The following is a 101830-nucleotide window of genomic DNA, read 5'->3' as shown; positions in this document are numbered from 1 at the left end:
CAAAGCAATAGCAAACAATTTGAAATGAAAATAACTGATACTAATATCTAATGTGCAATAAAGTGAGTGAACGCCATGTTTTTTTTGGCTTTGATGTGTTGTGTTGTTGCTGTTATTTTGAAAAAACTGGAAAAAATCTGCCAGAAAAGCAATTGTGAGTATCTGTTCGCACAGCATTAAAAGTAATATTATATTTTTCATGTGCAAGTAGGATAAAAACTTCGTTCTGCTGGTAGTAGTGCACGCCTAATCTAAGGGAGTAAACGTAGTGACGTCATTGTTGAGCGCCTCTGCTGGCCTTCGAAATGGGCTTGACTCCTGAGCCTTGATTACTTCAATTGTCCCCTCCGAATATCAACTTTTTAATAAAGAAACTCCTGTTCGCGATGACATTTGGAGGTATGTGTGCAGGTCGAGACGAAGCACGGGCGTTTATTAGAGGCTCCCCGCGCGCTGCCATCGTAGTTATGAGCTGATGTGAGTCGAGCAGGGCTGGAGTCAGTTCATTTAGCTTTAGCCGTGGGGCTAACTAGCCTGAACCTCTGGGCTGATGCACAGTGATAAATTATAGCGATAGGCGAGTGGCCTCGTATAAATTTAGCTACCATTTAAACTCGTCGGCTACGCTTGGTGTTGCACTGCGAAGTGTCACACTGTCACTTCTTTCTCCTTAAAAGTAGGAATTCTAGTAGCTAGCTAACTTTAGCTAAGTCAGCTAACGGTAAACAAATTTCCCTGGAGTGTAGCGATAACAGGAAGAAAACTCTTGACTTATTACAGCATTAGTTGAATAGATGTTTCTAGATGAAAATACACATTGTTTCCCGTATAGTTATGCTGAAAGAAGTCTGGATTCTGGACTTTGATTGATTGATTTATTTTTAAATATAAGCTTTTTCAAATTAAATGTGTGCTAAATTAGCAAATGTGCCTTTTAGGAGCTGTCCAAAAAATCTGTCAGCATGTTTTAATCTCTTTAGAATGGGGTTGTGTTTGTATAGTAAACAAGCTGATATACATTGCAACAGTTATATTTCCAACCTTAATACTACTCAAGTAGACATGGAACAGCTTGAATGTTTACTGGAGGGGGGCAGGGAGTGTGTGAATTGGATGTATTGCACTTAATTGCAGTGGTGTTATTGTATTAAAATATGACTGTAAAAAGTAGTTAATATAAAACAAATGCTAAATTTTTGAAAATGGGGCAGTAAATTACATTTTGTCAGTTATAAGATGTTTATAGTTTTATATACAGCTGTCTGTGTGTAATAAACAGTAATGAGCATTCATGTATTAGTACTATGTATGTACTGTTAATATATATATCAAGCAGCTTAAGGGTTTGTTTTCCCAGTCAAATGGTTTATTTTTCCTTCTACAGATAGACATGATCAGAGATGATTAACAAAATTCTGCTCGTAGATCAACATAGCTGTACCTTTCAAAGTGGACTAATTTTTGCCCATTTCTAGCTCCATATTTTCTTTTACGATTCTACTACAGTAACTTTGAATAATTCAAAGTTATGCTAACTGAACTTGTCAAACAGAGATAAGAGCAGAAAAATCTGTTTGAAATCAAGAGTTTTGAGTAGTCTGAAGCCTGAGATTTTTTTGCTTGTACTCAAACTGATCCTATTCTTTGGAGCAAGCTGCCTGCTCACCTGAGATCAAGTACAATTATGCATACATTCAAAAACAGGCTCAAAAACCTTTTATTCAGACATTGTTTTATCATATTTTGCCATTTTCACTTCCTGAATGCATTGCAAACCTATACTGGGATTTTATTTATTTATTTTTTGTCTTCTGTGTTAAGCACATTGAGTTTGCATATAATAAATGTGCTATATAAATAAAATTGCCATTGCCACAGCAAATACCCTAACCTGGTTGTGTTTAATATGCGCATTGTGACTTTACTAGTATATATGAATGACCAAAAAAAGGAAACCATAAGAGGTTTGCTTTAGTGCTTTCTTTCTGTGGTTGAGGGTAAACTAACACAACTTGTGGCCGACCATAAAGCCTACAAATCAAAGTTTTAAGCACTGATGCAATGAGACAGTATTATGTGTCTTATTTTATTGTATTTTTCTTTTCAGGTGGTTTGGTAGATGAGGTGAACCAGGTGATTTCAGAACTGGTTCCTGTGCGGGCTGACTGGCTTGCAAGTTTCAGTTCCTGTGCAGTACAATAAAGCTACTGGCTTTGTCTGAGGATAGCAATGAAACCAGCTCAGGAGCGTAATCAGGAGTGCCTGCCTCCTAAGAAAAGGGATCTCCCAATAAGTAACAGCAGCAGTGGAGCTGGAGGGACAGTGGGAGGTGGGGTTCCAGTTGGAGGGGCTAACAGCGGAGCTGGCAGTGCTGCTGGTGGTATTGCAGAAGAGGAAGTGGTTTCCATCCAGAATTGTGGATCCAGCAGTGAAACTCAGGGAGGGACCCCCTCTGGAGAGTGGCTGCGAGCTCAGCCAGGGCTTCATTATGGAGTGGATAATTCTGACAGCATACCAGCAGTGCCCGTTGACCAGTACAGTATGCTCTACAAAGTGGCCCTTCCATCTGCTACCTACTCACCTACCAGTTTACACCCAGTGTTAAGCCACATTTCTCCAGCCTATACTGTACACTCTCCCCTCCTGCAGCATCATCCTGGCATTCCCTATCCCCCTCTTGGTTATGCACAGATCCCTCATTCTTCTCTCCAGTTTGTCAGTTCCCCTTATGCAGCAGTACCTTACGCGCTCCCCCCTGGTTTTGTCCCAGGATCATTAATCTCTCCCTCAGGGACCATCCCGCAGCCCCATGCTGTGTCCCACCTTGTTCCCTACCCATCTGTCATACAAGAAGGTGTTGTTTCTCCACCTCCTCAGGCACAGGTGGCTGCTCATACCTTTGCCAAAGTTGCAGCTTCCAGTGGTGTCTCACTGATGCTGCCCTCAGAGCAAGCTGCCCAGCAGCACCTTGGTACTGTTGGAGTCCTGCCTGCAACAGAGCTTAGCTCCCGAGGGATGCCCGTCTTCTGCCACCCTCAGGGAGCAAGGGGTGCCACTGCTGTCAGAGACTGCCACAGTTCCCAGCAGGAGAATGAATTGGAGGTGAATGGAGGGGACAAAGAGCAGGGAGCCAGAGAGGTTGTACCAGACTCGGTCTACACTGCCAGAAATGCACGTCTACCACAGGTTGCATCCAGCTCAGCATCACAGGAGCACAGCCAAGACAAAGTCCTGCAGAACCGAAGACTGGAAGAGAGAAGTTCTCCTGGTCAGCGCAGCACTCCGGACAGTGACCTGGAGGTGAGACACACTGATGGCTTTCCAATGTACCTCTAACAGTGAAATGGTGATTTAATGCCTCTTTACAAGTTAAGGCACAAAGAATAAACCAAAGTTAACAGTTAAATAAGAAGAGCCAGGAGTGATATAAGACGGTGTATGACATTGTTCCATGTTACTTAAGTTTTGTGTTTTACATGTACACTGAAGGGAAGCACAAGTGTCACCTGATGCAAAGAAAATCACACATTTGAACATGGCAAGCAGAGCATGACCAATAGAGAACACTTTTGAAGAAGGGTCTAGAAATGATGTCCATGCAGATCAAACCATTTTACAGCCTTTCTGTAAAAGAAGTCAGAGGAAGCTCTAGGATGTCTGTCTTTTCTGACATCAGTTAAAAAAAATAATTTTGTGGTCGTTGTCTGGCCTGAAATCTCTTGTTGGAGAGGTTGAAGATTTAGGAACTCAATAATTAAAAGCCACTCATATTTTACACGTTTGGTTTCTTCAGGCTGCTGTGAGGAAGCATACCAAAAGCCATTTTTAAATTGTTCTGTGAAATTAAAAGTTGTTCAAATAACTACTCATTTGTTTATTCAACTCTCAGGTGCAGCAGGTGGTTGGGCGTTTGGTTTCCTCTAACCAAAGTGTTATCGGAGCACGGAAAGAAGTCTCCTTTGCTCCCTTGAACCTCTCTCAGGGTGGCCACAGAGCCAGAGATGTCCACGGAGAGAGTCCAGGTGTAATTTCCAGCCGAACGGCGTATGCGGCGCAGAACGCAAGTTACAGTGATCACAGAGTCACCGCCCTCCAGCAGCAAGCAGGACAGCCGGGCCACGCTGTCATGCTTGCCAATGGGCAACCGGTACTTATTCCCTTGGAGTGTCATCCGCATCAGCAACCACAGCAACACTACCCGGGACAGGCTAATGATGCCTCAGCCAGCCATGCCTCTACCACCATGGCCTCCCCTAGCCCAAGCTTTAAAGCCTCTGATTCTTCAGCCAGAGTGTGCCTCTCCGAAAGGGTGGAGCCAATCACAGCTCAGCAGCAGCCTCTCCCGCAGCCTCCAGTCCAGCTTACAGCAGATGCGACTCAGGCCTTAACTTCAAGCCTTGCTCCCGCACCGGCTCCTTGCAACCCATCGCACTTCATGAAGGGGGCAATTATTCAGCTGGCTACTGGGGAGCTGAAGCGTGTGGAGGACCTGCAGACTCAGGATTTTGTACGTAGCGCCGAAGTGAGCGGAGGGCTTAAAATCGACTCCAGCTTGGTGATGGACATCCGCGCCAGCCAGCAGAGACCCGGTCTGGTGTCACTTCATTTTACTGTGGGGGAGCAGCAGAGCAAAGTGACCATCGATGTGCCCCCGGAGCACCCTTTCTTTGTCTTTGGCCAGGGATGGTCATCTTGCAGCCCCGAACGCACGGCCCAGCTCTACGGCTTGGCCTGCCATCATCTACAAGTTGGTGACATGTGTGTGTCCATCACCCTGCAGCAGCAGCCACCGCTTCCTCCACAACAACAGAAGCAACCACAGCACCATCATTCACAAACGCAACAACAACAAAACCTGTCCAGGACTATAAGCAAAGCCAATGCTACATCAGGACCTGGTCACCAGCTAATGGGGCCTCCAGCCCCTCAGCAGTCACGGCCGCCATCTCATTTCAGGTTGGACCGCATTCACAGAGAAAGACAGAAGGATGGAGAGAAAGATTTGGCCGATAAAGAGGAAGCCACACAGCTGGGGGCTGTAGGCCGCACTGAGTCGCCCATCAGACCAAGTAGGACCTCAGGAGAGCATCCAAGGAGCCAGAGCAGTTACCACTTGCACACAGAAGGCTCTGCTTTTGCAGAGGCAGGGATGGGAGCAATGCAGGCTGCACTAGGTGCCTCACAGAGGCGCTGGTCCTCGCCTGGCCTCCGAAGATACAGTATGAAGGGAGACGAAGGGCCACGCCCTCAGATAATCAGCTCCAGCCACACAAGGCCTTCTTTCATCCCACAGGAGGTCAAACTGTCCATTGAGGGGCGCTCTAATGCAGGGAAGTAGCATCACATTTGGTAGCAACTATAGATGAGACTGCCACAAGTAAGAATGAGTCTGACAAGGAGAGAAAGAGGAAAAAAAGAGTGTGAATGTACCCTCAGAATGTTTGAGATTTTGCACACCTAAAATATACAAAAAAAATGACCAGATCTTTGTCTGTCTGGTGAGAAGTTTGATTTTGTTCGAATGCCACTCAGCCAAAAGATGCAGACCTTTCGGTCTCCAGCCAGCTGAGTTCATGGGAGGGGGGGGGGGGGCATGAAAAGTGGAGTAGAAAGTATGTAGCTGAAGAAATGCCTACCATAGAGTCCTTATACGCTGCATTTCTCTTCCTCCCTCCCTCCTCCGTCTCCACTTCCTCTTAACCATACTTGGAGGTTTCCATTGCATTCAAAACACTCTAGTTTCCTTTTTGACCAGACCGTCTCTTCAGAAGAACACAGACTACAGAAAAAGAATACATGTGTATCGCAGTGAAACTACCAACTCTGCAGGTCGTGATCTATTAGAAAGATCACCGCCAGGGATCTTTAATCTGCTTCACTGCTAAGATCCTATTTCTATGAAAAGCACCCCCCCCCCCCCCCCCAAAAAAAAAAAAAAAATAGAGTAGAGTTGCTGATATCAGCAGCTCCTTTGGTGATGTTGGCACTGTTGATGCTGTCAGTGTATGTTACATTATTCTTCTCCTGCAGGAGTCTGAAACTTCTGCTGTCAGCAGAGATACTCTCTCCCCTCTCTCATTTCTGCAAAGATCTCGTCTCAGGCCAAGTGTGGTATGTCCCACTTGTCTTACACTGAAATAGTGATAAATCAATCAGCTTGTTTGTTCAGCAATCAATTTCTCCTTCTCCAAAAGCCATTCACCATCATGCTCTCAGATTTAGGTTGATGGCTCCAACGTAGATTTACAGAAATAATAAGTGATGTCACGCATTCCACTATTAACTTTCCCCCATGTAGGGAATCATTTTACTTCTCTCTTCACTTCCTCATCACCCAAACTGGTCGAGACAGATGGCCACGCCCCTCAGCTGGGTTTTGTCAGGCTTCTTCTCACTACTGTCACCAAGTCCTTGCTCATAGGAATTTGTTGCACGACCTTTTACATTAGTTAAATGATTTAATTTCCCTTCCAAAGTCATGGCCTCCTCTCCTCAGTTTACCTCAGAGCTTTCACAACCAGACTGGGGAATTTAGTTTTCTCTTGTGAACTTTGTAATTAAGGAGGAGGCACCGGCTGGTCATCACTAAAGCCACCTGTGGGAATGCGCCAGCAAGGTGTTTCCCTTTTTACTTTGCTGGCTGCACTGCCACCTACAGCCCAGGAGCCCGGAGTTGGAGGGTGTAGTAGTTTTTTCTGTATATGAGTGGAGCCGTGATGTTCTAAACTTGACTTGCTCAGTAACCAGATTAAAGCAATAGTTATTTTTATGCTATGTGGCTTTACTGATCCGTATTGCCCTCTCCCAGGAACTTCTTGTGGGGCGTGGTAAATCTCGATAAATGTGCAGTGTGAGATCTCACCCTCTCATCCCTTGACTCCCAAAGGCGATGCACTCTTTTTAGTGCTCATTTTCATTAATTTAGCAATCCTGCACAAACAAAGCCTTTGGATATTTTCTCAAGAAGTCATTGTCCGAACCTGGATTTCTCACTTCACTGATGTTTTTTTAATTTTTTTAATGGATTTACTGAAGTGCACATCCAAGAGATGCCCGGCTCTAATGAAATCACAATCATCATCAACTTTTTTTTTAACCTTTAAAGTGTACGTTTTGCATTGATACTAGGGTGTCCTTTATCCAGTGGTTCCTAAGATTGTCTTGTGTTGCACATAGCAGATGTCACATTTATTTCATACTGACCTTTAAATAGGAATCACAGTACAGTAGTTTATTTTTTTAATGAAGGGAATAGGTTTAAAGTATCGTTGTTGGGGTTTTGTGGCGAGAGGAAAAAAAAAACTGACTTGCGTTTCTAAATCTGTTTACAAATTAGCCGACATAAATGCTGCAGTTTCTTCCTTTGTCTTTCTTACAGGAGAAAAAAAAAGAATCCAAAAAGAGTGTAATTAAAAATAAGTGCAATTAGACCATACATAAAATCGTAATCAGACGACATTCCTCATTCAGACATTCCCATCAGAAAGTACTTCTTTTGCCATAGATATCTGGACTTACCTTTGGCAAGTTACTTAGGAATATTTCATGTATCTTTTAATTCGACGTGTTCAGACAGCAGCATCAGTTGTGTGGTTGTTATTGTCATGTCTGGCTGAAGTGTCTGTGCTGTTATGGACTAGTTTGTTTGTGAGGTCCAGACACTGTTGTGTGTTTCCCTTATATCCTCGTGATTCACTGAACTTCTATCAGCAGATAGAAGGGGTCATGAGATTGAGCCTGAGCAGTTTTAAAGGATGGGTTCACATTTTTCTTTCTCTCATGCACACATATTACTTATTCCTCCTATCCATTCTTGCTTGTATAAAGATTCCCTCAAAGCTACAGCGGTCTTTCAATGCAGTGTTGTGTAACAGTAATATTGAGCTTCAGGAGTCATATGGCAAAGTCGCACATTAAAATCACTTTTAGAAGTTTAAAATGTAACAGTCGTGCCATATCTATAAAAATAATAATTTAGTTTATTGCGTGTGCAGTTTCTTTCCGAAAAGTATTAACAATTGTAGGGATGTGGAAAACAAAACCTGTAACTATAACTGTTAGACAGTTATTTGATATTATCAAGTGTGTATTAATAATATGTCAGTATTTCTTTTCTTTCTTTAAAAAAAAAAAAAAGGTTATCCTAACACCCGCATATCATGCTTGTTGGAGATACACATTATGATTTGTGAAAGTCAGACTCCTGAAGACGTCAAGTTGTGGAGAAGGACCGAAAGAGTGAGACTGTGGGTACACGCAGTAGAGATGAGCTTCTTCTAAAGAGTGCTGGGGCTCAGCCTTTAGAGACAGGGTGAGGAGTTTGGTTTTTTAGAAAGGGCACAGAGTAGAGCTGCTACTCATCGACGCTGAAAGGACGAAGTTCAGGTTGTTCGGACATGTGGTCAAGATGTCTCCTGCATTCTTGGTAAGGTCCAGGTGTGTCCTACTCGGAAAACCCTTACTGTCCTTCCAGAAGAGCTGGCCAGGGAGAGCCAAGTCTGGATGTCTCTGTTTTGCCTGCTGCCCTCACATCCCACTTAAGTGTCAGTGTAGGCCTGAAATGAATCTTTTTACAGCCGGTGTGGACAGGAGGAAAGATTTCAACTAATAACTCTGTCAGACTTGATATGGACAGGTTAGTCAAACTAGCAAACATGTGAACCCAGACTTTTTTTTTTCTTTTTTTTTTTATATCTGATCATCTGATTGGAGTTTTTCATCCTGTAAGCAATATACACAATACCTGAAAACATTTCACGTAGTCTTCTCTATGCAGTAACCTCAGTATTGTACCCTTCATTGTCTTAAGTACGGCTCTCTGAAGCAGCGGGGCAGGTCGGCGGATGCAGTCGTTTTACGCTAATTTTTGCTTTAAATGACTCTTCTAATAGGAATCTAAGCAGTGTTTTGCTTTACCACTTTGTATTTTATGCTCAGTGATTCTCATCGATGTTTATTGTCCTGCGACGCCACACACTTTGCCAAATAGCAATGCATTCGTCCTGCGTTACCATGGCACGATTGCTGCTTCAGCATTATGTGTAAGGTCAGAATTCAATTGACGACATTTAAATGGTGCGAGCAGTGCCACCTGTGACTTTTCTTTTCCCCCTCTGCTTTTGGGAAGTATCCACTCAAATAAAGATGTCTAATGATCCACATCACTGATCGTCTGTTGCTGTAAGTAATTGCACTAAATGTCCTCCATTACAGTGTTTGAAATCTGTTGGTAGTTTGAAGAGTTTCAAAATGTAAAGCACACAAAAAAATCACGGAGAAATCACAGGTTGTGCGTTTCTGTAGATAGCTGTATTTTTTGTATAGATAGCTTCGATGATGCTTGTCGTTAATGCCTTAAATTCTGCTTTGTACAATGTGTGAAATTTAAACGATGCTCCAGGTAGGCTCAGCGTCCCCGTTTCAGGTTGAATAAGAGTGAATCAGAAATGACAAACATTCATATTTAGATGTCTCAAAGGTTGACTGTGGGCTTTCTTTGGGACATGAACGTTTTGGTTTGGTTTAATTTTTCTTTTTAAACTCATTTCCTATTCCGTTTTTAGTTTTTAATAGATTCTTTAGGCTCATATTTAACATTTAGATCCTTTATCATTTTTTTCCCAATATGTGGGAATGGAAAGGAGGCTTTTCTCTGCACTTTTTTTGTACACAAGACAGCAAAAGGAGGGCAATCTATTAATTCCTCACATGCATAGACAGATGCACAGTTGTTTTTATTGTTGTTGCACAGAATTTGTAGGGTTTTTTTTCTTTCCTCCTTAGGAATTAATGGGTGGTGTTTGGTGTTTTGTGCTCTGACAGTCTGAACAGCAGAGGCGGGTTTGGATAAGTGAGAAAGGCTGCATAAAGCCAAAACTTTTCTATCGGTGGTAATGTGACTATTTTTTTTTCTTCAATGTTTTGTGGCGTTGCTTGATGGGATTTCTATGTGAACTACTTCCTGTTGATCCAGTATTGAACTGCAAAGGTGAATTTAGGACGGTTTTGGTGTCGCTGATGTCGAATTAAATCAGGAGAAATGAGAACGGTTAAAAGTTTTAAAAAGTCTGTGTATTTTCAGATATGACTTTGTACTATTTTTTTTTCCTTCTGCACACGGTGACACTGCTTTTTATGTGACGCATAACTAAAAACAAAACAAAAAACAGCATCTTTTTTAAATGCCTAAATCTGCAAAATATATGCAATTATGTAAATGTAACATTCAATCCTCAAGTATAATCCAGGTTGTATGAACTTTGTATAGTGAGTTTTAATATCGTATGGCCGTACCAATATGTATTGATCTTAATCAGAAGCCTTAGAGTTGTCGACCCAAAGTGCTCCCTTAGAATACCCTACACCTACCTGACTTTAACAAAGCATTACTATCTCTATTTTGTTGCGTTTTTATTTGTATCCTTTTTGAATAAAATAGATTTGTACTGTATATTTGTACCTCTCTGTGAACTACTTAGAGCGGTTTTTGGTTTGTTTTTTTTTTGTTTTGATTTGTTTTGCTGTTTTAATTCTATGTACTTTAAGGACACAAAGATATTGTATTTTTATTGTTACAGCTAACTTGGAGACATTGCATTTATCATGTTTGTTAAGTAAACACAATATAATATATATATATATATAAATATATATACAAATATAAATATAAACAATTATCCAACTTGTGTGCTGTGATTCTTAGTCCTGTTGTGCATTTATTATTTTAGAGAAACTGGTGGCTTCAGTTTCTTTATTGTAGCTTCTATACACCTACAATAGTATATAAAAGATCTTCTCAGAGGATTATATATATATATATACATATATATATATACATATATAGTCCTTTTGGTGAAACAATGCTTTTAATTATAGTTGTGGTCAGAGGTTTACACGCACTCATCCCATCATGGCCATGAATGTTATGGTAACTCGTGACTTTTTTTTTTTTTTAAACTGTTCTTTTTTCAGAGCATACAGCTTTCATGACCAGCTGTAAGAAGTGGGTGCACACTGGTTCTACACAAGCTACACCCACTTTAGAGGGCGGTTATATTATCTACTTCATGTTTTGCTGCTTGTGAATAACCCATTTTACAAGTTGATTGTCACATCTTGACCTGTAATGTATAGCTGGTAAATATAGTAGTATACAATAAGAGCTGCCGAACAAAAGCGCTCATGTCACATTGTTACACAGTATTAGCTTAGTTTTATATGCGTCATAAGCCAAATTATATTAAAATGTACTTAAAGTAATTTACTTTAAGTAAATGGAAACATTCAGAAGATACACGTCTGTACACAGCTGTCCAAAGTAAAATGCACACAGGTAACCCTATTATGTAATCTAGTTATTTGTGATTTGAGCGCATTTGGTATCTTCAGTACTTGCACCGGTTACCTCACATAGTATATCACAATAGGTCCTGAAATTTTTTTCTCATTTTATTATGTTTGTTATTTTGCAGGACATTTCTTGTTTGTTTCATCATTTCCTGATAGTCTTGGAGAGTATATCATAGCTGGCTATTTTGATGTCAGTGTCAACTACTACCCTGTCCACCATAATGTTTATGAATTTCAGTCTAAGCGTGCATGGTGCCCACTAAAGTCCTGAGTTGTTGTGATGATACATGCGTAGACCTACATTTTTTAAGTTTGGCGCTCAATGATGATCTCACTCTGTGCTTAAAGTTTAAGCTATTAACCTTTTAAAACCTGAACCATGAAATAATTGCTATTATAGTAAAAAGGGTTTTTTTGGGGTTTTTTTTGCAATTTAATGATTTAAAAAGTCTCAAAAACTCAAAAAGAGTCATTTATCAAATACTTTGTCCATACAATTAAGATGCTTCCATAATCCTACTCAGCAGATTTTGGCCATACTTAAAACGTTAACCATCCACTGACAAAGCTGTTTTAGCAAGAAAATGACTTTTACTTTATCCGTTTGCAGTGCATTTAAAAAAAAAAAAATTATGCAAAAAGGAGCTTAAGAAATCATAACAAGTGTTGCCTTCTGATTCCTAAGAAACAATTTTGTTATTTCAATAAAAACAGGAAAAAGTATTTAACTTTTTTTTTTTTTAAATTGTGTCATCTTTGCCCTTTTTGTTGGATTATGCTATTTCAGCTCTCCAGGAGACACACTCATTTTATAATTTTAAGAGTTTCATTGGGAACACACACACACACACACACATATATGGCTTGAGTTATAACACCCTCTCTGGTCATTAGGATATATGTGAAAAGCAGCTGCCTGAATATCCATGTAAACAATAATTTTCATTTATCCAGCCAGTGTTGGTCTTTTAGTCCATCCCAGCTGACACAGGACAAGAAGAAGAATAAAACCTGGAAAGGTCACCCATCCTTCACAGGCCTAGTGTCAGACAGACTTACAACTATTAGCACTTACAGACAATTTAGAATTGCCAATTAACCCAGTGTATCTTAAAATAGGGGTCAGGTTCTCCTGGGAGGACAAAGCCACTTCAGCTAAAAGAATGAATGACCAGGGTGGTAATGCTGCGAGTTTAAGTTGAACTAATGATTCATGTATAAACACAATTTGCAGGTGAGATTGTGCTTTTACTTTAGTTTAATTCTTGAAAATTAAATGCTTCCCCTTGTTAATGATTAATGAAGACAATGGGCTGCAGGGGCTCAAGGTTTGGAAACAACAGAACTGATCTTATGCAGTGCTTTGTAGGAAAAAAAAAACATAATGCAAAAAATCTAAACAATGCTGCAAACCAACATTATAATAAATTCAATGTTTATTTCCACATTCTTATCCAGGTTTCGTCACGGTCTGTACATCTGTTAATCCAGTAACAGAGGATGGCGTCCCCCAAAGTGCCATCCAGTCAGAATGCATTGATATCACAACTAGCATGTTGTCATTAGCAGTTTAGCTCATTCATTTGGCCTTGATCAGAAAGACTTCTTTTGTAAACATGGACATTGAGAGAAAATCCTGATAGAATATAGAAAGGCCAACATCTTGAAACATTTTTCGATTAAACTGTAAAAAACAGGCAGGCATAAACAAACAGTAGAACACAAGCTCATGTTGAACCATTCTAGGACGAGTGCAGTTTCAGGACATGCAGTGTTTTTACCTAATCCACACTGAGAGAGCGCTGCTGCCAAAGAACAGCGCCGCGTCAGAGTCCACAGAACTTCCTTTCAACTAGTAAGTGAAGTTGTAGGACAAACAGGGTCACAGAAATTTCAAAGAGCAACCTCTGAGAATACCCAGTATTCATATTCTGAGAGAAAGAGACGACACCTGAAGCCTTTGTTGAGAACACTGATCTGCCCTTGGTAGAGTGTATAGTGAGAAGGATGGCAGTGAAACCCTGTTGCTTTTTGTGCTGAACTAGGAAGAGGAAACATCTCTCAAAAAAAGACAAAAGTGTCTCTACTAAAAGTTCCAAAACTGCCTAAAACTGTTCTGTTTGCATGACAGGTCTACAAATGATTCTTATGGGCTGGGGTGCCGTATCCAGGCCCTGAGCCCTCTGAGTTAAACTGCCTGAGTAGCTGAACTGTTTGCTTTGAAGTCTGTTTAAAATTGAGGTCGCATTCTGCATAGTTTCAGTGAAAAGTGAATTAATTTCCTTTAATAAATAACATCTGTTGCATAGAGGTTTGATGCACTCCTAGAAAAAAGCCTCTGAGGATAAAACCAAAACTCTTTAATTTTTTTTCTTCCTTTTTTGTTTTTTCTTCATTAAACCTGCTGGAACTAACAGCCAGGTGGGTTGCGGCTCGTCTAGGAGTGACTCAAACAGAACCGCTGCTCGTTCTTCTTTAAAGAGTACTTCTGAAACTGCTCATTTGACACTGTAAAATGTTTGCATCTGGATAAGCAAAGACAAGAAGAAGTGGAGGTAACAGGCAGGAAATTAAACAAGGGTTATCCAACCATGGCCTCTAATTTTAACATTTTGTATACCAACAAAACACCCCAAAACACTTTTACAAGAAAAAAAAATACATATATATATATATATATATATATATTCACATCATATTGCATAAATATGTGCTGGAATGAGGTTAATGAATCTCCTGGTATGGGCTGTATATGCCGTGAAGTTAGCCCCAGTGCTCAGTAACAGATGAAGGAAACAAACAAAAAAAGTGTTTAGAACAATTTCCACTTGACATGTGACTCCATAAAAGTCACTTGCAGATATAAAACATAATTTAAGTGGTACTGTTTACACATCTTGAAGGTACTGCAGCCTTACAAAGCATGTGGATGCTACACAAATTGCACAAAGCAGAGGTTGCATTATCTATGTACGATTTCCCGTATGACGGTAAAAACCCACCGTGTCGGAACCCGCTCACGAGGAAAACAAATGCATCTTTTAGGGCAGAATTCAAGTAATGCGACAAATTCTGAGGTCAACGAGTAACATGTTGTGTACTGTTTCTTTGCAACCACTTACAGGAATAGAATATTCCTCAATGCAATGAGCCCAAACATATAAGAGGTAACTAATGTATTTTACAGTACAATAACAGCAGCACAGACTTTATGACTTTACTTTTTTGTTGTTTTTTTAAGAGCCAGAGAAAACCTCTGTAACAGAAAGTCAAAATATAAATGACATTGGCAAAAATGTTTGGAGTGTAAAGACGCGAGAGTCGTATCTTGGCAAAGAGAATGTAAAAAGGTGGACTGCATTGAGATGTAAAACTCAGAAATAAGAGGAATGTAGCTCAACACTGAACACGTTCAATAGGACATTCATTCAAACTGTATGTCAGAATCTATAACGCCTCTTGTTTTTAAAATCACTTGTGAATGTGTGTGTCCTATTAAAGTGCCTGAATGATAAATACAAACATAACAATGTAAAGAAAACAAACAAAAATGACCTGCATCCTCGGTAGTAGTGTACAGTACATATAGAGCTTTGGAAGCTTGGAGTTGGAACGCAGTAAGCCACAGGACAGAGGGCGCGACCACGGCGCCAGCTGAGGTAGTAGTTTGACTGAACACGAACTTCCCAGGGACCCACGGTAGCAGCTTGAAGAGAGAGGTGTAGCTACCTGGAAATCAGAGTCACTGGGCTGGCGGAGTGGACCAGAAAGGAGAGGGGACTGTGGCTACAAAGTCCCCTCTCCTGTCATTGAAGGTCCATGTGCAAATGATTTTTTTTTTTTTGTCCCCTCAAAGGAAGTGTAACTGCTCCTATGAGTATGAACTGTGTTAAATCTGCTAGTCCACTGACGCAACAGATAAAATCTCTTTACAACATGCTCTTATGTCATCATCCATACAATAAGAAACATTCTCATCCCTGTTCCCAAGGTTTTCTAGGCTGTTTAAAAAAAGACGTTGAAGAAGTTTTTGTTGTATTTAACAAAGCAGCTTGTGTGCGAAGCTGTTCGACGCAGATTGAGCTGGGAGGAAACCAGCTAGGAATGGTTCTCTGTGACCAGGCAGCCTGATGGCGCAGTGCAGAGGTTAATGATGCTGCGAGAAGCCAACTGGTTTCTGCCCTCACCCGATTGGCCTGGACCCACTAGGGCAGCTTCATGAATAGACCATTATCAATGGAGGGGACAGGCATAGGGCAGGGAAACTGGAAGAGACTCATGTCTGCTGTGAGGGCAGCCATGGCGGCAGGATCGTGCTCTATCTGTGTCCTCAGAGCAGGGTCAATCTTCTCCAGCCGTCGCTTGATCCTCTTTGCCTCCCTCTCTCGGATCAGCCTGGCCTGCCTCTTCTCTGGTGTCTCGTTGGCCCTCTTTAATCGCATGGCCTCCCTGTCCCTCTGCAGCCTGCGTGCCCGCTGCTCCTCCGTTTCCTGCATCCTCTGCATGCGCTTGGCCTCGCGGTCCCGCAGCCGCCTCAGCTCCCTCTCTTCTTCTGTCTCACACGCCCGCTTGTTCTTCTTTGCCGTGCGCTCACGTTCCAGACGCTGCAGTCGGGCCTCCAAGGGCTCGTTCTTCCGACGCAGAGCCCATTTTCGCATCGGTGACTGGGCCGCCACTAGCTGCTGATAAGCCACGCAGCTGTTGCACACCAGTAGCACTCCGGCAGGATACACCGGCATAGGGCTCAGGATATCAGGGATAGGAGGAAGGCCTGAAGAGGAGGAGTTGAGTGCATCAGGGATTGAGGCGAGGGATGGCCCTTCAGAGAGGAGACTATCGGGCAGTGAGGGAAATGCGGGTCCCTGGTCCGTGCATGGTCCTGATCCTGGCCCAGGGCCATGACATGGTCTGGGGCCTTGACACTGGCTTGAGATGTGGCCCTGTCCCTGGCAGGAACGTTGGGCTTGACATAGGTTGGGATTGGGGTTAGTTGCTTGACACGGGCAAGGACCCTGACACGAACTGGGACTGGGGCCCGGTCCATGGCAAGAGTCAGTGCAGGGGCCCGGGCTGCTCATGGGGCTGCTCGAGAGGGACTGGGACATGGAACAGGTGTCCCTTCCCCCAGTCAAATCCATCCTAGTTGTGTCGAGGACTTCTTTAAGCTTCTCCCTACGACAGGATACATGAATCAGGTAAACACCCTTTTTTTTTTTTAATGGTCTGGACTCTTCCAGGGAAGCATTAGATCCCTGACAGAAGGCTTGCTCCTGTCTAAATCTTTAATGTAGGGATCATAGAGCCTTTCACTTGAGGTCTCCTAGACTGGATTTGTTTCCTGTTAAAAATAAACGTATTCATTTTATACTGCGTCTCAGTAAAATGCTTTTAGCTCTCTCACCGTCCCTATAAACTAACTTTCTTCTGAGTTTTGAACAGCTAGGTGGGGTTTCTGTGCACACAGCCAAAGTGTGCCTGAGATCACGATATGTGTGATATCCTCTCTCGCTTACGTTACACAGAGACAAGAGCAGGAGAAAAAAAACCCTAAACTATCTGAAACTAAGTGTTCAGAGCAGTCTGAAATCCGAGATTTCACCCCACAGGGATTTTTTCCACCAGCCTGCAACAAAGGCTTCATACATCAGACTGACAGGCATTGTTTTTGCCTTGAATTTTTGTTAGCCTGGCTCGTATGGTCACATATTTTTAGGCAACAGTAAAATTTAGCTTCTGTCAAGCTGCAATGATTGACATGACTTGAAACCACTTTGCTGAAATGGGAAGAGATGACTCATTCCGTGTTAGTCGTTTCCCAAACTTTTTTGCTTCAGAGATGAATAAGGGCCATGTGTCGAATGAACTCTGGCTAGCTCTCTGGAGAGGAGTTTAACAGGCTGTTAACAGCCTCAGAGGAGGTGACTGTTCAGAAAACACTGTGTGCCAGATGCTGGTTATGTTACTTTATTGTAGCTGGCTGGAACAACATGAAACAGCTTTTCCACGTACATCTAAGATACGCCTTTATTTGTCTCTCTTTAGAATAACAAGTATTTATGTTTTATTTTTCCAAACTTAGCAGCAAATGCTTCTGCCAACTGTAATGCTTCATGACTTTTCTCTTCTCTCCTTTTTATCACTTCACACTGCTTCTCCTTCTACTATGCGTCCTGACCTTGTCAGTGCTGTTTAAATTAGAAATGTAATGGTAGTTGCTAAGCAACACGCAAGTTTATTTCCATTAAATCTGTCATTGCAGTACTAATTTTATTCATCCCTCATGCTCTGCATTCTGTCTAATCCCACACTTGGAAAACCATTGCTCTTTCTCATTCTATTATAATGTATTGAAGAGAAAATGTGACTTCTTTTTACTCAATTTATATTTTCAAAGGTTCGACAAAAAAAAAAGGTTTGTCTTTAAAAAAAAAAAAAAAAGTAGCATGCAGTTGTTTTTGTTTCTACATTACACTCCTGCCAGAATCAATTTTTAGATACCAGAAAAATTAAAAGGCCTCATTTTAAATAGCTCATCCTTCTGAATCAGTGGTGTCTTCTCACCTTGTCATAAAGGGACCACATATGAGATATTGTTTTAAAATTTTTAAGATAAATCAAATAATTAAATAATAAGCACTAAATAAACACAGAAACCTCAGGGCCCTGTCAGTATAATTACATCACAACATCTATATTCAAACTGCATTTAAGACCTGAGATGAGAGCTACAGCAGAGATGAGCTCAACCTGTTAAAGTTGTTGGTGTCTGTGAAGCGTGCACCACAGACAGCGCAGTTGGAGAGGCGGTCCTCGGAGTGGATGAGAAGATGGCGTCCAAGTGAGCCGGGCGAACTCAGGGCTCGCCCACACACTGGGCACACATAGCTCTTGGTGTTGCTCATCATAGTCGTATGCTGTTACAAGACAGCAAACAGAGATGAGAAAAGCAGCAAACTTAAAAGATATGATAACTTTGTATTGCAGCCGATTATCAGTTTGCAATATGTTTGCAAAAGAAAAAAATAACAAAGGAAATATAAATTTAAAATATTATGAACTTGAAAAGTAAAATTATAATATTTAAATTCATGTCTGCAACAACTACAGCTATAATTGATGCTGTGGTTGTTATGCATGGTAGTATAAATGCAAACAGCATACAGAGTTTATACAAAGTTTACATAAGAAAAAGGTTGGGAGACCACTCTAAACCAGATTTATTACGGCAATAACAATTACAGTTAACGCTCGTGGCACTATTCCCACAATCCATAAAAACAAAACTATGCAGCTATATGACAAAGTAGACAGATTGCAGAGCAGATAGGCTGCTGCCACACGGCTTTGAAAGTTGCACTTCTTTTTTTGGTTCTGTATTAGATCGGGGCAGGTGAGACAATGTTATTCTCACCTGGTAGACATGGGAGATGAGCTTCTCTGGGCTGCTGAAATCCAGCGTGCAGAGAGGACAAACAAAGTTGTTGCTGTGCTCTCCCCCTTCCTCGCTCTCCTGAGGAAAGTCAAGAACCATTTAAACTCATTTCAGAAGCACATCTAACACTACATTCAAATGATTTTACACCTACATCAAAACATCTTACAGTTGTAAATCACAAATCTGAATTCTGAGTTATTTATTAAATTAAAATTTCCAATTTGTATTATGGCAGTTAAAACGTAAGCACCACACTAAAACGGGCCTTGTTTTGGTCTGAAGCATTTTCACAAGTGGATGAAGATGTGTTGAGTGTATGACTGAGCAAAATTCCCACAAGTCCCGGTGACTCACTGACGGTGACATCACACCGTGTGCTGAGACAGATGTGACTCACAGAACATTTTCAAACAGAAGGTGCAGGCAGAAAACATATTGGCTGAACCTGGGGGTGTCTAATAACTCAAAGGGCACTTTTGAATAAAAATATTGGGCCAGACCTCTTCATCTTTGAATCCAGGTGTTCTCGAACCATTGCACAGGTCTATAAAATCAAACAGCCATATGGTCTGCCTTTACAAACATTTGTGAAAGAATGGTTTGCTCTCTGAATTCATGTGTGTTGCTGTAAAATGACGCCAGCGTTGCAAGGACAAGTCAGTTCATGAAATTTCTTCCCTCACAAACAGTCACGATCAGCTGTAAGCGGTATTATTGCAAAGTGGAAGCTTTTAGGAACCACAGCAACTCATCTGTGAATGTGGCAGATCATGTAAAGTTACAGAGCAGTGTATAAAAGTCACCAACGCTCTGCTGACTCAGTAACTGCATGTGGTTTCATGGCATGGGTTTCCATGGCTCCTGTAGATGTACTGAGTAGGTAGCCCACTACTTTTTTTTCCCACTTTTACTATAGTAGTGATGTCTTTTAACTGATTATTTATCATTTTCACTTTTATCTTTTCAAAGTAGTAAAACAAAAATGTCAAAAGTTTATTATGTTAATTGTTATTTTGCATACAAATAGAAAGATTTTGGTGAGGGAGAAAAACTCTGAAAATGTCAAATATCACTACTTCCTTTCCGGTTATCTCAGGAGAAATATCTGCAATATTCTCTAGCACAGCACATTAGCTTTAAATTCACAGATGCATGAACCTAATTAAACATCATAAAACTGGAGCAGATGACAGGGTGGGCATCTAGATGCAAATTACGGTTCACATTGACTTGTTTTTCATGCACGACTGATCGATGAGAGTTGATAAAGTCTTCCCACGCCTACCAACTCGTTTATAAACCACATATTTCATAATCAAACAGATGCAGGGCAGATACTTGTCTTCATTTTTTTTTTTTAAATCTCTGTCGTGTTTTGTTTGTGTGTTTATTCCACACCACAACGTTAGCAGTATGGTCGCTTCTAGTGTAATGCATAAGTTGTGTTCAAACTTATTGATGATGTGCCAAGAAGTTGTTTTCAAAGAAGTACACAGTGAGAAATAAATAAAATCTTTTTCCAGTTATGAGAACCTTACCACAACCTTTGTGCGTGTTCCTTTTTGTATTTGTTAGAATGAAATAAACATTATTGCCATTCAAAGCACCATCATAACAAACACTAGAGTGAAGGTGTCTAAATTAGCAGCCCTCTCACCTCTTTGACTCCTGCTCCTTGTAGGAGGCACTGCGTTCTCTTGGTGGTCATGTGGTCGTCAGCAGAGGTGTTGGAGGACGAGTCTTCGCCGTGGTTTTCTGGGTCACTATCGCTGTCTTCTATGGAGGCAAACACAGCCCTATCAATACGGACAGACAACAAAACACAGGGCAGGGCTTATTCTCACTAACACCCCTCATTCCAAGGACATTCCTACAGAGTCCAACAGTCCTTCCCTGACCCTTCCCTCCATCCTGTACCTGAGAAGCTATCCTGCCCTTGGACTTCCTGGGAGTTGTTGCTGCAGCATTCACTGTCCTCTGTGAATTCGTCTCTGCCATCCATGTTAATAGTGTGCTGGAGTCCTGTGATGGTTGAAGTGTGGAATGGCCCTGGAGATAGAAAGACAGTAGAAGGACAGTCAGTAAGATTCTTGAAAAGTTGACTTTCTCACTTGTGGTACATGTAGAAAAAGCCAACAAGCTCTTTCAAACTAGGCTTCAAGACAAGACTGGAGTTGACCTTCTCATAGTCTTGAGACACAACCACAAGACCAGTCATGGCAGTATTAACAACATGTTGGAAATGGACACCAACAGAAACTGTACTACAGGCTAAATCAGCACTCCATCCTGCTAAGATTGTGAGCTACGTTCAGCGAAGAAGAGTAGGGGTGGGCCTGTTTCCAGATAGACCCTTGTGGAACAAAGGAAAATGGCGAAAGCTGGTAGTTTTGGAACTCCAGTGGCAGGAGCCGACTGCAAGATTTGCTAATCTTAGAAGCCCAACAGCAAAAGTGGATGAAGTGGGAAACATTGAATAAAGGGACAATCAACTGGAAATGCACTCAGGCACATCATGATTTCAATCAAAGTGAGCCTTTGTCAAGGCAGGTATACTTAGAGACACAACCAGGTGCTGAAATCCCTGTCTATCAATGCCAAAAGAGCAGCACCACTGCCACTCCAAGAACAATGACAAAAATACCCTCCATCACTGATCAGGAACAGACTTTTGAAGGAGGTTGTTACTAGAAAATGTTCTTTGATACAGATCAACAGCTTATAATACCATCAGGAATAGTTGCTTCTGCCCAAAGACCAGATCTGGTACTTTGGTCCACCACTCTCTGTATTGTCTACTTTATAGAACTAAGAGTACCATGGGAAAAAGCTGTGATACACTCAGCTGAAATCAGATGCCTAGCATTGAGGCTGGATAGCAACAGTTTAGCATTCCATAGTTAAACTTATTAAACACTTGGAGATGCACAGCCAAACCCTATGCCACCACCTTCAAGGTGATTCCAGGGATTGCTTAGTGCTGCAGTCAATGGCTGTGGATGAGGAGGAAAGACCCCAGCTGTGCGCCAAGATGTTAGGGACACACACCCAGATCTGATCCGCCTGTGGTGGACCTGCCCCGGTACAGGGTGTATTGTGAGCAAAAAGCCACAACACCTGAAGATGCTGAGAAACACAAATGAGGATGTGTCCCTAACATATCCTGGGCGTTGATAGAACATTAATCTAGTACAGAGGACAACTACTACCATCTGGTTCTATGCGTCGAAATCTTGGGCCATAATAGTGTGCCTTGATAGTACTGCAGGTATACTTTTTGTGCAGTTAAAAATTAAAAAGCCATGACTGACAGTCACTGGCCTTCAGCCTGACTGCAGCTGTTGTTGGGAGGAGTTAAAAATGCCAACATGTTGCCAAGGAAGCTAAAGAGGCACCTGGAATCCTGACATAACTTCAGAGAGAAATCTCCACTTCAGCAGATGCTGGATCAGAACCAGGGACAACAAGACTGCCTGTTGGACTGTGTATGACAGAATCTGATAAAAAGAAATCTACAATTTCTCCAAATCAGATTATAGTGGAGTTTAGTGCAGCCTATAGTGAAGCACAAAAAGAACTGAAGGCCTTTTGCTCAAAAATATCTTCATCTGACTGCACAATCAGAAGAACTGATGATATTCTAAATGAGGCTTCTTTTATAGGTATACCTTGAAATTTTGTCCTGCCTTGGGCACAAAAAGAAAACGATTCTGAGCAACTGTGTCTACCCATACATTGTACCCGGCATATGAAAGCTTTATCTCCATAGCAACTTCATTACAGCATCTGCTACTGTAGTGTATCACAAGAAGGTATAAATCTTTAAATCTTTTAATAGAAGTGGTTTCACCTATAGCTGAAGTTCCATGGTTTGATCACACTTAATGTCGATCACACCATCCAATTAAAATGTAAAAAATCTTGAGATTATTGCAGAAATATAACACGCTGATGAAAACAAAAACCTATAATCAGAGCAAAACAGATAGAAAGCTGTCCCAGAGAGTAAATTATTGAAACCATTCTACCTTTTTCTTAACACTCTGAGGGTGCGATCAGCTTGAGGAGAACTTCTTAGCAGATTCATCTGGTTTTATATGACCGATACAACAAGCAGCAGGATTCATACAAAAGCAGCGAGACAAGCCCAGTTGCATATATGCACGCACATTTACTTCACTTGCATCCCAACCCCCACTTTTTTTTACACACATTTACAATCACAGATACATGCTAGCTGTTCCGACAGCCATGCTGCAGTCCCACGGGGGTAGCAGCCTGCACTGTTATCCTCCAGCTAACTGCCTAGCTGCTCCGTTTCTCTCTCTCTCCTTCAGTACCACCCACACACTGAACAGCCTGGCTCGCCCTCTGTCCTCCCAGCTTATATATGGAGCTCTGTCTACTTCTATATCTTTACCATCAGCTCTGAGGGGGAGGATAAAGCTTTGCACCATGACAGCCCATATGTAGCTCATTTCACTTGCCGCGATGCCACACTTTATTGTACATAGCGGCTCTTTTTGGCTGCAGGATGCGATGCAATCCCTTCACTTTTCTTCTTATTACACTGGACTCCGCAAACGCTCATTCAACTGCCAGCACTGCTCCTTTGGATGCAGTCTTGGTGAAAACTCCTCTGGCATTCACACATAGGAACATCACCACTTGAGATAGTGAAAATTAATGATAGCTTAAAATCCAATTTTCTTCCCTTGTGTGCTCCCTCTCCATTTACACAGATCAGAAGATGGGAGAGAGAGATCTTGACTTCAGTTACCTGAGACTGGCAGAAGTAATTACAGCATTCATCACAATCCTGAGGTACTGTGCACGGTGCACAGACACACACTTTCTCTTTTATTGTGTGTGTGAGCAAGACAGAAGTATAATCTTAAAGCTAGTCATTTGGCTACTTGTGAGAAGTTGGTATGTGAACACAGTTTGGGCACTTTTCCCACAGAAATCCAAGCATTCGTTAGAGTGGGTCCGAGTATTGAACTGTGAACTACTACAACAGGCTGGCTTCTCGGCGCATAGCCAATGATTGATGTGTGAGAGATACCCATCCCCCCACCGCTACGGTTCTGTCTGTACATCTGTCTCTCCTTGCCCCCCCGCCGCCACCATCACCACTACCCACCCTCCTCGCTCCCTCAGTCTCTAGCACTGCGATGTTATCTCTGAGTCTGTGTGTCTGTAGGCAGGAGGTGACGCAGTGTCTGACTGAATCCAGACAAAGAGACAAACTCATCAGCCAAGAGACACACACAAGAGGGAGAGGGCTGGTTGGGGGGGGCAGGCCGGGGGTGGTAGGGTGACGGAGGGGTAGTGCGCAAAACAAAACAGACAAAAGACAGAATGCCAAAACTCTACTCAAACACAGAGCAATGGGGGTCCTGTTGAATTCAAAGGCCCCTCCTTCTTCTTTTCAGCAGCCATCCCCTCCAAAAACGCACACATGCAGACACACAACACTGTCTGAATCTGGAGAAGTACTGGGGCCCCCCCCTCTTACGTCCACAGACTTTCTGGAGAACAAGGACGGTGGGCCAGACATCTGATCAGTTCTCACCACGAATAACCACTGACCTAATATTGCAGAAAACGGATGGAGATGGAGTGATTAAACACTTTTCATAACAAAAAATGTTCACAAGTTAGTTTGCACCTGACTAACACGACAAAAAGTGAACGCTACATGTTTAGATTAGGATTTTGATTCAGCTACAAGACTGACAAACACCTTGTAGCGACACGAGACTCAAAGTTGGATTCATAACAGCCCCCCCACCCGAGAACTCAATTTCATAGTGGGATCAACAATACATATATAATGTGAAATATTCTGAAAAAACACCTTATTTGTTATAGTTAATACTAATAAAGGTTTTCAGAACTTCTACATTTAGGTACAGAAAAATTATAAAACCAAAGCCTCACATATACTGTTACACAAATATACTGTACTTCCCTGACAGGCATCCACCTGACACCACAAGGGTATGCACCACCACCTCCAAACAAAATACTTTTATGTAATGCATAAAAATCTTGTGTATTGTTGTACATCAAACTTAACAGCTAGACAGACACCGCTGTTGTATCATTGTCTGGAATTCCCTGTGTATGTGTGTGTGTGTGTGTACTACTGAGTGTGTGCATGAGCATGTGCATGTGTGTCAGCCCGCCTGCCTGTCAGACTGTCTCCCTGCCTGTCTGGTCTGTCAGTCTGTCTGGTCTGACCCACTCAAAGGGGACAGCTCTTTGAATGCAATTCATACCTCACAAGAAAAGACAGGTAAAACAAATCATGGTGAGGAAGAATGAAAGTTGGTGTGCAAAAGGTGTCCTTCTGCAGTCACAATCACACTCTCGTGCCATGGATCTGGGTAAGAATTTAAAAAAATATATTATACAACAGTCTTGGGGCCTCCTGAGGCCTTTCGCTCACTCTCAAAGGTGTTTCAGAGCAACAAATGAGCTCATTAGCTCACAGGGATGACTGCGGTCTGCAGCAAGTGTGAGATGCATTTCTCCAGTTTAAACAAACTATCTTTAGAAAGGAGGGTCGCAGCATACTTCAGTAGATTACACTGGGCAATCCCCTTCAGTGGACAAAAACTAGCTTAAGATAAGAGGTCAGCAGGGTAAGCACTGACAAGAGCATCCTGGTAGAAGATGAGTCACCAACAAAATATTTACATTAGAGGGTCTCCCAAGAGCTCCTGAGATCTGCTTCAATAAATTTATCTGTGCTTTATAAAAATATGACACTATTTTAAAATAGAATTTGGTCAATAAATGTCAGTAATCCTTACTGTCAGTATGCATTACACTGTAAGCGACCAGTAAGCCCAAGGTCCCTTCTTTGAATGGAAGAAATTATCATTTAGCTAAATTATTTAACAGATGAGCAGCAAACCATCACATATAAACAACAGAAACCAGATGTTTGTTTATTCAGATGATTGCTTACCATTAAAATAAAATCTTAATTAAAATCTTAAATTATTGTTTGGGATGGGAAACTAAGATGTTGAACAGAATTAGAAAGTAAGCATGAAAAGTGTTTGTGTAGCAGAAAAATATTAGACGTATCATTCAATAAAGGAAGAAAGGGGGAAATAACAGAAACACTCTTGCATACAACGCAAGGGAAGTCTTGCTGCTTGTGTGCTCAGTAATGCTCTCCTGCAATCTTGTCCTAAATCTGAGCTGTCAGAGAAAACTGAATCAAGTGCACACATAGCTACTGTTTGTACAAGCTGAAACCTCTGTCCCTTCTGTTCATGGTTTAGTCATAGGTTTTTTTTTTGTTTTTTTAAATGCCTCATACTTTTTTTTTTTTTTAAATGAGCAGATAACTGACAAAAATAACATCTCAAAACTGAACCCAGAAACATGGTTAGCCACAAGCCATGATACCTAAATTAACTGAGAGATTCTTTCACACAACATTTCTAGTGAATATAAGCTTGTCGGCCTTAAAGGAGAGATATTTATAAAAAATATTTTAAGCCTGTAATCAGCACCAACAAGTAATAAGCTCCACTATTAAAAGTGATAGCGGCTACTTAAATTATTTTTAAAAATGTACCAGGAGTGTGCTCTTTCACATATTATGTAACACATTCAGGTATTTGTCATTACATGCTGCAATAGTGTAGCTTGCATTGTTATAATCTTGTGTACCTGTATGTGTGTGAGTACTTTGGCAGGTGATTGTCTGTCTGTGGGTAGCTTGTTGTTGTGATTTGGCACTGTATAAATAAAATTGAACTAAAGTGAAAAACAGCGCCAACAACAGTACTAATCACACACACAAAACTTTACAGATGAGATCTAAATGAAGCCGAGTTTGAGATTGTGTGTGGTGCGGCTCCCCGAGTACTGAGTATTTGCATTAAAGTGTAGTAATGCCTTCTGATCACCAGACAAGGTTTTTCCTGGCTCAAAATTGGCCTTTTGGGGATGATGGCACATACAGGTAAGGTAAGAGTATTGGGTATCTTACATATCTTAGTTATTTTTAAACAACTGATAAATGAAAAAGCGAGTCAGGTTAAAGACTAAATTTAACCCTACATAAAGACTGACTGATAGTTTTATCACTGTGCGGGTGGTTTTTCTGTGGTGTGGTAAACACTAAAATTATGCTGGAAAAACCTTGCAAGATGGTCACTATTGATTTTCTAGTCTGTTGAGTGCATCTGACCTGAGCTTGCTCTCACTGCATTTATGGCCCATTTTATGCCCGTTTCTTTTGTTTTCATATACCTGTAAATCATAACTGTCGTCAAATTATACCTAAATCAGTTATTGTTAAAAACAAAAATGCTTAAAAACAAAAATATTAGGGCTAAGAAAAAAAAAAAGTGGGACCGCACTAAGATTGGATCAAAGTGGCTGCATCACCCGTCAACACGCTGGCATTAAGTATGCATGGTAGTTATTACTGCATTATTACCAAGCATGATAGAGTAGCTATTATTGGTTTCTACTTGTGATTCTGTGTGCGTCATCATGGTAAAATGTACCATAGAGATACCTCAAACTGAATTTCGAATATGCTGACAGTTGTTTGTATATGTGTCTGTGGGCAAATTTCGCCAGTGCAGTAATGTCACAAAAGCTGTCCAAGGCGCTGACACAAAACTTTACATATCTGTATTCTTCAGCGAAATAACGGTTAAGTCAGAGGATGGGTGTGGTCCAACTCATAAGTGCTGAATACTTAGTACTAATGAGTCTAAATGTCAGTATACTGGCATGTGTCACAACTGGTGTGATCCCACTGCAAGATGGTCTCTAGTTATAGGGCTACGGAGTACTCATGGGCTGGATCACACAAGTCTACCAGCTTGGCATCAACTACAAACCTGCCACATTTCATGGCTTTATCTGTTATTTTGGCAAAACCTGTTCCTAAACATACACATTTTGGCACGTTGCAAAAAGGTTTTTACCTTCAATATGAAGAAAAGTCACCAGGACTGTAATATTTTTTAAAAAAATTAACTAGTAGTCTTGGTAAATGGGGTTTGAATTACTCAAACTTAAAATACATGTTTGTTTATCAAATAATCAAAGAATTCTGATAAGGAAGTTACCACTCTTTGCATTGGCTCTATGTGGACCAATCACACTTACAGCCACCTCACAAAATCCAATTTCCACCCATGAAAAAAACAAACAAACTCAAAACTCAATGCATGCACAAAAGCACCTGCCAAAATACTCAAAACTAATTCTGTGGTAGTTCCTGCAACAGTAGGTGTCCTGGGACTGCATTTTTAAACGATGATACACATGCATATCTTTTTGGACAATCTTCATAGAGTTAAAATACTCCCTAACCCCTTACCCTCACATTAACCATCACAATTAAAGTGCTAACCCTAACCTACCTCTACCTCAAAAAATAAAAAATAAAAAACAACTTTTGAACCCCAAACTGTCTTTTGCCTAAATCCTGGTTCTTTAAAATCTGTCTGGCAACACAAATGTCATTAGTTGCGATGTTTATATCCTACAAATATAGATAAACCAAACAAACAAGTAACACACACACATACACACACACGGAGAGAGTGAAAACTCACAATGCTAGCCTCGCAGCGTGATCATGTCAACCGACCCAAGTATACACGGATAGCGCAAGTGTCATCAATAAAACTCGTGAAATAGTAAGAGAGACGATACCTGAAATACCTACAGTTAACTTTGAAGGGGTTGGTCTGTTTTCGCCTGGACATATTACTGCCCAAACCGGTTAGAAAAATTGAAAAAAAAAAAAAAAAGAATATCCTAACCCCGGACGGTCCAAGTATGTTCCGGACAGAGGGAGCAGATGATGAAGAAAATAATAATATTAAAAAAATCAAATCGTTTAGATCAGAAACTGGGTCGTTTTCGAAGATTAAAAAATAAAAAATAAAAACGGGCACATTTAAGAGTCACATTCTTGCGGTCTTTTTTGTTGTTGTCTTTTTTAAAAGCCCCTTCTTCAGCCGATTATCGGGTTAAGATGATGTCCAAGCCCGGACAGAGAGACTCCGAGCAGCTCCGAGCTGCTCCGATCCCGATCCGCTGGCACCCGCGCACAACTGCAGCGCAGCACGAGCTCAGCTGATATCTAAACGTAAAAGGAATGAAGCTAATGTCGAACAGCATTGTGGGATGTGTAGGGACGCAGGGGAGTTCAAGTGAAAAATACTATGCTGCATTCAGGTCGTGTGGGAGAAAAAAAACCATGTTCAAATATCAATTTAAAGTAAGTAAGCAAATTGCTGTGGGCGGTTTTGACGAAGCAATGATTTCTACTTAACTTTATAAGCTCTGTAACTATAACCTGACAATGACACCTCAACTAATAACTAATAAATATCCATCCAAGGACCACTCAGCACACCACATCCCCAATAAACACTATCATAAGAACTCACCCACGCGTCTGAAATCTACCGAAAATAAATAAATAAATAAATAAATAACTAGATAGATAAATAAAACATAAAAACAAACCCATAATCTGAGAGGACCTTGAGGGATTACTGTGTCAAATAATATTCTTAGGTTAAATTATTGTTCTAATCATATTCTTGAATTATGAATATTGTTATTAAATAGAAAGGGGAAATTAATGTTCAAGCAATTATTTTGCACTTACACATTTGATAAGTCAGTTACACTTTTGAGTTTATGTTGCCATTAGACAAAGAGTACAAACACAACATACAACAGGAAGGTGCATCCTGTCACAGTGACAAAGTAAACTTTTTTTCCTGCTGTACGGCCAAATGAAGAAACTGAGAACATACAGAAGCCTTCTAGAGTGATTCTGGACAACCAAATTAAAAAAAGAAAAGTACAGTATGCAACAAATAAATAGCACATCTTTAGATTTACAACAAACAAAAAACAAAACTGAAAACAGCAACAACTCATTTCTGTTTAGTCACAGATATATACTCAGTATTTCTGTAACTTACATTATACAATACAAGTCTTTTGTTTTACAAAATGAAATTATGTGAGAGCGGTTGGTCAGATGGATGAAAAAGTAGTGTGGCACAGCCAGACCGTCTGGTTTAAATAAAGATTAATGACAGATCTGAGTACATTTCTCAAAAAGTACTGAGGCTAAAAAAAATATGGAAACCTAAATATGCCAACCTAAATAACTAACACCCATTCATTTTATTCCGCTTATCCAATTCTGGGTCGCAGGTAGCCACAGTCCAGGGAGTGTGCTAGGGCCTCATAGGAGAATTTTTACAACAAATACACACATAAAAAAATACATTCAATTTGGCATTTTTAGATTAACAGGGATATATTTTTAAGATTACCACTGAAGTGTATAGATAAACCTATAGGATAGAGGTACTTTTATAGGCTAAATAAAATGATCATCCAGTCCTTCACTTTCCTTGAGTGAAGGGGTGGGGGGCAGTTGTAGCCTATCCCAGTCAGAGTCAGGGTATACCATGGACAAGCTGCCAATCTATCGCAGGGCTAACCCATAGAGACAACTATTCAAACTCATATTCACACTTGAAGCTAATTTAGGATCACCAGTTAATCTAACCCCACGTATGTCTTTGACCTGTGGGAGGAAGTTAAGAGTTTTCAGAGAGTGAACCCCCCATACAGATGTGGAAAGAACATATAAAGTACATCCAGAAAGGCCTCAGACTGAATTTAAACCAAGAACCTTCTTGCTGTGAGGCGACAGTGCTATTTCAAAAAAAAAAAAAAAAAAAAAAAAAACATGAACATTTACTTTTTATTATGCATATATTTTTTTTATTCTAAAACTGCACAGAGATGCCTCCACTCATTGGACACTGACAAAGCTGAGGGTATTTTTCTGTTACAAAAGCCTTACTATTTCTGAGCCTCTCGCACAGTTTGTGATACCTTTGTGCTCCCTCTAGCCATAATAGGAAGAAAAAGTAGTGCTACAATTGATCATGACACTTGTAATTTCATTATAAACTCTCTAAGTGCATATCCTACAGTCAACACTAGATGTCGCTACAAACCGTTGGACTGTCAATGTCATAACATTGCATGTAGTCGTCATCACTGACTGCCACGAGTAAACTGACCGCAGCACCACATTGACCGGGTGAAAATGTACTCTTCCGCACGCTCGAGCGAAAATATGCCATCTCAACAAAATAATCTCGTCAGGTCATGAAATCGCCTTTGTGAGGCAAGTGGCAGATGACACACATTCAGACGCAAACTGCACGTCACGTTATGCACAGTTATTTAGATATCCAGTCAGTGAGTACAACGGGATAACATCAGCTAGCTGGCTAATGATAACAAGCCTAACGTTAGCCCATTATAGTTACTGTGAGAACGATGGAAGCGAACAAGCCACACAGCAATTAGTAAATGTTAAGAAAGGGTTGAGTACAGTCACCTACCTACATCTCCCATCATAATGAAGACATAATTCAACTATTACCCATGTTGTCCAGTGAACATATGAGGCAGGAGTCTCGAGTAAGGGGCACAGACTGTGATTAAGTCCTCCCGTACAGCTAACGTTACTGTACGCTGATGATAAACTTGAGCTCTTCTTTCGCGAACCCCTTGCGATCTGTCAGTGTAACCCTCCGCCTGCGGTAGATGTGCTGAGGCTGGAGTAGCCACCATTTTGCATGTCTAGTGTGTTCCTCCCTCCATTGCTAATAGAGACGATTCCAGTCATTTTCTGGCATCATTACGGCTAGTAAGTACATCCTAGCAACAATATGTCGGCATAAATTTGGGGAAATGGCTTTACCTGTGAGTAGTTGTCTGCGGTTTGACTGTATTTACGTTGACAACTGTCACTGTGGCGCTGCATAGGAAGTCGCAGCCCTTAGTGCACCGGGGCTGTGCTAAGTTAGCTAGCATGTTTAGCATAGTTATAGCCTTGCTGGACTAGGGATGTGTAGCTCAGCAGTATGCTGTGTCCACTAAATCAAAGTCATCAAGGCAACGCGCAGTGACAATTTATTATTTCCTGTCTTTCTAACTAGCGGGCACGAGTTGCATTTAATTCAGAGAGTATTCGGTTAAGGTAATGAAGAAGCAAGCTAATGGTCAGGTGGCTACGTTAGCTTGATAATCCAAATGCTTCAAGAAGGCCTAAACTGCATTATGTCCTGATCAATCGGCGATCAGAGTCAGGTGTAATGGCCTGCCTCTGATTGTATACAGCCGATGATGTAGACTTTAATGTAATACAGCGCCTGCTAAGATGAAGCTACTCCTGTAGTGTCATCATGATATCTTGCCCTTTTAAGATGCTACTAAATTAGCTAGTTGTTAGCTGGCTCTTCAGAGGTGTGATTTGCGTTTTCTAAGTCATATTAAGCATGTGACGCTTCACGGCGTGGTTATTAATACAGTTAGACTTTCCTAATATTTAACCAACTATAAGCGTTTAATCCGTAAGTTAGCGTTTAATTGAAATACCAAGGAAGCTAACGATAGCTAGCTTGGTGTTCTGAGGACGTGGACTTGGGTTTTTGTCCAGTTTCGTGAGATGGTTAATTAGTGTTGACAAGCTGTTAAATGAGAAGGAAAGACTTAGACACGCGCTTTTTTATAACTGCGCTGTCAACGTCCGAGTTTAATTCATTTTCCAGGATCGGTTTGCATGTAAGTGTTAAGGAAGTCAGGTGCAAGTAGGAAGTGAGCAAATGAGGTGACGTACAGTATGGGTGATTTCTCTACGGTTTTTGACAGGAGCTGTAAATTACGCCTCCACAAGCTTAAGTCGAAGTAAGTTCTTCAGGTCCACTGTTTGTGGTACCGACACACAAAACCAGTCTTGATAAACTACAAGCCAAGTGTATTGCAACGCCTTTGACGTGCAGTTTACTTTATCTGTATGCTTGATGTGGGCTTTCGAGGGATTCGGGACCAACTGTACTGATACGTTTGAAGGCCTAATGAAAATGAACCTGTTAAATATATAATTTTACTTTCCTCACCGTCAAGTCACACGCAGTACTGTAGATTTCAGCCATATTCAGTTCCTACTGGCTTCACTTTGTAAAACTAAATATGCAGTATGTTGTCCTGCATTACCTTTTCTGTTTACATGTATTGTCTGTTATATGGGGTAGATTATTATTATTGTTATTAACTGTAGATGGGTGAGAGTTAACGATAAAAACGTCATATTTAGTTGTAGCAAAGGAATAGCCAGGATGCATTATAGAACGGCACATTATATTGTGCTTGAAACATGCAGTTATGACCTTAATTTAAAACACTTAACCGTTACCTCTAATGGCAGTGATGCTATGCATAAAATGTACTTGAGTAGGTGCATCATAAGCAGGGTTAGCGTGCATTAATCACACAGCACTGAAACAACTTCACATGATCACTGTGTCTGCATATCAGTGCCCCACACAATGTGAAATCATATAGCTCCAGGCTTTGCCTCAGGGCTATTTAAGATCTTTTGATGTATTTCCAGTTTAGGATTCATTTTGACTCCACATCAATGTCATTTGGCCAACCTAAGTACTGAGTGAGTTAGCACCGTCTCTGTGTCTTGTTTGGACAGAAACTGATCAGTCTTTATGGTTTTACCCCAAGTAAACAGCCGCACAAACTTAGTGATAAATAAGGTACTGTAAATGCCATTTGTTATTTTGTCTTTTTTCCTCCTCCTTTTAGCATTGGGGTTGTTGTACATTTTGCCTCTGATTAGTTTTGAGCAGGAAAAGCTTACCAAAGACCCGTTCTAAGCAGGGCTAGTTTCCAGCAGGCTTTTTCAATTTGCAGGCTGACAAAGCTAAATTAAGAAGTGCTTAGCTTAACTGACTCCAACTGATGGTGAAGGCACACACGGACCTTTGTAGAGCTCCTGTGTAACTTCAGAGTCTCTGAATTTAAAGTTGATCTCATTATTGGCTCTTTGATGACTTTTTTGATCATCAGTCAAAAAAAATAAGCAATTTCTCTATTTTCAGTGTTGTCTTCAGCAGGTTAAGATCTTCTAAGTGGTAGAAGAAAGGCGTGGTAGCTGCAAACAGTGAAATGACTATTTGCAGTTGCACATAGATGTCGAAATCGCCAGGCTTTTTGAGCTGTCTGATCTCTGCATGTTTGCTAAGAGAGGAAAACAAAATCTGGAAAACCATAAAGGTCTGGAGTGTGTACATGTAAAACACCCGACAGAATATTTTGACTATTACGAGTGCTTCTTCCCCGTACACAAGTATGGTACTCAACATTTGAATGTGCACATAGGAACCAGGGTGTAAATGTAATCCATGTCAAAGCTGATAGTCATGTTTGAACTTCAGTGTTCAGTTATTTGTAGCTCTGTAAAGCCGAGCATCTATAGTTGGTTATAAAAGAAGCAGTAGAATAGTCTGTGTTGGTATTATTTAATTTAGAACGTCTTGATGTCTAGCTGAATGGTAAGAGGAAGAAAAAAAACAAAAACCTTATGCAGTCTGCCAAAGTTTGCCAGTCACAGCTCTGTATATGGTTCTTATTGGAGCTGTCTGACCTTTTTGTCTACTTTAAATGTGCAGCTCTTTAAAAAAAAAAAGGGAAAAAAAGACAGCATAAATGGATGTTACATCATGCTTTCTATTTCTACCCATACAGTGCTTGTGGCATTTAGGAATATAATCTAAAACCACAAACAAACTTAAAAAAAAATTAAGTGGTGCTTTGTGTCTCGATATCTTTAGACTGATGTCTCAGAGTCGACAGGGTGACTGCTCCCTGTGGTAAATGGGAAGTGTTATGTGCTTTTTAACCTGTTGCTGGTTGTCAGGCTCTTTGAAAACAGATTTGGGTTAGCTCTTCTATGAACATTTCACAGTGTATGCAAAACATGTCAGCAGATGCATGCGATAACTCATAGTGTTAGGCTTTTATATGGTCTGGGGAGTGTAAAAATGTCCAAAGCAATCTGGATGCAGTGTTCTTCTTCTTGTATATAAATATTATCAGGGTTTATCCCAGCTCGAAATGGGCCTTTGAGGGGTTGTTGCCTTACAAAATAGAAGTTGCTCCATTTTCTTGTTATTTCTGGTTATTTGATAAAGGAAAAAACAAAGTATATGTTTAGTAAATCAAGCCTCCCGAAACTCATTTAAGGCCAAAAACCTTTGATAAGAACAGAAACAATTTTACAAAATTTGGTCTTTGTAGTGAGGAACAATAAAGTGAACTAAAAGCTGTTGCTCGACAAGTGTTGAACAAGCTTGCTTCCCCACCGCAGTTTCACATTCATCTGTGGATGAGAAGGCAAACTACACTGTTCATCTGAAGGCAATGTCAGTAATTTGCAATTAAAATTGATATTGTTTTGTTTGTAGAAGAATGTGCTGCTGTTTTGCAACTGCAAGAATGTGAAACTGTAATTTAATCAGCTCTCAGCAGTGGCTGGATTTACGTTCTTTAATGTGTACACATTTGATTATGAGCACAGCAAGAGTCGGGGCGCCATGATTAATGGAGCCCAACACTGGGTCCATTCAGTGCAGGTAATTTAAACGGTGTTAAGATGAACAGTAAGTCTCTGGCTTTATTAAAGTGTGGCCTTGCCTGACCACCCTTCCCATTCTTCTTTGATCAAAGTGAATTCTTAGATTGTCCACAAGCCACCACCTTACTCAGCAAAGGATGTCCTCATTCCTCCTGTGTGTGTGTGTGTGTTTGTGTGTGTGTGTGTGTGTGTGTGTGTGTGTGTATCCTTATTTCCTTCAGACTGGCATAATTTCAGAGGATTTCCTTTGATCCCACAAGTGTTAGAGTTAATAACGAAATGTTAAGGAGTTTTTTCCCCCCTCTTTATTCATTCAGATGAAAAAAATCTAGCTTGCACTGAATACTGGCCAATGTAATCAGGTATATTGTAGACAGATGTAAAGTTTGTATTTGGTTACATAAAAGCCTGTTCTAAATGGTCAGAGATTGTACATTTCTTGTTACACTGACAACATAAGATTTCCATAAGACATGACAGAGCTGTTGTGGATAAATCAGAGGCTTGATTTCATTATGTGTTTGTGTAATGATTTAATAGAGCCACACGGTTGATCTGTTTTTCTTGTTTCATACAGTGTCACTTATGGTTCATTAAGATGTTTGAGGAGGAAAAAAGTCAAAAACTCAAAAGCAAATATTTGTCATGACAGCAGTAATCGCCTCTGAGGGATAAATTCTCTCTTGACTACAACATGAATAAAAAAATACGTTAAATTACTGTGTGTCACTATTTTATAAAACTTATTTTTTCCTGCTGGTATGAGATTGTTTATGAAACAAATATAATCATTTTTGTTTTGTGAATGTTATTAAAATCCTTGTGTTTATCAAGATCGGCTATTTCCAAAGTCAAGAGTGCTGTGGCCCACTTAAAAACCAGCCAATCTCAAATCTTCAAAAACAAGCAAAAGGGTGTTGGCTGTAAATTCGTAATGCTAACCAGTCATATGCAGGCCAATGTGTGACAAACCTACCACTTGGACACAAACTTAAGTGCAACTTAAATTAATTCACTTACTTATACTGCAGTCCACCTGCAGTACCTTCACAGCCTAGCAGCGGTCCCTGGCCCACACTTTGGGAATCTGATCTAGACGATAAAACCAAGGAAAGCCTGTGACTTCTAACCATCTTTTTACTGTATGCTACTCGGTTAAGGTCGTAGACATTATTTTATAAAGCACTAATCGATGCAGTCGCACATTTAGAGGACTGACAGGCTCATTAAACTTGCTGTTCTCACCTTCTGCAACAGCAGTGCACGCCAAAAGTGACGTCATCTGCTGGCGCGAACCGTGCTTTTGTATTTTGGCCGGTCATGCACCTCTGTTTCTGTAGCTTCAGGGTTGAAAACATGAATTTACGATCATGTGGGTTTTTTGTTTGTTTGTTTGTTTAGTATAATGTGGTATCAGTACAGAAGTTCGTTTACAGGTTATACGGAGGAAAATGTTGTATCAGTTTGAATGAGGCTTTCAAAGAGACCGTGAGGAAAATGAGTCTGTCTTGAAAAACTTTGGAGCAAAAAAAGGAAAAACTCAAAGATTTCTTTTTTTCCGATTTTGACAACTTCTCCTCCTGAACCAGTGCTGATGTGAAAGTTATGTCTGAAAAACAGGAGTGGTGCCTCAGTGCATCTCTCTGGCAACACGTATTGTATGTGGAATATTGCATTACTCATGCCCTCAGTGCTGGTATAAATGGTATGGAACTGTGGCGAAGTCACTGTTTGTGTGCAACACAACCAATACGGTGATTATTATGGGTCCCTGAGATTGTTCCTGAAAAATGTTGTGGATCTGCTATGCCATCAGCTCTTTGCTCTGGTTCATATGTCAGAGTGCATTATGTTCCCACTTCAGCACTGCATAGCTGGAGTTGGATAGAGTTATGGCTTTGCTCATCAAGTAATTACCATCATTTCTGTTGCAGTAGCAGCTTAATTATGTCCTGCATCCTACTACATAAAAGCTTTCTATTAGATGGGAGACAAAATGTACCTATTGCTCAGTAAAACACCACAATTAATAACTTTCCAGTTTATTTGACAGTTAAAATTAAGGTGGATGTTAGAAATGTGTGGTCATTAGTAAAATTACCTGAATAAACCAAGTTTAAAAGCTTTAAAAATTAAATATTCTCTAAAATGTTATTGTGTTAAATTCAACTTGGCTGAGCACATTTTGCAAGCCTCCCGTCTGCTCCAACAACCTGACATTTGCTGGGCTGCATATTAAATAAATTGAACTGACTTTGCTCTCAGTCTCTGTGCTGTAGTAATCATTAAACCCCGGTCATTTAAGATAATTTACTCACTGGTACAGACCGGAATAGCTCTCTCCTAACATGTTAAAAAAATCTCCAACCCTGCCAACGAAACGGTGTTCTGTGCTTGTATAAAATGAAAGTATACTTGATAAAGTATGGATAATATCCGGGTGAGTTTCCTCTGGAGGATGGCAAAACCTTCCCCGAGATTTGTTGCATTGGCTCACAGCTTTCTTGTAATATTCATATTAGTGTTAGATTTGCCTCATCGAAGAGTTCATTTAACATGCAGTTTGCAATTCATGTTTTCATCTTTGTAGCTCTTGGATCTGTTTTGGTAAAGTGTAGTTTCGGGTAATTGGTAGATGCATACACATAAAAGTTGATTTTCAAGCAAGCATGTGCCTTCATAAATATTTAAACATCTTTCTGTAGCTTGTGTTTGCTTAGAAGCTTCTTTGTGCAAGGATTGAATTTCACCATTTCTTCTTTGCCTTTGCACTTTTATTTTTTTTTAAAGATCTAAACAAAAGAGACAGTTTCCACCTAAAGTCAAATCTTACACAACATGGATTTAAAAAAAAAAAAAAATTAGTCTGTTTTACTGGAAAACTGACAAATACTTTTTATTCCTAAAAACATAAAATCCTTTTGTTATTCTTGTTACCCAAGTAAAATTTATGATTGTAGTTTCAGCGAACATTTTAGGAAGCGAAGTCTAGACTGTTGATTGGTACCTGTAAAACCTACATTTCTGCCTACATGCACAGCAGCTAAAACCCTTTCTTGGTTTCTAGTATACGTTGTCATATTTTAGGTAAAAAAGTGACATACCATGCTGCAGACTGGAGAGTTCTATATTTGTCTTAAATTTCAGAATTGTAGCTTTTCTGTGTTAGTGTAGTCTGTTCTGATGCCAACGGGTTTCCTTTCTTTGTGTTTTCCAGAGAATGCCAGCTCCGATCAGACTGCGGGAGCTGATCCGGACTATCCGGACAGCACGGACCCAGGCAGAGGAGCGTGAGATGATCCAGAAAGAGTGTGCTGCTATCCGCTCGTCCTTTAGAGAGGAAGACAATACGTACCGTTGCAGAAATGTCGCAAAGTTGCTTTATATGCACATGTTGGGCTACCCAGCGCACTTTGGACAGGTATGTTTGGTTATGCTGGGAGGGCAGTATGTATACAAAGGAGTTTTAAGTTTGCACCTCTGAATAGTTTGATGACGCGTTTTTTTTCCTTTTAGTTGGAGTGTTTGAAGCTGATTGCGTCCCAGAAGTTCACTGACAAACGAATAGGTTATTTGGGAGCTATGCTGCTTTTGGACGAGAGGCAGGATGTCCATCTCCTAATGACAAATTGCATTAAGAAGTAAGTGGAGGCTACAATGGGTTAAGATACACACACACACACACACACACACACACACACACACACACACACACTTAAATTTTAAAAAAAAAAATGTCGTTTTAGTCCAGTACCTAAAATATGAGTTTATGGTCCTCTGAACACAGTTGTAAAACCTTCTTCATCGACTTCTTCATAGTCTTCATAAGATTGTGAAGTATTCATATGCTCCTCTCTGGTATAGCATATAAAGTGACTCTTTGTTTCCGTGACTTATTTGACTCTCTTCTCCCACACCAGTGATTTGAATCACAGCACACAGTATGTCCAGGGCCTGGCATTGTGTACTTTAGGCTGCATGGGTTCTTCAGAAATGTGTCGTGACCTGGCAGGAGAGGTCGAGAAGCTGCTCAAAACGTCCAACTCCTACTTGAGGAAAAAGGTGAGTTTTACTCTTGTCATGTTTTAATTATCTACTACTACTACTTTAATATGTGTTGGGGGTGAAAGGTAGGTATGTGTGCTAAGCACTTAACACCACACCCAACACTCAAAAAAAGGAGAGATTGTATGAAAGGCTTCAGCATATCTTATTTAAATATTTGTATATTTGTCTACAGGCGGCATTGTGCGCTGTACATGTCATCAGGAAGGTCCCTGAACTCATGGAAATGTTCCTTCCAGCAACAAAAAACCTGCTGAGCGAGAAGAACCACGGTAAGTGTAAATGGTTTGTCGGGATGCAGTTGCTGGCTCATGGGGAAATGCGGTTGTCCTGCAGAAAAACGGAGTGTGTCCTCTTTCCTGCCACTCATATTGGTCTGTTCATAACAGCTGGGCAGCTGATGCCCTTTCTCTGTCGTCCTTTGCAGAGGGTGGTGCAATTAATGAGTCTGTCAGATACTCCAGGGGCTTGTGTATTATAGCATACAGAGGATGTATCAAAGGAAAAGTTGTTTTTGCTTTTTGTTGTTGTGGTTTTTTTAACCGTTGTGTTTCCTCGGGTCAAAAATGACCCGTAGGTGTATGGCAAACAAGTGTATGGGAATCCTGAGGACAGATAAAATAAGTTGTTGTTCTTAACATTTTGTGGCAGTGCAGTAATGTTTGCTTCTCATTATGCAGTTGTATTTTTATTTTATAAGTTACTGCCCTGTATTGCAAGATAGATTTATACATACACAAAGCAATGTCAGGTATTGGCAGTGATGGGAATAACGGCGTTACAAGTAACGGCGTTACTTTTTTCAGTAACGAGTAATCTAACTAATTACTATTCCTATCGTTACAACGCCGTTACAGTTACTAACAAGGAAACGCGGTCCGTTACTATTTTTCAACAAACAGACGGTTGAAGCTGTCTTCAGCTTACCGCATCTTATATCAGTAGCACGGAAGTAGCTGACTACGTAAGTAATCTGGGCGCTACAGCTTTAAGCAGCTGCGCGCGCTCCCGCGGACGCGAAAATCACGATCACTTTTTGCACAACACCTGGAGCTAAGGGGGCAAAACAATCGCATGAGTGCTGCTGTTTGACTGAGGAAGAATAAAGTAGTCGTGGTAAGCCAATCACATGACCACTTAAAGACAAAGCAACAAGGTGACATATACCAGTTTATAAATTATGTTGATAGGCCACGTAAAACCAGAGTCATGATAAACAATATATACGCGGCGTTTTTTCCTCAATAGTTTCGTCACGTTTACTGTCTAAGGACAGCACTAGCAAGCACTCTCTGCTTATGACCAAAACAAAAAAAAAACAGCGGAAGTTTTAGGAGTGACGGCGAGAGAGAGAGAGAGAGAGCAGAAAAAGAGAGAGAGCGAGTTTTGAGATGTGAGAGATTTGTGACGTTTAGCGTGTTTGGAGTGTGTAGTTAGTGTGTAGTGTTGTGGATAGTTTTGGGTTGTGTGTCAGAACAATAAGGTGACTGCTGTCTCCAGGTAGAAAAAGGAGTGATACACCTGCTGCTGTCAGACCTGCAGGTATCAGGCTGTGATGTTCTCCTTTATAGTGGACAGAAATAATTGGAGTGGCACAAATAATTTGTGTGGCATCTTATTGAATGCAGAACAGCTGACTGTTCTGTAAATAGTTTGAAATGGTTATTTAAAAAAAGGGTAAAAGTAAACTTGTGCATAGGATTTTAAAATTGACAATTTATATTTGCATTCAAAGTTATGAAATATGATTCATTAAAGATGTTTGTGGTTGTTACAGTAAAAAATATAACTTTTTCTACTCTGATTTTATGGTTTTTGTCTGATTTTAGATCAATTGTGTTAATACAGTATGTCAAAATGAAAACATGACTGTAAATTCAGACACGTGAGGTTGTGCTGAAAAGGATGATACCAAACAAGGCAAAGTAAATAGTTTTTAAAGGTAAAATGTGGAGGGAAAATCAAAAATAGTTAAAATGGCCAATTATACCCTGGACCCCAGAGGGTTAAACTTTTTTTTTAAAGTAACGCAATAGTTACTTTTCAAGTAATTAATTACTTTTAGGATATTGTAACTCAGTTACTAACTCAGTTACTTTTTTGAAGAAGTAACTACTAACTATAATTGAATTACTTTTTCAAAGTAACTTGCCCAACACTGGGTATTGGTAATGTGGACTTTCCTATACAACCACAGTCATGCATATCGTTAACAGACCATGTGTCTGAATGTTGCCAGCACCCAGTCGAATCAATAATGTGACCAAGTTTCTAACTTTCAACATTTATTTTTATAATGTGACGTTTTTACAACTGTGTGGCTTGAAAACACAGCCGCCACTGCTTTCCACTGATGTCCTTAAGATTAGTTTTCAGCCTTGTAGCAATAATATAAGGTCACAAGGGAATGATTAGCCTGTTGGATATATTCAAGTCAGAGGCATGTTGCTGTCACCTGTTACAGTTACCATATATGGCATATTTTTCTAAATCTGACTTAAGTCTCTGTGTGACTGCTCACTGTCCATCAAAGTGTTTAAATACTGTTTTTTTTTGTAGAAACAAATGGGTGCTTCATAGAGCAAAACAACTCATGCTAGCATTTTCCTTGAAAGTGGTGTCATCCTGTCATGGTTTGGTCCCCCAGGTGTTCTCCATACATCAGTCGTCCTCCTCACTGAGATGTGTGAAAGAAGTCCTGACATGCTGGCCCACTTCAGAAAGGTACAGATTATTTTTTTAAAGGACCTTAAAGAAGTTACTTACGCATTTGTCTTAAGGCCCACGTCACATTTCATTCTTCCTTTGCCTACACTTTTTCTTTTGTTGTAGCTAAGCTAGACAAGCATTTTAACTGTTTGAGGTTTGGAATGCGCTAGAGGTTTCCTCGACATTCAGAGTATGTGTTAGTCTTTTTATCTCCTACCACTGTCTTTTCCTCTTGTATTTCAACTGCTACCAACTGTACCTTTCCCTCTCTAGGTGTAACAAAACTATGCCAGAGACCCCACTCCTCATGCTCATGATCTGAACATTATTTTTAAGCTCTCTGAAAGTGAATGATTTCCAGTTTTCCCCTCCCTAACATCTACCTCATATTTTTTCTGTCATTTGTCTTTGTTACAATTCCTGCATTGTGTTAGAATGAGAAGGTAAGAGTACATTCTGATCTCATAGCTGGTGCATGCTGTAAATAGTAATCACTCCTCACAGTCACCTCAAATGTAACCAGATTTGTGTTCAGTAATGTCATGTTGTGTTTTAATTTAGAAATCTTTTAATTTCTTTAACTTGTACGGTGATCATTACTGTCGGTGTTTTTGAATATTATAAAGAGTTCTTGGTCCATTTGTCAGATACATTTCTCACTATTGTTTTGAATGTTTTTGAATTTTTTTGCCAAATAAGCCACTCATTTGATCAGTGTCTATTTAGAGGCAGTCAGGTTGGTGTGTTTCCACGTAATTGCCACAGGTGTTGTCACCAGTGAACAATGTTTTCACTAAATATCACTGCGAAAAGGCTTGGAAGCTTATTTTGTGACATCAGTAACTTTCTTAGCTATTTTTGACTTTTGAGAAAGAGTTTGGCAAAAGTTGCACTGGGATGTCATGTTAAGGACAAACTCAGTCTTCTATTTAAAATTTCCTTTTAATAGCCTACTCTCATTTGGATTTGCTTTTTTCTTGTCGTACCTTCTGCAAAAAAGATCTTGTCAAGTGAAATGGCCTGGAAAGCTTGATGTAGCAAAGCAGCATGAAAGTAAAATTGGAAAGCAAAAAGTTCTTCTGTCACCTCAGAACTGTTTTATTTACATGCTGCAAGCTTCTCACCTTAATTTTTAAGAATATACAACAACTGGGCTTGCATGCACTGTACTGCTAAACAAAGTTTTGTCTATAATTTCTGTTCCTTAAAGGATACGAATGAGGTAAAACACACAAAGTATGGGATATCACACCGCTACATGTCCTGGCTGAAGACACCTTTATTCACGCCTTTAAGGCAGATCAGTGATACCAAACTGTCATCACAGTCAGCCCTCAGTTCTTATGCTCTTCACCTTACTAAGAACACCTCTGCCAAGTCAGGAGAGCCAGCTACTGCTAGTTAACTTTGCTGTCTGCCGACTTGAAGTTGGCTTAACCGCCCCTATTGGTTTTGGCTATCGCTGTACAGTTGGTGTTGTAAGCTGCCCGTGTTGTGCTAATTTCGAGTTTCCCTGTGTAGCAGTTTTTTGCCTCTAGCACAAATTTTAGTTCTTCCTGCACATCAATTTAAGTTCTGGCTTCCCTCCAGTGAAAAACAAAAGTAAATGTATCCCATGCCTATTACACTAATAGGCATGGTTGAAAATGGTACCCAGTTTTCTGATTTAGTGCTGTGTAAGATGCCAAACTATTTCCCAAACTGTCATGCTTTGATGACCAGTTGTTTTTTGTTTTTGTTTGTTTTTTTGTTTGTTTTTAAAGCCCTGAAAAACTATGTAGGATAGATGATATTAATGTGATGGGAAGTTTCCTGCTTTAATGCACTTTATGTTAGAATTAATTTAAACTAGTGCTACTACTCTTTGCTTAGCCATGCTCAAAATCATAGCAGTGTGTATGCAGAGTTTCTTTTTCTCTCGAAGCCAGATGTTCTAACCCAATACATTTTTACAGTCAAGTTTTTGATTTCACAATCTCAATTAGTCACACACGTTTTAACCATATTGCTCTGCATCAATAAACAAGAATCCCAACCCCTTTGCATTGCATAAGAATTTGCTGCTTTAACTGAGAAATCATTAACTTCAAACATTAAGAGTAGTGTTACACACATTAATGATTTAAAGAATCATATTTCAGAGAGTTTAACAAAATATTGTGACACCTCTTCTCGTTTTGTTTTTGTTTTTTGTAGCTTGTTCCACAGTTGGTGAGAATCCTGAAGAACCTAATAATGTCTGGATACTCTCCTGAGCATGATGTGTCAGGCATAAGTGACCCTTTCCTGCAGGTAAATCTCACTTTTTTCACTATACAATTACCCGGTACAGCACTTAGCAATCATCTAATGATGATTGTTAACCATCATTAGGATTTAGACTCACTGCACTCTTTATTAGGTACACCTGGCTAGTACCAGGTTGGAACTCTTTTGCCTTCAGAACTGTCTTAATTCTTCATTGGACATATTCAACAACGTGCTGGAAACACAAGACTCCATCAGACGATGAGTACCATGTGGTCATGAAGGGACGGGCATGGTCAGCAACAATGCTCAGCTAGGCTGCAGCATTTTAAAAAATTCTCAGTACTCAGGGGTGTAAAGTGTACCTATTCCGCACACCATTAAAGCAGCAGCAGCAGCCTAAACTGTTGGATCCGTGCTTTCATGTTATTTTGAATTCTGATGCCATCCGAATATCAGTAAAAATCAAGACTGGCCAAACCAGGAACATTTTGGTGAGCCTGTGCAAACTGTAGCCTCAGTTTCCTGTTTTTAGCTGACAGGATTCCCTCCCCCAGTGTTTTGTCTTTGTCCTGCTTCTGTAGCCCATCTGCTTCAAGGTTTGACATATTCAGAGGTGATTGGTGTACTTGGTATCTGAAACAAGTGGTTATTTGAATTACTGTTGCCTGACATGTCTGGCCATTCTCCTCTGAACTCTGGTATCAGCAAGATGTTTTTACCTAGAGAATTGCAGCTCACTGGATTTTCTGTTTTAAAAAAATCTTTCTCTGTAAATCCTTGGGAAGTTTGTGTGGGGAAATCTGAGTAGAGCAGTTTCTAAAATACTCTGCCAGGTTTATAGTTATTTCTTCCTCATTCTCACACTTGGTATGAATTTCAGCAGGTTGTCTTGACCACAGATGCATTGAGTTGCTGCCAAATGATTGGCTGTTGAGATATTTGCATTAATCAGTTTAATCTGTGTACCTTTGAAAAGTGTGGTGCAAGAGAAGTAGTTTTCTTTACAGAACAAAGTACTAAATGTGTGCTGATCTTAACTAGGAGTTGTCAGTCTTACAAACAGCATTAAGCATTCAGTTGCTCATGTACAGCTAAAATAGGCTTTGCTGTGCAAGTGGACAAAAGAACCAAAATGGCAGCAAGCAAGGCACGGCTTGTGAGTAACAATAAAGTAAATCACATTTGACAGGACTGCTGCTTCTTCTTTTTCTTAGGTGCGGATATTGAGACTACTGCGAATTTTAGGCAAGGGTGATGACGACTCCAGTGAAGCAATGAATGACATTCTTGCGCAGGTTGGAATTGAAAAAAAAATTGCTTAGATTTAAGTCCTCACAGATTAAGTGTTGTTCTGACAAATCCACGGTCTGTATACTTGCAGGTTGCTACAAACACAGAGACGAGTAAAAATGTAGGCAATGCAATCCTGTACGAGACTGTACTGACTATAATGGACATCAAGTCGGAAAGTGGACTGAGGGTGAGTTCATTTTAGGAAAAGGTTATGAGAATCTTTTTGTAAATTTAAACTCATCTGAATGCTTGTTTCTTTCTTACAGGTCTTGGCCATTAACATATTAGGTCGCTTCCTTCTTAACAATGACAAAAATATAAGGTAAATAAATTGCCTGGAGTATTTCACCTTGAAGCCATCGATTTATCTAAAGTTTGATTAAAACCTGTTGACATTTCTTTAATCGACTTCAGATATGTGGCATTGACATCTCTACTAAAGACTGTACAAACGGACCACAATGCAGTGCAGAGGCATCGGAGCACCATTGTGGATTGTTTAAAAGACCTGGACGTGTCCATCAAGAGGTGATTCATGGTGCTACACATAACTTAACATGTCATGTTGTTTTGGGGGGTTTTGCCTTTTTTTTTCTGACCCTCGTCTGTTTTTCATTACTATGTAGACGTGCAATGGAACTGAGCTTTGCACTTGTGAATGGCAACAACATTAGAGGCATGATGAAAGAGCTGCTCTACTTCCTGGACTCCTGTGACCCTGAATTCAAAGCAGACTGTGCATCAGGAGTCTTTCTAGCTGCTGAGAAGTATGACACTGATACAGACTTCACCACACTTTACAAATTTAGTCACTGCTACTTTGTTTAAGTGTAAAACACATGCTGGCTGACCTTGTCACGTGCAAGGTTGTTAAAGTTTTCTGGGTTTCACTTTCTTTTTTGTGTGTGTGTTTTCTGTACTTTAAGCATGAAAGGTTCTGGTTTGGTACTACTTGGTACAAGTTAAATGTATCTATATGAATTAGAAAATCTAGTAAATGTCTTTCTTTTTATGGCCAGCACTGAAATGCTGTATGATGATACAATGAGTGATCCATCGTCTGACAGACTTTGTTGACACCTTTATTCTCTGACAGCATTTATCTCCTAGCAGTCAATGCTCTTCTGAATTTAATACATTTACGTTTTTCAGTCCATTGCTGGGCCTAATGGGTGTATTGTTTATGTTACAGATATGCTCCTTCAAAAAGATGGCACATAGACACCATTATGAGAGTCCTGACAACAGTAAGTAAAATACACAAAACTCTAATGTCTAAATAGTCCTTTGATTGTTGTTTAGTTCAATAGTAGTTTGCTCTGGGTATTACATTTGAGTACTACAAATCAAATAAATCTAGTAACAGTACTCCGTGGCCAACTGAGGTTTAGTTTACTGCAGATCTACAGGTAAATAAAGTTTGTTCGCGTTTCTCATTGATGTTTCTGCTCATCCTTCCAGGCAGGGAGCTACGTGCGAGACGACTCCGTTCCTAACCTCATCCAGCTCATCACAAACAGCGTGGAGATGCACGCCTACACAGTACAGAGACTTTACAAAGCTCTGCTGGATGACATCTCGCAGGTTAGAGCATTTCTTGTTTGGGTCATGCTTAGATTTGTGATGTCTCCATATTTTTTATTTATTTATTTTTTGTAGCATACATTAATAGAATGTATTATATAACAAAACTTTGGTATTTCAAACTAGTGTGAGAGGGTGATTTCTATTTCTGTGTTGTGTAGCAACCTCTAGTGCAGGTAGCATCCTGGTGCATAGGAGAGTATGGGGACCTGCTTGTGTCTGGGCAGTGTGAAGAGGAGGAGCCCATCCAGGTACACTAACATCTCAAGAGTGTATACAAAAACCAGATTTAAGATGACATAACCTGCTCATGAGATTTTGTGTTTTTCCTCTTTTCTTTTTGAACAAAGGTGACTGAGGATGAGGTTCTGGACGTGCTGGAAGGCCTCCTGGTGTCCAACCTGTCCACACCTGTGACCCGGGGTTACGCCCTTACAGCTATCATGAAGCTGTCTACTCGCTTCACTAGTGTAAAGTGAGTAATGGCTTTTTAAACTTACAGTGGCTAAGTCTTTCTTTTGACTTACTGTCACATGATCTTAAGATGGTTACATGTGTTATTCAGTACAGCATTTCCTTTGAGAGAGTTTGAAGGGGTTTTCAGTGGATCCTAAATATATCTGAGTGTTTATCATTGGTAATAAGAAATAACAAGACATAGCGTCATAATACATAAAGTACTTGAATCTCACTTTTTAAGCTCTAGTGTGTAAAGTTTATGTGTAATAACCATCTCTACCTTCACTTTTTGTTTCAGCCGAATCAAGAAGGTGGTCTCAATATATGGCAGTAGCATCGACGTGGAGCTTCAGCAGAGAGCTGTGGAGTACAATGCGCTTTTCAAGAAATACGACCATATGAGGTGAAACTACTTTACTAGGAAATTTCTCATATCTGTGACGGGCACATTGTAGCACTGAGTAGATTTAAGGGCGGGGAAAGAAAAGGAAAAAAAAGCTCAAGTGGTTGAGTTTGGTCTGTCTTTTGTCCTTGTTTGTTCCCTGACAATAGGCCAGCTCTCTTAGAGCGAATGCCCATTATGGAGAAAACTGCTTCTAATGGCCCCACAGAGATTGTACAGACTAATGGGGAGGCTGAGCCGTCTGTTGTGGAAGCAAAACATCCACCACCCGTCACCCAGCCAACCAACCAGGTGAGAACTGTTTTCAGCCTTTATATTATCACGAAAAACACACGTTTGTAGTCAAATGAACAATTAACAAGATAGATCTATTTGTCTTAAGTTTCTTTAGGAAACCATATTTTTTATTGAATTTAGAACCAGATGGATTCATTTAAGCCTGTTGATGAGTATTTTATTTTTGTAGTATTATTTTCACTTAAAATGGTATACATACACTTATCATGTTAATGTCTTGTCCCTATTCCACAGGCTAATGATTTATTAGACTTGCTGGGTGGTAACGATGTGGTGCCGGTAATTCAGACCACGGTGCCCACTAAGCCAGCTTCAGCAGGAGGAGAGCTACTTGATCTACTGGGTGACCTCTCACTTAGTGGTAGAGTACTCTGTTTACACATTTATTACACCTTTTATTTATTTATTTTTTTAAGAGCCTGCTATAAACTTTTTTTTAATAACCAGTGTGGATGTGATTCCCAGCCTAGACTACTGCTTCGTTTTTGTAAAACATCTGTTACTATAGGTTTACTTTCACATTTTTGGTTATGGGGTAATGACTTTTTGCTTAATGAACTAGAAATTGCACTTGCAGTGATTATAGCAGTACGTGAAAAATAAAGCCGATACCCAAAATGTTGGACCATGTATATCAGCATTCTCACTTGCCACTTTTATTCCAGCTATGTTTCTAAAGTTATGATTTTTCTGTGATTGTGTGACTGGATAATAATAATAATCATGTTAATTCTGAACACAACACATGCTCAGTAATGCTGCAATGCCCCCTTAAACCCCTTGAAAATGACACATCAGTAACCTCTGCATATCATCATTATGTGTCCATGTCCTCTTAAACCCTCGTATGTTGCTTCCTCCTTCCCAGGCGGTCCAGCCCCTACTCCTGCAACCTCAGTGCCCTCTTCCCAACCTGCTTTCCTCTTGGATGGCCTCACCTCACCGCCCCTTTTTAATGACATTGCAGCTGCAGGTGAGAGTATGTTTCTCACCTTGACCATCCACTGCCACATATACACTATTTTATGACATAATCCTTACATAATAAAGCACTTGGTCATTATATATTTTTTTCTGGACTTACCCAACCTGTGAAGCGTTAGTACTGTAACATCTACTTTTTTTTAATCATCTGCTCCTCTCTGTATAGGTATCCCTCCTATGACGGCGTACAACAAGAATGGCCTGAAAATAGACTTTACATTTGAGAGAGCTAACCCCAACCCCAACATCGCGGTTATCACTATCCACGCATCCAACTCGACAGAAGCAGACATGACTGATTTTGTTTTTCAGGCTGCAGTACCAAAGGTGAGCAGCCCAACACGGGTATTATGTGACGAAAGTGTAGTTAATTCCTAATCACGACAGTGTTCGTTTTCATTTAGCTCCATTATGTAAATGAGTTTCCACTGACTTTAGGCTTATTCAGTAACTCACAGTGCCAATAATGTGCTTGTTCTGTAGGCTGAACCTGCATAAATGTTGTAAATATTGGATCTGTAAGCTGGAAACACTACTGAGCAGTCAGTGCTAGTGGGAATTAATTATTAATAGACTTGCAGTGTCTTTGGTATGCTATTTTTCTCTGTTATCTGCTTTACTCTCAACTAGTTGTGTTTAATTATTATTTAATGCAGGAATGCTTATTTTTTTCAGATCACATGACACATTGCTGTTAGTACTTTTATTAATATTTATGTTGTGGTAACTGTTGCTGTTACTGGATCGTTAGTAACTGCCCTGTGGTCTCTTGTTTACCCGATTTATCTTCAAACTTCTCAACTCCTCAAATAGTATTTTTCCATAGTAATGGGCTTTTAAAACAACACTGTTAGTTTCATGGGGAAATGTACAGTTTTTTATATTCTAATGTTGATGTTCCTATGAGTGTAATTTAAGTGAAGTCTCACTATGCACTCTTGTTTTTGTAGTCTTAAAGTAATATCAGGTTATGTTGATTTAAATAAAACCAGGGTTTCTGCCCGCATACTGCAAAGGGGGGGGGCCTACTGGGTATAAGTTGACCACCCACCTTGCATATGCGTCATGGAATATTTTACAGTCATCTTATCTAATGAATAAATTTGTTAAAGTGGTGATGAGTGGCTTCGAGTGACCATCGATCAGTTGCTGTCTAGGGCTTGATTGAAAGTATCCGTATTTTAAGCTGCTGTTATGACCCCAATTCTTCTGTGGTATCATTAAATTTTCATCTAACTCAGCGTCCCCTCTCTGTTTGTCAGACATTCCAGCTGCAGCTCCTCTCCCCTAGCAGTAATGTCGTCCCAGCACTTAACCAGGGAACTGTCACACAGGTCATCAGAGTACTCAACCCACAGAAGGTGAGTTTCTTTTTCTCAAATTGTAATGAATACATATTTGTTTTTTCTTTTTGTCCTCATGAGGAGTTTCCTTTTTTATAAATCCATCCACCCCTCCCAAATTTCAGCAACAACTACGAATGAGGATCAAGCTGACGTACACCCACAAAGGCTCGGCTGTGCAAGACCTGGCTGAGGTTAATAACTTCCCCCCTCAGTCCTGGCAGTGATGAGCTGCTCCTGTTGCTCTCAAAAACCCCCAGCAAGGGAACTATGAAAACGATTTTCCTTTCACCTCCCACCTTTCTTCCAACGGTCCCCCTGTGACATCAGTGCAGACAGCTGCCCTCAAGTTGCATGGGGAGCAGCAAAGCATTGAATACAGGAGAAAAATGCAGATGTTACGAAGACCCTATTGACTATTGACATCACATGAATAATTGGGTAAACATATCAATCAATGAACTTTTCTTATTTTTTTTTCTTAATTGGTTTCCTGATCTCTTTGATTAGTATGTTTCTCTCACACACACCCTTTGCCCGGCACCGACATCACCCACAAAAGCACACATGCACACCATTCACTGTGGTACACTTTACTTCTCTAGTCACTGTAGAAGAAAAGTGTTGCCCACTAATAAGCACTGCAGTAACCATAGTTTTATTTGGACTTGCAGGTGGAAACCCTGCTCCCTTGATACTTATGATTGGCTTTGCATTTGGGTGTTTTACCTATGAACCTTCAATCCTACAAAGGCAGCAGGAAAAAAAAAAAAAGCTTTGAAAGGTCTATTCAGTGCAGTCACACACTTGTTGGGTAACCTCGTTTTTGATCCGCCACATCATGAGTGATATAACTTGTCAGAGTTGTATTCATTTTGAATTACATTAATTTGCTTAAAGCATGTTTGAGCATCGTTAGGATCACAATCACACCTGGACTTCGTCTTTTCCGACTCTGACAGTAGGCCTCTTTATCCTATGTTTCTATAGGGAATCGTCTGCGTTAGTTTGTCACATTAAGAACAAACAGATCCAAGATGCTCACTTTGATCACCTGTGGCTAATTTCATAGACCCTGCTCAGCTCTTATCTCATCTGTAGTAAAGCAGCAGCTTTTAGATCAATGTAAAACATTCAACTGTTCATTGCTTTGCTTTGTCTGAGGGTGTTCATTTGTTAGTGGATATAATCCAGGCCTAAAAATTGATCTGATAATAAGTTTGTGTTTTTAAACTCTTCCTGCATCTGTGTCCCGAGTCTAGATTGCAATTGAGTTACATTTCAGATTTATTTAACCTGGTTGAACGTGGTCACCATGCACATACATGTAAATTAAGCTTGTTATGAATGTAGTTACATGCACTGAATGCTTTTATTTCCCCTTAATTCTTTTTTTTTTCATGTCTTTTTTGATGGGGATGCTCATCTTACTGGCACTATTTGTGTGAAAGTCTGTTTATCTCTGCAGTAATTTGACTTAATTTATGCCTGATATCAAAGTGATGTGCCTTTCTGACTTAGCTAGATAAAAGCCCCTGAATTTATTGAGTTCTGTATGAGCTTTGTAAGTCTGCTTGTGTGATGGTCATGTTTTCAGTCTGAGGGGGTAAATGGTCTCGGTGGATTAGAATGGGTATGTCACTTGATTTGATTTAGCCTTTTCACTGCTTAGTCTAATGACGAGTTAAAAATCAGTCACCCCCAAATCAGTCTCATGAGCTCACGAGGATGTCAGCAGTAATGTTTTTCTAGTTTTGACACAAACGTAAATTTTAATCTTCTTGGTTGTTTCTTTACAGTGTGGCAGATTTTTTTTTTTTTCCCCCCAGTAAAATACCTGATGGATGATGATAACTAAACAAACAAAAACAAAGATAATGGCAGCTAATAGATGTAAACTTTTCTTAAGCTGGCATCGAGATTTCAGGTGTTTTTTGCAAACTGTTAATGTACAAATATCACTACAACGCCCCCTTTTAAGTCAACAAAAATTAAAATGTGACTTTGAATCACATACTGGGACAGGTTCTTCGTTGGTGACTGTTTGTTTGATGATTGGAGTATGATTTCTTTGCTCTCGTCCTCTCCAAATCAGAATTCTGACCATGCTGTTGGGGACGGTAACCTTAATACCTCACAATGCTCTTTCTTTCTGTTAACCTTCAGTGGCAGTAGATTGACGTCTTGCTTAGTCACGAGTTAGAATCAAGGGGGAGCATCTGCATGAGAGAAACTAACAGTAGTTTGTGCATCTCATTACTTAACCTTAGCAGCCCTGTGACGATGCTGTGCTGAGATCTTCATCAGGCTGTGTAATTATTTTCACTATGCTTCACTGTCTTCTAACTTCTGTGACCAAATCAGAGAGACTATTAGCTTTGGAAATATTTTTGAGCTATGATATGTGTATATGGAGAAAATAATTTCAGTTTAACTTTTTTTCTTCTTTTCTGTTGTTGACAAATGCTATATTGGCTTTTTTTCTGTACATATTGAGGGCTTTTACAATTTTTGTCTCTTGTACTATCTTTCATCCTTTTTTTAGATGCCATTTTCTAAAAGAAAATTCCAATTATTCACAATGTATATTGTCTAAATAGATCTAGTCAACATTAGTCTATTAAGACTTCCCTGTATCATCACTCATTCATTGTAAAAGGTATATGATCTGCTGCCTGTACATTGTATATAGTTGTAAAACGAACGCTGATCAGATTAAATAAAACCCACATGAAGACTTAAAAAGATTAGCTAGAAAGTATAATTGTATGCATATATGTACAAAAAGAATCTTAAGAAGGATGCAATTGACATGCTCTTGATTTACTATTTGTCATGCTTCATTCATGATGTCGTCTTTTCTTTTACGATGATACTTTGTGAGTCATTGGGCCACATGAGGTTCCTTTTTTTTGGATGTTGAAAAAAAGGGTTAAATCTGTCCTAACAGATGTTGTATGGGTGATGTACTACTGAGAAACCTAAGCACAGTGCTGCACAGAGGCAGCAGCAGAAATGGCACCTTGCTCCATCTGCTTCTCTGCCCCTCAAACACCTCATGTACCCGTGCCCTCCTGTGGAAGAGCAGCGGCTTATTTACCAAGAAGCTGCTCTTCCTTCTGGCCTTATGTGCACTCTTTGACAATTCACCTCTATTAAACGCTTTTCAATCTGCAAATTGTTTTGTGAAATGAAGCCCACCCCCTCTTTCTTCATTATTCTGGTGTGTGATCTCTCTTAGCTGCCTGGTTGTCTTTTTGTTTTTGCATCTACCCAAACAGTCAAGGCCCTTATCAGTGCCACACAAAGGGGTTTTTCAGCTCACAGCAATGGATATTTTGTGTGCTCGCTGTATTCAGAACAACACAGTGCTTTCTTTTGGGTCCTTTTTTTAGTCCATTATAGCATGGCACAACTTTCAGTAAACGCTTTGTGATCTCCAATATACCCGTTAAAGAGAAAACGATCTGGGTCCTCGCTATTCTAAACCAGACTTTAAGTGGCTGTAAATCAAGGCAGGATATGATGAACAGCAGTGGGTGGACTCTTTTTGTCTGAGTCTTTATAATTTTGTTTTTAATCCATTTCTGCTGTTCAAGAACTAAAACAAAACTGGGGCAGAGGGGGAAAAGCCTGTGTAGCTGGCTAATAACCACAAGGGGGAGCTGTGCAAAATGGAAGGCTGAAGGGATGGGAAAGGAAGTTTGATACTCATACTGTTCCTGAATGTTTTTGTGTTGTTTGTATTGTCTTACTCAACCAGTATGTACCCTTGTCCGTCACATCAGATGGTTTCTTTTGATGATTCAGTCATTCATGCTGTTTAAAACCTACAAATGGAAATGAACCCAACATAAGTGCTTTGGACACTGTAACTGTAAAAGGAAGAGAAGAAATGGAATCAAGTACTCATCAGAGGTGTGGTCAGTGATGTGATGTGTGTGTGTGTGTGTGTGTGTGTGTGTGTGTGTGTGTGTGTGTGTGTGTGTGTGTGTGTGTGAGTGAGAGAGAGAAAGAGAGAGTCATGCCGAGAGGATGTGATGGTGTGCAACATGTCTTCTGTCTACATAGGACATGATTTTTGGCTGCAATTGCTTTCAGCGTCTGAGCTGCATGTGAAAACCAGTGTAAATAACACCATTTCTACTCTCGATCGAAGACTCTTTTTGAAGTGCTAGAAAAGTTCCAATTATACAAATCTGTCACACCACCTTCATGGGTCAGTACTAACATGTACAATAAGGAGTTGTTGAAATAGTGCTCACATTGCTGTCGATGTTTTTAAAGCATCTGTTATTCGGTTTATTGATTATTGCTTTTTTTTGTTTGTTTGTTTTTGTTTTTTGGATTTTTGTTTGTTTGTTTTTTGTTGTTTTTTTTTTTTGTTGGGGTGAATTCAGTGTGCAAAGGGCTTGGGAAAGCGTCTGAATTGCCACCACGTTCATGAACTTCCCCTGTTGAATTAAAAAAAAAAATAAAAATAAAAATGCATCTGCTGTATTTTGAAAACAGAATCTGTACACACACACACCCGAACCCCTGACCTGCCCGGACTGAAAACAAAACTGTATCTGATTAGTTGGGGGAGGGTGACGGCATGAGGTTCACTTTTGACTCGTATGAACTGTTATCCCAGTTCTGTGGCTTCAAGGTGAGTGTGAATGTCAGACTGAAAATATAAAAGGATGACTAAAGATGAGTTGTAAACTATTAAATGGGATATTTTCAATTTATGCTGTGTATTCTTGTCTTTGGGTTGGAGAAAATGATCAAGCGAATAAAAAGTCAAATAAAAATCTACATGAGCTACGGCAGTTTTCTTTTGTGCTTTGGGGTCTTGTGTGTAAGAGTCTACTGAAAAGAAATGCTGGGCTTAAATTATTCATTTGTTAATATTTATACCAAGGATGGATCATTTCTAATTGTTTTACGTCCTGTTTATCAAATGTTGAAAACTGGGATAAGAATGAGATATAAATAGAAATGAGTTTATTGCTATTATAATCACCTAGATTTTAAAAATGTTTTGTGCTGTTAATATCGACTCCAAGTATGAGTGGATCTGTGAGTGCTATGTATCTGTTTTTAATCGGCATTTAATAACCATGACTGGACCTGGGTTAAATTTAAACTGACCTTTATGATATAGAGGGGAGATTTAATAATTATTAATTATTCTACTGCACAGTTTCTAAATGATTGCAACCACGTGAAATGATCATAAAGGTGTCAAAGAGCAATCTAAAAAGGTATGGGAGGCACTTATCTATCATCATTTCTTAGGTTCATATAGTAAGACAAGAAGATCAGGTTATTTGCTTTAGAAATCACTTGAACTGTAAAAAAAATAATAAATGTGTCTGAAGAGAAGCCTTGTCTTTTTCTTTGTTGTTTTTTTTTTTTGTTTGTTTCCTGTTTTCAGAAATTTTCTCCTTGTTGACTGGGTACTTTTCACTCAAGATTTAGTCATGTGAAAGGGTTTTCACAGGACTCCAGGCTGCCTAATGAAAATCTAAATGCACAGTTACTCCTTCCATAGGAATTAAGAGTGTAAGTAGCAGGGAGGTGCTGCTAGCATTTGATCAATGTGATCTGGAACATTCAGGTGTCTGACGATGCTACAGTCTTGCCAATTCACTCGAAAGTCAGACTCTGTGATGCTCAGGGAAAATGTAAAACAAAAACAAACAAAAAAACCCAAGACCAGCATCTCAGACTCTACCTGCCTCAGTCAGCATGATAAATGATGAAGTCCATGACAGTAGTTCATCACAGAAGAGAAAGCCTCTTCTCTTTAAGGAGGGCATGACACCACACTTTAGATTTGCAAAGTTGCATCTGAACAAAAGTGTGTGGTTATAATGCACAGTGCAGTGTTTGGTGAAAAACAGATGCAACATATCAGCACAAACATCTCTCATCAAATATCAAGCACGGTGGTGGAGGGATGATGATCCGGGCATGTTCTGTGGCTGCAGGACCCGGGTAACCTGCAGACAGAGATTTAGTCTATTCCTCTCAATGCCACAGTATTCTAGAGTCAAATACAAGGCTATCCGTCTGGCGGCCAAAGCTTTGCTAAAACTGGGTCATGCAACATGGCAGCACAGCAGTGAATGTACAGCAGAAGGGCTGAAAAAGAAAAGAATCAAGGTGTTGCAATGACCCAGTAAAGTTCAGACCTCAATAAGATTAAAATGCTGTGACTGGAGCTTAACAGAGCTGTGCAAAAATGAATGCCAGCAAACGTTAATGATGTGCTGTGGATATTCAGGAAACCTCAATAGCTATGTGTGATAAGGTTCAATCTAAACCTTTTCCACTTACCCAATTCAGGGTCGCGGGGGAGATGCAGGTTATCCCAGCAGTCACAGAGCGACAGGCCGGTCACACCCAAAGTCATGCGCAAAAACCCTAATGTTTGTGACACAGCTTAGAACAACTGCTTTTAAACACAGACTGTAAACCCATCACGAGACACTACAAAAACATGAACCCTTGTCTGACACACCCAACAGATAAATGCATTTTTAAACATTTTCCTCCTATTTACTTAACGATAAAAAAAAAAAAAAGTTTTATCCACAGACTAATGCAAAATGAGCCTTTCTTTCTCCCCTCTCATTGAATAGGTGCAGCAGAGGGTTAACGCTTAATGACACGCCCTGCAAACACCTCTCGTGTTTTTATGACTGCATCAAGTGGGAAAACTTGCCTCATCATTATTATGAAGCATCCCACTTCAGAAAGGCCCATTGGCTGCTGAATAATAAATACCCCGAGCCCGCCCATTTCATGTTTATTGATCAGCTCTCCGGGGCCTATCTGACAGCAGTCAGATGAGTCGGGATATGGCGTCGCTGCACCGACACAGGATGAATTTTCACCTCTCCGTGGGAATTTACAAGTCGCGCGCCGGGACATCGCTTGCTTTTTGCCGCCGTTAAAAGGGATCACACATGGCGATGGAGGACGAGGACAATAACGCGGAGGTCGCTGCGACCAACGTCCGAACGGGCATCAAGAGAGGAGGTGATGTCGGAGATAACGGGGCTTGCATAGACAGGCAGCCGGACACGGTGGTCCACCAGGCGGGGCTGAATCAGACTGCGGGTCGCGGCAGCCGCAGTGGTCCCGGAGCTCACGCTGCGACGGGGATCCGAGTGCTAAAGGCAGGTCATAACCAGAGGGAGCAGCCGGGGGGGATTTAAAGTGATCGACAACTGTCATGTCAAGGTGTCGCTTACATCGCAGTAGGTGCTCGGAACAGGGCAAAGTGCATCCACGGATACGCGCGCATCGTTCCCGGCAGTGTTATGTAAATTCTGTGATATCGCGTCTAATTGATAATTGATCCGAGGCAGTCAGGAATGCACCGGAGCCGGTAACAGCGGCAGACCACACACTACAGGCACTTATAGCTCGCATATACCCAGGCCCGCTGCTGAACAGTTTTCTTAGAAATTTTTAGGGGAAGACATGATGAGTAATGACACGCAAGTCCCCAAAGCTGCCTCAGAGACGCGCGTACATACAGAGAACCTCAGCTGTGGTATTTCATTTAGACTGTGAGTATTACTCGTTTATTATATTTAAAAGAGGTATTTGAGGATTTGCAATGAAATAGGTAATCAGGGAGTATTAAACACCTTAATGTTTGTACCCAGAGCATTAGTTTCTACCTGCCTGTCAGCATCAATACAGAAAGGTGAGTAAGTGAATTCTTTTCACAGTTATAGGTCTCAGATATAGATTAAAGTAGAGGTACTTCCTTCTGAGTCCGGACAGCTTATTCAGTCACATTCCCACAGTGACACACATCCATACTGGGGAGGTGCCCAGGACATCTGTAGTCCAGTGGGGTGATTCCACAGCTTCATCAGACACACCTTCACAGCTGCTGACAAAGAAGACATCTGCACTTTACTTTCTCTGTGACCTCTTAGTTTAAATCAACCGTTCGCCTGATCACAGCCTTAGCTCTCTAACCTCTGGAGCAATGCTGCTCCAGGTATGATCCATTTAAGTAGTGTGAGTGGATGTTTATTCTTGACCTTGAGAATAGAGGCTTATATAGGATGCGACTTTGTTACCGTACAGAAAGAGTCTAAGAAAAGAAACAAATTAAGCCTTCTGTTGGGCATTAAATGAGAGGATTTGCCAAGTAATTCATCAGATTAATCAAGATAAAATTACTGTTATTTTAACAGGAAATCAATCATTAAATCAGTTATTGAGTAACAGTACCAAATACTGAGAAACTGTGGCCAATGCTGTTCAAAAACCCAACCAAAAACGATCAGTTATCACACCTTTTACTGTCAGGCTTATCGAACATGGAAGCCAGTGGAGGCTGAAGATGACATCATTTAAAAACAACAGCAATGATACCTGTTTGTCACCAGAGCGGATGCTCTCCAGACCTTTGATATCTTTCTTTGTACTGACTAGATCTAAATGCATCCCACGTGATAAACTCCAGCCTCACGAAGAACTGCTGTTACTGATATTTTATCGTTCAGGAGAGGATTATTCTTCATTGATGTCTGTTTAAGAGTAACATTAGGCTACTCCACATCCGGCTAATGTCATCACGGGCGATTAGTGAAAATAATGTTGCTGTGGTTTCTCTTCAGCAGTCACACCGTCCACCCTCAATGCGAATGAATAAACTTTAATGGTTGACTTTAGTTTAGGGAAGAGTGAACATTTCTATGAAGATTATCCAATTGGTAACTACCAGCGCAAATTGATTTTTGGCTGGATTAAATCCCCAGCACGTCTGGGAGAGCGTGTAGTTCATCTTGAACCACTCTCTGTTTCCTCAGATGCCCCTTGGCTTTTATTCTATGTTTTTGATTACAATCTCTGTGTGAGAAAGACTAATATTCTGTGTTTTTCTGTGTTAGCAGCGCAACATGAAGCGGAACGGGAGTCGAAGCTGCATGACGAGAAAAACCAGGTTTGGATCACGAGAGCGAGACTGGCTGAAAGGGGACACCCAGCGGGGCTGTGTGTGTCTGTATGGGGGAACAGTAGACCCTCAGCCACCTGCCTCTGGCACACAGGCCTCCTCCACACCTCAGACAGACCTGCAGTTGGTGCTCTGCTCCACCAGTACCACGGTGGAGGAGCTGTGCGCTCAGAAGGACGGACACGCACTTTACGTTCAACTGCACGGAGACCTAGTGAGGTAAATTTACATCATGTCGAATCATGGTGACAAAGTTGCATTCAGCAACTGCAGAGTAAAGAGAGTTTAGTCCACATCAGTTACTCAAGGTGGGGCCAACACATGCATCAGGCATCCAACAGCTTCATTAAATAAATACCAATTAATCATGTTAAGAAAATAAGAGACAAATCAAAGCATAAGAAGAATTATGCAAATATAAGCACATGAAATGGGAGCTTGCTAAAAATGTATAATACAATCTCATCCTCAGTTAATGCAAAGAAGGTAAACACACCACTGAGGACTTGCTGCGACTGCCCTATCATCCCACACTCCCACAGCTCCTCACCTAGGATACGCTCAGGGAACATGTCTCTACGCCTCTCACCGCTGTACAAGACATGTGTAGACTGAAATAGTAATTGATGATCTGTGAAAGGATGAAAAGCTGGTTCACTAGTCCGTGACCAGGAAAGATTCAGTTCCTTGTTTGCTTCCCTTGGAAAACCTACGTGAAGATATAAAGGAGCCTAAAACGAGAGCTCAGCTGTACAGCTTAAGCCTGAATGAGTTATGGCTCATTCTGTCTGAGCGCTTCTGTCTGTTCAATTTTTTTTAAAATGAATAAGAAAGAACAAAATCTTATAAAAAATGTGGGGAACCAGCAAAGTGCCAACAGATGCATTTAGAGCAAAGAGTTGTGAATGATTGTGTTAGTAAGCAATAACTGCTGGGAGATGGTGCCACAGATGCGCTGCAGAGATTATGCTGGAAACATGACTGGAGGTTGGTAATCACCTCACATGCTGTTAGCCAATAGTAGCATATGAAACAATGTCTTTATATCTTTGCTGACTGAGAGCTGCAGGCACTGGAGACTGATGCAGAGTGGTAATAAATGAAAGGCTTTTGGTAAGCCTGTGGATGGGCTCTGTTGGTTCAGTTTATACTCCAGCAGTAAAGCAGTCTGGTCTGCCAGTGAGTATGACCGAGTGGATTTAAATGTAATATTAAAGTCTTCAACTTCCAAAAAGAAAAAAAACAAAAAACAGGATAATGGCGAGTTAGGAGAAATGCATAAATAATTAAAAAACATAAATTCTACAAACTGGCAGCACATACGGTAAAAACAAGTTAAATGTATTTTGTGCATATGAACTTCAGTAATGTTTGTCCTCAAACGTTCCTTTAGTAATATATTTTCTCATCCCTATTTTATGATCTTTTGGATAAACCTTCTGTGCATAAAAAGGCTTCATTACTTTGATAATAGATGCATTCGTTCTATAAATGATTATGTGATGCATGCGACGCAGCTGTGAGCTATGCGGCTTTTCCTGTTGATTTTCTTTTTAGAGCATGTAGTTACGTGCTGCTTACAGGAAGGCACGTTCAGGGCTCTTTCCTGCTTGCATTTTCAGTTCAACAAACTCCCTTTACAGATAAATTTACTGAGGCAGTAGAGTTGATGGAGGACATTCATCCTGTTGTTCATCCCCTTTTGGACCACTTATGTCTGTCAGTGTCACAGTGCAAACAGGGTGAGCGAAGCAGTCTAGTGTTCTTTTTCCCAGCAAGAGACTTTTCCATCCATGAGAGTTTCCAGGACAGATGGGATATGCAATCCCTTCAACATGTTCTGGGTATAATCGGAGTTTCCAGAACATTTCCAAAGAGATGATCCCACACATCTTAACTGGCTTATTTCCAGCAAGTTAGTAGATGCATACCAAAGACCTCCTTTATTAGTGAGCTCACTCAGAAATGTAAAATAAGCTGACTCTAGTAGCTCAACTCAGTCCTGAGGATAAGTGATACAGGGCCATTATCTTGAAGTTAAAATCTTGATTAAGCAAAAGGCTTCCTGAACAAGGGAAATGGTAAAAGCTGTCCTAATGTAGCAGCAGAAGAAGGCAGATGGAAATTTTTGGTAATACTGCCCTGCAATAGCTAAACAGCACTTTGGTGGAGTGGTTAGCACTGTTGCCACACAGCCAGAAGGTTTTCTGTCACTCTCTGTAAGGTCTGTGGTGGTCTTGCAACCGGTCTATTGTGTAAATGGACTGGTTCTTATCTTGCACTCTTCTACTCTGCTTGAGCACTCAATATGTCTCACCCATTCATACAAGCACTTTCTTCTACCTAAGTTCTTTCTATCTAACATTCAAGTTGACACATTTGACAGATTATTATTTCAAACAAAACACAGTTCAAGAATAGCAACTAATTAATACGTTTGCACATTTAGGTTTATTCCTTTTTTGTGCTAACGACTATTTTTTTTGTTGCTGGTGTTTATAGTTAAAAATTGAAGGCTTGATAAATTATTTTACTTTTATTTTTAGGCAGCCATATAAATGTACATGAAAAAAGATACCAATTTATAATGTAAAATATTGAAAGATGAAGCAATACAAGGCTTTTTTTTAGTTTGTAAAAACGCACGTATATCCGTACCATTGTGTTTTTAGGAGGCCCAGTAAACTTCTCATATATCTCTGAAATACTGGGTATGTCTGCACTAAATCAAGAACCCACCATGATAGTTGGCTGCATAACTTTCCACGAGGACAGATGAACCCACTGGGCACCATTTGACAGAGATTCAGCTTCTTGCTGCACTGGCCAAAGTTGGAAGATTTGTGAATAAATGAGGCATATCAGTGTGAAGTGTGAATGGTCAATAGGGACTGTCACTCATCATCACTCTGCCTGCTGGAAGCTGCCTAAATCCTGCTTTTAGATGTTGATGTCACAGCTGTCTAAAATCAACCAAGATGATTCTGCAAATCTTCCAGGCTGAGTGAGGAAAGGTCATTTTCTCAGGCATGGGTACTGTGCTCTAGTTGTTGTTAAGAATCTTTTGAAATTCAAGCACTTTTCTGTCTCATTTATTCTAAATGTTAATATTTAATCACATTTCTTCCCCCCTGTAAGTCTTCATGTTGACAGATACTGAAAAAGATCTGTGTTTAGCTCTTTATGAGCTGGCAGATTGATCCGTCTTAAAAAAAAAACAGTTTTCAGAAGTGAGAGAGTAAGTGATCATAAATTAACTCTAAGCTTTTGTTTTAGATTGAAAGTGAAAGCTGGATTTGCAGCTGCTATTGTGCTTTCGGGGCTTCCTTCACTCAGCTCGACAGTGGGCATTTATGTGAAAGGTTGCTTCTATTAGTATTCATCCTGTTAGGCTTCAGTGACTAACAGAGAGCTGAGAGATTTACAGATGAATTCAAACACATGGTTTAAGAGTGAAATATCTAATATCATTTTCATTCATTTCAACAAACTTACCGTAATGTAGAAAAAAACCCAATAGCTATGTTTTAATGATAAGAAAGATACTAAAGGTGCCTCTTCTCGGAAATTCATTTTTTAAATATTTGTGCAGACCTAAAGCATTGCTGCAGCAGATGGTGTACCCATGACACTGCGTGATTTTGCAAGAATGCATCTTCTTTTTTAGTTTCTGTTAAAACGAGAAACAAAATCCTAACTGTGGTGCTGACTCTGGCAGGAGTGCTTTTTTAGCTTGGTCTGGTGCCCCGTTTAACCCATTAGATCGTGGCGTTCGTTGGCGGGAAGCTTTTACTTTTATAATCTGTTTCATCTGAGATTCTGTGAGGTGTATTTTATAATTGTTGCCATCGTTGTCACACCTCTTCATCTTCTTGCCTTCGGTCCCGCAGGAGGCTGGATCCCTCTGAGCATCCGCTCCAGATGGTATATGACTACTTGGCGTCGATGGGCTATGCAGACCCTGTACGAGTGCAGCAAGAAGCCGCCAACTCAGACCTCAGCTGTTTGATCCGTTTCTACAGTGGTGAGTACTCATCAGCGGCGGCAATCATCCCTCGGTTTCACTTTCTGCTGCTGCTGACTGGAATCTGGCATGTGCTTCGAGTTTTCCTCTGAACACAGACCTGAGGGCGCAGAAACATTCTTAGAATGCTCCAAAATGGTTTCGCCACATCCTCTGGCGAGTGTGTACGATTGGATTAAGCGAGAGAGGTTGTTTTAGGGCTCTCTGAGTTTGTTGCTTCTGAAGCTGCCTCCAGTCTTCAGTACAGTCTAAGATAAACACATCAGTCATGGCCTTATGATGGATTACTGACCATCATTCATCCTGTGGTGTTGTATGCTTCATTGACCTGAGGTCTGGAGTGACTAAGTGTCCCTGTGTCTGTGTGATTAATGTGGCACCAGAATGGATGCGACTCTGGAGAAACCAGTGACGAATTTGTGAACGCATCTAAGCGCTGCTCACCTAAAACCTCTCTCAGTCTTCCCGTTTGAAGGCTGCTCTATTAATACTCATACAGTAGTTGCAGTTAGGGATTTTCCTTTTAGCATAAATGGTGATTGGTGTGCTATAATGAGTTTCAACCAGCGGATGTTTCTGCTGAGTCAGTGGAACTTAAGCTTGGGCTTTGAACTGCTCACATATCCAGAGAAAGAGCAAGACTGGGTATACCACAGTGTCTAAAGGGTTCACATGCACTTCCTCCCACATCAGGCACATAGCTCTCCTCAGAGTGAAGTGCAGGACTGCTGTAGTGACTGAAATACACTCTACAGACAAACGTAATCTGCTCTGTATGGAAGTTCTGCGGTTGATGATTGACAGATGAGGAAGGTTAAAAAAATCAAACTCACCATGAAGTCTTAGCAACAGATATAATTAGTTTGTGAAGCATGTGAAACAGAACGGTGACGCCCAGTTTTCTTTTATCCTAAAAATGTTTAGAACACCATTAATAATTATTGTGATGCTTTTAACGGTTTCGATGCCCTGTGGAAAAAATCGATATTTTGAGTCCTAGACCTTTTATTGTATATAGTGTCAGTTTGATAATCAGCCCTCAGATCAGGATATTTAAGCTGTCTTTATACATTTTTTTCTTTTGCTAGCTTCTTTTTAAATGATGTTGGGGGTTTTTTTAGCTGACGGATCCCAAGCTCACTCTGGCCTGAGTCTTATTCGTAGTCCTCATGTGTCCAGTGGCCCACTGTTGTTTTCTTCTTGTCAACATGAGAACTGGTCAGATCTTGGCTACTATCAGCAATCAGGCCACACTGGGTAGAGTCTAGCCAGGCCCCTTGGAGACTTCCTGCCTCCTTTTGTCGACTCATGGGAAAAGAGAACCAGGGACAAGACATGACTGGTTTTCAGGCTCTTTTAATGCCCAGTACAGGCCAAGAGGACAACTTGATTTGGCCGTGAAATACCTATGGAACTGCTAAAGTGACAGCTGGTAATAAAGCTTTGAGTTTGTTGTGGGGGACACAAATGATGTCAGCAAATGACAGATATCTATAAAATGGGCAAGTCACCTCTTGTGTTCTTGTACAGGTTTCTTATGAAGAATTAAAATAACTTAAGTAGCAAGCTTTACCATTGCATTTAATTCTTTGGCTGGTAACAGAGAACCCTGTCTTTTCATTTTAACTCACAGCACAGGTGCAGAGATTTAATCATACCAACTCATCTTTTCTAATTTACGTAATTTAAAATTAACCACTTTTTTCACCAATTTTTCAACTAGCTAAAAAGTCAACTTTTTAAAATGTTAAACTTTCAGGTAACTTTTTGTTTTAGTGCTGTAGCATTTTTATTGTGAAGCGCTTTGTGATCTAGAAAAGTGTAAAGAAAATGTTAGTTTTTTACTTTAACTTCTTTTAACTTCAGGAAACTACACTGCAGTTAAGTGAGTGAACACAGGAAATTTCACTCAATTCATTAGAGTTATGTTCTAAAAGGCAAAACTTGCATACTTCCCATGATGCATTGCTAGAAAGTTCAAACTCTTCAGGGATTCTGCCTTTTTTTGTAAGAAAGACATGATGGAAAGTTGCCGTATACCTTTTAATATGTTCACATTATGTTACAGTCACACTAGGGAAAACATTGGTTGGAGTCACAGCATATGGTTGGAGCAACCATATGCAGTGCAAACGGTTACTTCAAAGGCGGGGACCACTCACAGTTGCTGTGACTTTGCTGTGTCAAGATGGCAATAAAGACAAGCGACAAGGCAATCAGACAGAAATGATGACGTGTCTGAGATGAGTTGTACTCATTGATTGGCTCAGACTGTTGCAATGTGTTGCGAGTAGATCTGCATTTATGAAGTAGACAGGAATTATTTGCCAGCCTTTGCCAGTCACGGCAGTCAGTCTGAGTCAGACCATGTCTGTCTGGAGATTGGTTGCCTCTCTCAGCTGTCTTGCAGTCGAAAGGGGTTGTGCAAAGGTTGAGTGTGCTACGCCCTCAAGCATTGGGCAACCCCTTTTGAATACCTGGTGGTTGCAACTACTTGTCATCATTCACCAAATGCTTAAAAGATTAATGCAGCTATGATTTTTCCTACTTGCACAGAGGGTGCTATCTTGTTTAAATCAAGTCTGGAACAGTGTGCAGGTTCAATTAAATGGCTTAATGTAACTTAACTTAATAATTTCTTCTTTTTTTCTTTTTCTTCTTCTTTTGGCTGCTCCGTTAAGGGCTCACTACAGCAGATCATCTGCCTCCATCTCACCCAATGCCAAGCATCCTCCTCTGTGACACCAGCCGTCTGCATGTCCTTCCTAACCACACCCATGAATCTATGTGCTCTTCTTCTTTTTCCTTCTGCATGGCAGCTCCATTTTCAGCATCCTTCATCCAGTATATCCACTATCCCTTATTTGCACATGTCCAGTCAATCTCAGCCTTGCCTCTCTGACTTTGTCTCCAAGCTGCTCGACCTGATCTGTTTCCCTGACCTACTCATTTCTAATCTTGTCCATTTTGCTCACTCCAAATTAAAAATCTTAACACTCACTACCGCCTTGTAAAACTTCCCTTTCACCCTTGCTGCTATCGTTCTGTCAAAAATCACCCCTGATGCTTATCTCCACCCACACCACCCTGCCATGACTCTCTTCTCCCCCCCCCCCAACATGCACTGTCTGTTGATTTGAATGGTTGACCCCATTTATATTTCTCATTTCTCCTTGCATCCTTACTGTAACTAGCTTTACAGTGTCTCAACTCATGAGGACTTTAACTTATCAAATCAAGCCGAGAGCAACTTACTCACATTTTTAAGGCAGTATGCACAAAACCCTTTTTCAAGTTAAGACAAAAAGTTTAAAAAAAACCCAAACAAACCAAACAACAACAAAAAAAAAGTTACAGCGTCGATGGCCTTGTGTGTTCTCAGAGTCTTCCTCCAGGTGTCTGTTTGCCTAACAACTGTTATTGTGGTAATGATCTGACTAAGCAGATGAGTGAAACTGTGATCCATCAGTAAAGACTACAGCTGCTACAAGACCACCTAATGTGGTACACTGAGCGTGCCAGCTCTACGCTCTGCACAGTCTGCATTACTGGACCTTACTGCCTCTGAATCTGAGAGCGTTTGTAATGGAAACTCCCCCCAAACCACGTTTATTAAGGATTGTCTCGCCATGCAGATCGCTTTGGTTTTATGAGCCCAGGATCATCATCACAAACCAGGGGAGGTGGGCTTTTGTTTATAATGTTCACGGTATTAAAATGGCACAGTAAAGACCTCAGCAGCACATCTTTCCACAGAAGCCTCGAATAATCCACATATGACCTTCTTAATGATTCCTGAAAACTGATAAAAGAAAAGATGTTCTGTTGAGTTTCGCTGAACTGCCCTTGTAAAATTGTTTCTATGAGTTTGCTCTTTTTTTGATATTAGTTATGTCTTCAGGCTTGTTCAGATCATTCAAAAGAATCTGTGGGACAGTGTGAGAAGTATTCATCTCAGACTGTCTCACAGGCATACAAACGGTGGATCATGGTTACGAGAATGCCGACTTTCTATAATAAGACAGTGGTGCGAATACATGTGCGTTTCTACCTACGCACTGCCACGTGAGTTTCATTTCTAACCACAGCGCTTTACAGCCTGATTTTTTTTTCTCAAGCCACCAAAGAGGTTCAAAGTGCAATGCAGCAGGTAATTTATTAAACTTTACTCTCCTCTTATTTGTTCAGGAAACTCATCTGGGACCTTCTTTCTCCACACCCGCTGTACACACACACACATCCACGCACACCCTTCAGCTGTGGTGCATGGATGAAATTAAAACAAACATGGACAGGGGAGTAAACTTTTCTAAATACTGACTTAATAAAAAACACTTCTAGTGAAAACAACCGCAGAGACCTGAGGGCCAGCGGAGCTTTGTGTCAGCCTGTGCAGCTGCAGCGCAGATGAAGCTGGCTGTAAGCTCTGGCGTTCATGCCCCGGGCTGTGTTCCACCTCTGTCTGCGTGATCTTTTACGTCTTTGAGAAAGGCGGCTTGTAGCTGCTGTCCACAGTTCACGTAAGGCCCACTGTCAGGATCAGACCTGAGGGAAATAAATCTGTTTCTCAGGGAAATGAATCAGAGTAAGCTCACCTTATAGTTGTTGGTTTGACAAATGCTGACTTTCTGATGGAATTCAAACCCAAATTAAGTTTGTGGACGTCCTGAGCTGTGTTGACAGGAGCGGTGAACTGGTGTGTGAAGGTTTGAGACATTTTGCGGTGTGAAAGAAGGGAAGAAATTGTTTGCCCTGACAAAAATAAGAGAAACAGTCGGACTGAGGCTTAAGAAAAAAATTAAATTCTGTTCAGATCCGAGTTTGCACAGACTTGCCCCGAGCGACAAAGCTCTGCAGAGAGCTCTCCATGGTTTCCTGCCAGTTTCTGAGATGAAGTTCTGTTCCTCCCAAGATTTTCTCTTTCCCATTTTAAACCTCTAGATGTCCGTCATCCTAGACTCATGGCGAGTTTTTAAGAGAGACGGCTTACTGAGGGAGAAGCACCAGTTTAATCTTCTGTTTTAAAGCCATCTGTATTCAAAGGCAGCATTCAGCTGTGTGTCTTCCACTGGTTTTCTGCACAGTTGCTATATTTGATGTCAGGAGTTAAACTCTTGCTCAAAGTTTAAAGAACAGTTATTTTAAATTGAGATAAACACAGACCACCTAGAGGAGGTATCTGTGTGGTGGGCTGAATTAGAATTTTCTGCCAAAAAGAGCTTGCTGTTCTGAGTCAAATCAGACCGTGTTTCCGCCTCCACTGACCCCCTACTGCATGCTAATGCAATCTATGCGATCTTGAGCAAGACAAAAAAGCTCTGGGATACAGGGAGTATTGTATTCGACGGAGCGCTCAACAGTTGCCTTGAAATGATCCAACATGTGGACAAAAACTGATTTTAAAACAATAGAAAGAACCAAGATGAGGAACCTACACACTAAAACTCCTGGTACAGTTTTTCTCCTTGGAAAGAACAGCCACTTTTGCCTGGTTTGGACCCTTGTCCTTCCTTCAGTGATGAATCATCTACAGGCTACTTTCTTCTTTAATCATTAGGCCTACAAAACATTAGAGAACAGTATAAATGTTCATCAGTTTCCTAGAACCAATAATAATACCAGCTCATAAGTATGTAGATATTCCAGTTTTATTCTCTTTTAAGGATCTGCACTCTGTGTGTTTCCAGTCGTCTGTTGTCCAGTTCTGGTGAGCCTGTGTGAACTGAGAACTGCTGCTTCCTGGATATTTTCTGTTGTTCAGATCATTCTCTGTAAAAGAGATGGTTGTGTGGGAAAATCCAAGTAGATCAGCAGTTTCTGAAATACTCAGAGCAGCGCGTCTGGCACCAACAACCATGCCATGTTCAAAGTTGCTTAAATTACCTTTCTTCCCCATTCTGATGCTAAGTTTGGACTTCACAGGTCGTGTTGATCATGTCTGCAGGCGTAAATTACCTGCATTGCTGATTAGAGATTTTTAATTAGTAGTTGAAAAGGTGTACCTAATTAAGTGGCTTGTAAGTGCATACTGGCTTCAGTTTTCCCCAAATAGCTCTCTGGATCGTTCTAGTTCCTCAACTGACTTCCTCTCTTGTTTTCATATATATTTTTTAATAATCAAATCACCTTCTATATTATACATTCGTGTCTCTCACTTCCCCTTTTGTTCCTTTCTGTTTGTCACCTCATTCCTTTGTTTATCTATCCATTTTTATTTTTCAGTGGAAAATTAATTTGACTCTTTACTCATCGGGCTTGCCATACTGTGATATGAACGTATTCCTTAAAGAATTTAGATTCAGTGTTAATATTGGCAACTTTTCTATATGCATATATAACACTTTTCCATATTGGATCTGAAGTGAGATATCACTAAATTTGCTGTGCGAAGGTCTCAGCCACACTTCTGAGAAATCACACATTCCACTCTCTGGTCTGTCACTTGTCCCTGAGGTTTGGCAGCCTCCCACCCGGAGGACGTTTGACACCGGTTGATGATTAGTTTGAAGGCAGCTGTCTGCAGCCCTGCTCCTTGAGAAAACAGTGTTGCGCAACAAGTTACGACCGTGTCATCCACCCCCTCTGGAGCCACGGGGAAACGGTCAGCATTTTTTCGTCGTGAGAGGGATGGGATTGATTTGGAGGGAGACATCATAAGGGCTTACATACTCACACTTTGATTTTGAACAACCTGTTTCCTTAGCAACTGATCGCCCCGCAGACCTTTGGGGATAGCATGTGTGTTTGTTTTAGAAGTTGGCTCTTTATGGCTAGGAGATGTTTTATATTGCGTTTGGACAGTGCTGTGACTTTGAAACAAGTAGCTGAAAAAAAGCAATAGGTGTATGCCTGGACACCTGCACGCTCGCACCATGAATGCGCACATTTGTATTCATAATTTGGGCGCTTTTCTCATTGATAACTCCCGCAGTTAACTAATTTAATCAAGGCACTTTGATTTTCCTTTGTAAGCCCAATGTACTCTTGCAGCGAGCAAGCACGATGATTCTCACACAGATCCACAGATAATTATAATTCTTTTTCAGATGATTAGTGTTACTGAGAAAAATTTGATTTGGGAAAAAAAATGTGATGATACACAAGAAAATGGTGAGGGGATGACAATATTATCAGGGATGAAACCACATTTTCCTGGTTTTAGGGGTGTTTTGGAATTCTCTCTTTGACTAGAGACGGACGTATGTGTTACCATCCTGCATGCAGTGTTCTTATAAAGGTTTGCCATGAAATTACCACAAATGGGCCTTAACAAAGCCGGATATAGAGCGTGGTTGTTTCTGGTGATGTGCTGCGAAGGCTGTGAGGGCATCCTGTCGGTCTGTGTCAGTTTGTATCGAGCTGATTTGTGCACTGCAGAGGGATGATGTTTTTCTTAATTGCGAGTTTTAATCTGAAGCTCTGGGAACATAGAGTAACTAAAGCAGAGCGTGACTCGACAGTTTCCTGCCACAGGCGGCAAGAAAAAGCACTTATCTACAGTCCAGCTGTTTTCCCCCTTTTAGATACCTCCATTGTACCCGTCATCGACCCCGTGAGGTTTTTGTGTCTCTAATTTTCTCTCTGAGTGAGGGACACCCAAGGATCAGGAGCTGCTATTGATCTGCCAGCGAGCCAATTTGTTGTCAGAAGCACTTGGCTTGTTCATTATCAGTTTTCCTTGGCGAAGAAAAACATGAGGGGGCTCTCATTTCGTTCAGATGCCCTTGTGAAGCGGAAGGGGAGGTGGAGAATGAAAACAAGTTAGACGTGAAGCGAGAGCGAGAGAGAGCGAAAGCAGATTGCCAACGAGAGCCTCCGAGTGGGAGGCAGCATAAGTTGGTTCGAGGAAAATTTAACAACAGAGGACAGGAGGCTGAGGCAGTGTCTCCTCTGTGCTTGTTTGACCTGCTATTAACCTGAGTGTACTTGGCAGAGACGGCAGCACTGCTGTCTGATGTATCCTTCAGCAATGGCCAGCTAAGACTACCTGTAGTGCGACTTGGCATAATTAAACTGAGCAGAGTGGAGTTAAATGTGACAAAACCCTGACTCATTCATCAATATGACTGATGCCTCTTATATGTTGGAATGGCAGCAGGGAGTAGAGAGAAACTTTTCCAACTGAGCTGAACAGAAGAGCTCTAATATGGCTTTAATTTAATAGACGCTTAATAATGGAGTTTAAAGTTTAAACTCTCTTCTGATTAGTGGAAGAACAAATGAATTATTTTTCAGTAAGAGCTACCCAGATGTACAAATAGCATATGAGATAACAGGGCAGTGTCCATACTAAGCACTGATGTAAGACCATTTCTTGGAATAGCTATACTGTGGAGCTGACTAACGGACAGGTGATATCATAATGACCTTCGAGTACTTATGTGACTTCATTTTCTGGAACCTTTGTCTAATGCGTAACTGCAAAACATTTGCAATTAATTAGCTCAATTTGCTTATCTCAGCAGTGGCTTTGGGTTTATTTGCATTAGATCGATTGCTGCAGATCTGCACTAACATCTCTGTGTGGGCTTTCTCTCCCAGAGCGTCCAGTGAATGCGGACCAGCAGGAGCGGACCTTGCTGAAAGGCGTGTTCAGCGTCAGGAAGGGCAAAACTCAGCTGCACAAGTGGGCCGAGCGGCAGGTTATTCTCTGTGGCACCTGTTTGATCGTGGCCTCTGTGAAAGACAGCCTCACCGGGAAGATGCACATCCTGCCCCTGGTGGGGGGAAAGGTGAGAGTTCAGGGTTTAGAGCTTGGACAGCCTGAAAGGGCGGTAAGCTTTCACTTTCTCCAGGGCGGAGGACATGCTCCAAGCTGTGCGATAACACTCTTCAACAACACAGCTGGGTTGGTCGTCTGGATAAAGTTAAAAAGATGACATGCCTGCAGAACTGTGTCATGAAGAGTTTTCAGTTTATTCCTCCTCAGCCAACAGAGAATGCAAGCTCCTCTTTCTCAAAGATTAGCAAAGCTGCACACTAAAGCGCAAAATACATAAAAAATCTGTGTGTTTGTGTTTGAGCTGATAAAACTTCAGTGGCACACTCTGTATCTCCACGTGAAACCATAGACTGTATATAAAAGATGGAAATCATCGGTTGGCAGCTTGGTGGTTTGAAACTGAAAATGTAGAGTGAGTGGTGGCTCGGCTCGAAAAACCGAAGGACACTACACACTTGTCAGTCACACACCTGCTACTGTGTATTGCTTCTGAGCTTTTAATAATGTCTTCGTTATGGACGCTAAGACCCTGAACTCACCAGAAAAATTTTTTTTTTCCTGAGGTTGGCATCAAGTGAGCAAAAAAGGGTCATTTTCCTATAAGCCTCTACACAACCATGCATATTTTGGAAATCATAGTATCTCCCCCTGTTGGCCATTAGAAGGAATGCAGGATTTAAAGGACTTCCACATTGGCAAGTTTTAGATCTTGAATGAATTCTCTACTAGCATAGCAGAATCAGTGTTGCTCTTGGAGTTGCATTGTGGGTAATGTGTGTCCCAGGTTTTCTTTTTCTTTTCTTTTTCCAGTTGTGCTGAATGAGTCCAACAGTGTCACAGAAATACAGAGTTAAATGTTTTTGTGCTATCACTGCAGTCTTTGTGGCCTCCAGCTAATGTTTTATCCCAGTTGACCAGATTTAAACATGTTATCTAAGGTTTATTTTTGGAAATGTCAAAATCAGAATCACTGAATGTAGCAGACAAAACCACACTAAAAGAAACAAACACAAAATCACCACAAATTAAATCTGTCTGTTCAGTGTTTATCCTGATCTCATCTCTGTGTTGTCTTTGTGTTGAGGTGGAGGAGGTGAAGCGGAGGCAGCACTGTCTGATGTTCAGCTCAGCCGGGTCTCAGGCCCAGACATACTTTGTCAACTTTGACACACTTGCAGACTATCAGCGATGGCACCGGCAGGCGTCAAAAGTAAGTCAAAGGCGAGCGTGTGTCACTATCTGTACATTAAACATTCACTAGCTGGGACCACATCCTCACTTTAGGTTTGACGGCATTTCTAGTAGGTAATTGCAGATGGCGTGAACATGAATTGAGGCTGCGGTTTGGGGAAGACCTCAGATGGGACTGGCGGGCCTTGCAGATCCCCATACACTAATGAAAAGTGAATGAATTAGAAAAGGAGAGGGAGGGTGGGACATGAAAATGAGAACAAATGGGGGAAGGGGGGGACATATATAGATATATAGAACCGGAAGGGATGTGTTAAATCAATTAAATCAGTATCTCCTGTGTTTTTTTAAAACTTAAATCAGAATATCTGTGAGTCAGATGATGTGAAATGAATGTATTTTTGTATTTGTGTGATATACAATAAATCTATGGGCCTTTCAGAGACTTCTATGAGCTCTTCTAAAAGAAAATCATTGTCTCTGCACTGCGCAGACTGCTTTGTCTCTAATATCCTAATTAATGTCTGTTGTGCTGCGTCTCCTTCTTGGAGCTGAACAGCCTCTGTGAGAGCCTCCACAGAGGCTGAGCCAGCATACAATTAGCCATGGAAGGAGAAAGCCAACAGAAATAAAGAAAATCCAATTAGCTGCAGATTCATGCTAAGTCCAAGATCTCTTTCTTTCACGGTGGTATGGATTACTGGGTTAGAGGAGCCTGTTAGCGAACTGTATTTTAGCTGAGTGTTAGACCACAGGTTTCTATGGAGACTGCAGTTGATGGCCGATGAAGGTTTTTGGTGGATTTGGGCCGACGTTTATGCTACATCGCTTAAATCAGAAGCCCGTGTCTGTGTATGAGGCTAACAGAGTCAGGGAGTGCATTTGTGCTTTCTTAATTAGCACTTCTGGATATCTTGGAAGTCAGACTGTAAAAAAAAAAAGCAACATAGACGAGTTGCATTTTACAACAATCACATTAACAATGACAATTCAGTGTTTGTCAGATGTTAATTGCTGCAAAAGAAACTCGCATCATCTTAGGCACTTCGATTGTTGAGCGTTTAGCTATTTGAAGAACATTTCTTTATATTTTGGTTCCAAAGAGACAGACTTTCTTCTAATTTTTTACAAGTCGTCTTAAGCAATAACCCTCCAGGCTTTATGTATGTATGTATATATATATCAAATGAAATATCAAAACTGATAACATAGCAGCTAAAATGCACTTTTAGTCACTCAAAAGTAATGTCCAAGTCTGTGGAGATTTTAATCAAGTCCAGCCTGACTGGACTAGATATTTCTCAAGAAATGGCTTTTACTTTTATAGATGCCATTAACACATTTTACAGAATCTCAATGAAATATTAAACTGTGATGTTGTAACTCAAGCTGTGATCAGCTGTGCTAGTGGCCCAAGTGCTCCAGTTTCTCAGCTTTGCAGGAAATTTTGTGTCACGTTGATTAAGGACTGAACCACCCATCGTACCTAAACTGACATTTCTTTGCTGTGTTTCATCGTTTCAGTGTTTAATTGCAAAGCAAATAATTTAAAACAGCAAAATCTGTCCCGACCTTCCCATTCAATCTCAGAGTGTCGCATCACTGATTTATTTTTTTTTAAGGAACAGAGGGCGTCTGTCTTGTGAGTTGTTTTGTGGGAGAAGAGCAGTTTCGTCTTTATCAGCCAGTGACATGATGCCATGCTTGACTGAGCAGCCATCCCATTTTCTGCGTAGCTGCACAGTGTGCAGCTCTGGAGCTAATGGGGGAGATGATTGTCAGAGTAGACTGACTTAGCACTGCTACATAGCCTGGACTGATGGCCAGCATGTAAACTATAGTCTCCCAGGTCTGTGAGGAAAAAAAATCCAGTGACAAACAGCAGTAAAATCCCAACTCTAGATGCAATCACACCCTCCCTGGTGCTTAAAATTTATGTGGAAAAAGTTTCACAACAGCACTACAAACTGGACAGGATCACAAGGCATCAGCAACTCTATAAAATCGCTGTCATGTGAGCAGGTGTGTGGTCAACGGAGCGTGGACCCAGAATGTAGGAGTCAGCAAATGGAACTAAACTCAAAATCAGAGCTTTGTTGCAAAAAAACCAAAAGGCAAATACAAAACTAAACAATAACAGGACATAATATGAACTGACAGGCAGACGATTTCACCTACAATGAGGGAGAAGCAAACAATGTGTACAGAGGAGGGTGATTCAGGGAAGTGGACGCACATGGGAACATAGCTGAACTCAATCAAAACTAACGAGACAGGGAAGGCAAACCTGAACCGTCTCTCACGCAGGACAGGTGACTATCAAAATAAAACAGGAAGAAACACACACTAAGACTCAGACTAGGACACGTAATCAGACATTAACAGTAAGGGATAAACATGGGGACAGGACTATAGACAAGTATTAATTAGACAAGACAGGGAATGCAGACAAAACGCAGTGAGATCAGACAGACACGGGGATGTGACCGGGGAGGCAGAAAGGATAACAAAACACAGAGACAAGACCGGGACAGACTGGGCATGAAAGGGGCACTCACATAATGAAGAAATAGAAATAACAAACTCGGATGCACTAGAGCAGACCTTCCCAAAGTGTGGGGCCCGCCCCCTAGGGGGGGCGCAGAGCCATTGCAGGGGGGGCGCGGCATGAAAGAGGGGGGGAAACAAAACGCTTGGACACTGCTAGCACTGGCGCCGCAGAAACGCAAAGCAGGAGATGAAGCATCGCTGAATATGTTTCCAAACCAACTTCATTCTAAGCCAAAGACTAGAAAATATGGTGAAGCATATCTTCCCTTTGGCTTCACCTGCACAAGTGCTGAGGTAGGTCTCCCCTGCAGAATTGGTTTTCCCTGTGTCGGGAGCAGCGCTGGGCTCTCCAAATCAAGGACAACAGTATCCCACAGCTGTTTATGTTTTTGAACCCATTTTGCACAGAGAGACATTTTTTGAAAAATGTATTGATAGCAATGTTGAATATTATTACACATGAAAAAAAAACAACTACACGTAAAATAATTACACTGTGACGCCTCTGCCTTTCTAAATGGAGGGACAGTAACTGCGTGTGTATATGTAAGCCTGTAAAACCTGCAGACAGTCAGATTAACAGTATTGTGTCTCTATCTGCCATTCTGCAATTCATCTCATGTAAACAATAACGTGGCGCACAGCGTGACGTGAAAAAAGGCACCTTTGACGTTGCGTGATGAACTCTGTATTCCTCGTCCACCGTAAACGCAAAAAAGGAGTTTTAAAAAATCTCCGTTTTCGGTGATTCGAAACGCCGTTTACGTGTGAACGAAACAGCTGCGTTTCCAAAAATCCCCTTGTAGGTGTGGATGTAGCGTGAAAGAGTTAGTAGTTTATTTTATTACTACCTGTAATTTATTGCAGATTACTCGTATTTGCTTAATTTTTTACTAAATGTTTGAGGTGTGAAATAAACCGCAATGGAGCAAAATATGGGTGTGTGTGGTTGGAGGATGTGTGCGTGCGCGCGTGCTGGGGGGGGGGCGAACATTTTTCTTGCAAGCAAAGGGGGCCCAGCAAAAAAAGTTTGGGAACCACTGCACTAGAGAATGCAGATTTCAGGGCTAACTATTACAAAACTTGAATATAAACACTTCATAAATTTAAAGGAACGAGTAAAGAATCAAAGAACAAACTCAAACCTCACACAAACACACACACGCATGACGATCAGTTTCCAGAAAAAAAAAAAAAAGATAACCATGATGATGGTAGGCTTTAAGACAGGGCTGTTATATAGACAGCATAAGCCAGAGGTGTCAACTGTAAGGTATCTGAATTGCTTTGGAAAATGTCCCCCAGACCTCCCCCATGGACATTTATATTACACCAATTAAGTAATAGATAAGTAATGGAAAGATTTAAATGACAGAAAAGTTCTTGTTTTTTTTCTCTTTTTTTAATTTGTTTGTTTTTATTACAGTGTGTCCAAAGTTAGAAAGAGAAAAACAAAAACTGACATTTTTTGCTAAGTTTTATAGAACCTACAGGACAGTCTCGGCATCGAGCTCCCAGAACCTTTCTGTAATTATTCACAATTATTTTTTATAGTTAAAGCCCAAACAGTCATGCTGACAGATTACTTTCTTCATTTACTACAGCAGCGTCTTCCTATCGTGTAGAAAAACGACATGCTGTTGTACTTACATGACTTTTTTAATACTAAGATAACCCTAGGATTAAATTTGCAGTTAAACATCTGTACAGTGACAGAAAGGGGAGTTTCACTGGTCTGTGGGCTGTATTTGCCCCGTGATATAAAGGCATTTTGACATCCAATGCATAAGCTGTACCTAACATACTGGCAGCACAATGCAAATCATCATGCTTTTGGTTAATAAGATCTGACTTTAACTGGTTATTCTGTTACTGTTTTAACTGTCGCTTTCCTAGAAACTTCTTGTACTGGAATGTGGGAAACTGTCTATCTGAGTTAATTCTTGATGAGGCAGCTCGGTAGTGCCGATAAGGAAGTCAGTGGAACTCAGTTTTTGTCATATATCATAAAGCTGAGCACAACTTACTACTTGACCGTTGACTTTTAAATAGACGACAAACACGTAGCTAATATGTTGTTCTAAAATGAATCATCAGATGTGAGCTCGTAGCTCTCAGTTTTAGAAATGTTGCCTGACCGTTGTAGTTGTGGTTGCACCATGTCATATTTATTTTAATGTAAAAATATTCGACATAGCCAAGTTTGCATGTAAGAGTGATTCTTTAGGTACATGAATTGTAGGCAGGTTTCTGTTTTTTAAACTCGGTGTTAACTCAGTCTGCTTGTGTCTGCATGTGTGTTTAGGTGGTGTCTCAGACGGTAAGCCTAGTGGACTTGTCCTGTTACAGTCTGGAAGCAGTGCCTGAATATCTGTTTTACAGTCAGGACATTACCCATCTCAACTTGCGACACAACTTCATGAGCCTGCAGGGACCTGGAGGCCTGCTCAACCTCCCCAGGTAACCACATGAAATCAATTGAAACATCTTTGCAAGAAAGAGATGGTATTACATCGTCCTGTGGCTGGAGAGCACACTATCATATCCGTATGGTGCTAAGTATCTGTCTCGCTGAACTATGCCTTGGCCACTGAGATGAATCGCCAGTGCTTGTTATTTTGATGGCCGGGGCTTTGGAAAGCTTTTATCAGTCAAACCTTTTAAACTTGACAGTCGCCGTCACTTCGTTACTTTTTAGGATGGAAATTAGTTATTTAAAATTATCACAAAATATTTTGTTTGTTCACTAATTATGTGCTTTATTAGATAGTCTTTTTTAAATTTTAATAATAATTCATTGATTACTATGTTTTTCACTCTAGTTATTTTCCAGTTAGTCTGCTGTTTCAGTGTTACTGTGAGCATATGTTGTACATCTCTTTGTTATCACACATTTAATGATCCCCACTCATTTATGTCATATCTCTGGCTCCGTATGTGTGGCTTTCATTACATAGGACATGAATTTAGTTGTATGTCCTTGCTCCTTGGAGCTGAGCCTGTTTAAACAAGCTGAGGTCATTAGCACATTGCTATAAATTGTGACTCAACCTGCTTTAGTTTCTGTTGAATGCCTGGTTGAATGGGTGTTAGTGTACTGAATGCATGCTGTTATAAAATGATTCTTTTCTGCAGCTTACTAAGAAGACTGGTTTCTCTTTCACTGCTCTTCTTAATGTTGTCTTTAGAATAAAGTAGGTGAGCAATTGTGGTGGACAGGCTGACAGATGAGGTCAGGCAGGAGTCTCTGTGGACTATGATGTTCGCAGACGTAACTGCAGAGAGCAGGTGGAAGAGAGCCTGGAGAGGTGGAGTTAAGCTCTGGAGAGAAGAGGAATGAAAGTCAATAGACGCAAGACAGAATACATGTGTGAGAGAGATGGGGTCAAAGATCCAAAGCTATGGACAGTACAGAAGAGAGGATAAGAAGTAACTGCAGGCAGGGTGGAGTGGGTGGAGACGAGCGTCAGCTGTGATTAGTGACAGAAGGATAGTAGCAAGAGTGAAAAGGATGATGTACAACGCCGTAGTGACACCTGCTGTGATATACAGTTTAGAAACCGTTGCACAGACTGAGGTGGAGTTGAAGATGGCAGAGACTGGAAATGAATATATCAGAGGGAAAGCTCAGATTGAAAAGTTTAAAGATGAAGTTAAAGAGTCAATCCTGAGATTGTTTGGACATGTGCAGAGGATGGATAGTGGATACACTGGACAAAGGAAACTGAAGATGGAGCTGCCAGGCAGGAGGAAAAGCAGAAGAGCACAGAGGAAGTTCATGAATGTAGTGAAGAAGGACATTCATAGGGTTGGTGCGATAGGAGAGGACGCTAGGGATAAGGTGAGATAGCGCTAGATGATCTGCTGTAGCAAGCCTTAAAAGCGGCAGCTGAAAGAAGAAGGAGAAGAATATTACATGTGAATAGTGTTGTGACTCATGACAACACTCCCAGCATCTGGGGTGCAAAATGGGAGGTGAAAATTAGTAATCAAGATATAACTTTGTGTATCACATGTGACGCAGATGTGCACATATTGATGCTGTTCTTTTTGGAATTTCTAGTTGTGACCACAGGGGTGTGATTACATGTTTTAATCAACAAATGCACATGAAGAGGGAAATGAAAATCACATTTATGTGTTGTATGCAAAGCAGGCCTGGCCACTCTAAACTGAGATATCAACTGTTAATATCAGGGAACTGATAGGAGTGATTTAAATACATATATGTGTGTGTATTTAAATCACTCCTATCAGTTATGAATACTGTTCTTTGTTGCCTGCCACAGGCATAACATGGTGAAGCCTGAGGCAGCATTACAAAATATTACAGAACTCCCACCGTGCAGCACACGTCCAACAATGTTCACCAGAATATTGAGAAGTGCTGTTCAGCCTCTGCTGGAGGGTGGACAACATGGATTTAAACTATTTTTACTGCTCTTTCACCACAGTGTGCTGAACCAGTCATCCACTGAAGGCAACAACAATGACAAAAGCAGAACCACAAATAAACATTTACCTCTCGTACTTTAACTTGCATGATTTGATTGCTGTTTTGTTCGAGACATAAAGCCCATCTGTGTTCTTTTTTATATCGACCAGTTTAAACTTTTTTGAGAGCAGTATGTCTGTGATACATGACAGTGATGAATTCAAACACAGTTTGATGGTCTTGGTGGTGTTCAGTCCTGATATACTATTTTTTTGCAAATGCAGATAATGTAGATCGTAAACAAAGTGAGCCTGTAGACTTCACATTCAGTTTTTTCTTTTGTCAGGTTTTCTCAGCTGAAGAGCCTGAACTTATCTCATAACCGTCTGGGTGTGTTCCCCGAGTGTGTGTGCGAGATCCTCACCCTAACTGAACTCAACCTCTCCTGTAACAGTCTCCACGCCATCCCTGTACAGATAGGCAACCTTCAAAGGTTTGGCACACGTCTAGTGCACACAGTGCGTACATTGCATAGGTACACTTTGTTGAGATATCAGTTAATAGCAGCACAGACAAAAGATGTTAGAAATGTCAGTTAGATGTCAGAGTTGCAAAATAAATAAAAGGCGCATTAAATTACATTTTTCAGAAGGATGCAATAATTATTTTTTGCCAGTCGCCATTGTGGTTTGTAATTTTAATCCACTATACACATAATGAGGGAATAAGGGAGGTGAAAAGGACAGAACATTTTGTTATGCACTCTGATAAAATAAAGCTAAATCATGCAGCATTTCCTAGGACGCTGTGCGATAGATAATGGATACAAATACAAATTGTTGTGAGCAGATATTTTGTCCGCTCTCTAAAGTAAAAGAAAGCAAAGGCCTGTTTTGTCCCTTTCTTCTCTTAGCCTGCAGACGCTGTCTTTGGATGGAAACCACCTCAGCTCCCTGCCTGATGAGATGGGTGGCCTGTTTCAGCTCAACAGCCTGGGGCTTTCCTTTAACAGCTTCTCTCACGTCCCTGCTGTGCTGGAGAGATTGAGTGCAGTTGACAAGCTGGCTATGGCTGGGAACAGAGTGGAGAGTCTGGATTTGTGCACTCTGGTCAGAATGAGCCACCTGAAAAACATTGACCTCCGGTAAGAGGCCAGTGAGGAACAAACAGCTCTCAGCATCTGTGCTTCCCTTTGACTCATCTCACTCTGTCTTATCCTTCTCTGCTTGGTCTTCTGCTCAGCCATATGTTATTGAATAGAATAATGCTGGATCAGGATATAATATTTAAAAGATGACTGTCATTCGTTCAATGCCTACGAAGAGAGGTGGCAGGTGGAGAATAATTCTGTGCTGCCAATTATCTACAAGTTCCTCTTTTGTCTCTTTCTCCATTAAATGTCCTGAACTTCAGCCAGGGCTGCATTCACCTAAGCCTTACCTATTTATTTAACAAATGTTCATAGATGGCACATTTCCTCTGAATAAATGCAGTGTCCAATTTAACACCAGGGAGCTGTCCAGAATTGCACTTTTCACTGCACTGCAGCACTAAACGTTTTTAGACGTGCAGTGCCCTGAAGAAAATATTTGCTCCCTCCCTGATTTCTTAGTTGTTTTGCATACATGTCATATTTCATTAATACACAAATGTAACCCGAGTAAATGCAAAATGTAGTTTTTAAATTAAGATTTTCGTTATTAGGGGAAACAAGCCAAACAAACCTACTCGACCTTATGTGAAACACTAATTGCCCCCTAAACCTAATAACTGGTTGTGTCACTCTTGGCAGCAAGAACTGCAGCCAAGCATTTGCAGTAGGTGGCAATTAATCTTTCATATTGCTGTACAGGAATTTTGGTCCACTCTTCTTTGCAGAATTGTTTTAATTCAGCCACACTGAAGGGTTTTTGACCACAGACGGCCTTTTTACGGTCCTGTAAAAGCATCTCATATACATTTAAATCATCTCAAACAGACTTTGACTAGACCACCCCACCAATCCTTGATTTTCTTTCTTTTTTTTGAGTCATTCAGAGTTAGAGTTGCAACCACCACCATGTTTCACTGTTGGTATGATGTTCTTTTTATAAAATGCTGTTGTGGCATGGTGGTTAATCCAGTAGGGTAGATAGGATAGAGGAGGACAAACACACAGATTAGAGTACCTGTAACTGTTGCAGAACGTGATCAAAGCTGCCCGGGTTATCGCAAAAATTCCCTGGTGCCTGATATCACGCTCAGAGAAAAGGCAAAGGAGCAACCCGGATCGGCAGGGAGAGAGAGGGAGAGAGACAGAGAGTGTTGGAGCGGGGAGAGTAACCCATCTGGCTACACTGTGAGAAGTTTTATGCCAGATGTAACGGGACTCAAACCTTCCAAAAAGTTCTGCTTTTCTCTCGTTAGTCCACAGAATATTTTCCCAAACGTCTTGGGGATCATCAAGATGTTTTTTGTCAAATGTGAGACCAAAGACCGAATCTTTGTGTAGTTTTTAGGTGGCAGTTTTGCCCAGTCCCTTTCTTATTGTTTAAGCGTGGACTCTGACCTTAACCGAGGTAAGTGCCACCTGCAGTTCTGTAGATGTTGTTTCCGGCTCTTTCGTGACCACCTGGATGGGTCGTCGATATGCAAATTTTGGTAGGCCGGCCACTCCTGAAAAGGTTTATCTCTCTTTCAAGTTTTCTCTATTTGTGGATAATTGCTCTTACTGCGGGGCGATCGTGGCTCAAGAGTTGGGAGTTCGCCTTGTGATCGGAAGGTTGCCGGTTCGAGCCCCGGCTTGGACAGTCTTGGTCGTTGTGTCCTTGGGCAAGACACTTCACCCGTTGCCTACTGGTAGTGGTCAGAGGGCCCGGTGGCGCCAGTGTCCGGCAGCCTCGCCTCTGTCAGTGCGCCCCAGGGTGGCTGTGGCTACAATGTAGCTTGCCATCACCAGTGTGTGAATGTGTGTATGAATGGGTGGATGACAGGTTGTGTAAAGCGCTTTGGGGTCCTTAGGGACTAGAAAAGCGCTATACAAATACAGGCCATTTACCATTTACTGTGGTTCACTGGAATCCCAAACCCTTAAAAATGGCTTTAAAACACATTCCAGACTGATAAATGTCACTGAATTGTATCTAAGCTGTATTTTTACATCATGGTATGATATGTTGCTTTTTAAGGTGTTTTAGCCTACTACTTCTCAGACAGGAAGTCTGAAATCAAGAAATCACTCTATTGAAGAAAAATCTTTTGAAAATCATGTTAATGACACTTAATTCATGATTCAATGCTTGTTACTTTTCACAGAGGGTGAGGTAGGTTTGGATAGTTTTTTCCCCTTAATATCTGAAATCTTAATTCAAAAACTGCACTTTGTATTTACTTGGGTTATCTTTATCTGATATTACAATTTGTTTGATGATCTGAAACATGTAGGTGTGGCAAATATTAAAAAAACTAAGCAATAAGGAAGGGGGGAGGGGGGGTACTTTTCATGACACTGTACCTGTACTGTGAATGTGAGAACACAAATCATCAACATAGTTGGATCTGACATTAAGTGGCCTTTAACCTGCCAGCTCCCTATCACATGGCTGACTGAGCCTGCGTGAGGATAGGACAGGAAATTGTCAAATAAATTTAAGCGAGTGAGTGGGTGTCATGTGTCCTACCTCCTGCATGCTCTATCCTGGAAGCGCAGTTCATTTCCAACAGGACGCATTTGAAGTAAACTATCTCCTGCTGTGTGATATACTGTAGTATGTGAGTAAGGAAAACTTCTGACAGTGTCCTGAATTGATTATCCTGACATTGTTCCACTCTGCATATGCCGGCCTCTAAGCAGTTCACAAATAAACAATATGTCATATGGAGGGATGGCAAAGAGAGGACCTGACTGCAAGATGCAGAGCCTGACGAGGCAGAAAACAAAATGAGCCTTTATTGACCAAAAGCAAAAACAAGAAAACACAAAGTCCAGAGGAATTAAAAAAAAAAAAAGAATATGGAAAGATAGAAGGCACAAGAGACTGACAAAGGGCAAAGAGAAAAACACGACTATATGAAAACAGAGGGATGATTATACAAGGCAGCACAGTGAGAAAGAACTCTGCACCGTACAAGTGGGGTGTCTTGCTCAAGGGGACCTCCATGGCTGGTAAACTGGGATAAGAAAACATGCTAATTTTTCTTGTGGTGCGAAGATTAAGCCGGCAACCATTCCTCCAACCACAGCAAGATAATTTCTCAACCTTGTGAGTTAAGTTGTGGTTTGCAGGCTATATTTATAAGGACCAAGGTGCATCTGTGGTGAATTTGTGCTGGCAGCTCTCATGAAAGATGGATGAGATACTAAAGAGCATGTATCTGAGTACAGTGATGTACAGTGCACTCCTGAAATCAGAATGCATTTCCTTTTCGTTTCACTATGTGAGGAAGGTGTTTTTAAATCTATTACCGGCATCAAATGTTGTGATATGATATTTTAAAAGATAAACTGATTTGGGACAGCCCTAAAAATCATGCCACTTGCATACAAAATCCTTTTTTTTCCTGTGCTCTGTTCTCTCTGTTAAATATAGGCTGAATGGATTGCGGTGGGTGAAAAGTGAGAATCTAGAGGTAGTGAGCCAGGTGACCCAGCTGGACTTGCGGGACAACTGCTTAGAATCGCTAGACCTCAGCTCTGTGTGCAACCTGGAGACTCTGCACTGCCAACGCAACCAGCTGGGGACACTCACACTCAGCGGTTTCACACTGCGCATGCTTCATGCCAGCAGCAACCGTGAGTCAAATAGAGCGTCAAGTAGCTGCTATTAATGCATCACTGGCTATTTGTCTGTATGTTCCTGCCCTTCCCTCCACTGTTACATGCATCATGTAAGTGCACATAGGAATGGTCCAGATGTTTGGTTGATGATTGCTGCCTTTATCTGCCTACAGGCCTTACAACAGTCAACATCTATCCAGTCCCTAACCAGCTGACGCACATGGACCTATCACAGTGAGTTCTGGCTGGGAATAAGAAGTGGCTACAGAGATGCTGATGTCTAAAAATAGTATCTTTGTCTTTGTGCTCATTAATCTAGTTCTGCTCAGTTTATGTAGTTGTAAATCAACATGAATACTGAAATAGATCATTATCACCCAACAACCTCAAAACAGATATTCTGTGTACTTATTTAACTGTTATAGGATTTGGACTTACAATATTTATGGAAAATTTATGGGACTTGGAGGAATTGTAATCATCGCTTTGTTTTTTTTTATCATGTCGGCAAAGGCAGCTGAAGCCCCTTTGCAGTATATTCTCATCCTTTCAGCTGTTAGAGTCACTTTGCCTGTAGGGATTAAATAATAGCTGGGTAGATGAATGAGTAAAAGATGCGCAAATCTGAGAAATCTCTTTTAAGGTCACGAACCTTTCAATCTTTGAAATAGGCCAGTGGTTAAATAAGCTGTCTTGTGTTTTTGCCAGTGTGAGAAACATCTGCACAATTTCTTTCTACCAAACATCTATCCCCAACTGCACGCACTAATTGTTTTTGTTAAAGTACAGATCATTTGCAGGGCTAAATGGCCCTGGAGAATATCGGTTTGGCCTGACCAACTGCTCAGTTCGTGTGTGTGTGTCTGTGTGTGTGTGTGTGTGTTGAGACAGGAACCTCTTGGAGTATCTTCCAGACTGGGTGTGTGACTGCAGAAAAATTGAGATGCTGGACATTACACGTAACCTCCTGTCGGAGCTTCCTTCCAGGTTATGAACTTTTTTTTTTTAACATTTTTGCATAAATTGAATTTATTCCGCCTGTCGTTTAATAAACAGCTGCCTAAAATCCATAATAATAAGATACGATGTCACACATTCTTTCTAACTACTCGCATAAATGCCAGTTGGTGCAGATAAAGACCAGTTTTTACAGTAGTGAAAATGTGGTGTGAGGTTTTCTTGTGTCTGTGTGTTTTGGCTGCTACATTAAAACGTGGCCATCTTATAGTGCCTGGCTCAGAGTACCCTCATTCACTGCCAGGCTCTAGTATTTGTATCAGGCAACAGTGAATGAATCAGAAAAGACTTTTGAAAACTGGATTCGGCTCCCCTGTCTTCTGTACGCACTCATAACTTTGTTGCTGGTATCTGGGGGAAAAGCTATTGTGCTAGTTTGTATGGGCAGGTAAACTGTAGGTCAGTAGGTCACTGATAGATTGGTGAGGGCTACTCACCACCCGCAAAGTTTCATAAGTGCCTTTTCTTGTCCTGATCTTGCTCTGTGATGTGTCTTCTGGCCTCCAGCAGACTGCTTAACAGCTTGAGTTTGAGGAAGCTGCTGACGGGGTACAATCGCTTGCAAAGAGTGCCTGAACTCCTTGACCATGTCCCTCTGGAAGCCCTGGACCTCCAGCACAACATGCTAGCTGAGCTTCCAGAGAGTCTGTTTCTGAAGGCCTTAAAGTAAGTCTGAATCTCTGTACTCTCTCTTTTATTTTTTCAGTGGCCTTTTTGACTTTTTCGTGTTATCATTTGTTTCCTTTATCAGCTGGTTTGTCTGCTTTGAAACTTTTATTGGCAGTGACTTCCCTGTTGTGTTGCAGCGGACAGTCATTGTACTACAGCTCATTGTTTTGGGAATGAAGTGGAGATTATAGGAAGAGATTGTGGTCAAGATCAGTGGAGCATTCCACGCCATAACTGGAGATTCATTTTCTCTCCTGTTTCCTGTGTGGTAAATCTTTTAACACCCATTAGCAGTTCAAATGGTCTAATGCACTTTACTGTCTCTATTGCCAAGATGTAATGGGAGTGACTACTTTGTGTATTATGGGTTTCCTGAGAGCGATGTTAGGAGGGTGATTTTTATTCCAAATAAAATAGGTTAAAAAATACTAGCTACCCATCTGAAAAATGCTATATAATGTAACCGTTTATTCAAAAAATGTACTGTAATGTAACTTATTAAATTTAATGATCTTTTTTTTTTTATTACTTAGCTACTTACTTATTACTTACTTAATTTTTGATACCATGGTGTAGTGGCTAACATATTCATCTTACACAAAAAAGATCCCTGTTATCGGACCAGAGGGAGCCACAGAAAGAGCCTCAGGGGATCACAAACTACTGGACTCCTGGTACTGGTCCCAAGCCTGGATTAATGGGAGGGGTGTGTTTTGAAGGGCATCCAGTGTAAAATCTGTGACAGATTAAACTGACGATCCAACTGCTGTGGCCGTCCCTTGGGAAATAAGGGAGAAGATGGCTGAAAGTACCTACCTAATCTTTCTTTATTGCTTTATTAAATGTTATGAACTGGGCAATAAAGAAACTACTCTGTAGGCTGTAGGTGTTTCTTCAGGTTTGGTAGAATAACAGAATTTTGATTGCTGGTAAACAAACTTTAGCGTATAAAGTTATGTTTTTATCCCTCAGCCATAAATGACCGATGGGGTATTGTTGTCACCCTCCCGGGCAGGCGGTGTGGACACCCAAGCTTGTCCATGCGATAACTCGAGAACGAGGCGACTTAGAATTTTGAAATTCATGCCATAGGTGTGTCTGCTTAAAATGTCACACAAGTTCAGGTAAACTTTCTGAAATTACCAAGGATTTTCACATTTATACCATAATAATCTACTAGGAGGCTGACAGGTAGCACTGGCAGCCTCCAGTATTTTATTTTTTTTAAAGTTCAGAATGAAAGCAGCATGGAAAATCAAAGAGAGGCAGTGCAAATTCAAATCAGAGAGCTAATCAAAAACGATAGCAAATTAATAGAGGTGGCCCAAATGTATAGAACAACTCCTTGTAAGCCATCGTACCATTTATGGGTTTTTTCTCCAACTACTTAGTGACCCAGAATATCCAGAGATAAGCAACCAGGTCAAAAAGAGTCACATTTTAGCTCATCCATCCCATTTGTTGTACTCTGAGCATGTGCTCATTAAGAAGGTAAAGGGTTTTGATGCAGTAGTCTCCAGATCCAAGACGATTTTCTCCTACCGGAGACAACCTTAACCTCGTGGATGTTACTCATTTGTAATTAAAAGCATTTTAAACAGTATATATATTTTAATTAGGTTTCTCAGTAACTAACTGAACACAACTACATTTAATTTTTTATTTAACCATGTTAAACATAAAAAAAAGCCAGACCTCCAAATAAGCTGTAAACCTTATCGTGGTGTGTATGAGCTGGAGAGATGTCAGTGCACGTCAGTAATGTCTGAGGCTGGTTTATAACAACAGCGTGATGAGGTTCACTCCTCACTGGGTCAGAGGGACAAGTTTTATTACTTTACAGTACATGATAAACACAGAAAATGACTTGACACCAATTACATAACAACCACTGGAGCTCATATTACTGGCCCACTTTAATGCGCAGGGTCAATGAAATGCAAATCAATGCTCCACTTGCAAGAATAAATTAGAAGAAGGCTTTTTATGTTAGAAAATATGGAAGCTCCTAAAATCTCTATAATTCTTTAAATGCAGATTTCAGATGCCTCAGTCGTCTTCATTTCGCTGCAGAAGCTGAGGCCACCTGGAATATTATTTAATTTGCAGTTAAACATGTTTCATCGCAAACAGGGTGAAAATGTGTCGTAATTAAATTCAATTTGCACCCGGCCTCCCAAATACCAGCAGACTGAGCTCGCTTCACTTTCACCGAAATATACTCTGTCAAGTATATTCAATATGAGAATCATGCGGTGTTACTGATACCGTTTATCAGTCATCAACAGTCTTCAAAACCTTTTAGCTTGAACATCAGCTGCGGTAAACGGGATGTGAATGGGTGGGTGCGTTCCTCAGATGCACTGCTGATTACTTGAGCTGTTGTGTTAATTGTTTTTCTGTTTGTCTTCTCTTACAGCCTGAACTACTTAAACGTGTCAGCCAATGCCTTGGAAAGCATTCCGCCGAGCAGCCAATCAGAGGAGAGCCTGAGCACACTCCAGGAGCTCTACCTGACGGGGAACAACCTGAGCGAGAACTGCGGCGCTCTGCTGGTCGGACACCAGAACCTGCGGATCCTCCACATTGCCTACAACCAGTTACTCTCATTCCCTGCCAGGTGTGTTCTCCTGCCTTCTGTGTGTCTTAACTATCAGTTTAAACCAAGGTGCAAATTGAACCCTTTTATGCACCCACAAAATACTTTATGAGGATCAACAAAATGTGTGGTGCTTCTTTAGGGTTACTGTGCAGTTAAAGAAGTTATTATTAAGAGTCATTACTGAAGCATTACTTGCATTATAAATTCAATGTAAGTTTTCCCCTTTTCAGCCCAGCTGTTATTGTTTCATGTTTGTGTGTCTTTAGTAAGCTAAGTAAGCTGGAACTGCTGGAGGAGCTAAATTTAAGCGGCAACAATCTAAAAACAATACCCTCCACTGTGTCCAGCTGTAAGAGACTGCACACCCTCATAGCACACTCGAACCACATCAGCGTCTTCCCAGAGATCCTCAACCTCCCCGAGATCAAGGTCAGGCCCGTTGCACTTTTCTTTGTGTCACGTGATCAACTTTAAGCGTACTTCGGCTCACCTGGTTTCGCATCTCTTTAGCTTGTCGATCTAAGCTGCAATGAGCTCACTGAGATCCAGCTGCCCGATTCCCTGCCTGCCACTTTACAAGAGCTGGACCTGACAGGCAACAGCAGCCTGATGCTGGAACACAAAACCCTCAATCTCTTCAGGTGAGGCGCAGCACCAAATACTGAACTTCTTGTAAGCAGCAATTAGATTCTGTAGCTGTCACATAGGGGCACACAATAAAGGTGTACAGTGCACTCTAGTGTATTTCTTTTTTCTCTTTTATTTTTAGCCACATCACCACCCTGAAATTAGACCAGAAATCTACCACAACAGCAGGAGACTCTCTGAGCGCCTCCACTCCTTGGAAGCATGGTTACTCTGAAATGAGCGGGCAAAGGAACAAGTGTGTACAGATCTTCTCTGTTTTGTGTTTTTCTTCTATAACTATGTTATAGGGTTTTCTTTTTTTAATATAAATTTTATCATTACCTGTTGCTGGAATCATTTATTTTTAACAATAAGTCATATAGTGGTGGCTTATAATTTATTTACCTTTCATACAGTGAAACTATAACACTGTTGCCTCAGCCCATCTTAAGAGTTTGGGCCTAGCCAAGCAACAGCACAGTTTCTTGATCTTAATGTATGCACATCTGTTTCTTTCCACTGTAGAGTTTCACATTGTTTTTGTGTGGATTCAGTTTTCATTGATTCCTTGTTTTCACTGCACTGCCATAAGCCCACGCAGTGCAATTTTCTAATGCAGTGGCAACTGAAGGCCGCTGGTTAATTTCTCAGTCTCTACATTGAACATAATGTCTTCTCATTTAAATGCACAGTTTAAATATTTTACACTTTGTTTTTATTCTCAGTACTTCATAATTTCTTAGACCACCTGTCATATTTAAGAAACACATAGTGACGGATTAACTTTTACAGAAACAATAAATAATGTTGGTAATTACAAACACTGTTCATTCATTGCCATAGATTTATCAGTGGTGTTCTGATAAATATGCTGAGCGCTGTACATTTTACACAGCGTGGCGACGTTCTTGAAAACAGAGTTGGTATGAAGTTTTGTGAATGGATCTGCTAGATCTATTATTGTGCATCTTTTGTTCGGGACAGGTTGTGTGTGTCTGTGCTGGCTGTAGACCACTTCAGAGACAGCGTGGAAGCATGCTATGGTATCTTTGATGGAGACCGCAATGAGGAAGTGCCTCGCCTGTTGCAGTGCACTATGGGAGACGTGCTGTGCGAGGAGCTGCAGCACTCTAGTGTTGACAGTGTGTATATGTGCAACACTTTCCTCACCTCACACAGGTAACATGTTGTCCTTTGTAATTGTTTTTCATTATTAATACCTGGTTTTTACTTGCATTCACTGACTGAAAGAGTTTGTTTTTGTTGTTTGGCGATTGGTGGGGGCACAGGAAACTTGGTATGGCCGGTCAGAAGCTGGGTGCATCTGGCCTGCTGTGTTATATCCACCGTGAGACTTCAGATCCAGGAGCATCCTTTAGCCTTACTGTGGCCAATGTGGGTACCTGCCAAGCCGTGCTGTGCCGAAATGGACAACCTGTACCTCTCTCTAAGGTTTATAGTTTGGAGAACTGCACTGAGGAAATGGAGCGGGTTAAAGTCAGTAAAGCCATTATTACAGAGGTAATGCCTATGTTGGGTTTCAGCTGTTAAATGGGAGCAATTGCACATAGCTTCTAATCTAGTGTTAATATGCTCTGTCATATTCCACTGTGTAAACATTATGAGGCTATACGCTCTGCTGCGGTTCTAATGGCGCTTCTGTTTTGTAGGATAACAAAGTGAGTGGAGTGACATGCTGCTCTCGCCTGTTGGGCTGCTCTTATCTGTCTCCCTGGGTGCTTCCAAAGCCCTGGGTGCGCACTGAGCCGCTTTGTTCCCAGGATGAGTTCTTGATCCTGGGGAATCGAGCCCTGTTTGAGCGAGTTTCCTACCAGGAGGCTGTGTGCACCGTGCAGGCTGTCCGGGATCCCCGTGCTGCTGCTAAGAAGTTGTGTTCACTTGCCCAAAGTTACGGCTGCAAGGACAACATCGGCGCTGTCGTGGTGTCCCTGCACATTGGTGAGGACAGCTGCACATGTGAGCCGCCAGTCACCACCACCGAGCCACGGGGCCCTGCTCCTGCTCCCGTTCCTGCGTCTGTTATCCCGGGCCCTAGCGACCCAGCCACCAACCTCTCCTCCAGCAGTGGCATTGTCACTGAGTTCAGCAGTGAGACGTCAGCTTCAGAGATCGGCAGCGAAGCGGGATCCACCGCTTCAGATGAACACCCATCCTCTGGCACTGTGACCCGCCCAGAGAGACGCTGTAGCCTACACCCCGCTACCACACTGTGCGGCATCATGGTGCCAGGCTCAGGTGGGACCGGACCCCACCCAGGTCTATTCCAGCAGCAGCCATCCAGCACCACATTCTCAAGTAACCAGTCGGACAATGGCTTGGACAGTGATGATGAAGCTCCACTCGAGGGTGTCATCTCCAATGGCAGCAAATTAGAAGTGGAAGTAGACATTCACTGTTGTGCTTTTCAGCTGCGGTCGGGGCCCCATGAGAGCCCCAAAGACTTGGACTTTGAAAAACGAGGCTTTGACCATCCCGGTGGTAAAATGCGCAGACAGAACAGCGTGGTGGTTTCTGCTACAAACGGCTGCCTGCTTGCTGTATGTGGGAGAGAGATTGCTGACCTTAAGAAATCTCCCTCCACATCCAGCCTGTTTGGGAAGAAGTTGTCCAATGGTTCTGTGGTAGCCCCCGAAGACAGTCACAACCTAATTGAGGTTGCCCTAGAGGCTCCCAAGAAAAAGTCTGGCTATTTCACAGCTCCAGCACAGCAGGACCCAGAGGACCAGCTGATTGTGCCTCCTAGTCTAGAGCAGGAAGTCAGGGAGCAGCTACGAGGCCAGAGCCCTCTAGTCTCAGGCCCCTCTGCACCAACCACACCCTCCTCCTTAAAAGATCCGGTGTGGGATCATCCACACCCCCCAGCATTTCCATCCAGCCTGGTTCCAGGTCCAGGCCCGACTCCTATCCTACAACAGGAGGTTTATGATACCGCCCTCTAAGGGGGAGGATTTCTGTGATTGTGCCATTCTGGGACTGAAGAGTTTTCTCATACACGAGGGAAAGTCCAGTTAAAGTTGCCATTCAGATACTTTGTGAGAACAAGACAAACCTGTGGCATCTTAATGGTCACTAAATGATGCCTTTTAACGTGAGGTCAAAAAAAGTGTACGGTCTGAGTATCTGAGAGAACAAAGGCAAATAAAAAGAAAAAAAATTCAGTTTGTAACAGAACATTGTGAAACAGAAAGCTGGCTGTATTAGACAAAGAACAAGCCTGACCTGAAATTGGATACCTCGAGTGTTTGAACTCGTCAGCAGCATTTCCCTTTACTTGGAAAGCAAAGCAATCTGGAGGGTGTGCAAGAGATGTCAGATCTTTTCTCCAGGAGCTCTGTTGTCTCTCAGATCCTGGAGGGAAGTACTATGACGGAAACATGAAAAAGTGCCTACTACAGAAGACACAGCCTAGAGGTCCCTACATCCTGGCTGTGTTTCAGAGACGTGAGTTTGATAGTTGAATTTGCAGGATGGATAGTGTCTCTAAGAGACCAGGACTGGCACAGCTTCGGCTCTCCTCCTCCTCCTCCACCTGTGGCTTACGAAGGAAATCAGAGAGTCTTAATGCTTCTAATACACACAGATCTGAAAACAACATAACTGCATTTTCATTGTGTCTGTTTTTTAGTTAGCATTTCCACACGATATATAAAGAATTGTCTATCACTCCTACATGGTAAAGTACAAACTCACATCTAGCGGGTGGCCGATGTGATGTGCTTACACTGCTGACATTAAGACTGAATATTTTTTCTATGTAGAGCAATGCAATATCAAAGTCATTTAGTTGTAAAGCAAGAGGCAATTAGTAGAGGTTAACAACTGTTACTGCAGTATATTCTGTGACAGTGCATTATAAAATGAGCTCCTTAAAACATTCATAGGAAGATAAAAGATTCATTTGAATTTAGTCAGTTTTATGGTCACTGGATAGTGGACTGGACAAATGAGCTAAGACACAAAACTGAAGTATTACATATTGTAAGGCCAAGAGATATAAAATCAGGATTTGTACTGCATGTGTGAAAATATCCCCTCTGGTACTTACATTTTAGTATATTTGAATTTTGGAGGCTGCTTCTGCTTCTGCTTTTTAAAATTTGACAACATCAGTCCATCCTGTCCCTTGAGGCAGATTTCATTATTCGTTTTTACTTTGCAAAATGTTTTAAATCTTACCTCTATAATGCACTACTCATACATCCAGGTGAGGTTTGGCATGTGGTGTTTAGACCCTTAAGAGAACTGAAACCCTATTCTCTTGCATTTTTTTCAGTCATTTATTATACATCATGGATATGTGTGCAACTGACAAAAACAAAATGCAGGAAGGACTGCCTTATCACCGTGTTATCTGAAAAACTACATTAAAAGCATTGCCATATCATTTAATTAGCTTTCTGGGTAGAATAAATTGACTTTCCCGAATCAAATTGGTGAAGGAACAAGTTACAGCACCTGTATGTTTTACTAAAAACATAAAAACATTGAGATTTGCTGCCTGTGTATTGATAACATATCACAAAAGAAAGAGCTTGATGTAGCTTTCATTTTTACTTGGGCACATTTATGTCCACACGCCTTTGTAATCATATGGCTACTTTAGTTGTGGCTACACACAGTTAATGTACAAATAGTATGAGTGTCGCAGCAGTATAAGGTGCCCAAATAAGAACGCACTATTTCAGTCCCTTCCATTAAGAATAAGTACAACCACTGGACACTTTGTTAGGTACACCTATTCAGCTGTTCATTAACAAAAATATCTAACTAGCCAATCACATGGCAGCAACTCAAAGCATTTAGATGTGTAGACCTTATCAAGACGACCTGCTTAAGTTTAAAGCGAGCATCAGAATCGGGGAAGAAAGGTCATTTCAGTGACTTTAAATGCAGTGTTGCTGCAGACTTCTTTGAGCTGATAGGTAAACAGCAGTACCTCAAATAACCACTGATTACAGCCAACATATGCAGAAGAGCACCTCTGAATGCATGACACATTGAACCTTTAAGAAGATCCGCCTTGGGTGACATTACTGTGAGCTAAGAACAAGTTGTGTTAGCTCCCCAAACATGCACAACAAAAGATGGGAAAACTTGTTGCCTTGTTTGATGAGTCTTGATTTCTGTGGCAACATTCAAGTGGGAGTGTCAGAATTTGATGTAAACAACATGAAAGGATGGGTTCATCCTGCCTTAGTAGTTCAGGCTACTGCTGGTGGTGTAAGGGTGTGGGAGGTATTATTTCTCCATAGTTAATACCCATGGAGATTTGTTTAAACACCACAGTCTACCTGAGTCTTGTTGCTGACCATGTCCAACCCTTTATGAGCACATTGGACAAATCTTCTGATGGCTGCTTTCAGAAAGATAACGTCAATTCATTCAAACTGGTTTCTTGAACATGTCAATGAGTTACTTTACTCAAATGGCCTCCACAGTCACCAGATCTCAATCTAATCGAGCAGCTTTGGGATGTGGTGAACAGGAGGTTCACATCATGTGCGCTTGACAAATCTGCAGCTACTGTATGATGCTATCATGCTAACGTGGAGCAAGATCTCTGAGGAATGTTTCAAGCACCTTGCTGAATCTATACTTTGAAGAATTAAGGCAGTTCTGAATGCAAAAGGGGGTCTAACTCAATGTTAGCAAAGTGTACCTAATAAGGTGGCCAGTGAGTATTCTTTTTTTTTTCACAATGCTTCAGCAGTGCACATCATCCATGTTTTTTTAAATATATAGTCAACTGTATTGTCATATATATGACAGAAAAATACATTATTGTTTAAACTGTCAGTTATATGTTATGCAGCCTTGGAAACCTCACATTGTCCAGTCCTAAACCTCCCCGCATTGTGCCAAAAGAGGAAGCAACTCTGCAGAGCTGCTGTGGCTAAGAGAAGGCCAAAGTTGGGTAATTGCTCTTGTCAGTGACACAGTGACATAGATTTTAATTTTTTTGGTTACCACGACATGTTGGAAGGAATTACACAGCCATTGTACATCCAGACCTTTCAGTGTTCTCTTTTAGCCTTAATGTAACACTACTCAGTATTTTGAAGCGAGGAGCCTTTTGTTTCTTTCCGTTGATGTTCTGTCTGTGAATGAGGTCTTTGGCTCTATGTGAATGAGTGAGAAGTCAGTGATGATGCCTTAAATGCTGTGTGGGTATGAATTCCTCCTTGTTTTATTGCGTTTCATCTCCTGAAAAGAATATACACTGTCAAAAGCACCTTGTACATAGAATATAATAGTAATATCAAGAGTTATGTATATTTAATTTTATTATATAATTTTTTTAGCATAGTGTTCTGAGGTTATTGTGGCTTCCCTCAGCCAAGTGCATTATCTTTTGTCTATGAGGACACTGACAATATAGTTAATTTACAATATTTTTAAGTCTCATTAACATCACAAAGATATTTTTTTCATTCAAAGTACTTTTGTTTGTCACCACTTAGAGTTTTGTTAGTAACTTAACTTATATTTAAATATTTCAAATTAACACCACAAAACTACATAAACTAACACTATCTTCCTGCATTGCTTTTACTCTGTGTAAATATAAGTTAATGAAAATCAGGACATACAGTTATTATCCACATGTAAGAGTCTGAGATCATATTTAGATGCATCGGTACTGTCCGTATTCTGCTTTTTCAGAATTCAAGAACTAATTTTAACCCCCAAATGCTTTTTTTTAAATATCTAAAATTACAAATAGCAAATCCAGTTTTGTGATAAAGATAATCATTTTTATTCCTGTCACTTTATTGATCAGTCCTTGCTGGGTCTGACATGCCAAACACATTGGACTCTGTGGTTCTGTCTGTGCCTAGACCTCCACAATTGGAGCCCACACATAGTGCCACACATCTGGATCGCTGGCAGTGGAACACTGACGGGCACTGCAGGTGTAGATGCCACGTGGGGAGCTAAGCTAGCTTATGATTGTGAATGTTACTGATACATATCTGAAATGTTAATGAAGTCTGGAGAGGAGAAACTGAACTTTCTATAAGGTTTCATATCACACAGTGGTAAAATCCCTTGTAAAATATGCAAAGTGTACATATATACCTGTATATCAGAGCGTCAATTTCCCATCACCTTTAACTATACGACTCATGTTTCAATATGTCTGATAATGAATATTGGCTGGTGTGTGTGTATAATGTTTGTGGAGGTTGTGTTTGTAATTTGCATTGTGTTGCTTTTTTTATGTCCCTTTGGCACTTTGGCAGTGTGGTTTTATGAGTTTGCCCCCAGCTGCCATGTCAGTCTGGGACTGTACTGCATTGCTATATTTAGTGCTCTTTAAACTAACTGGGTCCTTTTGCTTTATAACATTTGTACCGTTGTTGTACATTCATGCGTTCAGTCTGTCTTTTGGTTGATACCATGTATTCACCCTCTGTCCGGTATAATATACTCACAAAATAGAAGTACATTTGGATAATGATCCATCTGTAATCGGTGTGCATGTACATAAGCAGATTGTATGCACAAACAGAGGGAAGATGGAGGGGTACATTGCATTGGCTTAAAATATTCCCTTTAATTCTTTAGTGGAAGGGGCTCGTGAGCTCAATACTCATGCAGTTAAATGCATTTGTACACAAAGTAGAGGGTATGTGCATTTGTTAGGCTGCAGTTTCAGTGTTTTTATTTTAACCTTCTTCTTTTGTTAACTATTCGGTATAATTTCTCTTTGCACAACATGACAAGCTCCCTGTGCATCTGTGTTGCAAAATGTCTGTGTTTGTGTGTAGATAAAAGCTTTAGCGCACACATACTGTAAGTGTATGCATGTCTGTGTGAAACAATGGATCGACTGTAATTCTGTGTGAATATGGTGAATGAAACCGATCAGAGATGCTCCATTTGTTTAAAATGTGACCAAAGTAGCCATTGTTTAATCTCACTATTCCTTTATGCATATTGTTTTCAAGAAATGCTTGAATAATTTTTTTCCTGAATGCCAAGAAAGCGATGTTTATTTTTGTACTTTTTTTTCATGCAAATTAATATTTCCCTTTTTTGCTACAGAATTTAAAGTCATTGGGCTTATACAGAAAACTGTCACCCATTATGGTACTATTGATGGTACTATAACTGTATTTATTGTTGAAAGCATGCTCTAAATATAAGGCTACAGGGAAAAAAAACATAGAATACATACAAAATGTGATTTATTTGTACAAAAGGGAGCATATCCGATATTTTTAGGTTTTTATTCGAGCATGCAGATTACTGCTACAAATTTAGTTTTTTTTTAATAATCATTAAGAAGATTAATTATTTAGGAAAAGAACTAACAATGGGCACTTTTGTGGTTTGTCAGAAAGAATTGTATATTCTTGAACACTGAGAGTGGAAGGTGGCTATTTTATTTTAAATGCTGCTATCATTAGTTTTCAGCAGACAGGCTGGTTTTTGTTTTGTTTTTAACTTTAAGCCAAGTAGCAATAAAACTTTTTACTGTGAATTTTTTTTGTTTTTGTCCAGTGTCAACTTTACTCATCATTATTAATGGTTATATCAACCCATCCATCCATCTTCTTCCACGTATCCAGTTCAGGGTGTTTATTTTAACCCAATAAAAAACAAAATCACTTTAAAATTTCTTACATTCTTAGAATTATTAGCATCCTTGCATTTTTCATATGTAATCTCACCCCTTAATCCATGTCCAAAAGGGCAGGTTATGCGGTTATCACTGATGTGTTGTCCTGTTCAATACTCAGATCAAGAAAATAAATGAGAAGAAACAGTGACCGCTGCTGTGGAATTATATGTAATGTTTTATCTTTGTAAACTCCTAATCACAGTAGATGCCATCTGTTGGTGAAGCTCAGAGTTATGAGTTATCCTAAACTCAGGTAAAGTGGTTGACAAATTCTGAGAATAAATTTTAATTAAAAATAAGTATATCTCTTGTGAGTGCTATAAGAAGAACAGAGTGTGTGTCTTTCTCAGACTTATGTGTGTGTGTGTGTGTGTGTTTTAAATCAACACATTAAATAAAAAGAAAAGGGAAAAAACCATCCAAAGCCATCAGAAAAGCTTTAAAACTATAAAGAGAAACCATGTGACACTCAACTCCATTTCCTTTTAAAATGTCAAAGACATTTGTTTTTTAGGAAGTCAGTTCAGCCCATTTCAGCCATCTCTTTCACAGATAAATGCAATGACAGATGACCATGTAATATTATACTATTTTGGTAGTTTATTATAACTACAACTTCATAGAAAATATGAGAGATGTGGTAAACAGGTATAAGGAATAAAAAAGATTAGGTATGTATAAAACACTATCAAGGCATAAAAATGTATAAACAGCTTATATACAAGTAACACCTAATGAGAGTACAAGAAAAAAAATCCTGTCAAAGTGATTTTTTCTCACTCCTACTTTTGTTCATTTGTGAATAAAAATGGAAAGGCAGCTTAAAAATTATCATCCTGGTTTGTTCTTTGCTTTTTCAGCTCTCGCACTGACCTGAAAGCTCTGATAGCTAACACTGCACCAAAGATGAAAACAACCACCCCCAAGACCCCAAACAGTCCCTCTGCAATGTCTGCACCATTGTACTTGCAATCAAACCCTTGGTGCCCTTTGCTCTTGTACATCTGCTCTCTCTCCTTACAGATGGGGTCGTCATAGGTTTCCTTCAGCTTAATAAAATAGATGGCAATTCCTGGGATGTACCCCAGACCGATCAGGAAACTCAGCACAGCCTCAACCAGCAGCACAGGAGGACAGCGGAAAGGGACTCTGAAAATCCCCAGGCCCAGCATGGCAAAAGCGTAGATCATTAAAATTCCACCAGCCGCCATGGTGAAGATGTACGGAGGCCGCTTAAGCTCATGGAAGAGCTGGTCTAGCTCCTGCACTCTCTTTGCATCGGCTCCAGTGAAGGCACCGGCACCACCGTAGTAATAAGAGTATAATCCACCGAGGCTGGCCAGGTCACGGTAACCCCCATTGTTGCTGTAAGGCACCCCGGCACAGATTATGATAAGCAGGTTCACAAACACCTCTGCAAGCTGGCAGATACCTGGAGACAAAGATTTATGGCTTTTGTAGAAAAAGATATTTTTAAATTGGGATTTTGACTTTTGCCTTAAAATAATTGTTTAAAGAAACTTCTTTTCACGTTAAATTAAACAACAGAATAAATAAATAAATACTAACTGTTCCAACGCAGCATTTCAAAATAATTTACTATTGTGGTATATTTTCACATTTTTGCACTATCCTCTCGTTATCATATTTATTTATCATATGATAAATAATAATAATAATTTACATCCCTGAATGCATTTTAGGGATATCTCAAAAAATTGTAGCTTGCATGTATTGTTTCACAGAAGAAATTAAAACCAAATATACTTGCCTCTGCTGGTTAATATGTATCTGAAATTGTAAAGCGCTGGCTTCAGTTGTGGTTCGTAATACTCCATCTCAGAGAGATCCCCTGAAGTCTCTCTGGGCCTGTAAGGAAAATAAAATGTTTTTAAATCGTTTATTTTGCTACAGGTTTATGTAATTTTAGGTCAAAACATTGCAGAGTTAAATATGATCTTCAGGCTTTATGAAGGTTTAGTGAATGCAGACCATGTTTAGAACTACATTTACCGTCTTGAGGTTCCTTCATGTCTGTGAGAGGCAGTTGTCATATCCCTCTGTCTGTTTTCCCCGGCCCTTCTGTCACCTGCAGTGCCCCTCTCCTCGGCGTCATACCCAGAGTAGTCTCGATTGTGTGTATAGCGCTTATCCCCGCTTTTGCAGTCACCACTCTGATCGCGTCTTCCCCTCTCTGGCATCTTCCTGTGCCAACATAATAAAATTATAGACCTGTATCTTGTTTATTTTACAGCCTGTCATAAACAAAGTGGGTAGTTGGCTTTTATCTCCACGACGCACTGCAAGCAATAAAGCAGCATGGGGGATAACTTAAAAAATGTCTCGATGAGGTAGAAGTTTCTTCATTAATGAAGCAGCTTATCAAAAGCTGGTGATAACTTGAGGCACTGTAAACGTCTGTGAATTATGATTTTTATCCGTTTCATGATATCTTATCTCAACATGAGAAAACAGAGCGTTCTTCCAAGTTGCTCATTCGCAACGTCCTCTCTGTTGTAAAGTTCGTCCCTGTTGCAAATTCATGTTAGCTTAATTAGTTGCACGTTTGTGAATGATACAAATATATAATGCCTGTGCTTCATACCTTCAGATACTGTTCTTTGTACGGTCTTGTTTTCTGTTATGGCCAGAAGATCATTCACCTGTCGCGGCTTCCTGTTTGAGATTACCTTCTTCCCTCACCTGTATTGTGCCACGCCCACTAGTTTGGGTGTTGTCCGGCACTGTCGAAGGCATTACTCATTTAAAAGGCACATGGGGCACATGGGGTATTACATTTGATTGCATGTAGTTGCTGCTGTTTATTTCAGTGTTTTGACTGTATTTATGCAGCTTAAATCACCAAGGTTCATAAAAAACAACAAAAAATGTTCTTAAAATAAAACGTTTA

General features: G+C 40.7%; 5 protein-coding genes across 16 annotated transcripts; 3 read left to right on the top strand and 2 right to left on the bottom strand.

Annotated features, from left to right (window-relative positions):
- The first annotated feature begins 291 nt into the window (after window positions 1–291).
- Window positions 292–10524, top strand: atxn1l (ataxin 1-like). The gene is made up of 3 exons (XM_063475778.1): window positions 292–399; window positions 2108–3300; window positions 3890–10524. The coding sequence occupies exons 2-3, from the start codon at window positions 2230–2232 to the stop codon at window positions 5336–5338; spliced, it is 2520 nt and encodes an 839-aa protein (XP_063331848.1). The 5' UTR covers window positions 292–399; window positions 2108–2229; the 3' UTR covers window positions 5339–10524.
- A 1990-nt stretch (window positions 10525–12514) lies between these two features.
- Window positions 12515–31360, bottom strand: znf821 (zinc finger protein 821). Of its 8 annotated transcripts, none has more exons than XM_063475719.1 (6): window positions 28503–28882; window positions 20702–20833; window positions 20442–20557; window positions 18761–18859; window positions 18097–18263; window positions 12515–16521 (listed from the first exon to the last, which is right to left on the bottom strand). In XM_063475719.1, exons 1-6 carry the CDS (start codon window positions 28540–28542, stop codon window positions 15555–15557), a joined length of 1521 nt encoding a protein of 506 aa, XP_063331789.1. In that variant the 5' UTR covers window positions 28543–28882; the 3' UTR covers window positions 12515–15554. The 8 variants fall into 8 exon arrangements, with proteins under 8 accessions (XP_063331789.1, XP_063331780.1, XP_063331837.1 ...); XM_063475710.1 differs by having other exon boundaries at window positions 12538–16521; window positions 20442–20560; XM_063475734.1 differs by lacking the exon at window positions 28503–28882 and adding an exon at window positions 31269–31360 and having other exon boundaries at window positions 12539–16521; window positions 20442–20560.
- An 80-nt stretch (window positions 31361–31440) lies between these two features.
- Window positions 31441–56003, top strand: ap1g1 (adaptor related protein complex 1 subunit gamma 1). Of its 3 annotated transcripts, none has more exons than XM_063475689.1 (23): window positions 31441–31535; window positions 38533–38736; window positions 38832–38956; window positions 39236–39377; window positions 39556–39652; window positions 42028–42104; window positions 44286–44381; window positions 45554–45634; window positions 45721–45819; window positions 45899–45954; window positions 46047–46160; window positions 46259–46399; window positions 46825–46879; window positions 47094–47216; window positions 47378–47467; window positions 47567–47691; window positions 47974–48078; window positions 48228–48369; window positions 48610–48736; window positions 49244–49348; window positions 49526–49686; window positions 50622–50720; window positions 50828–56002. In XM_063475689.1, the coding sequence occupies exons 2-23, from the start codon at window positions 38536–38538 to the stop codon at window positions 50927–50929; spliced, it is 2463 nt and encodes an 820-aa protein (XP_063331759.1). In that variant the 5' UTR covers window positions 31441–31535; window positions 38533–38535; the 3' UTR covers window positions 50930–56002. The 3 variants fall into 3 exon arrangements, with proteins under 3 accessions (XP_063331759.1, XP_063331768.1, XP_063331751.1); XM_063475681.1 differs by lacking the exon at window positions 31441–31535 and adding an exon at window positions 31574–31591; XM_063475698.1 differs by lacking the exons at window positions 31441–31535; window positions 49244–49348 and adding an exon at window positions 31573–31591 and having other exon boundaries at window positions 50828–56003.
- Window positions 56004–57532: 1529 nt separating this feature from the next.
- phlpp2 (PH domain and leucine rich repeat protein phosphatase 2) lies at window positions 57533–99067 on the top strand. Of its 3 annotated transcripts, none has more exons than XM_063475662.1 (19): window positions 57533–57874; window positions 59612–59895; window positions 63567–63700; window positions 72242–72432; window positions 73507–73632; window positions 78469–78623; window positions 80945–81091; window positions 81512–81742; window positions 85167–85369; window positions 85528–85588; window positions 86246–86341; window positions 86882–87037; window positions 89460–89660; window positions 89909–90071; window positions 90153–90283; window positions 90412–90525; window positions 91254–91448; window positions 91559–91790; window positions 91940–99067. In XM_063475662.1, the coding sequence occupies exons 1-19, from the start codon at window positions 57662–57664 to the stop codon at window positions 93227–93229; spliced, it is 4323 nt and encodes a 1440-aa protein (XP_063331732.1). In that variant the 5' UTR covers window positions 57533–57661; the 3' UTR covers window positions 93230–99067. The 3 variants fall into 3 exon arrangements, with proteins under 3 accessions (XP_063331732.1, XP_063331739.1, XP_063331725.1); XM_063475669.1 differs by having other exon boundaries at window positions 86879–87037; window positions 89990–90071; XM_063475655.1 differs by having other exon boundaries at window positions 86879–87037.
- Window positions 99068–99740: 673 nt separating this feature from the next.
- On the bottom strand, window positions 99741–101120 carry marveld3 (MARVEL domain containing 3). Its single transcript, XM_063470420.1, has 3 exons — window positions 100933–101120; window positions 100691–100788; window positions 99741–100351 (listed from the first exon to the last, which is right to left on the bottom strand). The coding sequence occupies exons 1-3, from the start codon at window positions 101118–101120 to the stop codon at window positions 99741–99743; spliced, it is 897 nt and encodes a 298-aa protein (XP_063326490.1).
- Between the last annotated feature and the right edge of the window lie 710 nt (window positions 101121–101830).

This window comes from Pelmatolapia mariae, linkage group LG1 (assembly GCF_036321145.2).
Source record: "Pelmatolapia mariae isolate MD_Pm_ZW linkage group LG1, Pm_UMD_F_2, whole genome shotgun sequence".
NCBI lineage: Eukaryota > Metazoa > Chordata > Actinopteri > Cichliformes > Cichlidae > Pelmatolapia > Pelmatolapia mariae.
This window is presented reverse-complemented; position numbering and strand designations above follow the sequence as displayed.

Coding starts and splice junctions, on each gene's coding strand:
- phlpp2 (XM_063475655.1), top strand. CDS start 57,662: ATGGCGATGGAGGACGAGGACAATAACGCGGAGGTCGCTGCGACCAAC. Junction 63,701..72,241: donor TTTGATCCGTTTCTACAGTG/GTGAGTACTCAT, acceptor TTTCTCTCCCAG/AGCGTCCAGTGAATGCGGAC. Junction 81,743..85,166: donor CTGAAAAACATTGACCTCCG/GTAAGAGGCCAG, acceptor TGTTAAATATAG/GCTGAATGGATTGCGGTGGG.
- znf821 (XM_063475710.1), bottom strand. CDS start 28,542: ATGTCCAGGCGAAAACAGACCAACCCCTTCAAAGTTAACT. Junction 20,561..20,701: donor AGGGCAGGATAGCTTCTCAG/GTACAGGATGGA, acceptor TTGCCTCCATAG/AAGACAGCGATAGTGACCCA. Junction 16,522..18,096: donor GACACCAACAACTTTAACAG/GTTGAGCTCATC, acceptor ATCCTGTCGTAG/GGAGAAGCTTAAAGAAGTCC.
- marveld3 (XM_063470420.1), bottom strand. CDS start 101,120: ATGCCAGAGAGGGGAAGACGCGATCAGAGTGGTGACTGCAAAAGCGGG. Junction 100,789..100,932: donor CATGAAGGAACCTCAAGACG/GTAAATGTAGTT, acceptor TTTTCCTTACAG/GCCCAGAGAGACTTCAGGGG. Junction 100,352..100,690: donor ATACATATTAACCAGCAGAG/GCAAGTATATTT, acceptor CTTTGTCTCCAG/GTATCTGCCAGCTTGCAGAG.
- atxn1l (XM_063475778.1), top strand. CDS start 2,230: ATGAAACCAGCTCAGGAGCGTAATCAGGAGTGCCTGCCTCCTAAGAAA. Junction 3,301..3,889: donor CTCCGGACAGTGACCTGGAG/GTGAGACACACT, acceptor TTCAACTCTCAG/GTGCAGCAGGTGGTTGGGCG.
- ap1g1 (XM_063475681.1), top strand. Junction 46,161..46,258: donor CTGGACGTGTCCATCAAGAG/GTGATTCATGGT, acceptor ATTACTATGTAG/ACGTGCAATGGAACTGAGCT. Junction 48,079..48,227: donor AAGAAATACGACCATATGAG/GTGAAACTACTT, acceptor CCCTGACAATAG/GCCAGCTCTCTTAGAGCGAA.